At 41.0% G+C, this 109,548-nt stretch overlaps 3 protein-coding genes, 1 long non-coding RNA gene and 1 pseudogene across 16 annotated transcripts; 2 read left to right on the plus strand and 3 right to left on the minus strand.

Moving 5' to 3' along the window:
• The first annotated feature begins 3,587 nt into the window (after positions 1–3,587).
• LOC139458224 (uncharacterized) lies at positions 3,588–82,977 on the plus strand. Of its 13 annotated transcripts, none has more exons than XM_071239582.1 (8): positions 3,588–3,701; positions 67,986–68,101; positions 71,085–71,233; positions 73,825–73,875; positions 75,321–75,371; positions 80,549–80,599; positions 81,516–81,575; positions 82,428–82,977. In XM_071239582.1, exons 3-8 carry the CDS (start codon positions 71,119–71,121, stop codon positions 82,487–82,489), a joined length of 390 nt encoding a protein of 129 aa, XP_071095683.1. In that variant the 5' UTR covers positions 3,588–3,701; positions 67,986–68,101; positions 71,085–71,118; the 3' UTR covers positions 82,490–82,977. The 13 variants fall into 13 exon arrangements, with proteins under 13 accessions (XP_071095683.1, XP_071095689.1, XP_071095680.1 ...); XM_071239579.1 differs by lacking the exon at positions 3,588–3,701 and adding an exon at positions 58,657–58,801; XM_071239577.1 differs by lacking the exon at positions 3,588–3,701 and adding an exon at positions 58,657–58,797.
• LOC139457620 (uncharacterized) lies at positions 12,366–15,444 on the plus strand. The gene is made up of 3 exons (XR_011652615.1): positions 12,366–12,567; positions 13,715–13,786; positions 14,542–15,444. It is a non-coding gene; the product is annotated as an uncharacterized lncRNA (long non-coding RNA).
• Positions 75,604–77,305, minus strand: LOC139458221 (uncharacterized; annotated as a pseudogene).
• Positions 82,978–86,561: 3,584 nt separating the features above from the next.
• Positions 86,562–93,442, minus strand: LOC139457621 (uncharacterized). The gene is made up of 5 exons (XM_071238976.1): positions 93,260–93,442; positions 91,021–91,083; positions 89,849–89,899; positions 89,318–89,365; positions 86,562–88,255 (listed from the first exon to the last, which is right to left on the minus strand). The coding sequence occupies exons 1-5, from the start codon at positions 93,372–93,374 to the stop codon at positions 88,194–88,196; spliced, it is 339 nt and encodes a 112-aa protein (XP_071095077.1). The 5' UTR covers positions 93,375–93,442; the 3' UTR covers positions 86,562–88,193.
• A 4,245-nt stretch (positions 93,443–97,687) lies between these two features.
• On the minus strand, positions 97,688–108,824 carry LOC139457145 (ice-structuring glycoprotein-like). The gene is made up of 5 exons (XM_071238572.1): positions 108,815–108,824; positions 106,211–107,293; positions 104,852–106,084; positions 102,056–104,112; positions 97,688–97,777 (listed from the first exon to the last, which is right to left on the minus strand). The coding sequence occupies exons 1-5, from the start codon at positions 108,822–108,824 to the stop codon at positions 97,688–97,690; spliced, it is 4,473 nt and encodes a 1,490-aa protein (XP_071094673.1).
• Between the last annotated feature and the right edge of the window lie 724 nt (positions 108,825–109,548).

Genomic DNA, 109,548 nt, shown 5'->3' on the forward strand with positions numbered 1-109,548 from the left:
GGAAAATTATTTGAAATTTGCATAATATGTTTACCCCAGCCACTACAAGAATGCTTTGCATAATGCTTTTCCTGTTGTTGCTGACGTTGTTGCCTGGTACACTTATCCTCCTTCAAACTCACGTGATCTTCCTCTTCCTGGGTGGTGCTCATGTCAAGAGTTGCACTTATGTCTGACACTGTGACAGTTTAGTTGCACTACTGACTGACACTGTCACAGTCTCGTTGTTTTTCTGCTTGGCACTGTCACAGTCTCGTTGTATTACTGCTTGACACTGTCACAGTCTCGTGGTATTACTGCTTGACACTGTCACAGACTAGTTGTGTTACTGCTTGACACTGTCACTGTTTAGTTGTATTACTGTCTGGCACTGCCGCAGTTAAGTTGTACTACTGCCTGACAAGGTCACAGTCTAGTAGCACTACTGCCTGATACTGTCACAGACTAGTTGCAGTACTGCTTGACACTGTCACTGACAAGTTGCATTACTGCCTGACACTGTCACAGTCTAGTACGTTGCACTACTGCCTGACACTGTCACAGACAAGTTGTATTACTGCTTGACACTGTCACTGTCTAGTTGTATTACTGCTTGACACTGTCACAGTCTAGTTGTATTACTGCCTGACACTGTCACAGTCTAGTTGTATTACTGCCTGACACTGACACAGTCTAGTTGTATTACTGCCTGACACTGTCACAGTCTAGTTGTATTACTGCTTGACACTCTCACTGTCCAATTTTACTACTGCCTGACGCTGTCAGAGTCTAGTTGTAGTACTGCCTGACACTGTCAGTCCAGTTGTACTAGTGCCTGACACTGTCACAGTCTAGTTGTATTACTGCTTGACACTCTCACTGTCCAATTGTACTACTGCCTGACGCTGTCAGAGTCTAGTTGTAGTACTGCCTGACACTGTCACAGTCCAGTTGTACTACTGCCTGACACTGTCACAGACAAGTTGTATTACTGCTTGACACTGTCACTGTCTAGTTGTATTACTTCTTGACACTGTCACAGTCTAGTTGTATTACAGCCTGACACTGTCACAGTCTAGTTGTATTACTGCCTGACACTGACACAGTCTAGTTGTACCACTGCCTGACACTGTCACAGTCTAGTTGTATTACTGCCTGACACTGACACAGTCTAGTTGTATTACTGCCTGACACTGTCACAGTCTAGTTGTATTACTGCTTGACACTCTCACTGTCCAATTTTACTACTGCCTGACGCTGTCAGAGTCTAGTTGTAGTACTGCCTGACACTGTCAGTCCAGTTGTACTAGTGCCTGACACTGTCACAGTCTAGTTGTATTACTGCTTGACACTCTCAATGTCCAATTGTACTACTGCCTGACGCTGTCAGAGTCTAGTTGTACTACTGCCTGACACTGTCACAGTCCAGTTGTACTACTGCCTGACACTGTCACAGACAAGTTGTATTACTGCTTGACACTGTCACTGTCTAGTTGTATTACTGCTTGACACTGTCACAGTCTAGTTGTATTACTGCCTGACACTGTCACAGTCTAGTTGTATTACTGCCTGACAATGACACAGTCTAGTTGTACCACTGCCTGACAATGTCACAGTCTAGTTGTATTACTGCCTGACACTGTCACAGTCTAGTTGTATTACTGCCTGACACTGTCACAGTCTAGTTGTATTACTGCTTGACACTGTCACAGTCCAGTTGTACTACTGCCTGACACTGTCACTGCCTGACACTCAGTCCAGTTGTTCTACTTCCTGACACTGTCACAGTCTAGTTGTATTACTGCCTGACACTGTCACAGTCTAGTTGTATTACTGCCTGACACTGTCACAGTCTAATTGTATTACTACCAGCCGCTGTCACAGTCTAGTTGTATTACTGCCTGACACTGTCTCAGTCTAGTTGTATTACTGCTTGACACTCTCACTGTCTAATTGTACTACTGCCTGACGCTTTCAGAGTCTAGTTGTAGTACTGCCTGACACTGTCAGTCCAGTTGTACTAGTGCTTAACACTGACACAGTCCATTTGTACTACTTCTTGACACTGACACAGTCTAGTTGTACTACTGCCTGACACTGTCACAGTCTAGTTGTATTACTGCCAGACACTGTCACAGTCTAGTTGTATTACTGCCTGACACTGTCACAGTCTAGTTGTATTACTGCTTGACACTGTCACAGTCCAGTTGTACTACTGCCTGACACTGTCACAGTCTAGTTGTACTACTGCCTGACACTGTCACTGCCTGACACTCAATCCAGTTGTTCTACTTCCTGACACTGTCACAGTCCAGTTGTTCTACTGCTTGACACTGTCACAGTCTAGTTGTATTGCGGCCTGACACTGTCAAAGCCTAGTTGTATTTCTTCCAGACACTGTCAAAGCCTAGTTGTATTTCTTCCTGACGCTGTCACAGTCCAGTTGTAACACTGCCTGACACTGTCATAGTCCAGTTGTAACACTGCCTAACACTGTCACAGCCTAGTTGTATTTCTTCCTGACGCTGTCACAGTCCAGTTGTAACACTGCCTGACACTGTCGTAGTCCAGTTGTAACACTGCCTGACACTGTCGCAGTCCAGTTGTAACACTGCCTGACACTGTCACAGTCCAGTTGTAACACTGCCTGACACTGTCAAAGCCTAGTTGTATTTCTTCCTGACGCTGTCACAGTCCAGTTGTAACACTGCCTGACACTGTCAAAGCCTAGTTGTATTTCTTCCTGACGCTGTCACAGTCCAGTTGTAACACTGCCTGACACTGTCACAGTCCAGTTGTAACACTGCCTGACACTGTCGCAGTCCAGTTGCAACACTGCCTGACACTGTCACAGTCCAGTTGTAACACTGCCTGACGCTGTCACAGTCCAGTTGTAATACTGCCTGACATTGTCACAGTCCAGTTGTAACACTGCCTGACACTGTCAAAGCCTAGTTGTATTTCTTCCTGACGCTGTCACAGTCCAGTTGTAACACTGCCTGACACTGTCAAAGCCTAGTTGTATTTCTTCCTGACGCTGTCACAGTCCAATTGTAACACTGCCTGACACTGTCACAGTCCAGTTGTAACACTGCCTGACACTGTCACAGTCCAGTTGTAACACTGCCTGAAACTGTCACAGTCCAGTTGTAACACTGCCTGACGCTGTCACAGTCCAGTTGTAATACTGCCTGACATTGTCACAGTCCAGTTGTAACACTGCCTGACACTGTCACAGTCCAGTTGTAACACTGCCTGACACTGTCACAGTCCAGTTGTACTACTGCCTGACACTGTCACAGTCCAGTTGTAACGCTGCCTGACACTGTCACAGTCCAGTTGTAACACTGCCTGACACTGTCACAGTCCAGTTGTAACACTACCTGACACTGTCACAGTCCAGTTGTAACACTGCCTGACACTGTCACAGTCCAGTTGTACTACTGCCACACAAAGTCAGGTCTCATTGCTCAGATATCAGACTGTCTACTTGAACTTGCGTCGCTTAGCACCTGTAGAACCAGTTTTTGCCTGGCCGTCAGGTGGCGCTCGTGTTACTTAGCGAGGTGTGCTAGCGGTGTGGAGGAGCTTGCTTCTGTTGTCCTACCCAGAGTGTGAGGAGCTTAGAAACAGTTACTTTTAGTACAGGTTTTACCAGCTTCCTTGTAGAGGGTCTTGACGCTGGTTTCGTCCACACATTTCTCCATCATACAACACAGTAAGTAAGTGTCCACGGTGTTATGTTTGTTTGTATACCTCATTATACCACTCTTCAATGTGTGGTTGAATTTGAGAACGAATGGGACAATGTGTAAGCTGACTCCCAGCTCGGAATTGCTGAATAAGAAAACGAAACTAGTCTAGTTGCAGTATGCTTGTTGTGTCATGTTTATTAAAGAATGACGAACAACAGCAGAAAATATAAAGGACCTCTACTTGGACTGTTCTGAAGCATAGTTTGTAAACAATTGTCGATAACCCATGAACTTACTCGAGTGTCGCCTTATTCCTTGAGAGGAGTTTCTGCTCCAGTGGTCACAACGATCACCCCGCTGGTGTAGGCTTGTATCATCAGACTTGTTCTGAAATAAGAACAACAAAGTGATCGTATCGATATCTATCGACCAGTTATCGCCAACTCCCCGTGATAGCGTGTACGTTCTCACATCTCGTTTTTATTAGAGAGAGATGTTCATATAGGACCAGTACTTTTACTGTTCTGAAGCATTGTTTGTAAACAATTGTCGATAACCCCTGAACTTCCTCAGTTGTGCTCGTCTTATTGCGCGAGAGGAGTTTCTGCCCCAGAGGTCGCACCGATCACCCCGCGGGTGTAGGCTTATGTCATTAGACTTTTGTTTGTAAAAACCAAACGCACTTATTCTGTAGACATCCTATAACTGTGACAGTGAGGTGCATGAAAATATAGCTTTACATATCAAAGCGACCGTATGATATCTAGCAACCAGTTATCGCCAACTCCCCTTTATAACGCGCACGCATGTCGTATTCCGTTTGCTCGTTTTCATTAGAAGAAAACATAAACAAAACAGACTTCTGTGAGTGTTATAAAGCGATGTAGCCGATTGTTAGACAATGATTGTAACTGTATTACATTGTTTCTGTTGAGATTCAGTGGAAGGTCTTGATTTGTATATGAACAATGTTTAGCTGTCAGGAATGTAATATTATGTATTGTAAGTAGTGATGTTGAAGTTATTATATTTAGATGCTCGAATTATCTGTAAAATAAAATAATGGATGTCAAGCGCTATCGAAACATGTGGAATATTCTGTGATGTTCTAGTGACACTGGACTTGTCAAGCACTGTGTGGAATGTGCTGGAAGCTAGTTATATCACACATTTCATCTGACATTACATCAAGACCAGTTTCCATGTAAAAATCAATTTTCACCCTTGTGTTCAGCCTGAGCCTATCTCGAAAGCTTGACTACTGTGGCTGATAGGTGAACATTATCACAGCAAAAAAAGTGTAGGTTTCCGTCTTCCGGAAACCTTCCGGAAACCTTCCGGATACCTTCCCATTTTGGATCCGGCCCGGAAACCTTCCAAAAAAAATGTCAAAATTTGGGGGGTGCATTTTGTTCACTTAAGTGTGAAACACATAAAAAAATTAACTTGAAAATACCAAGCAATTTGAAGGTTGTTGAAGGCATCTGGAAGGTTTCCGGAAGGTTTCCGGAAGGTTTCCGGAAGGTATCCGGATGCAAATTTTCTTCATGACTTGCTTCTGGTAAATAATGTTAGCCTGTGCATTACAGATACCTGTTGTAATATTCTGTGTTATTTTAATTGTAAATATCCTCCTAAAACATTTTTGGAGAAGAAAATTGTTCAATTTCATATTTTGTCCTTTTTGGATGTTAATGGTATTTAATGAACAAACATCAGTTCTTGTATAATGATATCCTTAAATTTCATGTCCAGACTTCCAGTTTGTACTGAGAAAAAGAAAAAGTTACAGGTACCTGTTGTAATATTCTGTGTTATTTTAATGGTAAATATCCTCCTCAAACTGAGATATGTGGGCATGCATTGTTCACAAGTTGTTTTGCGACATGGGTCCAGTGTGTGAAGCTTATTGCTGGTGTCTGCCACCATGATATTGTTGCAATATTGCTAAAAGTGGCAAAACAGCATTCTCACTCAGAAAAAAATGGAAAGTCATTGGCTATGTGCTTTGGCATTTGGCCCTGGTGAGATTAACAGATTAGTTTGGAACGGTATCAGTACTTGTTATATCGGGACAGTGTAGTTTCATGGGAATATAAAACAGAATACAATTGTCCCAAATTGGTGCATAAGACTAATGGCATCCATAGAAAACACCTAAATAAAGTACAGAAAAAATATCAATGTCATTTGTCTACTATGGTGGAACTACAACTTTTGTTAAGTATTTATAGTAGGAAAACATTCAGGGCATTAGTACATTTCATATTTGTTCAGCACCTATGTTATGGCTGATCAGTATTATATATCTTTATGCTAATGAAGCAAAACAAATCATGTTTTTGGAAAAAAATCTTATTTATTGATTATATGGCATTTCATTGGTACATATCACAAATTGAAATTTTATCAAGCAAGAAGAGGAACTAGCATAAAGTAACCAGTGGTGTTTGCAAGGCCTTACAGAACAGACGCTTCAATGCCATTTTCTAAATAAACAAATTAGTCAAATCTCAGAAGAATTTTATTGAAGAAGAATATCTAAAGTCAATTATGTTTCTGCAGTAAACCACAAAAGTCATTCAGATTTGTATGGTCAGCATCGGTGTACACAACCTGGACATAGTCACAGTGCTTTGGGATAAATTCATTCAGACTTCATTAGTGTCATAATAAAACCACCTACAGTCACATTAGTGGCATTATTCATTCAGAATCATCACTTTCTGAGGTGAATCTGTTGGTTGTTATCAGGAGTACTGTTCATCTTCCGGCGAGTCCCTTGTCTGAATTGTGTGAGCAAGATCTTCTTAAATGTAGCTGGTGTCAGATTGTGAAATCCAGGTACCTGAAACATTTCATAACATCTTTAGAAACTTGTTAGTCAAAAGTTATGAAACACACACATATTTACAAATGTTTAAAGTTGTTTTCTCAAACAGTGAGGTATTGACAATTTATCTTGCAACTGATATTTAACCAATCTTTGAACATGTAAATAAGCCATTGCAAACAGAAAAGTGTTCAGAAAATACAAAAATGTATGCGGTCTTCGAAAACAATACCACAAGGTTCACCTGAATTTTGCTTGAGTGTTTGCATTACATCAAAATGTAAGGAAGGGTAAACAAGACTATGCAAAACTAAGTTACATAGGTTCTTATACATAAATACATAAATGCAACTATTCATAATTATCAAAACACATGTCATGTAAGTGATCTCAAAATACAACATAATCAGCGAGTGAGTTGGTATAGTTTCATGCAGCTTGTTAGCAATATTCTAGCTATGGGCTTCACACATTGTACCCATGTGGTGAATTGAACCCGGGTTTCAGAGACTGTTTCATCCACTAGGCTACCCTTGCACACCAAATACAAAAGAAAGTATATTAGGAATTCAGACAATAGATATTCTCACCAAATTCATTAATTCATTAATGGAAGCTATATTGAAATCCAAATTTTGACAAATTAGGATGAGACTGTAGAAGCATTTATCTAAGTTATTATGGATATTAAATATCTACCGTTAATTGGTAGTCCATCATAGACAGTGATAAGAAATTCAACTGAAAAGTACAACCTGAACCATCAACTAAAAACTATGTATATTACATTAAAGGGGCCGGTCACGTATTACCGGTATGTTCTCATTCATTTTTGACACAACCCTCACTGAAAGAAAATGCAAAGCACTTTATATTTTATTGTCCATTTTGTCAAAAGTCTCCCCTAGAGACTCTCACATTTTGGGGTGACCCTCCCTGTTTGTTCTGATCTGAATTCAAATATTCATGACTCATTATCATATTTTATCATTCATCCTATCTTTTTTGAAAATTAACTAAATGAAGATTAACAATAACATGCAAATCTGCCAAAATATTGGCCTGGCAAAGTTTAAATTAATCATAATTACTGTTATAAAGTTTTGGATCCATCGTCTGTTTCTAAATACAGTGAAACCCAACTTTGACTTGTGTGGCATTGTTGAATCATCTACCCAATGTTCTTTATGCATTGATATGCATCTGCACAGAGTGGTCAAAGTCTGTGTCTGACACATAGTGTGCTACAAGGGAGACATCAGTTTCTGTCTAGCCAAACTGTCTGATAATCTCAAGGGCTGCCTTGGTAGCATCAAGGGATGTAGCTAATCCTAAATAAACATAAAACAAGTGACATCATCTCTTCTACAGAACACATGATCAAAGCCTGCCCCACCTTTGATGTTTATTACCTTGCTACTCTAAAAACAGCTAATTAGCAAAATGAACTCAATGTCAACTCATTGTGGACTAGGGATTAACAGGGCAATTAGTGTCGGGTGGGTATTAGTACTTGCAATTGTCTGTTAATTACTTAATTGAGTAGTGACGGCTTAGTCAGTTGTGCCTTTACAACTGCTATTCAACTTATCGAGTCAGTTTACTATGTAACATGCTTCTTGGGACAAAGGAAATGTATCTTGCTGGATAACAGTTTTTTTCTAATTTATCAGAGATCAGAAATAATAATAATGACGTTTTTGATGTGCATTTCTTTGTTGTGTTCACTAGGATGATGGTGATGGTGTTTGAATTATTAGACACTATTTATTCCAAAAGAGGAATAGGGTTGGTGAAGAGGCAAAGCTTATTTGAACAAAATATATATTGAATAAACAGAAACTGTACAAAAAACAGATTAACTGTATCTACAGTTGAAACTATCAAGATGCAAGTTTTCACTGAATCAAAGTCATATCTTTTCAAGACTCAGATCAGGTTGTAGTGATTGAAGGTCACATTAAACTTGCTAATTTCAAATCATTCATCCCACACTTATGATTTGGTTTGCTGTTTTATGTTGCACTCAAGCAATATTCCGGCTATATGTAAATAATCGAGTCTGGACCAGACAATCCAGTGATTGACATCATGAGCATCGACCCACACAATTGGGATCAATGACATGCATCAACCAAGTCACCGAGCCTGATCGCCACCTGATGGCGTTAGTCAACTCTTTAGACGAGCATTGTCGCCCGTTACGGAAAGTATTGGGTTACAAATATCCCTTGTAAAACCTTTCAACATGTTCAAATGACACATCGAAAGGCCATTGTGAAAAATTGCACCATGTTAGGATTCTTAAATACAGTTTCAGCTTGACATTGAGTACTTTAAACTTTAAAGTGAAAAATACATTCACAACAAGTGAGCTGTGTCTGCCAATCAGAGTCGGTGAGTAAATTGGAGAAGGGGACTAATTTCGAAGGTAAACTTGTTTCAACGTTTAACAACTACATGCATTTGTGTTTGTATGAGACGATGTGTGTTTAATTCCATATATTTTACTTCAAAGCATGTTATCACAATAAATTGAGTCGGGTATAGGATAAGTTGGAGTAGAGGCTAATTTCTATTGTAAACTTGTTTTAACATTTCACAATTATTGGTCTTTGCAAGTTATCAATCCTAGTTTAATTTCATTTATTTTACCAAGGTAAAAAAAAAAAAAAAGGTGTCATTTTCGTCAAGTAATAATCGCCGTTTTCGCTTTCGGCGAGTATTTCGCCAGTCAGTGCTGTTTTGCTAAGGTGTCGTTTCAGCTATAACCCGCTTATTGCACATTATTAGTTTCAATTTATATTTATAATCATTTTAACCACTGTAATAAGTAAAAAATGAAATAAAAGTATATAGAAAATAAACAAGCACTTGTTATAAAATGTGCATCCGCAGGCAATATTTATAAGATAATCCTGCATGTAGCTGTGGCCATCACACTGAAGATGCACTTCACTTCTTTCTCATATGTCCAAATTACAATGATTTAAGACAGAATATGTACTATTATGTTAAGGGATATGATCTAAATTCAATTCTATTAGGTAATCCTGAAAGGACGTCAAAAATAAACTTAGAAATTCTTAAATCAGTAGAAGACTACATTCAGCTATCCAATAGGTTTTGTGATTGTACATAGCATCTTAAATTTATAATACTATTCTTTGCCGTATATTGCAATACACTATTACTACTAAAAATGCGACCTGACAGCGCCGACAACGTAGTTTCTATAATAAGAACATGTATATAATTGTATTCCTTGACTGTACTTTTGTCATATCATATTGTATTCTAATTCTGGAGCGGTATTCAAATAAGTTTTTGCTTGTTTACCCATCCAGTTCACATATAAATGTTTAAAACAATATTTAGTAAACAAATAATTTAAACTCATGCAACAACATAGTGTGTGGAGACGATAGACCACTGAAAAGAGCATATATATGCACATCCAATGACCCCTGACATCACAATGCATTGTTTTGCCAGTGTGCCAGGCAACAGAATACTACTAATTACATCACAGGATACTGTGACCTGTTTGAAAAGTTAGGTACTGTATTCTAAGGGTAGGCCCAAAATTCTAGACAATCCAGTGATTAATATTGTGAACATCAATCCACACTGTTAGATGGTCACTGTCAGATGCCATGAACCAGGTCACTGAGTCTGATCACCTGATCTATTAGGTTATCTCTTATGGGTGAGGCTAAAACGGCACCTCAGCACCTTGATTTGGCAAAAAAGGCTACTAATTGTTGTCTGTTATCTGGAGAGACATGTTGATTCCTGGCCGAAATATATGTAAATGAAATTTCTATAAAATTACTTTTTATTTCCTACTTACTAAAATAAACATGACATATATAGTATACCTGTTGTCCAGTTTCTTGACATTTTCGCCAGACTCAGGTTCAGCTTGACATTGAGCTAATCTGAGTAAAGCTACTTAAAACTTCAAAGCATGTGATCTTTCAATGATAAGTTTAGCTGCACCTCCCAATCAGAATCATGAGTAAATTTGAGCAGAGGCTAATTTCTAATGTAAACTATTTTTAGGTGACTAACATTTAACAATTATTTGTGTTTGCAAGTTTAAATGCATTTATTTTACTTCAAAGAAATCAAAGCATATTATATTTTCACAATAAGTTTAGTTGCATCTCCAAATCAGAGTCGGCAAGTTAATGTAAACCTTTTTGAACATTTCTCAGTTATTTGTGTTTACAAGTGACCATGCAAGTTTAATTTCATGTATTCGGGCATATTCAGACCCAAGGTAAAAAAAATAACAAGGTGCTGTTTTCACCAGGCAATAGTAGGCGAGGTACTATTTCCCTGTATAGTATAACCCTCTCTTACAACTAGCATAGGTTGATTGGGACCAATTCCAACCCGGAATCCCCACATGAGTGGGTATGGTTTTACGCTGTTTTTAGCAATACCACAGCAAGGGACACCTGACATAGACTTCACACATTGTACCCATGACAAGAATCGAACCTTGGTCTTCAGCACTTCAACCACTAGGCTACCCCACCGCCAAAATTCCCAACATGATAAAGTTGTCATCACGGTATTCTTCAACAAGTTCAAGTGAAAATATCCATACCTTTCAAATGTCTTATCTTCCACTTCACAATGTTCACTGTTGCAAAACTCCTGTCATTTAATTTGTTCTTGATTATTCACACCTGCAAAAGTAAGTTTAGTCGATATGGCATGAACTAAAAAAATGAGTCACTATAGAGTATCTAGATAAAGGAATATAAATAAGCAAACATATTTCTACATCATATACATTAGCAAGGATTAACATAAGTTAGGTAGATTGCTTATCCTACAAAAATTAAATCACACATTTACTAACATATATAAAACAGAATAACTTTAATACGTGATCAATATTATTAACATATTCCTTACCTGAATCAGAGACCATATAACAGTCTATGTATTATGGTCTCTGTCTGAATATGTCACATCTTCAGCTCCCTGCAATCGAGGTTGTGAAACATTTCTGCTGTAGGAATATTACATCCGATGGGATATCCCTTGTCACACTGCCTGGCATGGTAGGCAAACGCATATTCCATACACCACACAGGTATACTTCCTAATACACACTGTCGAAATCCCCGCGGCTCCCAATATGGCCTGTATGAACTGTAATCGGCCAACCTCGTCTCTTTCCGTAACTGCTGCAGAAATGACCGCTCGTCATTCGTGACCAACTCGTGTTATTCCGGGACAAGCAAGTCTACCCATAATTCCCTGTATGGCCGAGGGCGCCATTTTGGAACACAAATGTAAACAAACGCTCAAACCTCGTGTAATCGATGTACACCGTGATGCTTGATTGCGATATGCTTACCTCGTGTATCGATACATTGTTCTCAATCACCTCTAACTCGGAAATCCCGGTCGAAATCCACCTGAGCCATCCACAACGAGGACGTCAAGTATTTCGAAAACTCGATTGACAGCCGAAGGAAGGAAGAGCAGCTTGCAGATGCCAGGTACGTAGCAGGGCTTCGAGACATAATGTTCCATGATTTCTATACAGAGATCTTATGGAATGGATTGATTTAGATATTTTCCTGATCTCCATGTTACTACTGTAAACGTCAAGGGCCCTTTTAGTTTTGTTGTTTTCGGAAACCCTTTGTTATTATTATGATCAAGTGTTTGTTGTGACATGGTATTTCTATTTGGGATTGCATATAAGAGCTACAGGTGCAGGACTTTTAAGGGTCGTGTCCTTATTCTCAACATAACGCTGGGATTTGATGATGAGGGTTAGTTACCAAGGGTATAACTCTGGCAAAGTGCATGTCAAACAAAACGTGGCATTCAATTCCAATCATGTGTTGCCACCTGAACCACCTGAAAGTGAGATATGGATTACAATGAATAATGACAGCTTATCAATCTTTAACAAATTCACACTGAAACATTGAAAGGATAAAGACAAGTTAGTTGTTTTCTGTTTCAGCATGTTCAGGGTTTGTGGGGAGGTTCACAGACATCCTGAGGGAGGATACCAAGTATTGAGTGAGTATTTTTGTTTGTGATAAATACAAACTACATGTATTCATCATGGTATATTTCAATGTAATGTGAAACATCACACTCACAATAGTCCAGCTCTGTGATGGCTGCCTGTAAATAATTGAACATGGACCAGGCAATCTAGTGATTGTTATTTTCAGCAAAGATCCATGCCCTCAGAGTATGATGACAACCTAGTCTGACCACTCAATTCATTAGCTGATTAGTGTTTGCAGCGGTAGAAACTAACACTTTCAGTCCACTAGTCCTAAAATGATAGCATATAGCAAAACCTTTAAAATGTCAAAATGACTAGTGCCAATTTCTAACCCTGGTGTTTGGATGTTATGTTTGTGTGTGTATGTATGAGTGTATTTAGGTTGGTTTGTTGTTTAACGCCGCACTCAGCTATATGACGGCGGTCTGTAAATAATCGAGTCTGGACCAGACAACCCAGTGATTTATATCATGAGCATCGAGCCACGGAATTTAGATGAATGACATGCATCAACCAAGTCAGAGAGTCTGACCACCCGATCCCGTTAGTCGCCTTTTACGACAAGCATAATGGCCTTTTACGGCAAGCATGGGTTGCTGAAGACCTAGTCTACCCCGGAATCTTCACGGGTCGAGTGTATTTAACTTAAATCATGAATCTTATACTTGTTTCTCTGTGCTTTTACTATGTAACCCAAATTTTCTCTGGAATAATAAAGTATTCTCTTATTTATATCATTTCTGAACAAAGTGTCATATCAAGGTTAGATCTCTGTCAAAACAGTGCCATGGAAAAGCCAAACAAATAGCCTAGAAATAAAAGTAAATACTGCATTGCATTAATCTGCATTTCAAGAAAATGTGGCAATAATTCATGGAATGATATTCACCTAGGTGAGGATCTCTCTGCATTGTCGAACAAGTTATTTCCTATGTAATGTATGTGTTGAATGACCCTGACTTTGTTGTCAAAATATTGTTTTAACATTTGTTAAATATGGGGATAAATGTCATCTCTGAATGTTTGACATGAATTATTATGATTAGGGTAGTTCTAAGTCGGAATCACAACCGGGGTCTTTTCATTTGAATCAAATGTACAACATGTACAGTTTGGACATTTCTGTGATGTGAATGCTACTTATGTTTGTAGAATGTCCGGATGAATAAAAGAGACAGTCATCCGTGCAGCATCAATGCAAAGAAAGACCATAGAAGAGCAACAGTGAGTGGTAAATATTTTGAAATTATTCTGTTTGGTTCATATGGTTATTTTGCAAATATGTTTTCAGTTTGTTCCTTATCGCTGTAGGCACGGATGTCCTATTATCTAAGGCCCTACAATTTTCTGTGCAAAGTTGCATCTCTTGGGCTTAGCAGAAACCTATAGTCATGGGTTCAAATCCTGGTTCTCCCCGATTATGTTGCTAGGTTTGTCAGCATTATACACATACTCGTGGGATTCATCAAAGACCTGCATCACTTAGGACTTTCTTCCCACATCAAACTAACATGCGGTGATATATCTGGAATACTGTTCAAAGCAGTGTTAAAGCCAAATCATTTATGTAACACTGCATCCAGCAATAGTTTGGCTGTATGACAAGGATTGTGAATATATATTTTTCCATGTTGATGAGTTGAAACAATCACTAAATGACATCTCTTAAAAAGATTCCCAGCATTCCAAGCCTAATTAATAGATAAGGTTGTGATTGAGTAGGCTCATTGATCACATGTAATCATACCACAGTGATGTGGGATATTGTCCATAATAGTTATCATCGGTTTGTCTGGACCGAGTTCATAACATTAGTCACTGGTTTGTCTGGTTGAGATTTGAGATGTGATTATCTTAAATGTTTAGCATATAACAAGACTCACATATGACAACTTAAGTGATTTTGCTGCCTTCTATCTGTAAGTACATGTGGCAACAATTCTTTTTGATTGCTAAAATCCTTTTACATAATGCTGCAGAAACTGAAGTCCTGCTTGAGATCCCTGGATGAGTACTCCAGGTTGACAGTCTGGAAGGACCAGACAAGGGAGTCCTAAACAGAGGCTGCACCCCTTCAGATATCAGAGGTGATTTGCAGACAGCGATGATGAGGGTCCTGTTATTTCAATGGAGGCCGACCGAGAAATTGTATGCCAAATGGTACTGGGACACACAAAGGCTGGTCTGGCTAATGTGAGAAGACCAACCAATGCCAAGCTGGAGTGTAATTCTTCCAGGACATTCAGGAAATTCTTGTAAACACTTGCAAGGAATGATAAATGGGACTTATTGTCTTTAAATGTGGACCCAAACACCAAATGGAAAGTTCACAATTCTACTAACACAATGCAGCAGAGATAGAGTCTAACTGTTATCCCCTCATCCTGGTTCCTGTTCATCCATGGCAATATAGAAAGAAAAGAAGGATTGAGGGAAAGTAAGTTATCTGAACTGGTGAAAATAATACGTAGGTACTGTCAAGCGAACAGTTATCACACTCTGTTATGAGTATTGAAGAATAGGATGAAATTGCATACTGCATCAGGAACCATCATGTGAACACTGTTCAATGTGCGATATACTATAGGCATATGAATAAAAGAAATTGATAATTTGATTGTTGCTTATGTTTCATTTACCAGCTGTGTAATTGGGGATGTTTCATGATTTTGCCTCAGTTTAATAGCCACACTTATCTTATGAAACCATGCATTGCTTGGGCATCTCAAGATAAATAACACATGTTTCCTTTGCTCTGAAAACGTCTGATGACACATTGATCTGTTATGTCAAAGGTTAAAGTCACAACCAGACAAAAAGTTTGTTTGTGGTCTAACTCTTCCTTTGGGCAGGGGTCGAAGTTGGAAAAAGGTCGTGTGTGATCTATATATACTACATTTTCCCTTAAATTGCCTTTTCTACAGAAGTCTTAGTAACTCTTATACATATACTGGTTACATTACTTCCATATTTTGGTCAATGATATGTTGAATTCTACCAAAGGACTGCATATTTGGTTTATGTGCTGGATAGCTCTTTGAAATGGTTTTGAAATATTTATCACTGATATTGAAGGTCAAATTCACACTCAAAAGTGATAACTCATGAGGGGTTGAAGTGTAAGATCAAGGCAACAGTGAAGGGGTCATTCATAAAGTATTTCTGCAATTATAACTAAAATGCCTATTTCTGGAGATATTTGTGAAGTATTAAGCACATCGTTGTTATATTATTTGAATACACATATATGTGCAGTGGTTACAACTCCAGTGTCAAATTAACTGTCAATCCCTTTTAATAAAATAATTCACAGTAACTGAGGAAGAGCTTACTGTAGTACCATAAAACTAGGGTGGGTCAAATGTCAATGAAGTTAGTATTTTGGATATAACAAGTACATGTACCGTTACAAATAGTCTTATTATCATCTCACTAGGACCAAAGGCCCAAGTGAGCACATTGTCAATGACTTTTTCTTTTTCTCAGTACAAACTGGAAGTCTGGACATGAAATTTAAGGATATCATTATACAAGAACTGATGTTTGTTCATTAAATACCATTAACATCCAAAAAGGACAAAATATGAAATTGAACAATTTTCTTCTCCAAAAATGTTTTAGGAGGATATTTACAATTAAAATAACACAGAATATTACAACAGGTATCTGTAATGCACAGGCTAACATTATTTACCAGAAGCAAGTCATGAAGAAAATTTGCATCCGGATACCTTCCGGAAACCTTCCGGGAACCTTACGGAAACCTTCCAGATGCCTTCAACAACCTTCAAATTGCGTGGTATTTTCAAGTTATTTTTTTTATGTGTTTCACACTTAAGTGAACAAAATGCACCCCCCAAATTTTGACATTTTTTTTGGAAGGTTTCCGGTAGGTTTCCGGAAGGTATCCGGGCCGGATCCAAAATGGGAAGGTATCCGGAAGGTTTCCGGAAGACGGAAACCTACACTTTTTTTGCTGTGTATTATCACCTCCATCATATTTGTATTTGATACTGCCACTGAATATTGTACTATCACTCTATTTCCTACTTCAATTGTAATTGATGTACAGTAATTTGTATTGATTTGTAAACTGAGCAGACAACTAAGGAGAGATCAGATAAAAATCAATGTAATCTGCCGTTCTTTTATTGAACTGTCGTTGGTCGTTGTCGGAGAGATCACGGCTAAGGGAATTAACCTCGGATAGTATGTAATATTGTTAACGCGGTTACCAGAATGACCAGTTGTGAATGTATGTGCATCCATTGCAGTACCGGGAGGTTAACAGCAGGGTGTCAGGATGTATCAGTTACATGCCAGACTGTAGGGAGGGTCGTGCCTGTTGGGAGGGTCGTGCCTCTATTTTCCGGTCTCTGGATAGATTGATAAATCCATGTGTATTGACAACAGAGAAAATCGAAAAAGAAATTTGTATAACTGATGTGGTGCAGGTGGTCACGTGACACATGTTGTTTAGACGATGGCTATAACTAGTGTAGTTGGTGGACGGGAAATTTCTATTTCCACTGTTTTGATACCCTATCGTCGCGTTATAGCAGAAATGTTATTTACAGCACAAATTAATGTTATTGACACAGTTAATGTTGTACGCGAAATATTTCAAAAACCACATGGGAAAATTGGCGATAACTGGTCGGTGACTAATATGGTTTCGATGACAGCACATAGAGGATTAATACGCAAATGAAAATATTTTTTTCACGTTTGGGGATATATTCTTAATGAAATTGGAGCAATTTACAGCGGTAGAAACTAACATTTTTGGTCCACAAGTCCTTATAATGATAATATATAGCAAAACCCTTAAAAATGGCAAATTTCTACTAGTCCTTATGATACCTTAACTATTGGGCAGTTTGGCAAGAACTATAGGACTAGTGCCAATTTCTAACCCTGAGTTTATGATATATCTTTTTCTAAATATGTAGACTCATCCAAAATGAAACAGATGAATGGAAAACACGCGAATGGACTGTGTAGGATGTGACAGAGCTACTAGGCTGGCCGCAAGGAACTCTGGGTTGAAGAGTGATTGCTTCAATAAAAAAAAATGACTGAAGCAAGTACATTCGGGTTGTTTGATTCGCTGTGCGGAGCTGTATAGAGTTTGGTCGTGAATTGAATCGTTCAGCTGAATGTGAGAGGGCATACTCAAAAGTTATTTCATGCATGATTTCAAAACAAACATAGCCGTCATTGTACATTCCCTTTAAGGATGGGTTTCTTTTCATTCACAAAGATCGCATCATAGAGTTAAGATTGTTCAAGGTTTTATTTTGCCATCGTCTCACACCACAGAGCTCGTATTACGGTAGACACAAGTGAGCTGCCAACGCCCAAACGGTCTAGATTAAGTTGTGACAAAACACCCGACTTCCTGTATAACCTTCACATATTGTCAAACTGAGGTTATGTTATGGTGGGCGTGCGTCATCCCACTGTTAGCACTGAATTATGTTAATGTATTGGAGTTTCGATTTTTGTGCAACGACTAACGTAACTGTTTGTTAATGTATGGGAGCTACGATCTTAGTGCTACTACTATCGTAAGACTATGTTAATGTAGTGGAGCTACGATCTTAGCGCTACGACTACCGTAATCCTATGTAAATACATGGGAGCTACGATTTTAGCGCTATTACTATCATAAGTCTATGTTGATGTATGGGAGATACGATCTTAGTGCTACTACTATCGTAAGTATTTATTAATATAAGGGAGCTACGATCTTAGTGCTTTTACTATCGTGTGTCTATGTTAATGTATCGAAGCTACGATCTTAGTGCTACTACTATCGTAAGTCTATGTTAATGTATTGTATATACTATCTTAGCGCTACGACTATCGTAAGTCTATGCTAATGTATGGGAGCTACTATCTTAGCACTATTACTATCGTAAGTCTATGTTGATGTATGGGAGCTACGATTTTGGCGCTACGACTATCGAAAGTATTTGTTAATATATGGGAGCTACGAACTTAGCACCACGACTGTCGTAAGTCTATATTAATGTATGGGAGCTACGATCTTATCGCTACTACCATCGTAAGTCTATGTTGATGTAGGGGAGCTTCGATCTTAGTGCTACTACTATCATAAGTCTATGTTAATGTATGGGAGCTACGATTTTAGCGCTACGACTATCGTAATTCTATGTTAACGTATGGGAGCTACGATCCTATCGCTACTACTATCGGAAGTCTATATTGATGTATGGGAGCTACGATCTTAGTGCTATTACTTTCGTAAGTCTATGTTAATGTATGGGAGCTACGATTTTCGCGCTACGACTATCGTAAGTATTTGTTAATGTATAGGAGCTACGATCTTAGTGATATTACTATCGTAAGTATTTATTGATGAATCGGAGCTACGATCTTATCGCTACAACACTCGTAAATCTATGTTAATATATGGGAGCTACGATCTTAGTGCTACTATTTTCGTAAGTGTTTTTTTATGTATGGGAGCTAGGATCTTAGAGCTACGACTATCGTAAGTCTTTGTTAATGTACGGGAGCTACGATCGTGAGAATTCTAAAAGTAGGCCCAATTTTCATATTTCAGTAGGAGGACATTGTTGCATTAAAGTTACTCCACCAACATTTGCATATAGGAACTTGCACAACATTAATGAACCTTCAAATCAAGTAATAAATAATGCTTCTTTAATAAATCAACTGGTGAAATTTGAACATGTAGACTTTTGTTCTTTGCGGGGAGTTTGTTTTGACAGTAAACCTTGTTTCTCCTTGATTAATATGACATGTAAACAAGAACTGTATTTCTAAAACAGCACGAAATATAATGGTGACATGTTTTCAAACTGGTTCCTACAGTCGGGTCACAGGGTACAACGCTGTGTTAGCCTTAATATATTGCTGCATATGCTTTTCTGGAATTCAAGTGACATTTAATGTGTTGTGGCTATGGCGTCCAACGGCGCCTCCATCTGCCTCTGTAAGTAACTTTTAGTCACCACGGCAGCTATTTTTGAAAAAAGGCTCTTTATGGTCATTAGTATTCAAATGTAATGAAATCTTGTAAATGTGTAGTGAGTGGGGTTCAACATATGTGTTCTTTTTTACCCTGATTTGACCTTTTTGCTTCGACCATACTGAAAGGTACCATTGTCTTGACTCCTTATCCAGGTGAGCTACAGTGCTGTGGCGGAAAATGTAGGACCGTCCTGCTGACAGGCGCTGTACACATTAGGCGGTTTTGTTGTAGGATGATGATGACGAGTTTGGTGCCAACTTAAATTGAAGACCCTCATGAAAGACAGGAAGTAGTGAAGAATCTTCAAAGATAGAAATTAGAACGATATATTCAGTGGTTGAACATGGCCGAGATGGAGAAAGGTCAAAGTGACACAGAGAGTGGAGGATGTACACAAGAAAATTGCAGGAGGAAAAGCAATAAAGAGGACAACCCGCCTGGATACACTGACGGATCAGGCAGTACTATGGAGGCTGGTGAGTTTTTCCTCGGTCATTTGGCTCGTAATATTTCTGAGCCAACACAATTAAAAAAAACGAGCCAATGCAAAATAAAAGAATGTAGTGCAAGTCAGGCTTAAGATTTATGCTCATATCATCTTCACAAGGCACCTAGGCAAGGGACCTAACTGACTCTAGAAGTCCAGTTTCCGCCCTTGCTGAACTAGACTTGAATTATGGAGTTATATTTTGGCTGGACTGGCACAGTCCAATCCAAATCGCATAACGAAATTGACATTAACTAATTGGCAGTAAACAACATGGATTTCAAAGTGCACATTTTGGACGACTGCAGGATTTGCAAAGGATGTGTACCGTCAACAATTTCCAAATCTTTTGAAGTTTTTAATCAAGGTGTTCATGTGATTTGATGCACTTCGCGAGGCAAGACCCGTTTTATTACAATAATCGTTTCGGCTGGGTGCCGCCATTTTGTTTAAAGCAAATGCAAGTTATATGAGAGATGGAATCAGATTGGTCAATAGGAGGGTCATAGAAGGGACATAACTTGTAATAGCCACTGGTGGCGCTGCGATCGAGCCCAGAAATCCTAGCCCAGTTCTGCAATGATTATTTCTTCATAATACAGGTGAGCCACAGATCATTGTGGCTAGATTTTAATGACCTTTGAGTTTTGTAAAGCCTCACATTAATAGGAAACACAATATGACTTATGAACAGCCATGTCAAGTAATCGTTTTAATCAAAATCCATAGTTGACTCCAAGTCGCTCTTGCCATAATGTTAATGTTAAAAAACTGCCCTCTAAACTTAGGGATTTGTGCAAGACATTTGTTTATTTTCATTGCGGCCCTTCTGTTATCTGCTCCAATTAGGCAACAATCAAAAACAGTGTTTTATTGCAACATGCTAAGATGTCGGTCAGAACAGGCCGTTTGCTTAGTAACCGTAAGGTTTTCCTGAAACTAATCCGAATGGATAATATCAATGTTTGTTCCCATCATAGACACCACAACAGTAGCACAACACATTGTGGGATGTTGTCAGCAACCACAGGGAAAGGGAGTGTCAGCACCACATGTAAATTAAATTTTGTTCGATTTTTGGAAATATTTTAAATGTTTTCTTTTTGACCATGAGTGACAGGGCGACTTATACACCACGATAACACGTACGTGTTTCATCTTCAATTTATTATATAATACTAAACTGTATTCTGACGTGAAAAAGGGATCCAGTAATAGAAAATAGGTTGGCAACGTGAATAAGAATTGTTCGCCAGTAAACGCTAGACCCAGTAAATACTTTGATTACACTGCAGATGTATTGTACTTCGAATGTCAGAGCCGTGAGAATTGAGGGATTCTTTATTTTTGTGATCTGACAGTTTCATGATTTAACGGTATTCAACGCCGGCATGAGAAGAAGTGTGACTTCGAGCTAATGTGTTAGTGGGTTACGACCACCGTTTAAGTGAACAATAAAAGAGTTAGTGAGTGAGTATGGCTTAACGTAGCTGTTAGCAATATTCCAGCAATATCATGGCGGGGGACACCAGAAATGGGCTTCACACATTGAACCCTTTTCGGGAATTAAACACAGGTCTTCGGCGGGACAAGTGAACGCTTTAACCACTTGGCCACCCGACCGCCACTAAAGCAAAATGAAGAGCTGTTAAGTGTGTCAGCAAGCATCGTTTTACACCGCTTTTAGTAATATTCCAGCAATATTCCAACAATATCACGGCGGGGGACACTACACCTGAACTTCACAAATGGGGAATATTTTTAACTCCGGCCATTAATAATTGGCTTGCTGATAGTATTTCCTTCTCTCAGGCAACAACAATCCCTTCCCCTTCAGATTGTTGTATTCGATAAAAAGATAGATGCCCTTGACATATTTATAATGAAACAGGTATGAAAGTAAATCTCGGAAAATATAGTCATATTATTTAGACATGGTGTTCCACTTCGCTCTTATGAGAAATGGTATGTATGTATACTTTGTCCGTATGCATTGTACTGTGTTTGTTTACGTCGAGAAAGTGTACCAATTTGTACGGAATGTATTAAGGGCGGGAGATCCTATATTGAATAAAACGTATGTTTGTCTGTCATAATGACTTAATGTGAGTCAGTTTATTGTGGCTGGACGCCGAGACTCCAAAACTAAACGTCAAAATGTTTCAGATACGGCGTTAAAGAAAAGGGAATTAATTCTCAGTGTCACCTATTGCTCACATTGAAACCGAATGGGAATATAGACCCGCAAAATAATCTAACTAACGTTAAATAACCGAAGTAACCAGAAAATAATTAAAATTACGAACATATGACTATATGACTGAAGTAACAAGAAAAACATTGAAATTACGAAAAAAAAGATTAATTAAAATGGGAAAAAAATTCTATTACGTGACTGCCTTCAGACAGAAATCAGTAAGAGTACTAGTGAGTGAGTGAGTGAGTGAGTGAACGAGCGAGTGAGTTTGATTTTACGCTGCTTTTAGCAATATATCAGCAATATCACGACGGGGGACACCAGGAATCGGCTTCAAACATTGTACCTGTGTCAGAAATCCAACCCGGGTCTTCGGCGTGACGAGCGAACGCTTCAACCACAAGGCTACCCGACTGCCCTTGAGAAATAGTAAGAAAACAACGTGATAGTATTGATTGATATTTTGTGAAGCTCTGCTGATTGTAATGAACCATACATTGTGCGAATGCTCTGTTTTTTTCCAGGGCCAATAGTCTATCATGGACTCGTGAGCCGCAATAACATCGTGGAGAGATCAGGTACGTGGTTATATCACAGTTTAGATGTCATCTGAAGCACTTCACATAGTTTGGATCTCGCCTTAAGATGTTTACACAGCTCATATCTCATATAAAATATCTCCTAAAACAATCAGATCCCAGTTGAGATCACGCCTCAAGTCGTTCACATAGATGAGGTCACAACTGAATCTGCGCACACGGATTTTACATTCAAACAATGTCTAGTACACAGGGAATACGCGAGATCTTAACGTGATCAGACAGGTAGGTCTCTTCTACTGCTGTTAGGTACCCAATTAGAATGTGTGACAACTTTGCATGACTCGATTATTGAAAGACCTGGTGTAATAGGCTCAAACGATTCCCCCGAAATTTGCCTAGGCTCAAATGACTCCCACAGCCAGGCTCCCCTAGCCAGGCTCCCTCTAGGCTCAGCTACCTCCCCGACTGGGCCCAAATGACTCCCTTGTTTTGCATTAAAATGATTACAGAAAAGAACTACCTTCAGCGCCTTCACGTGACTGTGTTCAGATAGAAATCAGTACGAGTGAGTGAGTGAGTGAGTGAGTTTGATTTTTACGCCGCTTTTAGCAATGTTCCATCAATATCACGGCGGGGGACACAACACATGAGATTCACACATTGTACCCATTTGGGAAACGAACCCGGATTATCTTCGTGACGAGCGAACGCTTTGACCATATACTCTCATTGATAGTGAGGGTATGGGGAATATTTATAACTCCTGCCATTAATAATTGGTTTGCTGATGGTATTTTCTTCTCTCAGGCAACAACAATCCCTTCCCTTTCAGATTGTTGTGTTCGATAAAAAGATAGATGCCCTTGACATATTTATAACGAAACAGGTATGAAAGTAAATCTCGAAAAATATAGTCATATTATTTAGACATGGTGTTCCACTTCGCTGTTATGAGAAATGGTATGTAAGGGTGAAATTATTGAATCGTTGTACAGACACTAAGGCTTAGTGTTTAAACCCAAAATGAATGGACAAGAGCTCAATCTTGTTCAGCGTCACAGCACAAAGAGGCAGTTTTATCTTTAAATTGTTTAGAATGGAGATGTGGCGATATCCGCTATTCTGATTTGTGTAACCTATTTCATAACTCCAATTCCATTCTAGGATTTCATAATCGGGAACCTCCAATTGTCCGAATAAGCTTATGTAAATATCCCTGGGCCTTGAATCCTGGGTGAATGTGGAAGATTCCCCTCGCAATTTTTTTAAATGACACGGGTCATGAATTTTGGAGTCGGGTTTCCGCATGACATATTACCATTACTTAAGAAGCGCTCACACTTTGCCGAGGTGGTTGCCGAGCTCTCCCGAGTCTACCTCGGTTAGGACACGGGAAGAGACTACATATATACGAGTATCATACGAGTACACAACTAGTGTGCTACGAGCCTCATAGGAGCCCAATAGGAGTCCAAGAGGAGTCCAAGAGGAGTCCAATAGGTGTCTATTAATAGTTGCATACGAGCACAACGATCTCGATACGAGCTGTAATGGGCGTATAAATTGAACAGCAATTTAAAATATACTTTGTCCGTATGCATTGTACTGTGTGTGGTTATAATTACGTCGAGAAATTGTACCAATTTGTACGGAATGTATTAAGGGCGGGAGATCCTATATTGAATAAAACGTATGTTTGTCTGTCATAATGACTTAATGTGAGTCAGTTTATTGTGGCTGGACGCCGAGACTCCAAAACTAAACGTCAAAATGTTTCAGATACGGCGTTAAAGAAAAGGGAATTAATTCTCAGTGTCTACTATTGCTCACATTGAAACCGAATGGGAATATAGACCCGCAAAATAATCTAACTAACGTTAAATAACCGAAGTAACCAGAAAATAATTAAAATTACGAACATATGACTATATGACTGAAGTAACAAGAAAAACATTGAAATTACGAAAAAAAAGATTAATTAAAATGGGAAAAAAATTCTATTACGTGACTGCCTTCAGACAGAAATCAGTAAGAGTACTAGTGAGTGAGTGAGTGAGTGAGTGAACGAGCGAGTGAGTTTGATTTTACGCTGCTTTTAGCAATATTCCAGCAATATCACGACGGGGGACACCAGGAATCGGCTTCAAACATTGTACCTGTGTCAGAAATCCAACCCGGGTCTTCGGCGTGACGAGCGAACGCTTCAACCACAAGGCTACCCGACTGCCCTTGAGAAATAGTAAGAAAACAACGTGATAGTATTGATTGATATTTTGTGAAGCTCTGCTGATTGTAATGAACCATACATTGTGCGAATGCTCTGTTTTTTTCCAGGGCCAATAGTCTATCATGGACTCGTGAGCCGCAATAACATCGTGGAGAGATCAGGTACGTGGTTATATCACAGTTTAGATGTCATCTGAAGCACTTCACATAGTTTGGATCTCGCCTGAAGATGTTTACACAGCTCATATCTCATATAAAATATCTCCTAAAACAATCAGATCCCAGTTGAGATCACGCCTCAAGTCGTTCACATAGATGAGGTCACAATTGAATCTGCGCACACGGATTTTACATTCAAACAATGTCTAGTACACAGGGAATACGCGAGATCTTAACGTGATCAGACAGGTAGGTCTCTTCTACTGCTGTTAGGTACCCGATTAGAATGTGTGACAACTTTGCATGACTCGATTATTGAAAGACCTGGTGTAATAGGCTCAAACGATTCCCCCGAAATTTGCCTAGGCTCAAATGACTCCCACAGCCAGGCTCCCCTAGCCAGGCTCCCTCTAGGCTCAGCTACCTCCCCGACTGGGCCCAAATGACTCCCTTGTTTTGCATTAAAATGATTACAGAAAAGAACTACCTTCAGCGCCTTCACGTGACTGTGTTCAGATAGAAATCAGTACGAGTGAGTGAGTGAGTGAGTGAGTTTGATTTTTACGCCGCTTTTAGCAATGTTCCATCAATATCACGGCGGGGGACACAACACATGAGATTCACACATTGTACCCATTTGGGAAACGAACCCGGATTATCTTCGTGACGAGCGAACGCTTTGACCATATACTCTCATTGATAGTGAGGGTATGGGGCATATTTATAACTCCTGCCATTAATAATTGGTTTGCTGATGGTATTTTCTTCTCTCAGGCAACAACAATCCCTTCCCTTTCAGATTGTTGTGTTCGATAAAAAGATAGATGCCCTTGACATATTTATAACGAAACAGGTATGAAAGTAAATCTCGAAAAATATAGTCATATTATTTAGACATGGTGTTCCACTTCGCTGTTATGAGAAATGGTATGTAAGGGTGAAATTATTGAATCGTTGTACAGACACTAAGGCTTAGTGTTTAAACCCAAAATGAATGGACAAGAGCTCAATCTTGTTCAGCGTCACAGCACAAAGAGGCAGTTTTATCTTTAAATTGTTTAGAATGGAGATGTGGCGATATCCGCTATTCTGATTTGTGTAACCTATTTCATAACTCCAATTCCATTCTAGGATTTCATAATCGGGAACCTCCAATTGTCCGAATAAGCTTATGTAAATATCCCTGGGTCTTGAATCCTGGGTGAATGTGGAAGATTCCCCTCGCAATTTTTTTAAATGACACGGGTCTTGAATTTTGGAGTCGGGTTTCCGCATGACATATTACCATTACTTAAGAAGCGCTCACACTTTGCCGAGGTGGTTGCCAAGCTCTCCCGAGTCTACCTCGGTAAGGACACGGGAAGAGACTACATATATACGAGTATCATACGAGTACACTACTAGTGTGCTACGAGCCTCATAGGAGCCCAATAGGAGTCCAAGATGAGTCCAAGAGGAGTCCAATAGGTGTCTATTAATAGTTGCATACGAGCACAACGATCTCGATACGAGCTGTAATGGGCGTATAAATTGAACAGCAATTTAAAATATACTTTGTCCGTATGCATTGTACTGTGTGTGGTTATAATTACGTCGAGAAATTGTACCAATTTGTACGGAATGTATTAAGGGCGGGAGATCCTATATTGAATAAAACGTATGTTTGTCTGTCATAATGACTTAATGTGAGTCAGTTTATTGTGGCTGGACGCCGAGACTCCAAAACTAAACGTCAAAATGTTTCAGATACGGCGTTAAAGAAAAGGGAATTAATTCTCAGTGTCACCTATTGCTCACATCGAAACTAAATGGGAATATAGACCCACAAAATAATCTAACTAACGATAAATTAATCGAAGTAACCAGAAAATAATTGAAATTACGAACATATGACTATACAACTGAAGTTAAAAGATCAAAAAATGAAATTATGAAGAAGATTTTCTATTGAAATGGGAAAAAAATTATATTTTAAAAAATATGCTACCAAAGTGGCATCATAAGGCTTCCGTACATATAAACTTGGTCGTAAGATGCCATGGCACTGTATTCATCATCAGTGGAATGAATATATAGTAAATATGATGATTTCTTGGAGATAAACATGTGCTTTCTATATCCCATCAAGTTAAATACTTTCTAGGGAGGTCGGGTAGCCTGGTGGTTAAAGCGTTCGCTCGTAACGCCGAAGACCCAAGTTCGATTCCAGACATTGGTACAATGTGTGAAGCCGTTTTCTGGTGTCCTCCGCCATGATATTGCTGAAATATTGCTGAAAGTGGCGTAAAATCAAACTCACTCACTCACTCACTCACTTAATACTACCTGTATGGAAAACACATGTGATTTCCCTCTATGCCTCCATAATTAAGTGTGAACGGTGATTGTAAAGTTCGTCTAGCGCAACAGAAAACACATTAACTCCTTCACTTTTCAATTCGAAAGTTACATCTCATCATCTATATTTTATAATTACCTGTCTAAAGAAAAGCATATTCCGAATACAGACCAGAGGACATCATTAAAGAAAGATTCCTACTTTATATATGTATCAGACAATGATATTATTAACAATTGAGCGACGTCATATCACAAGCCAATTCTTTCTCCAGGTAGACAACGACCACGACCACAGAGCTCAGTTCCTTATCACCTTAAAGAAAGTAAGTATGAATTAATATGTCTTTTGGTTTTTGTGATTAACGAATATTTTCATTTGCAAACATAAGTGGAAAGACTCATTGAGTCATGCCAGAACTACATGTACCTTCAGTGCCTTCGCGTGACTGTGTTAAGATAGAAATCAGTACGAGTGAGTGAGTGAGTGAGTGAGTGAGTTTGATTTTACGCCGCTTTTAGCAATATTCCAGCAATATCAAGGCGGGGGACACCAGAAATGGGCTTCACACATTGTACCCATTTCGGGAATCGAACCCGGGTCTTCGGCGGGATGAGCGAACGCTTTAACCACTTGGCCACCCGACCGCAACTAAAGCAAAAGGAAGAGCTGTTAAGTGTGTCAACAAGCGTGGTTTTACATCGCTTTTAGCAATATTCCAGCAATGTTCCAACAATATCACGGCAGGGGACACTACACATGAGATTCACACATTGTACCCATTTGGGAAACGAACCTGGATGATCTTCGTGACGAGCGAACGCTTTGACCACTATCCCACAGCCCAGTCACTTATATACTCTCTTGATAGTGAGGGTATGGGGAATATTTATAACTCCTGCCATTAATAATTGGTTTGCTGATGGTATTTTCTTCTCTCAGGCAACACCAATCCCTTCCCCTTCAGACTGTTGTGTTCCATAAAAAGATAGATGCCCTTGACATATTTATAATGAAACAGGTATGAAAGTAAATCTCGAAAAATATAGTCATATTTTTTAGACATGGTGTTCCACTTCGCTCTTATGAAAAATGGTATGTAAGGGTGAAATTATTGAATCATTGTACAGACACTAAGGCTTAGTGTTTAAACCCAAAATGAATGGACAAGAGCTCAATCTTGTTCAGCGTCACAGCACAATTTAAAATATACTTTGTCCGTATGCATTGTACTGTGTGTGGTTACGTCGAGAAATTTTACCAAATTGTACGGAATGTATTAAGGGCGGGAGGTCTTATATTAAATAAAACGTATGTTTGTCTGTCATAATGACTTAATGTGAGTCAGTTTATTGTGGCTGGACGCTGAGACTCCAAAACTAAACGCCACAATGTTTCAGATACGGCGTTAAGGAAAAGGGAATTAATTCTGTGCCACGTATTGCTCACGTCGAAACCGAATGGGAATATATACCCGCAAAATAATCTAACTAACGATAAAATAATGGAAGTAACGAGTAAATAATTGAAATTACGAACATATGACTATATGACTGAAGTAATATGAAATAAATTGAAATTACAAGAGAAAAAATAATAATTGAAATGGAAAAAAATTCTATTTAAGAAAAATATGCTTCCATAGTAGCACCATTAGGCTACCATACATATAAACTTGGTCGTAAGATGCCATGGCACTGTATTCATAATCAGTGGAATGAATATATAGTTAATATGATGATTTCTTGGAGATAAACGTGTGCTTTCTATATCCCATCAAGTTAAATACTTTCTAGGGAGGTCGGGTAGCCTGGTGGTTAAAGTGTTCGCTCGTCATGCCGAAGACCCAAGTTCGATTCCCGACATTGGTACAATGTGTGAGGCCGTTTTCTGGTGTCCTCTGCCATGATATTGCTGGAATATTGCTGAAAGCGGCGTAAAATCAAACTCACTCACTCACTCACCCACTTAATACTACCTGTATGGAAAACACATATGATTTCCCTCTATGCCTCCATAATTAAGTGTGAACGGTGATTGTAAAGTTCGTCTAGCGCAACAGAAAACACATTAACTCCTTCACTTTTCAATTCGAAAGTTACATCTCATCATCTATATTTTATAGTTACCTGTCTAAAGAAAAGCATATTCCGAATACAGACCAGAGGACATCATTAAAGAAAGAATCCTACTTTATATATGTATCAGACAATGATAGAATTAACAATTGAGCGACGTCATATCACAAGCCAATTCTTTCTCCAGGTAGACAACGACCACGACCACAGAGCTCAGTTCCTTATCACCTTAAAGATGGTAAGTATGAATTAATATGTCTTTTGGTTTTTGTGATTAACAAATATTTTCATTTGCAAACATAAGTGGAAAGACTCATTGAGTAAAGCTTTGCCTGTCATGCCAGAACTACATGTACCTTCAGTGCCTTCGCGTGACTGTGTTAAGATAGAAATCAGTACGAGTGAGTGAGTGAGTGAGTTTGATTTTACGCCGCTTTTAGCAATATTCCAGCAATATCAAGGCGGGGGACACCAGAAATGGGCTTCACACATTGTACCCATTTCGGGAATCGAACCCGGGTCTTCGGCGGGATGAGCGAACGCTTTAACCACCGCAACTAAAGCAAAAGGAAGAGCTGTTAAGAGTGTCAGCAAGCGTGGTTTTACATCTCTTTTAGCAATATTCCAGCAATGTTCCAACAATATCACGGCAGGGGACACTACACATGAGATTCACACATTGTACCCATTTGGGAAACGAACCTGGATGAACTTTGTGACGAGCGAACGCTTTGACCACTATCCCACAGCCCAGTCACTTATATACTCTCTTGATAGTGAGGGTATGGGGAATATTTATAACTCCTGCCATTAATAATTGGTTTGCTGATGGTATTTTCTTCTCTCAAGCAACACCAATCCCTTCCCCTTCAGACTGTTGTGTTCCATAAAAAGATAGATGCCCTTGACATATTTATAATGAAACAGGTATGAAAGTAAATCTCGAAAAATATAGTCATATTTTTTAGACATGGTGTTCCACTTCGCTCTTATGAAAAATGGTATGTAAGGGTGAAATTATTGAATCATTGTACAGACACTAAGGCTTAGTGTTTAAACCCAAAATGAATGGACAAGAGCTCAATCTTGATCAGCGTCACAGCACAAAGAGGCAGTTTTATCTTTAAATTGTTTAGAATGGAGATGTGGCGATATCCGCTATTCTGATTTGTGTAACCTATTTCATAACTCCAATTCCATTCTAGGATTTCATAATCGGGAACCTCCAATTGTACGAATAAGCTTGTGTACATACCCCTGGGCCTTGAATCCTGGGTGAATGTTGAAGATTCCCCTCGCAATTTTTTTAAATGACACGGGTCATGAATTTTGGAGTCGGGTTTCCGCATGACATATTCCCATAACTTAAGAAGCGCTCACACTTTGCCGAGGTGGTTGCCGAGCTCTCCCGAGTCTACCTCGGTTAGGACTCGGGAAGAGACTACATATATACAAGTATCATACGAGTACGCTACTAGTGTGCTACGAGCCTCATAGGAGCCCAATAGGAGTCCAAGATGAGTCCAAGAGGAGTCCAATAGGTGTCTATTAATAGTTGCATACGAGCACAACGATCTCGATACGAGATGTACGAGGTGGCTGCGAGCTGCTAAATAATTCGGCGGGAATTACACTCGAAATGCTCGTATTAGAGTCGGTAAACTCGGCAATACATTTTGCAGACTATCCTCATACGAGTTCTGTACGAGCACCACAAGGGCTCCACGAGGGTACAACATGTAGGACGAGTGTGTTACGAGTTTCTTACGAATTTCTTAGGAGTTGCTGGCGGCCCGACTGTTTTGAGCACCTCCAAAACTCTCGTAGATCAGTACGAGGTATCCCGATTTACCCCGGGTTTAGTATGATCTTGCTACGAGCTCCATACGAGTATTCCCGAGTCAGCTTGGGTCCATACTTGAGCCGCAACTCGGCAAAGTGTGAGGGCCCCTTTAATGCTAAATCCCTTTCGTGATAATGGGATCGATTCCTGACATTGGTACTATGTGTGAGGCCGTTTTCTGGTGTCCTCCGCCATGATATTGCTGAAATATTGCTGAAAGTGGCGTAAAATCAAACTCACTCACTCACTCACTCACTTAATACTACCTGTATGGAAAAAACATGTGATTTCCCTCTATGCCTCCATAATTAAGTGTGAACGGTGATTGTAAAGTTCGTCTAGCGCAACAGAAAACACATAAACTCCTTCACTTTTCAATTCGAAAGTTACATCTCATCATCTATATTTTATAATTACCTGTCTAAAGAAAAGCATATTCCGAATACAGACCAGAGGACATCATTAAAGAAAGATTCCTACTTTATATATGTATCAGACAATGATATTATTAACAATTGAGCGACGTCATATCACAAGCCAATTCTTTCTCCAGGTAGACAACGACCACGACCACAGAGCTCAGTTCCTTATCACCTTAAAGAAAGTAAGTATGAATTAATATGTCTTTTGGTTTTTGTGATTAACGAATATTTTCATTTGCAAACATAAGTGGAAAGACTCATTGAGTCATGCCAGAACTACATGTACCTTCAGTGCCTTCGCGTGACTGTGTTAAGATAGAAATCAGTACGAGTGAGTGAGTGAGTGAGTGAGTGAGTTTGATTTTACGCCGCTTTTAGCAATATTCCAGCAATATCAAGGCGGGGGACACCAGAAATGGGCTTCACACATTGTACCCATTTCGGGAATCGAACCCGGGTCTTCGGCGGGATGAGCGAACGCTTTAACCACTTGGCCACCCGACCGCAACTAAAGCAAAAGGAAGAGCTGTTAAGTGTGTCAACAAGCATGGTTTTACATCGCTTTTAGCAATATTCCAGCAATGTTCCAACAATATCACGGCAGGGGACACTACACTTGAGATTCACACATTGTACCCATTTGGGAAACGAACCTGGATGATCTTCGTGACGAGCGAACGCTTTGACCACTATCCCACAGCCCAGTCACTTATATACTCTCTTGATAGTGAGGGTATGGGGAATATTTATAACTCCTGCCATTAATAATTGGTTTTGATGGTGGTATTTTCTTCTCTCAGGCAACACCAATCCCTTCCCCTTCTGATTGTTGTTCGATAAAAAGATAGATGCCCTTGACATATTTATAATGAAACAGGTATGAAAGTAAATCTCGAAAAATATAGTCATATTTTTTAGACATGGTGCTCCACTTCGCTGTTATGAGAAATGGTATGTAAGGGTGAAATTATTGAATCATTGTACAGACACTAAGGCTTAGTGTTTAAACCCAAAATGAATGGACAAGAGCTCAATCTTGTTCAGCGTCACAGCACAATTTAAAATATACTTTGTCCGTATGCATTGTACTGTGTGTGGTTACGTCGAGAAATTTTACCAAATTGTACGGAATGTATTAAGGGCGGGAGGTCTTATATTAAATAAAACGTATGTTTGTCTGTCATAATGACTTAATGTGAGTCAGTTTATTGTGGCTGGACGCCGAGACTCCAAAACTAAACGCCACAATGTTTCAGATACGGCGTTAAGGAAAAGGGAATTAATTCTGTGCCACGTATTGCTCACGTCGAAACCGAATGGGAATATATACCCGCAAAATAATCTAACTAACGATAAAATAATGGAAGTAACGAGTAAATAATTGAAATTACGAACATATGACTATATGACTGAAGTAATATGAAATAAATTGAAATTACAAGAGAAAAAATAATAATTGAAATGGAAAAAAATTCTATTTAAGAAAAATATGCTTCCATAGTAGCACCATTAGGCTTCCATACATATAAACTTGGTCGTAGGATGCCATGGCACTGTATTCATCATCAGTGGAATGAATATATAGTTAATATGATGATTTCTTGGAGATGAACATGTGCTTTCTATATCCCATCAAGTTAAATACTTTCTAGGAAGGTCGGGTAGCCTGGTGGTTAAAGCGTTCGCTCGTAACGCCGAAGACCCGAGTTTGAATCCCGACATTGGTACAATGTGTGAAGCCGTTTTCTGGTGTCCTCCGCCATGATATTGCTGGAATATTGCTAAAAGCGGCGTAAAATCAAACTCACTCACTCACTAAATTCTACCTGTATGGAAAACACATGTGATTTCCCTCTATGCCTCCATATTTAAGACTGAACGGTGGTTGTAAAGTTCGTCTAGCGCAACAGAAAGCACACTAACCCCTTCACTTTTCAATTCGAAAGTTACATCTAAATCATCTATATTTTATAATTACCTGTCTTAAGAAAAGCATATTCCGAATACAGACCAGAGGACATCATTAAAGAAAGATTCCTACTTTATATTTGTATCAGACAATGATAGAATTAACAATTGAGCGACGTCATATCACAAGCCAATTCTTTCTCCAGGTAGACAACGACCACCGAGCCCATTTTCTGTTGATCATACCAGTCATAGTAAGTATGAATTAATATGCCTTTTGCTTTTTGTGATTAACAAATATTTTCATTTGCAAACATAAGTGGAAAGACTCAGACTCAGACTCAGTGAGTGAGTGAGTGAGTGAGTGAGTGAGTGAGCGAGATTTTACGCCGTTTTTAGCAATATTCCAGCAATATCACGGCGGGGGACACCAGAAATCGGCTTCACACATGGTACCTGTGTCGGAAATCGAACCCGGGTCTTCGGCGTGACGAGCGAACGCTTCAACCACATGGCTACACGACTGCCCTTGAGAAATACTGAGAAAACAACGTGATAATATTGATTGATATTATGTGAAGCTCTGCTGATTATAATGAGCGAATGCTCTGGGGATTTTTTCCAGGGAATTTTTCCTTGCATGGACTTAGCCGCGATGCCATCGTGCCGGGATCAGGTACGTGGTTATATCACAGTTTAGATGTCATCGGAAGCACTTCACAAAGTTTGGACGCCTGAAGATGTTTACACAGCTCATATCTCATATAAAATATTCATGCCGCTGAGATCTCATCTAAAGTTGTTGACACAGCTGAATTCTCACCTAAAACATTCATACTGCTGAGATCTCATCTAAAGTTGTTAACACGGCTGATATCTCACCTAGTAATATTCATACCACTGAGATCTCGTCTAAAATTGAGATCACAGTTGAGATCACGCTTCAAGTCGTTCACAAAGTTGAGGTCACAACTGAATCTGCTCACACGGATTTTACATTCAAACAATGTCTAGTACACAGGGAATACGCGTGATCTTAACGTGATCGGACAAGTAGGTCTCTTCTACTGCCGATACGTACCCGATTAGAATGTGTGACAACTTTGCATGACTCGATTATTGAAAGACCCGGTGTAGTAGGTTCAAACCACTCTCCCGAAATTTGCCTAGGCTCAAATCACTCCCCTAGCTAGCCTGAAAACACTCCCTCTAGGCTCAGCTACCTCCCCCAATGGGCCCAAATGACTCCCTTGTTTTGCATTAAAATGATTACAGAAAAGATCAAACATATCTTGTATTATAAAGGTTTTTAACCCCTCTTCCTCATTTTCTATTCTGAAATGTCAGGTTAAGAACAATCCCCAATATTGTTTGTCAGATGTTTCAGTACCAGTTATTTTATTACAATTTTATATCTAACTTTATTTGGAAAAACTCCAGGTTCCTCTCTTAAATCGCTATACTTTTCTTAACCTATAATGAATACTCCAGGCGTTAAAGCTTTGACGATAAAACGCCAACTTTCATTGCGGCCGTAGGTTTCTTGATAGCTTGCATAGTGGAGCATAATTATTAAAACAAGGGTTACGACACTCTTTACAGGCCATTAGTCATTAGGATGAACACCATATAATAACACACCACCCTTCTGTTACAGGAATAGAGGACTTGGAGCTGATTGGCGTGACCAACAGCCCGACAGGGGAGGCAATCAAAGGTAATCTGATTTATCATACCTCCATGTCAGAATGATGAGATCTGATTGGTCAACGTGATCTTGTTAAAATGTGTATCCTGCCTTGGAGGGAAATAAATTTCTCATCGGGAGAATAAATGCCTTATACCCCGCCACGAGCCAAACAGGCTGCACGTGGATTTCTGAAAGGCAGAACAAATCCTTCATACCCTGCTTTGAAGCAAAAAGTCAATATGGCACAAGTTAACATCAGCTGTTTTCTACCAATAATGAATTTGTTTTAATTCGTTTAGAATGTCATATAAAACATGTCGCTAAGATAAATTCGTTGTTGCAGGATCACGAGGAGTCCATGGGGTTGTCAGGTTTTATGACATTGTGACATAATATTGACATTGCCCCCGGCTCGTGGTATAAAATCAAACGCAGATCAGTTTAAATAATATAGAATGTTGGCAAAGTACATTAAAATGTTAAAAACTCTTAATGCAGACGAGTAAGCACCATTAACCCTGTACGGTTGACATGACGGGTCATACCTGTGCCCAGTAACCAATCCAGCATACATCCAGCAGTATAAACAGCAAATGGCGGGGACAAAAATATGTTCATTATATCCGTCAGTTCGTTATAGGCGTGTGCGTTACAAACGTATTTTACTGTACTTTCTTTTGCCCCGGCAGTATTTATTTGCCTCGGGTTTTGCCGCCATAAATTATGGGCTGAACGTGCTAGCTGTGCTGAAAGACAGATTTTGTTCCTGTTTAAAGTAAGTCCGTTCGGTTTGTTTGTTTTGAAACTGTGACTTCCTATCCCGTATTTAACAATATGCCCCGGCCCAGAATATGATGTTGGGTCCATTAATTAAACCTGCTACATTGAAATGACTGAATGTCGCTCTCTGTTGTCAGCCGTGTGTCCCCCGACACCTCCAGTTGGTGGAGCCCCTCCCCCGCGTCTCGATCAAATATAACGCCGGGGCAATCTCACAACCAGCATCTACTACACAGCACCTGCACCATCAACTACATCAGTAGGTCAGAATTTGTCACCAGTATACCAAAAACTGCACCCATGGTACTTGTTTTAATTCACGTCACGGGACAACTGCTTGGAGGTAATAGGTGAAGGCTCCTTAAGATCAGACACCTTGGATATGACACGATTTGACGACAACTGTCACAGTGTATTGTCATGGACAATCAACAAATCGTATATGTGTCGCAGTGTATTGTCATGGACAATCAACAAATTGTATATGTGTCACAGTGTATTGTCATGGACAATCAACAAATCGTATATGTGTCGCAGTGTATTGTCATGGACAATCTACAAATTGTATATGTGCCACAGTGTATTGTCATGGACAATCTACAAATTGTATATGTGTCACAGTGTATTGTCATGAACAATCTACAAATTGTATATGTGTCACAGTGTATTGTCACAAAGGCAAAGTCAGGTGTGAGGAGTCATTTTTTCACCAATGAAAGTAGGTAGGAGATGTACAACACAACAGTGTGGATGCTGTTATATGGCAGTGTATTTTATTGTAATAAACGATGATTATAACTGTATTACATTGTTTCTGATGAGTTTCCCTAGAAGCTCACTGCATTGTATTTGGACAATGATTAGTTGTCAGAAATGTAGGACTGTTTAATGTAAGCAGTTTTGAGGAACTTAATATATTTATATGATTTTGTGATGTTTTAACTTCCGGAAAACCGTGGACTGAGATAGATCGTTTTCGAAGCATCTGGAATATTCTGATGTGATGGCACTGTGTGGAAATGTGCAGTAATTTGTATTGATTTGTAATACATTTGTTGATCGTATACCACTTGTTGGTTGTTTGTTGGTTTCACACTAATTTCTTTTACGTACATATTTCTGGGTTGACATATTGTTTCAATTTGGGAATCGACAGGCTACAATGCCCTAAGATTTGACGACAACAATGTATATCGTGTGTAATACAGGTCTTCCTTTTAGGTTGACGTTATTGATGTACACATACGTAGTGCCCATATAGAATAAACCGACTATGTAAATGATTATAGGATACAAGAGGAAAGGCTACAATACACCAAAGGATGTTGTCGAGTTACAATAAGGGATGTGCCAAGGTGGTTCAGTAGTACCTAATTGGTGTATTCCACACAGGTCTGTACAAAGGCAGTCTTATACAATGTCAGTGTGTACATAATCATCAATTTTCCTTCTGTATCACGATGGACTGTTATTACATCAAGTCAAGACAAACCAGTGATTGATATCATGAGCAACGTCTAACGCCGTCGGGTATCATCACACGCAATCGACCAGTCGAGTCCATCCGGCCCACATTTAGTTGACTCATACAATAAAAAACACAGGGCTGGGGACCTGATAGAAACATACAAACGCACAGATACAGTATTATGAGGATCATATCACAAATATTCAGTAAAAGCTGTGCATTGCACATATGAATACACCATGTGCTGTTTGCATTTGTTTCTCCAGTGAGGAAAAAAAATACAGTTCATATACTCTGCAAAAAAAACCCGCAAAGGTATAAAAAAAATCGTAAGATTCTGTCAAAGTGTTTCCAACATCCATACAAAATTATATCCAAAACGAGTGTGTACATTTCTGCATGGAATGGGATTGATTTGTGTGGAAAGAATGAAGTACTGCAGACATTTGGTGACTAGATGGAAAATCGCAAAAAACGCAACCACGTGAGAGCCTGGCACCGAAACACACCAGCATGACATGCACGTTCAATGCACTTGTTTGGTAATAAAATCGTTGGAATGCGTAAGATATCAGCCCCGACTGAGGAATCGTTTACGTGCTGAAGAAACTGCATACAGGAAGTGGACAAATTTGGTGGTGGAAGTGTGCCGATGTTGGCATCCATCTCCTGCACTGGTAGAATCGACTTGGTGCAAGTTCCTGGGAACTTAACGGCACAGCGTTACACGGATGAGATTCTTCGACCACACGTCATTTTTAAACAAGACAACGTCCGACCTCACAGCAGTCAACAACATCCTTCCATAGGAATACCAACATCCAGATCCTGCCAAGGCCCTCCACGTCTCCAGTCGGACATTTATGAGATGCACTGGATCAACGACTGCGAGCGCGTCAGCAACACCCACAGGCCATCCGACAGTTGGCACAAGCACTGCAGGTAGAATGGGTGAACAGTTCCCCAGGGCACAATTCGGTAACTGATTTCTTCCATGGGACGACGATGCCAGTCAGTTTGGACACTAATGGTGGCCATACACGATATGTAGAACAGATGACCTTGAACATCTACTGTTCCATTTCTTCTATATGGAACATGGGTCAATGACAATGATATGTGCCAATTTTGAACAATCGATTACAATCTGTTGATTTTTATATGATGCATAAAATATACAACTTTTGCGGTTTTTTTGCACAATATATATAGACAATGGAGGCAGTCCTGAAAACAATTGTAATGAAACTATATGTAAAAACCCCCAAACATCTCAGAGCACGGATACTTTCGAGTGAAATCATTCAATCAGTCAGCTTTACTCAGATATATGACGACGATTTGTAAATAATCGTGTCTGGACCAAATAATCAAGTGATTGATATTACGTGGTGCGGTCAACACCGTCGGAGAATGAAACGCCATCAACCCAGACCACACGATCTGTTAAGTCTCCTCTTAAGATCCGCACAGGGTGCTGGAGACCAAGTGTATCCCCACATCTCGGCGGGACGATGTGTGCATGTGAACAGGAATGTTGCAGTATCTGCCTGCCATACGTTTCTGACAGTCCACACTACGCATAGTCCACACGACAACCAATAGTTAACCCGGCCCTTCCTTTTAGAAAAAAAACCAAAACAGTTGTCGTCAACACAAACTGCCATAAAGCAAATATGAAGAATTGAACTATTAGACATCATAATGAACTTTCAGATACATAATATATAAACAAGCACCAGAACTGAAAAGGCGACTTCTCGTCTTTGGTTACTAGAAGTTCTCTGCATAGTGTTCTTTTGCTGTAGGCGGCGCTAAACAACAAACAAACAAACAAACAAGTACATATTTATATATATATATTTATAATATCATATCATATATACACAAACACACACACACACACTCATACACGCACAAACACACTCACACACACGCATTATACATCGATAATAACCTTTCTTGTAACTGGACACACAAACAGTACATCTATAACATCATTTTGCTAAACTCGACACACGTACAGTACTTCGAAAACATCCTTTGTTGTTACTCGACACTCATACAGTACATTGACAACATCCTTTCTCGAAACTTGACACGTGTACAGCACTTCGATAACATTCTTTCTCAAAACTCAACACACATAGTACTTCGAAAACATCCTTTGTTGTAACTCGACACACATACAGTACATCGACAACATCCTTACCTCGAAACTCGACACACAATCAGTTCTTCGAAAACATCCTTTCTCAAAACTCAACACACATACAGTACTTTGATAACATAGTTTGTAGAAACTCAACACACATACAGTACATCGATAACATCCTTTCTCGAAACTGGACACACATACAGTACATCGACAACATCCTTTCTCGAAACTGGACACACGTACAGAACTTCGATAACATCCTTTCTCAAAACTTGACACAGGAACAGTACTTCGATAACATCCTTTCTCAAAACTCGACACACATACAGTACATCGACAATATGCTTTCTCGAAACTGGACACACGTGCAGTACTTCGATCACATTCTTTGTTGCAACTTTGCACACACACGGTTCATCGATAACATTCTTTGTGGTCGCTCGACACGCAAACCGTACATCGATAACAAACTTAGTCGCAACCTGACACATATACAGCACATCAATAACATCCTTTGTGGTAGCTGAACACACACGGTAGTACATCGGCAATACTGTTTGTGGTAACTCCACACAGGTTCAATACATCAGTGTGATCGCCTTTCCTTGTACATTCAATTATCATTTTCAACTCAACATAAACATAGCACATCGATTTAAACTGTATGGCCGCCGCGTATGTGTGCATATATGTACCTTAAAAACCTCGACGAATAATCGTATAATCGAATAATCTGTAAAGTTGCCGTCAAATCATATAACACCCAACTCTGCTGTCTTGGAGGTCCTGGTGGCTGCACATCAGGTAACCAACTCCATTGGAGAAGGTCCTGGAGAGAGTTAATGACTTCTGACTTTGTTGTCGCTATACACAAAACATGTGTCGATTTCCCAAGCCAGTGCTCTGGACCAGTAGTCGTCAAATCATATCACGTCCAAGGTCTCTGAGCTTCGGGTGCCTTCATGCTGTCACATCACACGTTCATTTGTCAAAGGTCATGACGAGTTTGCTGACGCCTGACACTGTTGTCACTTCACGACACTTGTCCATCATCACACGCACCTATTCAAAACATGATCTGTTGTAATATGCACACATACAATGTGAAATGTCACGTCCAAGCAGTTATCACGTGTCACCACACACGTGTCATGGGTGCAGTTCTTGGTATACTGGGGACAATGTCTGACGTCTAACCAGTTCATGATATAGTTGTCGATGCAGGTGCTGTGCAGTAGATGTTGGTGATGAGCTTGGCCCGTAGTTATATGGGATCGAGACGCGGGGGAGCGACTCCACCAGCTGGCGCCGTCGGGGGGCACATAGCTGACAACAGAGAGAAGTGATCAGTCATTTCAATGAAGCAGGTTCAGTTAATAGACCCAACATAGTGAGGAATTATCATTGAGAGACCTACAACATTGGTGAACTACCATTGAGAGCTCTGCAACATTGGTGAACTACCATTGAGAGCCCTACAACATTGATGAACTACCATTGAGAGCCCTACAACATTGATGAACTATCATTGAGAGCCCTACAACATTGATGAACTACCATTGAGAGCCCTATAACATTGATGAACTATCATTGAGAGCCATACAACATTGATGAACTATCATTGAGAGCCCTACAACATTGGTGAATTATCATTGAGAGCCCAACAACATTGGTGAACTACCATTGAGAGCTCTGCAACATTGGTGAACTACCATTGAGAGCCCTACAACATTGATGAACTACCATTGAGAGCCCTACAACATTGATGAACTATCATTGAGAGCCCTACAACATTGATGAACTACCATTGAGAGCCCTATAACATTGATGAACTATCATTGAGAGCCATACAACATTGATGAACTATCATTGAGAGCCCTACAACATTGGTGAATTATCATTGAGAGCCCAACAACATTGGTGAACTATTATTGAGAGCCCTACAACATTGGTGAACTATCATTGAGAGCCCTACAACATTGATGAACTAACATTGAGAGCCCTACAACATTGGTGAACTATCATTGAGAGCCCTACAACATTGATGAACTACCATTGAGAGCCATACAACATTGATGAGCTACCATTGAGGGCCCTACAACATTGATGAACTAACATTGAGAGCCCTACAACATTGGTGAACTATCATTGAGAGCCCTACAACATTGGGGAACTATCATTGAAAGCCCTACAACAGTGAGGAACTATCATGGAGAGCCCATCATCATGTTTACCTGTGACTGAGAACCCGACATCATGTTTACCTTTATCTTTTTCACCTTGAACGCCTATCAGCTCCAAGTCGTCTTTTCCTGCAAGATATTAGTAATGTCTTAGTATTGTTAGCTTGGCCGCAACGGAAGTGACCTTTTGTATGGAGACTGGACCATGCACAATCTGGACACGTTCTAATCCAAGATGTTGCGTATTCGCTGTGTAATCTCCATCGTTTGAATGTAAACTCCATGTGGGGAGCGCAGCTGTTTGCACAATTTTAACTGTGTGAACAACTTGGAGGTCTCAATTTATTGGATAACTTTAGACGAGACCCGAACTGAGTGAATAGACTTAACTCTGAGATTAGGTTCTGGCGAGATCCCAACTGAGTGAATAGATTTAAGTCTGAGATTAGCTTCTGGCGAGATCCGAACTGAGTGAACAGATTCAACTCTGAGATTAGCGTCTGGCGAGATCCGAACCGAGTAAATAGACTGAACTCTGAGATTAGCTTCTGGCCAGATCTAAACTGGGTGAAAGGATCAGATGAGATCTTACCGTGTGATATAACGACTTACCTGATCTCTCCACGATGTCATCGCGGCTGATTCGGTAATTATATGCAGCCCCTGGAGAAACAGAGCATTCGCAAGATGTGTACGCTGTGGTTTTACAAAGCTACATGTGTATTTTTCTCACAATTAATCAGGGTATTTGATTCAATCTATCACGTTATCTTCTACCTGGTTATTGTCTGAAACACAATCACGTCACTTGGAGACAAGGAACGCAGATCTGACAGCATTTATTTTTCACCCAATGACTTATGACTGCAGATGAAAAAAAATCATTAATCAATAGCATCACATTAAAAAAATTTTTATGTATACTGCCTCTTTGTGTCAAAGTTCAATCATCTTCACTACTTTTGATACCACGGCGCAAGGCGCCATATTTTGTCGTACAGATGGGCATCCCTTTGGTGTGGCACAAACCATTTATCAAGTGTTCGAATCCCGTTTCGCCCTGATGATGTTTCTGGGTTTCTCAGGACTATGTCAATACTGCTGGGTTTCACCCAAGCGGTGAACGTCTGATATTTGAATCACTTCCGGCGTTCCACTCATACACTCACTCACTCACTCACTCACAAAATGGCGGCACTGAGTCATAGTCATTTGGCCAGGGTTGAAAAACAAGGTTTAGTTCCCACATTTTCCTGTATACCTTAAACCTTTTTCTATTGCAGAAAGGAGGTATCTGTACACAATTTTCATTGGGTAGTTAGCTTGCAATGGTGTGCGGGAATTTTCAGGGGGTCGAAATTGCATAAATTGAAGGAAAAAATGCATAATTTGACAAAACTGGCTGTAACATTTTTATTAAGTCATTAAACTATCCAAAGTATGTCTTTGATTACAGGTAATGTGTTCGGTTATCTGAATTTGGAAAACATTTTGTTTCATATAACTGTTATTTTAATTCTCAGTGGAAACATTTGTATAAATCATGTTATTTTTACTTCGATACCCTTGCTTTGCATGCGTTGAAATCCACTTGTTAACAAACCGGATGTCTAGTTCGTTTCGCGATTTTGATTGGACTATCCATAGACTCGTTGGTCCAGCCTATTTTGGCGAGGGTGGAAACTGGACTTTATAGTCAGTTAACGCCCTTGCCTCGGGAAGATGGGAAGATTTCAGAAATTCCATTTACTTCGGATCCTGAAGAATAATTAGGTCATACTTACTAACTTGCAGCGTGTCCTCAGCAGAAACTGAGCTCTGCGGTCGTGGTTGTCGCTGTCGTCTACCTAGAGTAAGAATTGGTGATTTGAAATACATAAAATGTTCTGTCAGTGGTTTGTTAATCATATCATTGTCTGATGAATATTGAAAGCAGGATTCTTTTAAGGATGTCGGCTTGTCCAGGACCGTTTTCTAAGATAGCGAACTCTCTAAACGAAAGGGAGAGAGACTAACGTACATTCTTTTGCGCTAGACGAACTTCAAAACCACCGTTCACACTACAAATAGGCTTATAGGGAAATCACTCACGTGTTTACATTTTTACATAAAAGCAGTGGTTAACTTTTTAAAACATACTAACCACATATGGATAAACAGTTCATCTATGAGAAATCATCATTTTGTTTTATAAGTTTTTTTCAAGAAGTTGATAATAGCGTGTGCAGCGACATTACATGATGACGTCATACAGTGCCATGACGTCACGCGACTAAGTGTAAATCCAGTGACGTCATAGCTGAAGAATATTGCTGGTCTGTTCTTGTCTGTTTGGCCATAAGGAATACGTGACTTGGAAATTGATTACTATTTTGTCTGACGCTGAAGATTTAACAATTTGACTTTTAGTCATAGATTCGCGTCGTCCACGCAATATATCGGCGATAGACGTACTTACATTATGTCGTTCTGATAGACACACATACGTTTTATTCAGCATAATGCCCTGGTAGAAAATGTATCAGTGCAAATGGGTTGCAGTTCCTGGTTTCAACAGTTTACTTAATAAGTAAGGATAAGATTTATGGATGAAGAACTTCTTTATTACAATTAAGAGTGACGTTTTAATGTAGGTTCTAACACCGTTATCACTTGTTTGATGTTAAAACCTACACCGAAGCGTCGCTCTTGATTGTAATAAAGAAGTTGTTCATGCATAAATATTATCCTTACTTACTACTTCAACTTCTAAATGCCTATCAAAGAAAATTACTTGATGTAAATATAAGGCAGCGTTAAACATAACATCCATCTTATTGTTTTGTAAGAGATTTATTTGCGTGTGAAAAGTGTAAGGCTTACAGATATATTATTCCTAATGTAGGCATAAAACAAGAGTTCAAAACACGATCTCTGTGTGGCCTATATGTAGAATATTGTGCCATGTTTATCTGTCCTAAATCTCGCTCCCTACCAGGGTGGTTGAATGTTTAGCACAAATACCACATTAACCCTTATCTGTGCGTTCAACTGCTTCCCGGTGTATGTTGGTCAGGTGATATATTGCACTGACAGCGTTACTATGGATTACATTGTATGTATATGTGTAGGTGCATGAGAGAAAATATATTGACGGAAGTTTCATTCGGGAGACATTATTTGTAACGAGCTCAGTGTCTTTGTTAAATGTGCAGTTTGTGAAGTGACATGAATTGCCAGCTGTACCAACCCAACATATTGTAATGTATGGATATAATTTTGAAGACGCTAGTAGATAATCAACCACACTGACGCCATTATGAGTAATATATGTAATAGAATCATCATTCTCATTTCATGTATGGAAACCAAATGTACAACAGGATTATGTAAGTTTATGAGTAATATATGTAAATAGAATCATCATTCTCATTTCATGTATGGAAACCAAACGTACAACAGGATTATGTAAGTTTATGAGTACTATATGTAAATAGAATCATCATTCTCATTTCATGTATGGATACCAAACGTACAACAGGATTATGTAAATTCAGAATAGTTACGAAAAGGAGGATTCCTTGGTGATTAATGTTGAAATATTAGAATATTGTCAACATCCCAAGCAAGAGATGATGTACGAAAAAGCTTTTGTCGAAATGATTGTACATGCATGTAAATATATCCCCCACGAACAGCTCATCTATCATTAGAGACCCGTGAAGATCCGGGGTAGAATTGCGTCCCTTTGGCGCTCCAGAAACCCATGATTGTGGGTTCGGATCCCGATTCACACCGATTATGTTTCTAGGTTTGTCAGCACCATACCCGTGCTCGTGGGTTTCACCGAAGTAGTAAACGTCTGAGACCTGCATCACTTCGGGCTTTGCTCCCATATTTAGCTGACACGCCGTGATATAACTGGAATAATGTTAAAAGCGGCGTTAAGCCCCACTCACTCACTCACACCCAGGATAGAATAGGTCTTCAGCAACCCATACAACAGAAGTTCTACAACCAGAACATATAGTCAGTACTTACGAACAACCCTCCTCCGACGTCTGATTAACAGAGCCACGACGACAACGACGATGGCGATGATGACGACTACCACAGTCACACACACAGCAATTGCAATGACATATTTTCTATCCATGTTTCCGTTTTGTTCCAGTGAGAGAGTCACCGTCTGCAAATGTTACAAAACATTTAACATATGCTTTATGTACCGTTACGCAATGGTCCACATACACAATGACACCCCGCTGGCGTCGTCCACCAGATAAACACAAACTACCTGCCTAACAACCGCCCACGTGTCACCCATAGTGTTGATACGTGGGACGGCAGGTTCCCCAGTGCAGTATTACAAATATACGGTGGCCCATATCCGCCACTGGTGAGATCATTTTTCACTGTATGCCTCTACATTTTATCTAGCGGCCGCCAAATACCTTTCTTGCGGCCGCCAGATACTTCCACTGGTGAGATCATTTTCCCCTGTAAACCTCTATATTTGATCTCACCAGTGGAAGTATTTGGCGGCCGCCAGATAAAACATAGAGGCATACAGTGAAAAATGATCTCACCAGTGGCGGGTATGGGCCACCGTACAAATCGCACCTTGGTGTTTCTACCCGGAAGAAGTTGCCGGTAATTTCCTCGTGGCTTGGCAGCATACCTTCACAATCAGGTCAAGTTGGTTGGTTTCTTGTATAACGCCGCACTCAGCAATATTCCAGCTATATGATGGCGGTCTGTAAATAATCGAGTCTGGACCAGATTAGTATCATGAGCTTCGATCCACGCAATTGGGATCGATGACATGCATCAACCAAGTCAGCAAGCCTGACCACCCGATCCCCTTAGTCGCCTTATAAAACAAGCATAGTCCCCTTTTACGGTAAGCCTGGGTTGCTGAAGACCTATTCTGTCCCGGATCTTCACAGGTCTCAGGTTAAGTGGTCGGCCCATTATTATTTTAAGTCGTCGGCCCATTATTTTCATGAGTGAATGAATGTATTATGGATGTACTGTTGATGTATTAAACGTTATCCCGCATCATTGCAGGGACACAAAGGCACGGTTAGCACACTCAACTGATAAAACTGTGCATGGCATCGCGAAAACTCAAATCGTTGTTTTTTTACTTATATAAATATACATTTTCTCCTTGGCTTCCCATTGATATGGAATTAGTGATATGTGTTAAGATAGAGATGGTCTCTTCTGAAACGAGTTGTAGAAGAGATTGTGACGTCACTTTTGAAACTAGCTGTAGAAGAGATTGTGACGTCACTTCTGAAACTAACTGCAGACGAGATTGTGACGTCACTTTTGAAACTAGCTGTAGAAGAGATTGTGACGTCACTTTTGAAACTAGCTGTAGAAGAGATTGTGACGTGTGTGGCGGCGAATAGGTCCAGGGTGATCATACTAAAATGGAGATATAAACCCTGGACAATCGAGGATGCAAAAGACGGAAACGGTTAGATGAATATCATCGACACATGTCAAATGGTAAAACGCCATTAAGTCGATATTGATCATATTGTTATTCATTACTCTCGGGGCTGTTGGGTGGCCTAGTGGTTGAAGCGTTCGCTCGTCACGCCGAAGACCCGGGTTCGATTCCCCACAAGGGTGTGAAGCGTAAACCAATACTCACTCACTCGTCACACTCACTTTTGCATAGCACATGGTCAGCAGGACCTGTTGTTGTGTGTCGACCAACGTGCATAGAAATACAAGGGTCAAAACCAGGTCCATAGTCACAGGAAACTCTGGTAAAAAGTACTCGTGCAACGGGTTGATTAAGGCGTAGTTCCCGGGCTGTATATCGATTTAATCATGTATAGCAAATATGTTGGGAATAGGTAACAAATAATTAATAATATGCTATCATTCCACAGTAGGAGTGAGTTATTTATGTCGTTTTTTAGTGAGAGATAACTCTTGCTACTAAACAAACACCTGGGCTGCTCATATATATTTTCATGGGAGGAGTGGGTGAGCGATTGTTTTGAACAAAATTCCAGTAATATCACGGCGTAATGTTACTTGTTTGTTTGTTTGTTTGTTTGTTTGTTTAACGCCGTACTCAGCAATTGTATGACGGCGGTTTGTAAATAATCGAGTCTGGACCAGACAATCCTGTGATTGTTATGATGAGCATCGATCCACACAATTGGGATCGATGACATGCATCAACCAAGTCAGTGAGCCTGACCACCCGATCCCGTCAGTCGCCTTTTGCGACAAGTAAGTCACGGGTGTCTGTCATGTGTACACGACAATGTGTATTCCCTCTTCTTTAGTGATGAAGTATTCTCAATCTTACACAAGGTTAATACAAAACAAAACAATCATTATTATTACCTGTCTGTACACTATACCTACAAGGAGTTACCCTTGTCAGTCAACAAGACGGTCGTACACGTCGTGTGGGACATCGGGTATGTGTGTACAGGTCTTTTTTATATTTTATAACGCTCAACAAGGGCCCAGTTCTGTAGTTGCGCGGCCCTTAAGAAGAATGATCAACATCGAAATGCGACAGGAACTCTACCGGCAACAAGGAAGTAAAAGGGGAATATCAGACAGTGGCGTCATTGAATCAGTCGCCAGTTCATTGTGTGTGCGACCAAAACTGGTTGAACTCTATAGGGTGGGATAATCATGTGCACGGCGCCACGTCTCACTTTTCCCGCTATAGCACGTCAACATGTCTCACTTTCCCCGCTATAACACCTCGCCCAGTCTCACTTTCCCAACTGAAGCACGTCGCCACGTCTCACTTTCCCCACTATAGCACGTCGCCATGGCTCACTTTCCCCACTATAACACCTACCCCAATCTCACTTTCCCCAAACTCCTTGTCACTCATTTTCCCCACTATACACCTCGCCCAGTCTCACTTTCCTCACTATAACACCTAGCCCAGTCTCAATTTCCCCACTTTAGCAAGTCGGCACGTCTCACTTTCCCCACTAAAGCACGTCGCAACGTCTCACCTTCCCCACTAAAGCACGTCGGCATGTCTCACTTTCCCCAAATATTGCACGTCGCCACGTCTCACTTTCCCTACGAAAGCACATCCCAAAACCTCACTTTCCCCAGTATAGCACGTTGCCGCGTCTCACCTTCCCCACTATAGCACGTCGCTACGTCTCACATTCCCAAATTTGGGCACCTCGCTCAGTTTCACATTCCTCAGTAATGTATTCCAATAGCAATGTATTCCTTTAGAAAACAGCAGTGTACGTACCTTTAGACAACAGCAGTGTATTCCTTACGGACAACAGCAGTGTATTACTTTAGACAACAGCAGTGTGTTCCTTTAGACAACAGCAGTGTATTCCGTTAAACAACAACAGTACTAGTGTATGTCTTTAGACAACAGTACTAATGTATGACTTTAGACAATAGCAATGTATTCCTTTAGAAAACAGCAGTTTGTTACTTTAGAAAAAAGCAGTGTACGTACCTTTAGACAACAGCAGTGTATTACTTTAGACAACAGCAGTGTGTTCCTTTAGACAACAGCAGTGTGTTTCGTCAGAAAACAGCAGTGTGCTCCTTTGCACATCCAAAGTGTATGCCTTTAGGCAACCAAGCGACGTTTGGTTCTGCTTTAGGGATGATGCGACTGTCTCGCACACAATGACTAGCGTGTGATATATAAGTTTCTGTGGAATAAGTTGAAATTACACACACTTGGAAATCTGTCCGACATATAATTGTCTTTGAAATCCATTTCATTGACTAACTTTATTTATTGGAACTCGTATTAGTGGCCAAGCGGCGTACTTCTAAAACCCTGAATCTGCATATTGACTGCCACGTTGCGCGAAGGATGATTCATTTAAACTTGTTGCTGTGTAAGTCCGGATTTTTTGATGAAAAGAACCGTCATGTATACTTTACAGCTGGCAAGTACACAATGCATGACGTTGTGTACCAAGTTCTTGTTTCCACGAGACCACGCCCCGGTGCTTCATCGCCACTGGGAGAAAACGCACGACTCAGATTCTATTAACAGAAAGCTATTTAATCTAAAATTGTACACAAAAGATAACAAATATCGAAACACTGAAATACACTAGTAGTACGGCCCTCATAAAGGTACACGTGTTAACATCAAAAAGCTTCATTTTAATGTGGCTGGAGTGTGGTGTTACACAAGAATACAAACAAACAAACAAACAAAACAGCATTACTCTTTCCCCCATGTTTGAGGAAAATTATTTGAAATTTGCATAATATGTTTACCCCAGCCACTACAAGAATGCTTTGCATAATGCTTTTCCTGTTGTTGCTGACGTTGTTGCCTGGTACACATATCCTCCTTCAAACTCACGTGATCTTCCTCTTCCTGGGTGGTGCTCATGTCAAGAGTTGCACTTATGTCTGACACTGTGACAGTTTAGTTGCACTACTGACTGACACTGTCACAGTCTCGTTGTTTTTCTGCTTGGCACTGTCACAGTCTCGTTGTATTACTGCTTGACACTGTCACAGTCTCGTGGTATTACTGCTTGACACTGTCACAGACTAGTTGTGTTACTGCTTGACACTGTCACTGTTTAGTTGTAGTACTGTCTGGCACTGCCGCAGTTAAGTTGTACTACTGCCTGACAAGGTCACAGTCTAGTTGTACTACTGCCTGACACTGTCACAGTCTAGTTGTCTTACTGCCTGACACTGTCACAGTCTAGTTGTATTACTGCTTGACACTGTCACAGTCTAGTTGTACTACTGCCTGACGCTGTCAGAGTCTAGTTGTAGTACTGCCTGACACTGTCACAGTCCAGTTGTACTAGTGCTTGACACTGACACAGTCCATTTGTACTACCTCTTGACACTGACACAGTCTAGTTGTACCACTGCCTGACACTGTCACAGTCTAGTTGTAACACTGCCTGACACTGTCACAGTCTAGTTGTATTACTGCCTGACACTGTCACAGTCTAGTTGTATTACTGCCTGACACTGACACAGTCTAGTTGTACCACTGCCTGACACTGTCACAGTCTAGTTGTATTACTGCCTGACACTGTCACAGTCCAGTTGTATTACTGCCTGACACTGTCACTGCCTGACACTTAGTCCAGTTGTTCTACTTCCTGACACTGTCACAGTCTAATCCTGCCGGGGTCCATGCAGGAAGCAAAGGTACTGTAAGTCCCCATGGTCCCTGGTGTGGTGATCTCCCTTTAGTTACTGACGATCTCTAGCCCATTTTTATATTGTGTTGTTCCTTAATACTTAATGCTTTTAAATGTTCCGCAACTAGTTTTAAATCTTTTCTGTAATATTCTAGTTCTCATACTGTCCTTCGATGACAGATTTTTATAAAGTTTAAATATATGTATATTTCATGTCTAATTTCTCGTCACGATATGGCTGAAATATTGCCGATGTGACGTAAAGCATTACCTCACTCACTCACTCACTCACTGTCACAGTCTAGTTGTATTACTGCCTGACACTGTCACAGTCTAATTGTATTACTGCCAGCCGCTGTCACAGTCTAGTTGTATTACTGCCTGACACTGTCACAGTCTAGTTGTATTACTGCTTTACACTCTCACTGTCTAATTGTACTACTGCCTGACGCTTTCAGAGTCTAGTTGTAGTACCGCCTGACAGTGTCAGTCCAGTTGTACTAGTGCTTGACACTGACACAGTCTATTTGTACTACCTCTTGACACTGACACAGTCTAGTTGTACTACTGCCTGACACTGTCACAGTCTAGTTGTATTATTGCCTGACGCTGTCACAGTCTAGTTGTATTACTGCTTGACACTGTCACAGTCCAGTTGTACTACTGCCTGACACTGTCACAGTCCAGTTGTAACACTGCCTGACACTGTCACTGCCTGACACTCAATCCAGTTGTTCTACTTCCTGACACTGTCACAGTCCAGTTGTTCTACTGCTTGGCACTGTCACAGTCTAGTTGTATTGCGGCCTGACACTGTCAAAGCCTAGTTGTATTTCTTCCAGACACTGTCAAAGCCTAGTTGTATTTCTTCCTGACGCTGTCACAGTCCAGTTGTAACACTGCCTGACACTGTCATAGTCCAGTTGTAACACTGCCTGACACTGTCAAAGCCTAGTTGTATTTCTTCCTGACGCTGTCACAGTCCAGTTGTAACACTGCCTGACACTGTCGCAGTCCAGTTGTAACACTGCCTGGCACTGTCGCAGTCCAGTTGTAACACTGCCTGACACTGTCAAAGCCTAGTTGTATTTCTTCCTGATGCTGTCACAGTCCAGTTGTAACGCTGCCTGACACTGTCACAGTCCAGTTGTAACACTGCCTGACACTGTCACAGTCCAGTTGTAACACTGCCTGACACTGTCACAGTCCAGTTGTAACACTGCCTGACACTGTCACAGTCCAGTTGTAACACTGCCTGACACTGTCACAGTCCAGTTGTAACACTGCCTGACACTGTCAAAGCCTAGTTGTATTTCTTCCTGACGCTGTCACAGTCCAGTTGTAACACTGCCTGACACTGTCAAAGCCTAGTTGTATTTCTTCCTGACGCTGTCACAGTCCAGTTGTAACACTGCCTGACACTGTCGCAGTCCAGTTGTAACACTGCCTGACACTGTCACAGTCCAGTTGTAACACTGCCTGACGCTGTCACAGTCCAGTTGTAATACTGCCTGACATTGTCACAGTCCAGTTGTAACACTGCCTGACACTGTCACAGTCCAGTTGTAACACTGCCTGATACTGTCACAGTCCAGTTGTAACACTGCCTGACACTTTCACAGTCCAGTTGTAACACTGCCTGACACTGTCACAGTCCAGTTGTAACGCTGCCTGACACTGTCACAGTCCAGTTGTAACACTGCCTGACACTGTCACAGTCCAGTTGTAACACTACCTGACACTGTCACAGTCCAGTTGTAACACTGCCTGACACAGTCACAGTCCAGTTGTACTACTGCCACACAAAGTCAGGTCTCATTGGTCAGATATCAGACTGTCTACGTGAGCTTGCGTCGCGTAGCACCTGTAGAACCAGTTTTTGCCTGGCCGTCAGGTGGCGCTCTGTGTTACTTAGCGAGGTTTACTAGCGGTGTGGAGGAGCTTGCTTCTGTTGTCCTACCCAGAGTGTGAGGAGCTTATAAACAGTTACTTTTAGTACAGGTTTTACCAGCTTCCTTGTAGAGGGTCTTATCGCTGGTTTCGTCCACACATTTCTCCATCATACAACACAGTAAGTAAGTGTCCACGGTATTATGTTTGTTTGTATACCTCATTATACCACTCTTCAATGTGTGGTTGAATTTGAGAACGAATGGGACAATGTGTAAGCTGACTCCCAGCTCGGCATTGCGGAATAAGAAAACGAAACTAGTCTAGTTGCAGTATGCTTGTTGTGTCATGTTTATTAAAGAATGACGAACAACAGCAGAAAATATAAAGGACCTCTACTTGGACTGTTCTGAAGCATAGTTTGTAAACAATTGTCGATAACCCATGAACTTACTCGAGTGTCGCCTTATTCCTTGAGAGGAGTTTCTGCTCCAGTGGTCACAACGATCACCCCGCTGGTGTAGGCTTGTATCATCAGACTTGTTCTGAAATAAGAACAACAAAGTGATCGTATCGATATCTATCGACCAGTTATCGCCAACTCCCCGTGATAGCGTGTACGTTCTCACATCTCGTTTTAGTTTTTCTCGTTTTTATTAGAGAGAGATGTTCATATAGGACCAGTACTTTTACTGTTCTGAAGCATTGTTTGTAAACAATAGTCGATAACCCCTGAACTTCCTCAGTTGTGCTCGTCTTATTGCGCGAGAGGAGTTTCTGCCCCAGAGGTCGCACCGATCACCCTGCGGGTGTAGGCGGGTGTCATTAGACTTTTGTTCGTAAAAACCAAACGCACTTATTCCTATAACTGTAACAGTGAGGTGCATGACAATATAGCTTTACATATCAAAGTGACCGTATGATATCTAGCAACCAGTTATCGCCAACTCCCCGTTATAACGCGCACGCAATGTGGTATAACGTTTGCTCGTTTTCATTAGAAGAAAACGTAAACAAGACAGACTTCTGTGAGTGTTATAAAGCGATGTAGCTGATTGTTAGACAATGATTGTAACTGTATTACATTGTTTCCGTTGATATGCAGTAGAAGATCTAGATTTGAATTTGGACAATGTTTAGATGTCAGGAATGTAATATTATGTATTGTAAGTAATCCGAGTGAGTAGACGTGTTGGAAATAGCTCCACAATGGGAATATGTTTAGAAAAGTACAGAACCAAAATAGGAGCTTTTATGCAGCCAGATGAAGGTAATAGACATATGCAGGGGATATGCATGGAGAAACGAAGTATTTCCCTGATTTTGAGACTTTCTATGTTGCTTTTCACCTTGCTGGTGGTGAGTGGTGACGTGGAATCTAACCCCGGCCCACAAACTCGGCAGTCTGCTCTACCGGCTGCAAATGCGGATAATGTGACTCCGATCCAGTATAGCACGTTGCCGCGTCTCACCTTCCCCACTATAGCACGTCGCTACGTCTCACATTCCCAAATTTGGGCACCTCGCTCAGTTTCACATTCCTCAGTAATGTATTCCAATAGCAATGTATTCCTTTAGAAAACAGCAGTGTACGTACCTTTAGACAACAGCAGTGTATTCCTTACGGACAACAGCAGTGTATTACTTTAGACAACAGCAGTGTGTTCCTTTAGACAACAGCAGTGTATTCCGTTAAACAACAACAGTACTAGTGTATGTCTTTAGACAACAGTACTAATGTATGACTTTAGACAATAGCAATGTATTCCTTTAGAAAACAGCAGTTTGTTACTTTAGAAAAAAGCAGTGTACGTACCTTTAGACAACAGCAGTGTATTACTTTAGACAACAGCAGTGTGTTCCTTTAGACAACAGCAGTGTGTTTCGTCAGAAAACAGCAGTGTGCTCCTTTGCACATCCAAAGTGTATGCCTTTAGGCAACCAAGCGACGTTTGGTTCTGCTTTAGGGATGATGCGACTGTCTCGCACACAATGACTAGCGTGTGATATATAAGTTTCTGTGGAATAAGTTGAAATTACACACACTTGGAAATCTGTCCGACATATAATTGTCTTTGAAATCCATTTCATTGACTAACTTTATTTATTGGAACTCGTATTAGTGGCCAAGCGGCGTACTTCTAAAACCCTGAATCTGCATATTGACTGCCACGTTGCGCGAAGGATGATTCATTTAAACTTGTTGCTGTGTAAGTCCGGATTTTTTGATGAAAAGAACCGTCATGTATACTTTACAGCTGGCAAGTACACAATGCATGACGTTGTGTACCAAGTTCTTGTTTCCACGAGACCACGCCCCGGTGCTTCATCGCCACTGGGAGAAAACGCACGACTCAGATTCTATTAACAGAAAGCTATTTAATCTAAAATTGTACACAAAAGATAACAAATATCGAAACACTGAAATACACTAGTAGTACGGCCCTCATAAAGGTACACGTGTTAACATCAAAAAGCTTCATTTTAATGTGGCTGGAGTGTGGTGTTACACAAGAATACAAACAAACAAACAAACAAAACAGCATTACTCTTTCCCCCATGTTTGAGGAAAATTATTTGAAATTTGCATAATATGTTTACCCCAGCCACTACAAGAATGCTTTGCATAATGCTTTTCCTGTTGTTGCTGACGTTGTTGCCTGGTACACATATCCTCCTTCAAACTCACGTGATCTTCCTCTTCCTGGGTGGTGCTCATGTCAAGAGTTGCACTTATGTCTGACACTGTGACAGTTTAGTTGCACTACTGACTGACACTGTCACAGTCTCGTTGTTTTTCTGCTTGGCACTGTCACAGTCTCGTTGTATTACTGCTTGACACTGTCACAGTCTCGTGGTATTACTGCTTGACACTGTCACAGACTAGTTGTGTTACTGCTTGACACTGTCACTGTTTAGTTGTAGTACTGTCTGGCACTGCCGCAGTTAAGTTGTACTACTGCCTGACAAGGTCACAGTCTAGTTGTACTACTGCCTGACACTGTCACAGTCTAGTTGTCTTACTGCCTGACACTGTCACAGTCTAGTTGTATTACTGCTTGACACTGTCACAGTCTAGTTGTACTACTGCCTGACGCTGTCAGAGTCTAGTTGTAGTACTGCCTGACACTGTCACAGTCCAGTTGTACTAGTGCTTGACACTGACACAGTCCATTTGTACTACCTCTTGACACTGACACAGTCTAGTTGTACCACTGCCTGACACTGTCACAGTCTAGTTGTAACACTGCCTGACACTGTCACAGTCTAGTTGTATTACTGCCTGACACTGTCACAGTCTAGTTGTATTACTGCCTGACACTGACACAGTCTAGTTGTACCACTGCCTGACACTGTCACAGTCTAGTTGTATTACTGCCTGACACTGTCACAGTCCAGTTGTATTACTGCCTGACACTGTCACTGCCTGACACTTAGTCCAGTTGTTCTACTTCCTGACACTGTCACAGTCTAATCCTGCCGGGGTCCATGCAGGAAGCAAAGGTACTGTAAGTCCCCATGGTCCCTGGTGTGGTGATCTCCCTTTAGTTACTGACGATCTCTAGCCCATTTTTATATTGTGTTGTTCCTTAATACTTAATGCTTTTAAATGTTCCGCAACTAGTTTTAAATCTTTTCTGTGATATTCTAGTTCTCATACTGTCCTTCGATGACAGATTTTTATAAAGTTTAAATATATGTATATTTCATGTCTAATTTCTCGTCACGATATGGCTGAAATATTGCCGATGTGACGTAAAGCATTACCTCACTCACTCACTCACTCACTGTCACAGTCTAGTTGTATTACTGCCTGACACTGTCACAGTCTAATTGTATTACTGCCAGCCGCTGTCACAGTCTAGTTGTATTACTGCCTGACACTGTCACAGTCTAGTTGTATTACTGCTTTACACTCTCACTGTCTAATTGTACTACTGCCTGACGCTTTCAGAGTCTAGTTGTAGTACCGCCTGACAGTGTCAGTCCAGTTGTACTAGTGCTTGACACTGACACAGTCTATTTGTACTACCTCTTGACACTGACACAGTCTAGTTGTACTACTGCCTGACACTGTCACAGTCTAGTTGTATTATTGCCTGACGCTGTCACAGTCTAGTTGTATTACTGCTTGACACTGTCACAGTCCAGTTGTACTACTGCCTGACACTGTCACAGTCCAGTTGTAACACTGCCTGACACTGTCACTGCCTGACACTCAATCCAGTTGTTCTACTTCCTGACACTGTCACAGTCCAGTTGTTCTACTGCTTGGCACTGTCACAGTCTAGTTGTATTGCGGCCTGACACTGTCAAAGCCTAGTTGTATTTCTTCCAGACACTGTCAAAGCCTAGTTGTATTTCTTCCTGACGCTGTCACAGTCCAGTTGTAACACTGCCTGACACTGTCATAGTCCAGTTGTAACACTGCCTGACACTGTCAAAGCCTAGTTGTATTTCTTCCAGACACTGTCAAAGCCTAGTTGTATTTCTTCCTGACGCTGTCACAGTCCAGTTGTAACACTGCCTGACACTGTCATAGTCCAGTTGTAACACTGCCTGACACTGTCAAAGCCTAGTTGTATTTCTTCCTGACGCTGTCACAGTCCAGTTGTAACACTGCCTGACACTGTCGCAGTCCAGTTGTAACACTGCCTGGCACTGTCGCAGTCCAGTTGTAACACTGCCTGACACTGTCAAAGCCTAGTTGTATTTCTTCCTGATGCTGTCACAGTCCAGTTGTAACGCTGCCTGACACTGTCACAGTCCAGTTGTAACACTGCCTGACACTGTCACAGTCCAGTTGTAACACTGCCTGACACTGTCACAGTCCAGTTGTAACACTGCCTGACACTGTCACAGTCCAGTTGTAACACTGCCTGACACTGTCACAGTCCAGTTGTAACACTGCCTGACACTGTCAAAGCCTAGTTGTATTTCTTCCTGACGCTGTCACAGTCCAGTTGTAACACTGCCTGACACTGTCAAAGCCTAGTTGTATTTCTTCCTGACGCTGTCACAGTCCAGTTGTAACACTGCCTGACACTGTCGCAGTCCAGTTGTAACACTGCCTGACACTGTCACAGTCCAGTTGTAACACTGCCTGACGCTGTCACAGTCCAGTTGTAATACTGCCTGACATTGTCACAGTCCAGTTGTAACACTGCCTGACACTGTCACAGTCCAGTTGTAACACTGCCTGATACTGTCACAGTCCAGTTGTAACACTGCCTGACACTTTCACAGTCCAGTTGTAACACTGCCTGACACTGTCACAGTCCAGTTGTAACGCTGCCTGACACTGTCACAGTCCAGTTGTAACACTGCCTGACACTGTCACAGTCCAGTTGTAACACTACCTGACACTGTCACAGTCCAGTTGTAACACTGCCTGACACAGTCACAGTCCAGTTGTACTACTGCCACACAAAGTCAGGTCTCATTGGTCAGATATCAGACTGTCTACGTGAGCTTGCGTCGCGTAGCACCTGTAGAACCAGTTTTTGCCTGGCCGTCAGGTGGCGCTCTGTGTTACTTAGCGAGGTTTACTAGCGGTGTGGAGGAGCTTGCTTCTGTTGTCCTACCCAGAGTGTGAGGAGCTTATAAACAGTTACTTTTAGTACAGGTTTTACCAGCTTCCTTGTAGAGGGTCTTATCGCTGGTTTCGTCCACACATTTCTCCATCATACAACACAGTAAGTAAGTGTCCACGGTATTATGTTTGTTTGTATACCTCATTATACCACTCTTCAATGTGTGGTTGAATTTGAGAACGAATGGGACAATGTGTAAGCTGACTCCCAGCTCGGCATTGCGGAATAAGAAAACGAAACTAGTCTAGTTGCAGTATGCTTGTTGTGTCATGTTTATTAAAGAATGACGAACAACAGCAGAAAATATAAAGGACCTCTACTTGGACTGTTCTGAAGCATAGTTTGTAAACAATTGTCGATAACCCATGAACTTACTCGAGTGTCGCCTTATTCCTTGAGAGGAGTTTCTGCTCCAGTGGTCACAACGATCACCCCGCTGGTGTAGGCTTGTATCATCAGACTTGTTCTGAAATAAGAACAACAAAGTGATCGTATCGATATCTATCGACCAGTTATCGCCAACTCCCCGTGATAGCGTGTACGTTCTCACATCTCGTTTTAGTTTTTCTCGTTTTTATTAGAGAGAGATGTTCATATAGGACCAGTACTTTTACTGTTCTGAAGCATTGTTTGTAAACAATAGTCGATAACCCCTGAACTTCCTCAGTTGTGCTCGTCTTATTGCGCGAGAGGAGTTTCTGCCCCAGAGGTCGCACCGATCACCCCGCGGGTGTAGGCGGGTGTCATTAGACTTTTGTTCGTAAAAACCAAACGCACTTATTCCTATAACTGTAACAGTGAGGTGCATGACAATATAGCTTTACATATCAAAGTGACCGTATGATATCTAGCAACCAGTTATCGCCAACTCCCCGTTATAACGCGCACGCAATGTGGTATAACGTTTGCTCGTTTTCATTAGAAGAAAACGTAAACAAGACAGACTTCTGTGAGTGTTATAAAGCGATGTAGCTGATTGTTAGACAATGATTGTAACTGTATTACATTGTTTCCGTTGATATGCAGTAGAAGATCTAGATTTGAATTTGGACAATGTTTAGATGTCAGGAATGTAATATTATGTATTGTAAGTAATCCGAGTGAGTAGACGTGTTGGAAATAGCTCCACAATGGGAATATGTTTAGAAAAGTACAGAACCAAAATAGGAGCTTTTATGCAGCCAGATGAAGGTAATAGACATATGCAGGGGATATGCATGGAGAAACGAAGTATTTCCCTGATTTTGAGACTTTCTATGTTGCTTTTCACCTTGCTGGTGGTGAGTGGTGACGTGGAATCTAACCCCGGCCCACAAACTCGGCAGTCTGCTCTACCGGCTGCAAATGCGGATAATGTGACTCCGATTCAAACGATGACATTATGAATACTCTCATGGACATAAAATCAGATTTGAAGACGGTAAATGATATATTTGAAAGTCTCAACATGAAGGTGGACAACATGGCTTCGCGGGTAAACGAAAATCTCGAGACAATCACGGAACTCCGTGCACAAACTCGTGTGAACGTATGCTCGCTATGAAAGATAAAATGGACGATTATGAATCTAGTTCAAGAAGAAATAACCTGATTTTCCATGGTATTGTTGAAGTAAAAGGTGAGACTTGGGATCTTTCAGAAATAAAAGTGCGTCAGTTCATGAAGGACACACTGAATATTATTGATGCTGATAGCATATTAATAACAAGAGCACACAGGCTACGAAACCGCAAATCACACGCTCCGAAAATTGCAAACTTCGTATCTACAGAAGACAGAAACAAGATACTTAAGTCGGCGAGAGATAAACAACGAGGGAATAACAACTTTAACCATGGTGGGAGAGTGTTAGAGGACCTTACAAAGCAGGTATCCGTCATGATAAACTCATAATAGACGGAGAAGTTTATGCTTACGACAGAATCAGTGGTATTATAGGCATAAAATGATAGATAAAATAATAGTAATTAGCAAGTCATTAAGACACTCATAGTAATTATATAAATAAACAAGATGAGGGGCTAGCAGAGTAAGAAATAGGTATAACACATGGGAAGATATAGGAAGGACAGGCGATATAGGAATTGAGGAGCACAGGAGACATACTGGGTCACTGTTAACCAGGGGTGACAGTACTAGGTCGAGGGTCGGGGTGCTAGAGCAAAACAATAAAGGTAACATAGCAAGGGAACATACAGGTTGCCAAAGACAAAATAGATTGAGAGAGGAAACGTAGAGGAAATTGCCCTCGGATTCATATATGTTTGTTTTTTGGGGGGTGGGGGGGTGGGGGAGGGGGTTTTGTTGGGGTTTTTTTGGGGGGGAGGGGGGGGGGGGGTAGTACAGACTCTGGAAGTCAAGACGGTCACATTACCACAAGTCCTAAAAAGAACCTAGAGATTAGACAACCGTGGGCTAGGACGACCTAATGTCAGGGGAGATAGGTGGATGGCCAATGCCAATGAAAAAAATGAGTAAGGCCATGACGTAAGTCGGGAGTAAAAAGACAAGGAAACGGGAGGTTCGGGAGGATCCCACTTGAACACTGTGGTCTCGTTCTAATATTCGAAAAGAAACATACAAACCTCCAGTATTTGACTAGGGATTGAAGCCTTGCGGCCGAAGACCCTTAATTATCAAGTGACCATAGAGTGGGTTGACCAACAACACTAGAGTGAATAAAAGCTGTTGAACGAAGATCACTCTTTGTAGTTGTTGGAGTAACTACGGTAATAAATCCAAGGCCCTCGGGTACTGACATTGTACCTCTCGCTCGTCCCCGAGCGTCAGTACCAGGAACGAGGGGATTACCGTAGTTAGTTCGAAGAGGTACTCGAATTGCCACCCTGGTAATTAACAACAATTACCGTATTTTACCATCTTAAAAATACCTTGGATAGTGGTACAAACGTCTGTGTATCTAATCAACGTAAAGGATCACGCGACAACAGACAAGGAAATATGACAGGAGACGCCCACGTGAGTTTATCTACATCTCGTGGGCCCGGAAGTACAGCTCAAGCTCCTCACAGCAATAGTACGTTCCCGGAGCGCTCTATACTATCGTTGCCACCAGTCAAAACTCCCCACTGTGAATAGGTGGTCACAACCATGATCTGAGTTGAGCTCGCAACCGAATGACCGTTATGTTTACAAACAAGTGACGACTGTCGTGACGCCGAATTCACTTATCGCTGCTAAATTACTTTCTTCGTTTGTCAATTTGAATTTCTGTTTCATTCACACTACCCTGTTATTGATATCGTAAGAATGTAAGGGAGAGGTTGATTGATTTTCCGTTAGTCTGCAATCTCGAACCAATCTGATTATCAAAGCAACAAAGTAAATTCATCTGGAAAACTTGGTCAGTCGTAAACCTTTTCAAATTGAAATATGATGGCATTCCCAAAGACATTAACATGAGTATAAACGTTACTACAAATGGGGTTGGAGGGCAAATTTCAAGATTCTTGTAATGGCCGCGCACACACTGGTGGCAGCGATGTAACGAGACTGTAACGAAGGTGTCACGTGCTGGGAAGGAGCTTGAGTACAGCTCTGCCAAGGGAGAGCACTCTATATAGTGATCGTGATTGAGGAGAAGGCGGAAGCAAAACACTCCGTATCCTATCGTGGAACATTGAAGGATTGTATAAATATGTAAGTTTTCCTGATAGATTTTAGTAAAGCGTTTGACTGTATAAATCATGATGTTCTTTTTCAAAGTCTTCATGGTGTAGAGCTCAGAGGAAACTTCTTAAATTTTATTACATCTATGTACAACAAACTTTCTGCTTGTGTGAGGACAGATTCTGGTTTGTCTGGTTATTTCAAATGCAGCACTGGTACCTGTAGCATATCAAGGCACCAATGCATCGGTCATGGGGTTTTGTTCTGTTCTTTTGGCAAATAAGAGGATAGTTAGTAACAACGAATTTTTTCACTACTATCACAAAATCATTCGACACAGACACTGCTTCAAACCCGTTTGTAGACTGGACACAGTTATTTGGGCACCGATTATATAACTCCTACCGACAGGGTGCAGGTGGTGGTTCAAAGCGAAACGAACGACACTGTCTGTTGTCTTAGTTAAGCTGGGCGGCGACTTTGATCTTGCCTCCAACCATGCATGTAGTAGAAGTAAACGATGATTTGGACAACCAAGAAATATTGACCTTTTTCACACTCTCGCCATCTTGGATCGAAAACGAGGCTTGGAGAGCATAGCTCCATGCAGTGTATGTCGCATCAGTTGTTAGGGAACAGACAGCATGTTGTGCATTTCACTGATGGACATTTCAAACAAACAAAAAATGGTATCCTCTGTATCTAATACAGAAGATATTTCACATTTAATTCTGAGGTCCAACTAAAATATGCCTGTAATACACTGGAATTAGCATTTTGCTGTCAGGATCCCGGAAATGAATCGAAAGGTGCATGTCGAGATACTTTTTCAGAAATAGATTGTTTTATCATAACCTCGTCGGCATATAGGTACAATGTGACAGTAGATTCAATGACAGAAGTTTTGTATCGTAAAAGAACTGCAGGACAGGAAACACGTCAGTGTACTTTTGCAAATTTGCTCAGTCAATGCGTGGCTTGGCGAACTCGAGACCGTCGATCATGTTTATTTCACGTTTCATACTGGTGTTTGCTGCACAACGCATTATCGTTTTGCCATGAGTCCAGTTGACAAAAGACACTTTTTCTGCTATGATTTTCATCGAAACAAATGACGATATAAATGAAATTAGTTCACAAAATAACTCGTGTGTCAAAATAAATATTCAGAAGGGGTGATAACTCTATTCAGTGTGTACAATGACAGATGATACTTTACTTGTTCTCAAAAATCACTTACTTAACTGATTATTGCCGACTGAGATTGCACCGTGCACGACAAAAGTCATAATGTGTGAACTGTTTAAAATAAGTTAAAAGGAAACTTAAAATTGATAAATATAAATAATGCATGAAATTAAAGACATATAAGAATTGATACAAACACCAACTTCTTGAACACCCTGACCTAGTCCTGTATGATGTTAGGTAATTGTATATCAAAAGGAAGCTACTAATACATTTATCCTGAATAGTTTGAAAATGTCTTGATCAGATATGAGGACAGATAAAATAACAAAAGATGAAAAGGAATCAACTTCATTTGGTAATCAAGCCAAGACAAAATATATGTAGAGGTACAAATAATGTTTATGGAACAATCTGGATTTCTCATATTTAACAAAGAAAAACAAACCGAAATTTTCATGTGTTTATTTCTCACAATATAAGTTTTCAAAACTTAACAAAAGCACCTTATTAAATTCCAGGAGAAATAATTTTCTTGCTTGTAAACAATGGTACAATGTGCTTATTTAGTGTCTGATAAATATTGGCCATGTTGTTTTGCGAGTGAATAAGGCTTTTCACTTCCTCGTCCTTTGACAGGACGCACATTGTAACCAGTGTGTTACTATCAGCAAAAAGGTCCTCCAGAAATCCATCACCGGATACTAGTACTTCATTGTGTTGATTCGCTGGACTCAAAGCCTGAAATGAATAATTCAATAATATTGTAATAATATTTCTACTTCCATAATTTTTTTATAAACAATGCATATGCACCTTCTCTCAAAATATTGCTTATTTAGAAAACAACATTTTTTGGAAATAGAGAAATTTAAGGAAAATTAATCACATTGTGTAACATTGCATGCTACTTTAGAACAATCTTAAAAGCATCAATGCATCTGATATGTCTAAAACTCAAACAGTATATTCTGTGTAAACAGCAAACACAACAGATGCATCAATTTAATGACAGTGTACTACAGCTCTTTATATCAATGTCACACAGAAATTCGCTCTTGTTTTAATGAAACACGTTTTGATATTTGTATTACCGGTATGTATTTAATCATGAAATACTTTGTTTAGTCTGACCATGCTGAAAACATACTTTCGCTAGAGTGAAATAAATAAGATTTTTATTAAAATCAGGTGAAATATCACGTATTGTCACACCTACAGTCAGTCTGCCTAATTGGCACTATGGTTTTCTGAGTAGGGTCATGAAGATTACAAAGAAAATATAAAACTTGAATTTTTTTTGTCAAATGAAATGTTCATCGCTTCTTGTGGTTCACTTAAGTTGATATCTTGAATTGAAAATATTAATTTTGTCAGATCACAAGATAAGATAATTTCATGCTATCATCGTTATTTGACAAGGAAAACAGATTTCAGCTGTGTATATTTTCTTATATTTCACGTTTTGAGAATGAAACAGTATTGGCTATGTTTTCGAATTATCAAAATTATCAAAATTATCACACAACTTGACTTAAGTGAAATAAACTAAAGCTCTAAAGATTGTTAACAATAGTAAGATATAACATCATAACAATATAATTATTGCAAAATGACACAACTATATTCTTACATATAAATTTATATGATTAATAATCAATAATACATGGCAATTGCTTGCACAAAAGAAATTATTTTGATTTAAAAGTTTCAAAACATGTTTGTGGACATAAAAGCAGATGGGTTTCACAATTAAACAAAGAGAATAAATGAGTTATGTTTGGGAACATCGGAATTAAAAATAATTCTGTTTATGCTTTAAGTTTATAGTAATGTCAATATCAAGTTATGCATTTGAAATATTTGAATACAGACTGTTAAAGAGTTATCTGTTTCTGTAAATTATCTAAAGATCACATGTAGATTGCACATTTACTGGCCATTAATTAGTTGGGTTTATGTTCATTTCATGACATGATTAATTTGGTACAGTAAAGTAAATATCATTTTGGTAAAAATATTGTTTACAAAATTGCAGATCAAACTGTACTTTACTTCAAATTTTTAAACACCCTTTATGTAATAATTCAGTTGAAATATTACAATCATGCTATCTAATCTGAAAACATTGACAATCAAAATAACTGTTCACAATCACAACATCACAAGTAGATCTAGAGCTCTACTGTTTTATTGGAATGCATTTAAGTCCATTACAATTTACATCAAATACACAACTGATGCCAAATTCTGATTTGTTACGATTGTACATTATATCAACATATCAATTTAGTTAGTTTCAGACATATACCTAGATATGGTCAAAAGGTCAATATTTCGCACTGGGAGTTACCAGGTTACCAGGTGGTCATGGATAATTTAAATTGAAATCACAACAGAACGGCCACACTCAAATTTATATCGGTAAGGAGACCAGATAACAGTAGAATAGTTTGTCAATGATAAAATAAGAATAATGTTCAATACTTACGATAAATGTACCGGGATGGTTAAATTGGCACAGTTTGTCCCGATTGCGTGCCTTGTTGACATCACCATGTGTTTCATGTGCTATCCAGCCTTCACCTTCTGCTCTCCAAGCCTCGCTTTCAAACCGGAAGTGGCGAAGTGTGACAAAAGGTCAATGCAAGATTCTTTCTTGTAGCATATCAAGGCACTTTTCCTTCGTGAAATAATAAGACATGAGTGGTGGTGACTGCTTTATCATAATTGTACTATAAAAAGCATAAATTTGGCGAACGTAAGACGTTATATTTGCAGTCACCAGGAATGACTCCATGTGGGCAAAACTTAAAGGGGCACGAATCTCTGCCTTCTTCTCGGCTGTCTGACACTGGCCGCTGGAGCTCACTAGCTGCCGCGAGTCTATTTGCTCACTAACGCAACTGAGCGTGACAAGAGGATGGGCTACCGTCTGTAAAGACAGCGTAAAAAAACTTGGAGGCAATATTTGTTTTACGCATTTTTGAACACTCCCAGCATTTTCAAAAGGTTTCATTGTAGTTTTTCAAAAACATTTTCGTCAAAACATTTTATAAACGTATTAGAGATGTTTTACATCTATTCAAAATGTTATTGAAATGTTATCAGAATGTTATTTAAGAACATCATGTTATAACATAGGCGAAACTATTTCATAACATGTTATTATATGCTCAAATGTTTTGCCAGAACAGATTTCATAAAATGTTATCATCATGTTTTAAATACATTGTGTGCACATATGTAAAATCATCCGCATGATGTTGTACATGTTTTATAATTATTCAAAATGTTATTGAAATGTTTTTAAAATGTTATTCAAGAACATCATGCTGTAACAAAGCCGATACTGTTTCATTACATGTTATTGCAATGTTTTCAACACATTGCAGAAATGTTATGCTGGAACATATTTCAACAAATGTTATCGCCATTTATTAAAGTGATTACCGATTACGTGGCTGTGGATTGGTATTACAATTTGGACTGCTGACACAAGACATATGTATGTATGTCTTGAGAGTTTCTAATACATTTACATGCTTGTCATTACCAGTGACATTACACAGTGATGGGGTATATAAGTACATATTGTGCTCAGAGCTCATTAGTTCTGTCCAAGACAATCACGATGAAAGGCGATCGCAAGAGAATCAAGTCACAGTTCAGCAAGGGCCACACTCCTTGGAACACAGGTCTCACCCTTGAATCTGAAGAGACAGAAAGTGCCTCTCCATCCCAGATACCCAGGACTGTCAGTAGGATGAGTGCTGAAGACTTCTCACTGGTTACCAAGTCTAGGTTGGATGGCACGGGGCTGTCGACTCCTGACTGTGAGGGCATCTCTACCTCTATGAGGCTGTTGCGGCCTACTGCGGCCAGCAAGCAAGACCTGAAACAAGCCCTAGACCAGATTTGACATGTGCCGTTTTGACACGTGCCATGTTGGTCATTTTTGGCTGAATGCCGAGCAAATACATCTCTGTATTTCTTGAAAAAGGCTTCAAAGTTGGCCATAAAGATATTGTCCAAGCTCATACGAGGCACAGCAGGTGTAGGGATACATGGGGAGCAAGGGGAGGTAACTGTGGTCTGAGGCCAGCTTATAAACGGTTATATTAAGCACAGGTTTTTCCAGCTTCGTTGTAGAGGGTCTTGACTCTGGTTTCGTCCACACATTTCTCCTTCATACAACACAGTAAGTAAGTGTCCACGGTGTTATGCTTGTTTGTATACCTCATTGTATTACTCTTCAATGTCTGGTTTAATTTGAGAACGAACGGGACAATGTGTAATCTGACTCCAACTCGGCATAGATCATAGCAATCAATATTACGCATGATCGTGGGTTAAGTCCCGGGTCGCCCTGATTATGTTTCTATGTTTGTCACCTAGTTGACCCGCCTGATATAACTGTAAAACTGTTCGAAGCGGCGCTGACCATATCTCGCTCACTCACTCTTGTTCAGATCGAGGCTCTGACGGAAAGGCTGCCGTCTGGTGTCGACGGATTCTGAGCATGGTAGTGTCAAACCTCCCCATCACGGCCATCAGAGGAAATGTCAGCAAGCTGCTGGATGCTGAGGTAGGCTGAGACCGTTCAACCGGGAAAGAGTATGTTAGAAGTGTGCATTGTTGTAGGTATATTTTCCCACAGAGATTTCGGGCTAGTGAATGTCTGTTGATGGTGTTTCGCTCTATTAATCACTAACGTTATTAAGGAGACTGCTCACGCTTCCATTCACAGGGCCAGTGATGGCGCATAACTTGTTACATTATTTCTGACAGAGGAAAAAGTCCGACGGTCCACATCCTATTGAGGGGTAAGTCAGGCGGTCCACGTCCTATAGAGGGGAATGTCAGATGGTCAACGTTTTATAGAGAAGAAAGTCCGATGGTCCACGTTCTATAGAGAGGAAAGTCAGATGGTCCACGTTGTATAGAGAAGAAAGTCAGATGGTCCACGTTCTATAGAGGGGAAAGTCAGATGGTCCACGTCCTATAGAGGGGAAAGTCAGATGGTCCACGTTCTATAGAGAGGAAAGCCAGATGGTCCACGTCTTATAGAGGGGAAAGTCAGATGGTCCACGTTCTATAGAGAGGAAAGTCAGATGGTCCACGTCCTATAGAGAGGAAAGTCAGATGGTCCACGTCCTATAGAGGGGACAGGCAGATGGTTCACGTCTTATAGAGAGGAAAGTTAGATGGTCCACGTCCTATAGAGGGGAAAGTCAGATGGTCCACGTCTTATAGAGGGGAAAGTCAGATGGTCCACGTCCTATACAGGGGAAACTCAGACGGTCCACGTCCTATACAGGGGAAAGTAAATGGGTGACATGCTATAAAGATGTTGTAATGTCGTGTATCTCACAAATACTTACATTACATATGCTACCTAGTGTGTGCGAGAAGGCAAACGTCGTCTCTGAACCGAACGTAACTGAGAGATAGTGAAGAGACTGTTTGTGTCTAACACACTGATAAGGGATACCCTGCTGTTGTCAGAAGGGATATAGTGCTGTTGTCTAAGTGGATACTGGTTGTGCTGTCGAAAAAGTATACAGTGTTGTTGCCAACAGTGAGCAGTGAAACACTTGTGGCTTCTTTATGGATATTCCGCTATTGTGTATGGAAATGGTCTGATGTTGTTTAAAGGAATATTCTGTTGTCGTTGACAGGATATAGAGGAAAACACACGGCAGGTAAGTGTTTGATGTGCCGCAGGTTGAATAGGATAGGATAACGACTTTATGTTCAGAAAGTAGTGATATGTAAAAGACGACACATTCAAAGATGTGACTTGTTATATTTTAAAGGCGGGACGAGCAACAAGCTATAGTTGGGATGATGGGATTTGCGACATGCTATAGTAAGAAAGGTGCGTTTATGAGGCGGGACAGGATGACTCCCTCATGCAAAACAGAACACGCCGTCATTTAAATCGACATGACCTACCCAGTTTCATCTTTGTGGAGTGAAAACATTGATATGCATAAATTGGGTGGCCTAGTGTAAAATACACCGGTTGAGTACAAATGACTACAACCAGCGTGTAGAGTTCTCCAAGTAACCCGCTCGGCTCTATTGATTAACCCCGCTGTGAGACGATCTAATGTCACCATTTTACTGCCTTGTTGCGGGTAGAGCTCGTATTGCATAGTCCTGTTTATCATCCTTCTTAAGGGCCGCAGAACTACACAACTGGGCCCTTGATGAGTGTTGGTAACATTCCAAAAGAATTACGTGCACATATGTCATGCTTCACATGCCGTAAGTGTCTTGATAAGAGGGAACATCTTATATGTGGGTGTACTTACAAACAGGTGGTCATAATTAATGTTTTGCATGTTTAATTTGCTAAACAAAGGTTGCTGACGTCTGTGATATTGGTCAGTTGGGGATATAGGACTTGTGTTTCGTATCTAAACTGTTCAACTGTTTCAGTAATGAACTTATCAAGAGAAACCAAGACTCCGTTCAAGATTCAGGACCGTCCAATTTATCCCCTTACCGAAAGAACACTCTAATCCGCTAATTGAACTAAATCTGGTGAAAAATAAAATGTGTCGCTAAATGAGAACAGTTCTAGCATAAAGGTGATTAAGTGAGTGAATGTTGTTCAGCGCCGTAGTCAGTGAAACTCTTACCATATCTGACCTGAACAGAAATAACAGTGGTTGAAAACAAGAGGACTGATCCGCACAATCCGTGCACGATGACAAGTAGTCAAAACATGACGGAAACACACCACCCAAACCCCTATTTAATAAGCCATGCATTCTGTTATGACCGCACAAGTGGCACATGTCGTCATAATGTTTGGATGATGCAATTCTGAAATGTCAATATTGAAAGTCGCAATGCCTTCCTCTCATGAAGAGCTGTTAATGTTAATATCCAATCTGCATTGTACTATGGGCTTTGGTGCCTAAATGACAGAAGAAACTGTCTGTCTGTCTGTCTGTCTGTTTCAGAAGGCATATACCCAGATTTTTGTTCAATCGCAAACATTATCTTTGCATAAATTATATTATTTTATGCAAAAGGAGCGCATCCTAGGATTTAACTGAATCATTTTTACATTTGGTCCCCGATGACGCGCGTTCCATTTGTTTGATTAGGGATAACGTCCGAGGCCTCAGTAGACGGTTATCTTTAGCCTCGTACCTTAACAAAACCTGCATCATACGAAGCCGATGAAATGTTCCGTTAGGCAGGAACCATTCACTTTTACAACCCCCTCTGTAATCACCACTGCAGCCATCTGCACCCGTACAGAACAGTTGGTGATGTGTTTGCAGTGACAAAGTATTTTTATCAATGGAAAGCCAAGAAGGAGTGTGTCTAAACCTGGTATGTTATGAGTGAGCAATGATTTCTATTTTAAGGATGCGTTGGAAAGTTGTTTTGTTGAATGTGCAAACATTCAATACACGGGAACGTTCTTCTGTCGGGTAAATGTCATTGCGTAATAGAAGGGCTTGTCAGTGAGAGCGTACAGTGTGGAGAGAATTTGCGTAAATGCTTAACTGATTAATAACATGCAGACAAATTCTTTGTATTATTAGCAGAAGTTGATTCCTGCAGTGGACCAACGGAACCATGGATAGAAAATGTGTCATAGCAATTGCTGTATGTGTGACTGTGATAGTCGTCATCATCGTCATCGTCGTTGTCGTCGTGGCTCTGTTAATCAGACGTCGGAGGAGGGTTGTTTGTAAGTACTGACTATAGGTACTGGTTGTAGAACGTATATTGTATACCCAAAAACTAAACTTTAAGAGAAAACCGTTTGTGCTTGGACTTTGTAGTCACCCTAGAATCAATATTTATAATTTGGCACCGAACACTTTAGCACGAGGTTTCAATTTAAAATACGAAGGTATCGATTCTACAGCGAGACGACCTCAAATTTTAACCACATGAAGTTAATCGCCATTATACAATGACTTAGAATGCTCTATAACGTTTTTTGACACTGTCATTACACATAGATGTGACAGTTTCATGATTTAACGGTATTCAACGCCGGCATGAGAAGAAGTGTGACTTCGAGCTAATGTTTTAGTGGGTTACGACCAACGTTTAAGTGAACAATAAAAGAGTTAGTGAGTGAGTATGGCTTAACGTAGCTGTTAGCAATATTCCAGCAATATCATGGCGGACACCAGAAATGGGCTTCACACATTGAACCCTTTTCGGGAATTAAACACAGGTCTTCGGCGGGACAAGTGAACGCTTTAACCACTTGGCCACCCGACCGCCACTAAAGCAAAATGAAGAGCTGTTAAGTGTGTCAGCAAGCATCGTTTTATGCAGCAATATTCCAGAAATATCACGGCGGGGGACACTACACATGAACTTCACAAATGGGGAATATTTTTAACTCCGGCCATTAATAATTGGTTTGCTGATAGTATTTCCTTCTCTCAGGCAACAACAATCCCTTCCCCTTCAGATTGTTGTATTCGATAAAAAGATAGATGCCCTTGACATATTTATGATGAAACAGGTATGAAAGTAAATCTCGAAAAATATAGTCATATTATTTAGACATGGTGCTCTACTTCGCTCTTATGAGAAATGGTATGTAAGGGTGAAATTATTGAATCATGGTACTGACACTAAAGCCTAGTGTTTAAACCCAAATTAAATGGACAAGAGCTCAATCCTGTTCAGCGTCACAGCACAAAGAGGCAGATTTAACTTTAAATTGTTTAGAAAGGAGATGTGGCGATATCCGCTATTCTGATTTGTGTAACCTATTTCATAACTCCAATTCCATTCTAGGATTTAATAATTGGGAACCTTCAATTGTACGAATAAGCTTGTGTACATACCCCTGGGCCTTGAATCCTGGGTGAATGTGGAAGATTTCCTTCGCAACTTTTTTAAATGACACGGGTCATGAATATTGGAGTCGGGTTTCCGCATGACATATTACCGTTACTTAAGAAGCGCTCACACTTTGCCGAGGTGGTTGCCGAGCTCTCCCGAGTCTACCTCGGTTAAGACTCGAGAAGAGACTACATATATACGAGTATCATACGAGTACGCTACTAGTGTGCAACGAGCCCATGCATAGGATTCCAAGATGAGTCCAAGAGGAGTCCAATAGGAGTCTATTAATAGTTGCATACGAGCACAACGATCTCGATATGAGATGTACGAGGTGGTTGCGAGCTGCTAAATAATTCGGCGGGAATTACACTCGAAAAGCTCGTATAAGACTTGGTAAACTCGGCATTACATTTTGCAGACGATCCTCATACGAGTTCTAAACGAGCACCACGAGGTCGCCACGAGGGTACAACATGTAGGACGAGTGTGTTACGAGTTTCTTACGAGTTTCTTAGGAGTTGCTGGCGGCACGACTGTTTTGAGCACCTCCAAAACTCTCGTAGATCAGTACGAGGTATCCCGAGTTACCCCGCGTTTAGTATGATCTTGTTATGAGATCCATACGAGTATTCCCGAGTCAGCTCGGGTCCATACTTGAGCCGCAACTCGGCAAAGAGTGAGGGCCCCTTTGATGCTAAATCCCTTTAATGATAACGGGCGTATAAATTGGACAGCAATTTAAAATATACTTTGTCCGTATGCATTGTACTGTGTGAGGTTACGTCGAGAAATTGTACCAATTTGTACGGAATGTATTAAGGGAGAGAGATCCTATATTGAATAAAACGTATGTTTGTCTGTCATAATGACTTAATGTGAGTCAGTTTATTGTGGCTGGACGCCGAGACTCCAAAACTAAACGTCAAAATGTTTCAGATAAGGTGTTAAAGAAAAGGGAATTAATTCTCAGTGTCACCTTTTGCTCACATCGAAACCGAATGGGAATATAGACCCGCAAAATAATCTAACTAACGATAAAATAATCGAAGTAACCAGAAAATAATTGAAATTACGTACATATGACTATATGACTGAAGTAACAAGAAAAACATTGAAATTACGAAAAAGAAAATTAATTAAAATGGAAAAAAATTCTATCACGTGACTGCCTTCAAATAGAAATCAGTAAGAGTACTAGTGAGTGAGTGAGTGAGTGAGTGAGTTTGATTTTACGCCGTTTTTAGCAATATTCCAGCAATATCACGAAGGGGGACACCAGGAATCTGCTTCAAACATTGTACCTGTGTCGGAAATCCAACCCAGGTCTTCGGAGTGACGAGCGAACGCTTCAACCAAAAGGCTACCCGACTGCCCTTGACAAATAGTAAGAAAACAACGTGATAATATTGATTGATATTTGTGTGAAGCTCTGCTGATTGTAATGAGCGAATGCTCTGTTTTTTCCAGGGGATTTTTCCTTTAGTGGACTTCGCCGCAATACCATCAAGTCGGTATCAGGTACGTGGTTATATCACAGTTTAGATGTCATCTGAAGCACTTCACATAGTTTGGACGCCTGAAGATGTTTACACAGCTCATAATTCATATAAAATATTCATGCCGCTGAGATCTCATTTAAAGTTGTTGACACAGCTGAATTCTCACATAAAACATTCATACTGCTGAGATCTCATCTAAAGTTGTTAACACGGCTGATATCTCACCTAAAATATTGATACCGCTGAGATCTTATCTAAAGTTGTTAACACGGCTGATATCTCACCTAGTAATATTCATACCCTGAGATCTCGTCAAAAATTCAGATCACAGTTGAGATCACGCCTCAAGTCGTTCACATAGATGAGGTCACAACTGAATCTGCTTACACGAATTTTACATTCAAACAGTGTCTAGTACACAGGGAATACGCGTGATCTTACCGTGATCAGACAGGTAGGTCTTTTATACTGCTGTAAGGTACCCGATTAGAATGTGTGACAACTTTGCATGACTCGATTATTGAAAGACATGGTGTAATAGGCTCAAACGACTCCCCCGAAATTTGCCTAGGCTCAAATGACTCCCCAAGCCAGGCTCCCCTAGCCAGGTTCCCTCTAGGCTCAGCTACCTCCCCCACTGGGTCCAAATGACTCCCTTGTTTTGCATTAAATTGATTACAGAAAAGAACTACCTTCAGTGCCTTCACGTGACTGTGTTCAGATAGAAATCACTACGAATAAGTGAGTGAGTGCGTGAGTTTGATTTTTACGCCGCTTTTAGCAATATTCCAGCAATATCACGGCCGGGGACACTACACATGATATTCACACATCTCTAAGTACCAAAGTAGCACCATTAGGCTTCCATACATATAAACTTGGTCGTGGGATGCCATGGCACTGTATTCATCATCAGTGGAATGAGTATATAGTAAATATGATGATTTCTTAGAGATGAACGTGTGCTTTCCATATCCCATAAAGTTAAATACCATCTAGGGAGGTCGGGTAGCCTGGTGGTTAAAGCGTTCGCTCGTCACGCTGAAGACCCGAGATCGATTCCCGACATGGGTACAATGTGTGAAGCCGTTTTCTGGTGTCCTCCGACATGATATTGCTGGAATATTGCTAAAAGCGGCGTAAAATCAAACTCACTCACTCGCTCACTAAATACTACCTGTATGGAAAACACATGTGATTTCCCTCTGTGCCTCCATAGTTATGTGTGAACGGTGGTTGTAAAGTTCGTCTAGCGCAACAGAAAACACATTAACTCCTTCACTTTTCAATTCGAAAGTTACATCTGATCATCATTGTTTTATAATTACCTGGCTAAAGAAAAGCATATTCCGAATACAGACCAGAGGACATCATTAAAGAAAGATTCCTACTTTATATATGTATCAGACAATGATAGAATTAACAATTGACTGACGTCATATCACAAGCCAATTCTTTCTCCAGGTAGACAACGACCAGGACCACAGAGCTCAGTTCGTTTCCCCCGTGAAAATAGTAAGTATGAATTAATATGTCTTTTGGTTTTTGTGATTAACAAATATTTTCATTTGCAAACATAAGTGGAAAGACTCAGACTCAGTGAGTGAGTGAGTGGATATCTAATCTGTTTATTCAGTACATGAGTGGGCCAGCGGCCCATAGTACAATTCGGTTCACCAGACATGTATAAAAATACAATTGTGTACACCTAAATACACAACAGCAAGGCATTCATAGATAAAGAATATTACTTCTGCAAAAATGAATTCCTTAACTTAAAAGCGTGGTAAATATAACAAGCCAGACTTCTAATTGTTGACTGATGCAGAGACGACATAAGTATGTAAAATTGTTCTATTGATGGATTTACATAATATTTTTGAGGAATATATGTCACTCGGAGAGCATAATATTTTTCACAAACCAATACAAAATGGTATTCAGACTCAACATAGCCTGTTTTACAAACCATACATAACCTTCGCTGTCTTGGGATACCAAAATATCTCCCGGTTTCTATGTGGAGCGAGTGGGAGCTAGCTCTAAAACGTGCCAGTGCAACGCGAAACTTATTGATTGTAATAGCCGATAAATAAAATTCCCTGCTAAACCTAAATTTATAACAAAGATATGATGAATACTTGGGGCTATTGGTCAAAGCAAAATGCCAATCTTGTTCATAAGAGCATTTTAATCTTTGTAAGAACTCATCAATAAATGAAATAGAAATAACAAGATGCTGATTTTCCCATACGTAGCCAAAGCCATAGGTGTACAAAAGTAATTTAACTCTAGAGGCCCAATTAGTCTTACCTGCTATGGCCTGCTGCACAAGCATATTGTAACTTTTTCGTGGATAACGCGAATCGGGCATCTTTAAAATCTTACACCAATAATTCAAGCATCTTTTGAAAGCATAGATATACAAAGGGTATCTCCCACACTCTCCACGCACAACATGATTGGAAGTTGCTGACTTAACTCCTAAAATACGTTTACAAGCAATTGTATGAACAACTTCAATCTCCTCGCAAAACGATAAAGATAAACCCCAAACTTCTGCACCGTAAAGAAGTACTGGCACAACTTTAGCATCAAAAATTTTAAAGAAAATATTCATAGGAGTAGGTTTAATTAGCTGTAGGGACTTCAAAAGCTTAAACAAAACCTTTTTAGCTTGATTAACAACATTAGATATATGTGCACTCCAAGATAGATTTCGAAAAAATAATACACCAAGGTATTTATATGTAGTTACACATTCCAACAATTTTCCATCGTAAACCCATTTTTCATATTTTGAAGAACACTCCCATTTTTAAAAACTACTACTTTAGTTTTATCAATATTGACTGTTAATGAATAATCTTTACAATAACATTCTAACACATTGATTCTTTTCTGGAGACCATAAACAGTATCTGCTATGAGAATGACATCATCTGCGAAAAGTAATAAAAACAATTGAACTACATCTGGATGAAATTGGATACCATGTGCGCAACTGGATTCAATATCTATGGCAAGATCATTTATGAACAAGGCAAACAAAATGGGACTAAGGACACATCCTTGACGAACTCACTTACTGCAGCTAAACATATCAGAAAAAGAGTTATTGTATTTGACCAATGCCAAAACTTATTTATAAATTGACTGTATACAACAGAACATTTTCGGAGAAATACCATTTTTGTATAGTACCATACGCAATTTGGATCTATCTATGGAATCAAAGGCTTTGGCAAAATCAACAAACAAGGCATAAATCACACCTCGTTTCTTAGCCAAATATTTCTCTATTACTGAATATAAAACAAAAATATTATCAGTTGTGGAATATCCACTCCTAAAACCAGCCTGAGACTCTACTAGTCTATCATAGGATTCCGACCAAAACTGGAGTCTTCTGTTTAAAATAGAGATATAAAGTTTACTGAATACACTTAAGATAGTGATACCCCTATAATTAGTGGGAGATTTGCATCGCCTTTCTTATATATAGGAACAATGTGGCCAACAGCCCAAGATGAGGGAAAATATGCAGAATCAAATATAGCATTAAAGAAGAATGTCAAAAAAGGAACAAGAACATCAGGAGAAGACTTAAACATTTCTGCTATCAGTCCATCATCTCCCGCAGCTTTATTATTTTTCAATCCTGTAATCGCATCAAGCACTTCATCCTGTGAAATAGGGGAATCAAGAATACTCTGAGTTGTTTCGTCAAAATTAACATCGTCAAAAACTAAATTCTCCTCAACCTCTGAAGAAGAGTATTCACCAAATAAGTTCTTAAAGTGCTGATACCAATCTCCTAGTTCTATATTAGGAGAGCGTCTCCTTCCCTCACCAGAGAGTAGCTTCAATTGTGACCAAAATATTTTGCTGTTGTGTATGCCTGTCACCATATTACTAAGAATTTTATCTTGGTAGGCTTTTCTTTTGTTATGGAGTATATTTGTATATTTATTTCTTTCATGTAGATAGTTTGAAAGTGCCAAATGATTCCCAAGTAGTCTATAAACTTTAAGCAGTCTTTGCTTTTCAAATCTAAGAAATTCACACTCTTTATCAAAACAAGGTTGCTTACCGACTAACCAAGCAGATGGGCAAAACTTACGCATACATTCTGCTGCATTACCTAATAAATCTGAGAATAAAGTTACAGCATCATCAAATTTTCCAGATAGAATATGTTCATTACACTGATCAAACACTAAAGCTGACTTGTCAGAAAGTAATACATCTCTAAATGTTGACACTTTATCTTCATTCCACACATAACGGGAGTTGTCACGCACATCTCGTGCATTACATAAGCTAGCACCCACAGAAGCCATATCACGTGACACAAATGAACACGCAACAGGCAGATGATCTGAATCTGACCTAGATAGGACATCGAAGCGGTCACATGATGTAAACAAGTCAGGGCCTGTTATGATATAATCAACAACACTCTGTCCAATATGACTTATAAATGTAAAGTCTCCTTTCCCAGCGTCCGAACCACATCGGCCATTACAAATATATAAATTTAAAGCACTACAAACATTCAATAGCACTTTACCAAAATTATTAACTTTTGAATCACACGAATGTCTCTTAATATCAATATTATCATAAATGTCCGAAAAATCATCAATCCCAAGCCTTTCGGCAATGTCACATTCAATTCCGTCGGGATCTGTGCCAGTTCTAGAGTTAAGGTCGCCACCAATCAAAATACTACAGTCTCCAAATCTTTGTAACACGTCAAGTAGTGATTCAAAGAATAAACTTATACCACACTTCGTTGTAGCCGATTTATACCAGGTTGAGCCCTCAGGATGGACATATACACAAGCTACAATGGTGTCCTTTCCCAAACAAAATAAGCGCTTGTCCAGTACGATGAAAATTCCGTTGGGACCGGTCACACAACCTTTCACATATTGGACTAGGTGTTGTTTTATCAAAACAACCAGACCACCTGACAGTCGCCCAAAAAATGATATTTGCTCAGCTGGGATGGAGTGAGTAATATATCCGGGGAAACATAGTTGACTATCACTATGGGATGACCATGTTTCACATAAACTGATGACATCAAATTGGTGTATGAATGAGATAAAGTCAGTATCGTGGAGCTTCGATTGTAGTCCAGCAATGTTCCAGAATACAAAAGAAGTGGTTAGTCTGGTATTAGAGTTACAGTTACGGCCTTGGCCACACCCCTATCTGCGAAAATCATCTTCATTCTGTGGGTTTCGGACACTAGCTGGCACACCCGCCCTGGGCGGAGTCTTTGTGTCTGGGTGGCCTGGTGGAGACTCATGACGTCTATCTGTAGTCTGCATATGTTCAACCACAAGAACCCCTTTCTTGTAATATCCGCGCTTATTGTTACGTCGTAGCTCCTGCAGCGTCTTCCGTTGGGCTATAGTCAAGTCATTTGCGATTCCGTAACCATTCTCTTTAAGCTTTGGCCGGAGCGCAATCGCCCTGATTTTCAAGTCTAACGACGTGAAACGAACAATAACCGGACTGGGGCGATTTACTGTACTTGATCTAAGACGGTGAGTATTCACAATATCGCTTGGTGTGAACTTACAGTCACTGTCACTGTCACGGGCATGGTCATTAAATACCTCACACACCTCTTCTTTCAGTTGGTGTAAAGTTTCTCCGGGTTTTTGGGAGATTCCATAGATTAGCACATTCTGTTTTCGGCTATATTGCTCCAATTTATCCAAGGAATTCTCCAGCTTTTCAATTCTATCACTTACTTCGGCTGATAATGCTTGACCTGATATTGCTCTCGTGTCGTCCCCCTCCACATTGGAAAGTCTCTCAGCTACAGCATCCAAATCCAAACGAAATATATCTTGCCTAGCTTTAACATCCTCTATGTCATGCTTAATTGAAAGAACAGTCTCATTAAGCCTCCTTGTGTCTGACTTCACGTCTCTAATGTCTCTCGCTAACTCGCCTCGCACTAAACGAAGTTCATGTAAAATCTCATCCTTAACCGCAATAATATCTACCTTAGCAGGTCCGGGGTTTTCTTCAATATCTCCTGACAGCAGTAACAATGATTGCACTTGGTTTGCTGAGTTTCCAAGAATAAAGACTGTGTAGGTGACCAATAATGTAGCTAAGAGCCGATAGCCCAACACATTACCGGGCGTCCATCTCGTCCCTGGTGTATACCGCGTCTCAATATGGCCGACTTGTCGGTACCCACGCGGGTGGGTGAAAGTGCCAATACGTGCTCGCCATACCTCCACCGACACGCCCATGATCTCAGAACGTTCTCTAGATAGTTGAAAACGAAATGTAACAACTATAACAGCTAGGCGCCTCTTTTTTGTTACTTGCTGTTGGTTTCTAGCGGAGCTACCCGTGCATGGCTTGCACTGGCCAAGGGACGCAACTCTAGTCACAGAGTGAGTGAGTGAGTGAGTTTGATTTTACGCCGTTTTTAGCAATATTCCAGCAATATCACGAAGGGGGACACCAGGAATCTGCTTCACACATGGTACCTGTGTCGGAAATCCAACCCAGGTCTTCAGAGTGACGAGCGAACGCTTCAACCAAAAGGCTACCCGACTGCCCTTGACAAATAGTAAGAAAACAACGTGATAATATTGATTGATATTGTGTGAAGCTCTGCTGATTGTAATGAGCGAATGCTCTGTTTTTTCCAGGGAATGTTGGCTTTGAAGAACTCAGCCGCGATACCATCGTGCCGGGATCAGGTACGTTGGTTATATCACAGTTTAGATGTCATCTGAAGCACTTCACATAGTTTGGACGCCTGAAGATGTTTACACAGCTCATAATTCATATAAAATATTCATTCTGAATTCTCACCTAAAACATTCATACTGCTGAGATCTCATCTAAAGTTGTTAAGACAGCTGATATCTCACCTAGTAATATTCATACCACTGAGATCTCGTCTAAAATTCAGATCACAGTTGAGATCACGCTTCAAGTCGTTCACATAGATTTTACATTCAAACAATCTCTAGTACACAGGGAATACGCGTGATCTTAACGTGATCAGACAAGTAGGTCTCTTCTACTGCCGATACGTACCCGATTAGAATGTGTGACAACTTTGCATGACTCGATTATTGAAAGACATGGTGTAGTAGGCTCAAACGACTCCCCCGAAATTTGCCTAGGCTCAAATCACTCCCCTAGCTAGCCTCAAAACACTCCCTCTAGGCTCAGCTAACTCCACCACTGGGCCCAAATGACTCCCTTGTTTTGCATTAAAATGATTACAGAAAAGATCAAACATATCTTGTATTATAAAGGTTTTAACCCCTCTTCCTCATTTTCTATTCTGAATGTCGGGTTAAGAACAATCCCCAATATTTTTTGTCAGATGTTTCAGTACCAGTTATTTTATTACAATTTTATATTTACCTTTATTTGGAAAAACTCCAGGTTCCTCTCTGAAATCACTATACTATTTTTAACCTATAATGAATACTCCCGGCGTTAACGCTTTGACGATGAAACGCCAACTTTCATTGCGGCCGTAGGTTTCTTGATAGCTTGCATAGTGGAGCGTAATGATGACACAAGGGCTACGACACTCTTTACAGGCCATTAGTCATTACGATGAACACCGTATAATAACACACCACCCTTCTGTTACAGGAATAGACGACTTGGAGCTGATAGGCGTGACCAACAGCCCGACAGGGGAGGCAATCACAGGTAATATGATTTATCATACCTCCATGTCAGAATGATGAGATCTGATTGGTCAACGTGATCTTGTTAAAATGTGTATCCCGCCGTGGAGGGAAATAAATTTCTCATCGGGAGAATAAATGCTTTATACCCCGCCACGATCCAAACAGGCTGCACGTGGATTTCTGAGAGGCAGAAAAATCCCTCATACCCTGCTTAGAAGCAAGAAGTCGCATGTGTTTTTCGCGTCAATGTCAATATGGCACAAGTTAACATCAGCTGTTTTCTACCAATTATGAAATTGTTTTAATTCATTTAGAATGTCATATAAAATATGTCGCTAAGATAAATTCGTTGTTGCAGGATCACGAGGGGTCCATGTGTTTTTCTGCGTCCCGCGTCAGGTTTTATGACATTGTGACATAATATTGACATTGCCCCCGGCTCGTGGTATAAAATCAGTTTAAATAATATAGAATGTTGGCAAAGTACATCAAAATGTTAAAAACCCTTAATGCAGACGAGTAAGCACCATTGACCCTGTACGGTTGACATGACGGGGTATACCTGATCCCCAGTAACCAATCCAGCATACATCCAGCAGTATTAACAGCAAATGGCCGGGACAAAAATATGTTCATTATATCCGTCAGGTCGTTATAGGCGTGTTCATTACAAACGTATTTTTACTGTACTTTCTTTTGCCCCGGCAGTATTTATTTGCCTCGGGTTTTGCCGCCATAAATTATGGGTATGTTTTGAAGCTGTGACTACCTATCCCGTATTTAACAATATGCCCCGGCCCAGAATATGATGTTGGGTCCAATAATTAAACCTGCTACATTGAAATGATTGATTGTCCCTCTCTGTTGTCAGCTGTGTGTGCCCCGACACCGCCAGTTGGTGGAGCCCCTCCCCCGCGTCTCGATCCAATATAACGCCGGGCCAATCTCACCACCAGCATCTACTGCACAGCACCTGCACCATCAACTACATCAGGAAGTGCACGGACGTCAGAAATTGTCACCAGTATACCAAAAACTGCACCCATGGTACTTGTTTTAATTCACGTCACGAGACAACTGCTTGGAGGTAATAGGTGAAGGCTCCTTAAGATCAGAAACCTTGGACATGACAGGATTTGACGACAACTGTCACAGTGTATTGTCACGGACCATCAACACATTGTATATGTGTCACAGTGTATTGTCACGGACAATCAACACATTGTATACGTGTCACAGTGTATTGTCATGGACAATCAACACATTTTATACGTGTCACAGTGCATTGTCATGGACAATCAACACATTGTATATGTGTCACAGTGTATTGTCATGGACTATCAACACATTGTATGTGTCACAGTGTATTGTCATGGACAATCAACACATTGTATATGTGTCACAGTGTATTGTCATTGAAATTCAACACATTGTATATGTGTTACAGTGTATTGTCATGGACAATCAACACATTGTACACATGTCACAGTGTATTGTCATGTATTTTCATGGACAATGAACACATTGTATATGTGTCACAGTGTATTGTCATGGAAATTCAACACATTGTATATGTGTCACAGTGTATTGTCATGGACAATCAACAAATTATATATGTGTCACAGTGTATTGTCATAGACAATCAACACATTGTATATGTGTCACAGTGTATTGTCATGGACAATCAAAACATTGTATATGTGTCACAGTGCATTGTCATGGAAATTCAACACATTGTATATGTGTTACAGTGTATTGTCATGGACAATGAACACATTGTATACATGTCACAGTGTATTGTCATGTATTTTCATGGACAATCAACACACTGTATATGTTTCACAGTGTATTGTCATGGACAATCAACACATTGTATTTGTGTCACAGTGTATTATCATGGACAATCAACAAATTATATATGTGTCACAGTGTATTGTCACGGACAATCAACACATTGTATATGTGTCACAGTATATTGTCATGTATTGTCATGGACAATCAACACATTGTATATGTGTCACAGTGTATTGTCAAGGACAATCAACACATTGTATATGTGTCACAGTGTATTGTCATGGACAATCAACAAATTGTATATGTGTCACAGTGCATTGTCATGTATTGTCATGGACAATCAACACATTGTATATGTGTCACAGTGTATTGTCATGGACAATCAACACATTGTATATGTGTCACAGTGTATTGTCAAGGACAATCAACAAATTATATATCTGTCACAGTGTATTGTCACGGACAATCAACACATTGTATATGTGTCACAGTGTATTGTCATGGACAATCAACAAATTGTATGTGTCACAGTAGATTGTCATGGACAATCAACAAATTATATATATGTCACAGTGTATTGTCACGAAGGCAAAGTCAGGTGTGAGGAGTCATTTTCACCAATGGAAGTAGGTAGGAGATGTACAACACAACAGTAGGGAGGCTGTTATATGGCAGTGTATTTATTGTAATAAACAATGATTATAACTGTATTACATTGTTTCTGTTGAGTTTCCCTAGAAGCTCACTGCATTGTATTTGGACAATGATTAGTTGTCAGAAATGTAGGACTGTTTAATGTAAGCAGTTTTGAGGAACTTAATATATTTATATGATTTTGTGATGTTTTAACTTCCGGAAAACCGTGGACTGAGATAGATCGTTTTCGAAGCATCTGGAATATTCTGATGTGATGGCACTGTGTGGAAATGTGCAGTAATTTGTATTGATTTGTAATACATTTGTTGATCGTATACCACTTGTTGGTTGTTTGTTGGTTTCACACTAATTTCTTTTACGTACATATTTCTGGGTTGACATATTGTTTCAATTTGGGAATCGACAGGCTACAATGCCCTAAGATTTGACGACAACAATGTATATCGTGTGTAATACAGGTCTTCCTTTTAGGTTGACGTTATTGATGTACACATACGTAGTGCCCATATAGAATAAACCGACTATGTAAATGATTATAGGATACAAGAGGAAAGGCTACAATACACCAAAGGATGTTGTCGAGTTACAATAAGGGATGTGCCAAGGTGGTTCAGTAGTACCTAATTGGTGTATTCCACACAGGTCTGTACAAAGGCAGTCTTATACAATTTCAGTGTGTACATAATCATCAATTTTCCTTCTGTATCACGATGGACTGTTATTACATCAAGTCAAGACAAACCAGTGATTGATATCATGAGCAACGTCTGACGCCGTCGGGTATCATCACACGCAATCGACCAGTCCAGTCCATCCGGCCCACATTTAGTTGACTCATACAATAAAAAACCAACACAGGGCTGGGGTCCTGATAGAAACATACAAACGCACAGATACAGTTTTATGAGGATCATATCACAAATATTCAGTAAAAGCTGTGCATTGCACATATGAATACACCATGTGCTGTTTGCATTTGTTTCTCCAGTGAGGAAAAAAAATACAGTTCATATACTCTGCAAAAAAAAACCGCAAAGGTATAAAAAAAATCGTAAGATTCTGTCAAAGTGTTTCCAACATCCATACAAAATTATATCCAAAACGAATGTGTACATTTCTGCATGGAATGGGATTGATTTGTGTGGAAAGAATGAAGTACTGCAGACATTTGGTGACTAGATGGAAAATCGCAAAAAACGCAACCACGTGAGAGCCTGGCACCGAAACACACCAGCACGACATGCACGTTCAATGCACTTGTTTGGTAATAAAATCGTTGGAATGCGTAAGATATCAGCCCCGACTGAGGAATCGTTTACGTGCTGAAGAAACTGCATACAGGAAGTGGACAAATTTGGTGGTGGAAGTGTGCCGATGTGGGCATCCATCTCCTGCACTGGTAGAATCGACTTGGTGCAAGTTCCTGGGAACTTAACGGCACAGCGTTACACGGATGAGATTCTTCGACCACACGTCATTTTTAAACAAGACAACGTCCGACCTCACAGCAGTCAACAACATCCTTCCATAGGAATACCAACATCCAGATCCTGCCAAGGCCCTCCACGTCTCCAGTCGGACATTTATGAGATGCACTGGATCAACGACTGCGAGCGCGTCAGCAACACCCACAGGCCATCCGACAGTTGGCACAAGCACTGCAGGTAGAATGGGTGAACAGTTCCCCAGGGCACAATTCGGTAACTGATTTCTTCCATGGGACGACGATGCCAGTCAGTTTGGACACTAATGGTGGCCATACACGATATGTAGAACAGATGACCTTGAACATCTACTGTTCCATTTCTTCTATATGGAACATGGGTCAATGACAATGATATGTGCCAATTTTGAACAATCGATTACAATCTGTTGATTTTTATATGATGCATAAAATATACAACTTTTGCGTTTGTTTTGCACAATATATATAGACAATGGAGGCAGTCCTGAAAACAATTGTAATGAAACTATATGTAAATACCCCCAAACATCTCAGAGCACGGATACTTTCGAGTGAAATCATTCAATCAGTCAGCTTTACTCAGATATATGACGACGATTTGTAAATAATCGTGTCTGGACCAAATAATCAAGTGATTGATATTACGTGGTGCGGTCAACACCGTCGGAGAATGAAACGCCATCAACCCAGACCACACGATCTGTTAAGTCTCCTCTTAAGATCCGCACAGGGTGCTGGAGACCAAGTGTATCCCCACATCTCGGCGGGACGATGTGTGCATGTGAACAGGAATGTTGCAGTATCTGCCTGCCATACGTTTCTGACAGTCCACACTACGCATAGTCCACACGACAACCAATAGTTAACCCGGCCCTTCCTTTTAGAAAAAAAACCAAAACAGTTGTCGTCAACACAAACTGCCATAAAGCAAATATGAAGAATTGAACTATTAGACATCATAATGAACTTTCAGATACATAATATATAAACAAGCACCAGAACTGAAAAGGCGACTTCTCGTCTTTGGTTACTAGAAGTTCTCTGCATAGTGTTCTTTTGCTGTAGGCGGCGCTAAACAACAAACAAACAAACAAACAAGTACATATTTATATATATATATTTATAATATCATATCATATATACACAAACACACACACACACACTCATACACGCACAAACACACTCACACACACGCATTATACATCGATAATAACCTTTCTTGTAACTGGACACACAAACAGTACATCTATAACATCATTTTGCTAAACTCGACACACGTACAGTACTTCGAAAACATCCTTTGTTGTTACTCGACACTCATACAGTACATTGACAACATCCTTTCTCGAAACTTGACACGTGTACAGCACTTCGATAACATTCTTTCTCAAAACTCAACACACATAGTACTTCGAAAACATCCTTTGTTGTAACTCGACACACATACAGTACATCGACAACATCCTTACCTCGAAACTCGACACACAATCAGTTCTTCGAAAACATCCTTTCTCAAAACTCAACACACATACAGTACTTTGATAACATAGTTTGTAGAAACTCAACACACATACAGTACATCGATAACATCCTTTCTCGAAACTGGACACACGTACAGAACTTCGATAACATCCTTTCTCGAAACTGGACACACATACAGTACATCGACAACATCCTTTCTCGAAACTGGACACACGTACAGAACTTCGATAACATCCTTTCTCAAAACTTGACACAGGAACAGTACTTCGATAACATCCTCTCTCAAAACTCGACACACATACAGTACATCGACAATATGCTTTCTCGAAACTGGACACACGTGCAGTACTTCGATCACATTCTTTGTTGCAACTTTGCACACACACGGTTCATCGATAACATTCTTTGTGGTCGCTCGACACGCAAACCGTACATCGATAACAAACTTAGTCGCAACCTGACACATATACAGCACATCAATAACATCCTTTGTGGTAGCTGAACACACACGGTAGTACATCGGCAATACTGTTTGTGGTAACTCCACACAGGTTCAATACATCAGTGTGATCGCCTTTCCTTGTACATTCAATTATCATTTTCAACTCAACATAAACATAGCACATCGATTTAAACTGTATGGCCGCCGCGTATGTGTGCATATATGTACCTTAAAAACCTCGACGAATAATCGTATAATCGAATAATCTGTAAAGTTGCCGTCAAATCATATAACACCCAACTCTGCTGTCTTGGAGGTCCTGGTGGCTGCACATCAGGTAACCAACTCCATTGGAGAAGGTCCTGGAGAGAGTTAATGACTTCTGACTTTGTTGTCGCTATACACAAAACATGTGTCGATTTCCCAAGCCAGTGCTCTGGACCAGTAGTCGTCAAATCATATCACGTCCAAGGTCTCTGAGCTTCGGGTGCCTTCATGCTGTCACATCACACGTTCATTTGTCAAAGGTCATGACGAGTTTGCTGACGCCTGACACTGTTGTCACTTCACGACACTTGTCCATCATCACACGCACCTATTCAAAACATGATCTGTTGTAATATGCACACATACAATGTGAAATGTCACGTCCAAGCAGTTGTCACGTGTCACCACACACGTGTCATTTGTGCAGTTCTTGGTATACTGGGGACAATGTCTGACGTCTAACCAGTTCATGATAAAGTTGTCGATGCAGGTGCTGTGCAGTAGATGCTGGTGGTGAGCTTGGCCCGGCGTTATATGGGATCGAGACGCGGGGGAGCGACTCCACCAGCTGGCGCCGTCGGGGGGCACATAGCTGACAACAGAGAGAAGTGATCAGTCATTTCAATGAAGCAGGTTCAGTTAATCGACCCAACATAGTTAGGAATTATCATTGAGAGACCTACCACATTGGTGAACTACCATTGAGAGCTCTGCAACATTGGTGAACTACCATTGAGAGCCCTACAACATTGATGAACTACCATTGAGAGCCCTACAACATTGATGAACTATCATTGAGAGCCCTACAACATTGATGAACTACCATTGAGAGCCCTATAACATTGATGAACTATCATTGAGAGCCATACAACATTGATGAACTATCATTGAGAGCCCTACAACATTGGTGAATTATCATTGAGAGCCCAACAACATTGGTGAACTATTATTGAGAGCCCTACAACATTGGTGAACTATCATTGAGAGCCCTACAACATTGATGAACTAACATTGAGAGCCCTACAACATTGGTGAACTATCATTGAGAGCCCTACAACATTGATGAACTACCATTGAGAGCCATACAACATTGATGAGCTACCATTGAGGGCCCTACAACATTGATGAACTACCATTGAGAGCCCTACAACATTGATGAACTATCATTGAGAGCCCTACAACATTGATGAACTACCATTGAGAGCCCTATAACATTGATGAACTATCATTGAGAGCCATACAACATTGATGAACTATCATTGAGAGCCCTACAACATTGGTGAATTATCATTGAGAGCCCAACAACATTGGTGAACTATTATTGAGAGCCCTACAACATTGGTGAACTATCATTGAGAGCCCTACAACATTGATGAACTAACATTGAGAGCCCTACAACATTGGTGAACTATCATTGAGAGCCCTACAACATTGATGAACTACCATTGAGAGCCATACAACATTGATGAGCTACCATTGAGGGCCCTACAACATTGATGAACTAACATTGAGAGCCCTACAACATTGGTGAACTATCATTGAGAGCCCTACAACATTGGGGAACTATCATTGAAAGCCCTACAACAGTGAGGAACTATCATGGAGAGCCCATCATCATGTTTACCTGTGACTGAGAACCCGACATCATGTTTACCTTTATCTTTTTCACCTTGAACGCCTATCAGCTCCAAGTCGTCTTTTCCTGCAAGATATTAGTAATGTCTTAGTATTGTTAGCTTGGCCGCAACGGAAGTGACCTTTTGTATGGAGACTGGACCATGCACAATCTGGACACGTTCTAATCCAAGATGTTGCGTATTGGCTGTGTAATCTCCATCGTTTGAATGTAAACTCCATGTGGGGAGCGCAGCTGTTTGCACAATTTTAACTGTGTGAACAACTTGGAGGTCTCAATTTATTGGATAACTTTAGACGAGACCCGAACTGAGTGAATAGACTTAACTCTGAGATTAGGTTCTGGCGAGATCCCAACTGAGTGAATAGATTTAAGTCTGAGATTAGCTTCTGGCGAGATCCGAACTGAGTGAACAGATTCAACTCTGAGATTAGCGTCTGGCGAGATCCGAACCGAGTAAATAGACTGAACTCTGAGATTAGCTTCTGGCCAGATCTAAACTGGGTGAAAGGATCAGATGAGATCTTACCGTGTGATATAACGACTTACCTGATCTCTCCACGATGTCATCGCGGCTGATTCGGTAATTATATGCAGCCCCTGGAGAAACAGAGCATTCGCAAGATGTGTACGCTGTGGTTTTACAAAGCTACATGTGTATTTTTCTCACAATTAATCAGGGTATTTGATTCAATCTATCACGTTATCTTCTACCTGGTTATTGTCTGAAACACAATCACGTCACTTGGAGACAAGGAACGCAGATCTGACAGCATTTATTTTTCACCCAATGACTTATGACTGCAGATGAAAAAAAATCATTAATCAATAGCATCACATTAAAAAAAATTTTATGTATACTGCCTCTTTGTGTCAAAGTTCAATCATCTTCACTACTTTTGATACCACGGCGCAAGGCGCCATATTTTGTCGTACAGATGGGCATCCCTTTGGTGTGGCACAAACCATTTATCAAGTGTTCGAATCCCGTTTCGCCCTGATGATGTTTCTGGGTTTCTCAGGACTATGTCAATACTGCTGGGTTTCACCCAAGCGGTGAACGTCTGATATTTGAATCACTTCCGGCGTTCCACTCATACACTCACTCACTCACTCACTCACAAAATGGCGGCACTGAGTCATAGTCATTTGGCCAGGGTTGAAAAACAAGGTTTAGTTCCCACATTTTCCTGTATACCTTAAACCTTTTTCTATTGCAGAAAGGAGGTATCTGTACACAATTTTCATTGGGTAGTTAGCTTGCAATGGTGTGCGGGAATTTTCAGGGGGTCGAAATTGCATAAATTGAAGGAAAAAATGCATAATTTGACAAAACTGGCTGTAACATTTTTATTAAGTCATTAAACTATCCAAAGTATGTCTTTGATTACAGGTAATGTGTTCGGTTATCTGAATTTGGAAAACATTTTGTTTCATATAACTGTTATTTTAATTCTCAGTGGAAACATTTGTATAAATCATGTTATTTTTACTTCGATACCCTTGCTTTGCATGCGTTGAAATCCACTTGTTAACAAACCGGATGTCTAGTTCGTTTCGCGATTTTGATTGGACTATCCATAGACTCGTTGGTCCAGCCTATTTTGGCGAGGGTGGAAACTGGACTTTATAGTCAGTTAACGCCCTTGCCTCGGGAAGATGGGAAGATTTCAGAAATTCCATTTACTTCGGATCCTGAAGAATAATTAGGTCATACTTACTAACTTGCAGCGTGTCCTCAGCAGAAACTGAGCTCTGCGGTCGTGGTTGTCGCTGTCGTCTACCTAGAGTAAGAATTGGTGATTTGAAATACATAAAATGTTCTGTCAGTGGTTTGTTAATCATATCATTGTCTGATGAATATTGAAAGCAGGATTCTTTTAAGGATGTCGGCTTGTCCAGGACCGTTTTCTAAGATAGCGAACTCTCTAAACGAAAGGGAGAGAGACTAACGTACATTCTTTTGCGCTAGACGAACTTCAAAACCACCGTTCACACTACAAATAGGCTTATAGGGAAATCACTCACGTGTTTACATTTTTACATAAAAGCAGTGGTTAACTTTTTAAAACATACTAACCACATATGGATAAACAGTTTATCTATGAGAAATCATCATTTTGTTTTATAAGTTTTTTTCAAGAAGTTGATAATAGCGTGTGCAGCGACATTACATGATGACGTCATACAGTGCCATGACGTCACGCGACTAAGTGTAAATCCAGTGACGTCATAGCTGAAGAATATTGCTGGCCTGTTCTTGTCTGTTTGGCCATAAGGAATACGTGACTTGGAAATTGATTACTATTTTGTCTGACGCTGAAGATTTAACAATTTGACTTTTAGTCATAGATTCGCGTCGTCCACGCAATATATCGGCGATAGACGTACTTACATTATGTCGTTCTGATAGACACACATACGTTTTATTCAGCATAATGCCCTGGTAGAAAATGTATCAGTGCAAATGGGTTGCAGTTCCTGGTTTCAACAGTTTACTTAATAAGTAAGGATAAGATTTATGGATGAAGAACTTCTTTATTACAATTAAGAGTGACGTTTTAATGTAGGTTCTAACACCGTTATCACTTGTTTGATGTTAAAACCTACACCGAAGCGTCGCTCTTGATTGTAATAAAGAAGTTGTTCATGCATAAATATTATCCTTACTTACTACTTCAACTTCTAAATGCCTATCAAAGAAAATTACTTGATGTAAATATAAGGCAGCGTTAAACATAACATCCATCTTATTGTTTTGTAAGAGATTTATTTGCGTGTGAAAAGTGTAAGGCTTACAGATATATTATTCCTAATGTAGGCATAAAACAAGAGTTCAAAACACGATCTCTGTGTGGCCTATATGTAGAATATTGTGCCATGTTTATCTGTCCTAAATCTCGCTCCCTACCAGGGTGGTTGAATGTTTAGCACAAATACCACATTAACCCTTATCTGTGCGTTCAACTGCTTCCCGGTGTATGTTGGTCAGGTGATATATTGCACTGACAGCGTTACTATGGATTACATTGTATGTATATGTGTAGGTGCATGAGAGAAAATATATTGACGGAGGTTTCATTCGGGAGACATTATTTGTAACGAGCTCAGTGTCTTTGTTAAATGTGCAGTTTGTGAAGTGACATGAATTGCCAGCTGCACCAACCCAACATATTGTAATGTATGGATATAATTTTGAAGACGCTAGTAGATAATCAATCACACTGACGCCATTATGAGTAATATATGTAATAGAATCATCATTCTCATTTCATGTATGGAAACCAAATGTACAACAGGATTATGTAAGTTTATGAGTAATATATGTAATAGAATTATCAATCTCATTTCATGTATGGAAACCAAATGTACAACAGGATTATGTAAGTTTATGAGTACTATATGTAAATAGAATCATCATTCTCATTTCATGTATGGATACCAAACGTACAACAGGATTATGTAAATTCAGAATAGTTACGAAAAGGAGGATTCCTTGGTGATTAATGTTGAAATATTAGAATATTGTCAACATCCCAAGCAAGAGATGATGTACGAAAAAGCTTTTGTCGAAATGATTGTACATGCATGTAAATATATCCCCCACGAACAGCTCATCTATTATTAGAGACCCGTGAAGATCCGGGGTAGAATTGCGTCCCTTTGGCGCTCCTGAAACCCATGATTGTGGGTTCGGATCCCGATTCACACCGATTATGTTTCTAGGTTTGTCAGCACCATACCCGTGCTCGTGGGTTTCACCGAAGTAGTAAACGTCTGAAACCTGCATCACTTCGGGCTTTGCTCCCACATTTAGCTGACACGCCGTGATATAACTGGAATAATGTTAAAAGCGGCGTTAAGCCCCACTCACTCACTCACTCACACCCGGGGTAGAATAGGTCTTCAGCAACCCATACAACAGAAGTTCTACAACCAGAACATATAGTCAGTACTTACGAACAACCCTCCTCCGACGTCTGATTAACAGAGCCACGACGACAACGACGATGGCGATGATGACGACTACCACAGTCACACACACAGCAATTGCAATGACATATTTTCTATCCATGTTTCCGTTTTGTTCCAGTGAGAGAGTCACCGTCTGCAAATGTTACAAAACATTTAACATATGCATTATGTACCGTTACGCAATGGTCCACATACACAATGACACCCCGCTGGCGTCGTCCACCAGATATACACAAAGTACCTGCCTAACAACCGCCCACGTGTCACCCATAGTGTTGATACGTGGACGGCAGGTTCCCCAGTGCAGTATTACAAATCTACGGTGGCCCATATCCGCCACTGGTGAGATCATTTTTCACTGTATGCCTCTACATTTTATCTTGCGGCCGCCAAATACCTTTCTTGCGGCCGCCAGATACTTCCACTGGTGAGATCATTTTCCCCTGTAAACCTCTATATTTGATCTCACCAGTGGAAGTATTTGGCGGCCGCCAGATAAAATATAGAGGCATACAGTGAAAAATGATCTCACTAGTGGCGGGTATGGGCCACCGTACAAATCGCACCTTGGTGTTCCTACCCGGAAGAAGTTGCCGGTAATTTCCGCGTGGCTTGGCAGCATACCTTCACACTCAGGTTAAGTTGGTTGGTTTCTTGTATAACGCCGCACTCAGCAATATTCCAGCTATATGACGGCGGTCTGTAAATAATCGAGTCTGGACCAGATTAGTATCATGAGCTTCGATCCACGCAATTGGTATCGATGACATGCATCAACCAAGTCAGCAAGCCTGACCACCCGATCTCGTTAGTCGCCTTTTAAAACAAGCATAGTCCCCTTTTACGGTAAGCCTGGGTTGCTGAAGACCTATTCTGTCCCGGATCTTCACAGGTCTCAGGTTAAGTGGTCGGCCCATTATTATTTTAAGTGGTCGGCCCATTATTTTCATGAGTGAATAAATGTATTATGGATGTACTGTTGATGTATTAAACGTTATCCCGCATCATTGCAGGGACACAAAGGCACGGTTAGCACACTCAACTGATAAAACTGTGCATGGCATCGCGAAAACTCAAATCGTTGTTTTTTTACTTATATAAATATACATTTTCTCCTTGGCTTCCCATTGATATGGAATTAGTGATATGTGTTAAGATAGAGATGGTCTCTTCTGAAACGAGTTGTAGAAGAGATTGTGACGTCACTTTTGAAACTAGCTGTAGAAGAGATTGTGACGTCACTTTTGAAACTAACTGCAGACGAGATTGTGACGTCACTTTTGAAACTAGCTGTAGAAGAGATTGTGACGTCACTTTTGAAACTAGCTGTAGAAGAGATTGTGACGTGTGTGGCGGCGAATAGGTCCAGGGTGATCATACTAAAATGGAGATATAAACCCTGGACAATCGAGGATGCAAAAGACGGAAACGGTTAGATGAATATCATCGACACATGTCAAATGGTAAAACGCCATTAAGTCGATATTGATCATATTGTTATTCATTACTCTCGGGGCTGTTGGCTGGCCTAGTGGTTGAAGCGTTCGCTCGTCACGCCGAAGACCCCGGTTCGATTCCCCACAAGCGTGTGAAGCGTAAACCAATACTCACTCACTCGTCACACTCACTTTTGCATAGCACATGGTCAGCAGGACCTGTTGTTGTGTGTTGACCAACGTGCATAGAAATACAAGGATCAAAACCAGGTCCATAGTCACAGGAAACTCTGGTAAAAAGTACTCATGCAACGGGTTGATTAAGGCGTAGTTCCCGGGCTGTATATCGATTTAATCATGTATAGCAAATATGTTGGGAATAGGTAACAAATAATTAATAATATGCTATCATTCCACAGTAGGAGTGAGTTTTTTATGTCGCTGTTTAGTGAGAGATAACTCTTGCTACTAAACAAACACCTAGGGCTGCTCATATATATTTTCATGGGAGGAGTGGGTGAGCGATTGTTTTGAACAATATTCCAGTAATATCACGGCGTAATGTTACTTGTTTGTTTGTTTGTTTGTTTGTTTGTTTGTTTGTTTAACGCCGTACTCAACAATTGTATGACGGCGGTTTGTAAATAATCGAGTCTGGACCAGACAATCCTGTGATTGTTATGATGAGCATCGATCCACACAATTGGGATCGATGACATGCATCAACCAAGTCAGTGAGCCTGACCACCCGATCCCGTCAGTCGCCTTTTGCGACAAGTAAGTCACGGGTGTCTGTCATGTGTACACGACAATGTGTATTCCCTCTTCTTTAGTGATGAAGTATTCTCAATCTTACACAAGGTTAATACAAAACAAAACAATCATTATTATTACCTGTCTGTACACTATACCTACAAGGAGTTCCCCTTGTCAGTCAACAAGACGGTCGTACACGTCGTGTGGGACATCGGGTATGTGTGTACAGGTCTTTTTTGATATTTTATAACACTCATCAAGGGCCCAGTTCTGTAGTTCCGCGGCCCTTAAGAAGAATGATCAATATCGAAATGCGACAGGAACTCCACCGACAACAAGGAAGTAAAAGGGGAATATCAGACAGTGACGTCATTGAATCAGTCGTCGGTTCATTGTGTGTGCGACCAAAACCGGATGAACTCTATAGGGTGGGGTAATCATGTGCACGGCGCCACGTCTCACTTTTCCCACTGTAACACCTCGCCCAGTCTCACTTTCCCTAATGTAACACCTCGCCCAGTCTCACTTTCCCCACTATACACCTCGCCCAGTCTCACTATCCCCACTATAGCACCACGCCACGTCTCACTTTCCCCACTGTACACCTCGCCCAGTCTCACTTTCCCCACTATACACCTCGCCCAGTCTCACTATCCCCACTATAGCACCACGACACGTCTCACTTTCCCCACTGTACACCTCGCCACGTCTCACTTTCCCCACTGTAACACCTCGCTCAGTCTCACTTTCCCCACGGTAACACCTCGCCCAGTCTCACTTTCCCCACTGTAACACCTCGCCACGTCTCACTTTCCCCACTGTAACACCTCGCCCAGTCTCACATTCCCCACTATACACCTCGCCCCGTCTCACTTACCCCACTGTAACACCTCGCCAAGTCTCACTTTCCCCGCTATAACACCTAGCCCAGTCTGACATTTCCACACCTATAACTCGTTGTCGCTCACATTCCCCACTATAGCACCTAGCCCTGTCTCACTTTTCTCACTATACCACGTCCACACGTCACATTTTCCCCTCTAAAACATCTCGCCCAGTCTCACTTTCCCAACTATACACCTCGCCCAGTCTCACTTTCCCCACTATACACCTCGCACAGTCTCACTTTCCCCACTATACGCCTCGCCCTGTCTCACTGTCCATACTGTAACACCTCGCCCAGTCTCACTTTCCCCACTGTAACACCTCACCCAGTATCACTTTCCCCACTATACACCTCGCCCAGTCTCACTTTCCCCACTATACACCTCGCCCTGTCTCACTTTCCCCACTGTAACACCTCGCCCAGTCTCACTTTCCACACTGTAACACCTAGCCAAGTCTCACTTTCCCCACTATAAACCTCGCCCAGTCTCACTTTCCCCACTATACACCTCGCCCAGTCTCACTTTCCCTACTGTAACACCTCGCCCAGTCTCACTTTCCCCACTATACACCTCGCCCAGTCTCACTTTCCCCACTGTAACACCTCGCCCAGTCTCACTTTCCCCACTGTAACACCTCGCCCAGTCTCACTTTCCCCACTGTAACGCCTCGCCCAGTCTTACTTTCCCCACTGTAACACCTCGCCCAGTCTCACTTTCCCCACTGTAACACCTCGCCCAGTCTCACTTTCCCCACTGTAACACCTCGCCCAGTCTCACTTTCCCCACTGTAACACCTCGCCCAGTCTTACTTTCCCCACTGTAACACCTCGCCCAGTCTTACTTTCCCCACTGTAACACCTCGCCCAGTCTTACTTTCCCCACTATAACACCTCGCCCAGTCTTACTTTCCCCACTGTAACACCTCGCCCAGTCTTACTTTCCCCACTGTAACACCTCGCCCAGTCTCACTTTCCCCACTGTAACACCTCGCCCAGTCTCACTTTCCTCACTATATAACACCTCGCCACGTCTCACTTTCACCACTATAACACCTAGCCCAGTCTCACTTTCCCCACTAAAGCACGTGTTCCTTTAGACAACAGCAGTGTGTTCCTTTAGACAACAGCAGTGTGTTCCTTTAGACAACAATAGTATTAGTGTATGACTTTAGACAACAGCTGTGTGTTCTCTTAGACAACATCAGTGTGTTCCTTTAGACAACAGCAGTGTGTTCCTTTAGACAACAGCAGTGTGTTCCTTTAAACAACAACAGTACTAGTGTATGACTTTAGACAACAGCTGTGTATGACTTTTGACAACATCAGTGTGTTCCTTTAGACAACAGCAGTGTGTTCCTTGAGACTACAGCAGTGTATTCCTTTAGACAACAGCAGTTTCTTCCGTAAGACAACAGCAGGGTGTTCCTTTAGGCAACAGCAGTGTGTTCCTTGAGACAACAGCAGTGTGTTCCTTTAGACAACAGCAGTGTCTCCCGTTAGACAACAACAGTACTAATATATGACAACAGCAGTGTACGTACCTTTAGACAACAGCAGTGTGTTCCTTTAGACAACAGCAGTGTGTTCCTTCAGACAACAGCAGTGTGTTCCTTTGCACATTTAAAGTGTATGCCTTTAGGCAACCAGCGACGTTTGGTTCTGCATTAGAGATGATGCGACTGTCTCGCGCACAGTGACTACCGTGTGATATATAAGTTTTTGGGAAATATGTTGAAATTACACACACTTGGAAATCCGTCCGACACATAATTGTCTTTGAAATCCATTTCATCGACCTATTTTATTTTATTGGAACTCGTATTAGTGGCCAAGCGACGTACTTCTGACGCCCTGAATCTGCATAGTGACTGTCACGTTGTGCGAAAGATGATTCATTTAAACTTGTTGCTGTGTTAGTCAATACCTGTATTGTGAGAACCAGGACATACACCAGGAAGTTATTTCAGTTGTACACCAATATTATCCGTGCCAGTTTGTGAGTTTGAACTTTATACTTTACAACTAGCAAGTACACACGCGAGTCAGTGTGCATATTAAGGAGGCAATGCTACAACGTAATGTCGTCCTTTCATATTTGACTGTCAAGAATTCGGGGTAGCACTCTATTCAGTATTAACGCAGCTACCTCTGCCCATCTACATCCATTGGGCATCGGTTGGTCAGGCTCGCTGACTTGGTCGATGCATGATGTCGTATCCCAATTGTGTGGATCGATGCTCATGCTATCAATCACTAGATTGTCTGGTCCAGGCTGGATTATTGTCAGACCGTCGTCATGTAGCTGGAGTGTGGGGTAAAACAAGAAAACAAACAAACAAACAAAGCAGTATTACTCTTTCCCCCATGTTTGAGGAAAATTATTTGAAATTTGCATAATCTATTTACACCAGCCACTACAAGAATGCTTTGCATAATGCTTTTCCTGGTGTTGCTGACGTTGTTTCCTGGTACACATATCATCCTTCAAACTCATGTGATCTTCCTCTTCCTGGATCGTGCTCAGGTAAAGAGTTGCACTTATGTCTGACACTGTGACAGTTTAGTTGCACTACTGCCTGACACTGTCACAGTCTAGTTGTATTGCTGCCTGACACTGTCACAGTCTCGTTGTATTGCGGCCTGACACTGTCACAGTCTAGGTGTATTGCTGCCTGACACTTTCACAGTCTAGTTGTATTGCTGCCTGTGACTGTCACAGTCTAGTTGTATTACTGCCTGACACTTTCACAGTCTAGTTGTATTGCGGCCTGACACTGTCACAGCCTAGTTGTATTGCGGCATGACACTGTCACAGCCTAGTTGTATTGCTGCCTGTCACTGTCACAGTCTAGTTGTATTACTGCCTGACACTGTCACAGTCTAGTTGTATTGCGGCCTGACACTGTCACAGCCTAGTTGTATTGCGGCCTGACACTGTCACAGCCTAGTTGTATTACTGCCTGTCACTGTCACAGTCTAGTTGTATTACTGCCTGACTCTTTCACAGTCTAGTTGTATTACTGCCTGACACTGTCACAGTCTATTTGTATTACTGCCTGACACTGTCACAGTCTAGTTGTATTACTGCCTGACACTGACACAGTCTAGTTGTATTACTGCCTGACACTGTCACAGTCTAGTTGTATTACTGCCTGACACTGTCACTGTCTAGTTGTATTGCGGCCTGACACTGTCACAGTCTAGTTGTATTACTGCCTGACACTGTCACAGTCTAGTTGTATTACTGCTTGACACTGTCACAGTCTAGTTGTATTACTGCCTGACACTGTCACAGTCTAGTTGTATTACTGCCTGACACTGTCACAGTCTAGTTGTATTGCGGCCTGACACTGTCACAGTCTAGTTGTATTACTGCTTGACACTGTCACAGTCTAGTTGTATTACTGCCTGACACTGTCACAGTCTAGTTGTATTACTGCCTGACACTGTCACTGTCTAGTTGTATTGCGGCCTGACACTGTCACAGTCTAGTTGTATTACTGCCTGACACTGTCACAGTCTCGTTGTATTTCTGCCTGACACTGTCACAGTCTAGTTGTATTACTGCCTGACACTGTCACAGTCTCGTTGTATTTCTGCCTGACACTGTCACAGTCTAGTTGTATTACTGCCTGACACTGTCACAGTCTAGTTGTATTACTGCCTGACACTGTCACAGTCTAGTTGTATTACTGCCTGACACTGTCACTGTCTAGTTGTATTGCGGCCTGACACTGTCACAGTCTAGTTGTATTACTGCCTGACACTGTCACAGTCTCGTTGTATTACTGCCTGACACTGTCACAGTCTAGTTGTATTACTGCCTGACACTGTCACTGTCTAGTTGTATTGCAGCCTGACACTGTCACAGTCTAGTTGTATTACTGCCTGACACTGTCACAGTCTAGTTGTATTACTGCCTGACACTGTCACAGTCTACTTGTATTACTGCCTGACACTGTCACTGTCTAGTTGTATTGCGGCCTGACACTGTCACAGTCTAGTTGTATTACTGCCTGACACTGTCACAGTCTCGTTGTATTACTGCCTGACACGGTCACAGTCTAGTTGTATTACTGCCTGACACTGTCACAGTCTAGTTGTATTACTGCCTGACACTGTCACAGTCTAGTTGTATTACTGCCTGACACTGTCACAGTCTCGTTGTATTACTGCCTGACACTGTCACAGTCTAGTTGTATTACTGCCTGACACTGTCACAGTCTTGTTGTATTACTGCCTGACACTGTCACTGTCTAGTTGTATTGCGGCCTGACACTGTCACAGTCTAGTTGTATTACTGCCTGACACTGTCACAGTCTCGTTGTATTGCGGCCTGACACTGTCACAGCCTAGTTGTATTACTGCCTGGCGCTGTCACAGTCTAGTTGTATTACTGCCTGTCACTGTCACAGTGTAGTTGTATTACTGCCTGACACTGTCACAGTCTAGTTGTATTACTGCCTGACACTGTCACAGTCTAGTTGTATTACTGCCTGGCACTGTCACTGTCTAGTTGTATTACTGCCTGACACTGTCACAGTCTAGTTGTATTACTGCCTGACACGGTCACAGTCTATTTGTATTACTGCCTGACACTGTCACAGTCTAGTTGTATTACTGCCTGACACGGTCACAGTCTAGTTGTATTACTGCCTGACACTGTCACAGTCTATTTGTATTACTGCCTGACACTGTCACAGTCTATTTGTATTACTGCCTGACAATGTGACAGCCTAGTTGTATTACTGCCTGGCGCTGTCACAGTCTAGGTGTATTGCTGCCTGACACTGTCAGAGTCTAGTTGTACCACTGCCGGGTTTGGTTACACACTTGAATATTTCGGTTGATTTCATTTGGACCGTTTGTATTAGTGAAATGTCAATTGATTCTTAATGGTATGATGAATTCAGTGATGTATGTGTCGTAGCTGAGTGTGAAATACATGTGTTGTGACAGGCATCTCACCTGACGCGAGAAGAACCGTACGTGATTTTGCAATGCTATCCAACATGGAGGTTCGGTCAAAAGTTTATATGTTTCGAAAACGAACATAGGGTTATTGGAGTCTTTTCGGAATGATGATTAGTGTTTGTAGTGTCATGTAGCTATACGTTATTTGAATAAATAATCACATTTAAAACAGTGAATTTGTAAAATGCGAAAATGGCAATATTTTCGTTGTACACTATTTTCAGATGTCGTTAGTGATACACATGCTTTGCCTAAAATAGTTGTTAATGGCATCACATAATAGATACTTTCCCACAGAATCTAAACCTGTGACGTGTATTTGTGTGTATGATGTATTATAAGTTTTAGATACGTATTATGGACCTAATCTCATCTTGGTCTACACTACAGTGAACAGTCTCAAAGCCTGCCGTTTCAAATAACACTATGATACAGTTTAACCTAGAGAATTAGACCGATGCAAATGTCAAAATATATAATTTGTTAAAGTTTTATTCTACGTACCTACTTTTCATATGTCCTTTATTGAGTGGTGACACTTAGGATACCGAAAAATAGAAGTTACCGACGTGAACCGGAGTCGCCATTTTTGTTTACAAATTGACGTGTAAATGGAGTAGATGTAGTTGCTGGTCAAGGTGCTGATGGAGTAGATGTAGTTGCTGGTCTAGGTGCTGATGGAGTAGATGTAGTTGCTGGTGTAGGTGCTGATGGAGTAGATGTAGTTGCTGGACTAGGTGCTGATGGAGTAGATGTAGTTGCTGGTGTAGGTGCTGATGGAGTAGATGTAGTTGCTGGACTAGGTGCTGGTGGAGTAGATGTAGTTGATGGACTAGGTGCTGATGGAGTAGATGCAGTTGCTGGACTAGGTGCTGATGGAGTAGATGTAGTTGCTGGTCCAGGTGCTGATTGAGTAGATGAAGTTGCTGGACTAGGTGCTGATTGAGTAGATGTAGTTGCTGGTGTAGGTGCTGATGGAGTAGATGTAGTTGCTGGTGTAGGTGCTGATGGAGTAGATGTAGTTGCTAGTCCGAGTGCTGATTGAGTAGATGAAGTTGATGGACTAGGTGCTGATGGAGCAGATGTAGTTGCTGGTGTAGGTGCTGATGGAGTAGATGTAGTTGCTGGTGTAGGTGCTGATGGAGTAGATGTAGTTGCTAGTCCGAGTGCTGATTGAGTAGATGAAGTTGATGGACTAGGTGCTGATGGAGCAGATGTAGTTGCTGGTGTAGGTGCTGATGGAGTAGATGTAGTTGCTGGTGTAGGTGCTGATGGAGTAGATGTAGTTGCTAGTCCGATTGCTGATTGAGTAGATGAAGTTGCTGGCTTAGGTGCTGATGGAGCAGATGTATTTGCTGGTGTAGGTGCTGATGGAGTAGATGTAGTTGCTAGTCTAGGTGCTGATGGAGTAGATGTAGTTGCTGGACTAGGTGCTGATGGAGTAGATGTAGTTGCTGGACTAGGTGCTGATGGAGTAGATGTAGTTGCTGGTCCAGGTGCTGATTGAGTAGATGAAGTTGCTGGACTAGGTGCTGATGGAGTAGATGTAGTTGCTGGTGTAGGTGCTGATGGAGTAGATGTAGTTGCTGGTGTAGGTGCTGATGGAGTAGATGTAGTTGCTAGTCCGAGTGCTGATTGAGTAGATGAAGTTGATGGACTAGGTGCTGATGGAGCAGATGTAGTTGCTTGTGTAGGTGCTGATAGAGTAGATGTAGTTGCTGGTGTAGGTGCTGATGGAGTAGATGTAGTTGCTAGTCCGAGTGCTGATTGAGTAGATGAAGTTGATGGACTAGGTGCTGATGGAGCAGATGTAGTTGCTGGTGTAGGTGCTGATGGAGTAGATGTAGTTGCTGGTGTGGGTGCTGATGGAGTAGATGTAGTTGCTAGTCCGATTGCTGATTGAGTAGATGAAGTTGCTGGCTTAGGTGCTGATGGAGCAGATGTATTTGCTGGTGTAGGTGCTGATGGAGTAGATGTAGTTGCTAGTCTAGGTGCTGATGGAGTAGATGTAGTTGCTGGACTAGGTGCTGATGGAGCAGATGTAGTTGCTGGTGTAGGTGCTGATGGAGTAGATGTAGTTGCTGGTGTAGGTGCTGATGGAGTAGATGCAGTTGCTAGTCTAGGTGCTGATGGAGTAGATGTAGTTGCTGGACTAGGTGCTGATGGAGTAGATGTAGTTGCTGGACTAGGTGCTGATGGAGTAGATGTAGTTGCTGGTCCAGGTGCTGATTGAGTAGATGAAGTTGCTGGACTAGGTGCTGATGGAGCAGATGTAGTTGCTGGTGTAGGTGCTGATGGAGTAGATGTAGTTGCTGGTGTAGGTGCTGATGGAGTAGATGTAGTTGCTGGTCTAGGTGCTGATGGAGTAGATGTAGTTGCTAGTCCGAGTGCTGATTGAGTAGATGAAGTTGATGGACTAGGTGCTGATTGAGTAGATGTAGTTGCTGGTGTAGGTGCTGATGGAGTAGATGTAGTTGCTGGTGTAGGTGCTGATGGAGTAGATGTAGTTGCTAGTCCGAGTGCTGATTGAGTAGATGAAGTTGATGGACTAGGTGCTGATGGAGCAGATGTAGTTGCTGGTGTAGGTGCTGATGGAGTAGATGTAGTTGCTGGTGTAGGTGCTGATGGAGTAGATGTAGTTGCTAGTCCGAGTGCTGATTGAGTAGATGAAGTTGATGGACTAGGTGCTGATGGAGCAGATGTAGTTGCTGGTGTAGGTGCTGATGGAGTAGATGTAGTTGCTGGTGTAGGTGCTGATGGAGTAGATGTAGTTGCTAGTCCGATTGCTGATTGAGTAGATGAAGTTGCTGGCTTAGGTGCTGATGGAGCAGATGTAATTGGGGCGAACCGGGATTCGAACCCACAATCATAGGTTTCTGGCGTGCCCAAGGGACGCAACTCTGCACAGCGAATCGCGGCGCCTCAGCCGACTGGGCCACCGTGCCCCCGATTATTGATGAACGTCAGTCATCCTGTTATCAATGTTAGCAAACAATGTTTTTCATTGTCATACTCGCATGAAATCGACGCAACTCACACATTACAGTAGCGACAAACTGAACGAGTGAAATAGAATAGTGAATAGAAAATTCCCTCAATTTGGATTCCGGTGTATAAGTCCCGTGCGACCTATTCTTGCCGGTGAACAGGATCGATTACTGAATGCCATCAAGGAGGTTGCTCTTTTATCAATCACCTATTTGTGTCTGGTACAGATTGGATTATATTAACTGGATCTGCAATGTTGGTGAGTGTCGCATATTCAACAAACACACAACTGAAAGAAACCAAAAAAATACATATGTACTTTTGTTGGTGTGTCGTTATCATGGTGTTGTACCTATGGTTATGCACCCGTGACGATCCGGGGTAGAATAGGTCTTCAACAACCCATGCTTGCCGTAAAAGGCGGCTATGCTTGTCGTAAGAGGCGACTAACGTGATCGGGTGGTCAGGCTCGCTTACTTTGTTGATGCATGTCATCGTATCCCAATTGCGTGGATCGATGCTCATGATGTCAATCACTGGCTTGTCTTGCTGATTGAGTAGATGAAGTTGATGGACTAGGTGCTGATGGAGCAGATGTAGTTGCTTGTGTAGGTGCTGATAGAGTAGATGTAGTTGCTGGTGTAGGTGCTGATGGAGTAGATGTAGTTGCTAGTCCGAGTGCTGATTGAGTAGATGAAGTTGATGGACTAGGTGCTGATGGAGCAGATGTAGTTGCTGGTGTAGGTGCTGATGGAGTAGATGTAGTTGCTGGTGTGGGTGCTGATGGAGTAGATGTAGTTGCTAGTCCGATTGCTGATTGAGTAGATGAAGTTGCTGGCTTAGGTGCTGATGGAGCAGATGTATTTGCTGGTGTAGGTGCTGATGGAGTAGATGTAGTTGCTAGTCCGAGTGCTGATTGAGTAGATGAAGTTGATGGACTAGGTGCTGATGGAGCAGATGTAGTTGCTTGTGTAGGTGCTGATAGAGTAGATGTAGTTGCTGGTGTAGGTGCTGATGGAGTAGATGTAGTTGCTAGTCCGAGTGCTGATTGAGTAGATGAAGTTGATGGACTAGGTGCTGATGGAGCAGATGTAGTTGCTGGTGTAGGTGCTGATGGAGTAGATGTAGTTGCTGGTGTGGGTGCTGATGGAGTAGATGTAGTTGCTAGTCCGATTGCTGATTGAGTAGATGAAGTTGCTGGCTTAGGTGCTGATGGAGCAGATGTATTTGCTGGTGTAGGTGCTGATGGAGTAGATGTAGTTGCTAGTCTAGGTGCTGATGGAGTAGATGTAGTTGCTGGACTAGGTGCTGATGGAGCAGATGTAGTTGCTGGTGTAGGTGCTGATGGAGTAGATGTAGTTGCTGGTGTAGGTGCTGATGGAGTAGATGCAGTTGCTAGTCTAGGTGCTGATGGAGTAGATGTAGTTGCTGGACTAGGTGCTGATGGAGTAGATGTAGTTGCTGGACTAGGTGCTGATGGAGTAGATGTAGTTGCTGGTCCAGGTGCTGATTGAGTAGATGAAGTTGCTGGACTAGGTGCTGATGGAGCAGATGTAGTTGCTGGTGTAGGTGCTGATGGAGCAGATGTAGTTGCTGGTGTAGGTGCTGATGGAGTAGATGTAGTTGCTGGTGTAGGTGCTGATGGAGTAGATGTAGTTGCTAGTCCGAGTGCTGATTGAGTAGATGAAGTTGATGGACTAGGTGCTGATGGAGTAGATGCACTTGCTGGTCTGGGTGCTGATGGAGTAGATGTAGTTGCTGGTCTAGGTGCTGATGGAGTAGATGTAGTTGCTGGTGTAGGTGATGATGGAGTAGATGTAGTTGCTGGACTAGGTGCTGATGGAGTAGATGTAGTTGCTGGTGTAGGTGATGATGGAGTAGATGTAGTTGCTGGACTAGGTGCTGATGGAGTAGATGTAGTTGCTAGTCTAGGTGCTGATGGAGTAGATGTAGTTGCTGGTGTAGGTGCTGATGGAGTAGATGTAGTTGCTAGTCCGAGTGCTGATTGAGTAGATGTAGTTGCTGGTCCAGGTGCTGATTGAGTAGATGAAGTTGCTGGACTAGGTGCTGATGGAGTAGATGTAGTTGCTGGTCTAGGTACTGATTGAGTAGATGAAGTTGATGGACTAGGTGCTGATGGAGCAGATGTAGTTGCTTGTGTAGGTGCTGATAGAGTAGATGTAGTTGCTGGTGTAGGTGCTGATGGAGTAGATGTAGTTGCTAGTCCGAGTGCTGATTGAGTAGATGAAGTTGATGGACTAGGTGCTGATGGAGCAGATGTAGTTGCTGGTGTAGGTGCTGATGGAGTAGATGTAGTTGCTGGTGTGGGTGCTGATGGAGTAGATGTAGTTGCTAGTCCGATTGCTGATTGAGTAGATGAAGTTGCTGGCTTAGGTGCTGATGGAGCAGATGTATTTGCTGGTGTAGGTGCTGATGGAGTAGATGTAGTTGCTAGTCTAGGTGCTGATGGAGTAGATGTAGTTGCTGGACTAGGTGCTGATGGAGCAGATGTAGTTGCTGGTGTAGGTGCTGATGGAGTAGATGTAGTTGCTGGTGTAGGTGCTGATGGAGTAGATGCAGTTGCTAGTCTAGGTGCTGATGGAGTAGATGTAGTTGCTGGACTAGGTGCTGATGGAGTAGATGTAGTTGCTGGACTAGGTGCTGATGGAGTAGATGTAGTTGCTGGTCCAGGTGCTGATTGAGTAGATGAAGTTGCTGGACTAGGTGCTGATGGAGCAGATGTAGTTGCTGGTGTAGGTGCTGATGGAGCAGATGTAGTTGCTGGTGTAGGTGCTGATGGAGTAGATGTAGTTGCTGGTGTAGGTGCTGATGGAGTAGATGTAGTTGCTAGTCCGAGTGCTGATTGAGTAGATGAAGTTGATGGACTAGGTGCTGATGGAGTAGATGCACTTGCTGGTCTGGGTGCTGATGGAGTAGATGTAGTTGCTGGTCTAGGTGCTGATGGAGTAGATGTAGTTGCTGGTGTAGGTGATGATGGAGTAGATGTAGTTGCTGGACTAGGTGCTGATGGAGTAGATGTAGTTGCTGGTGTAGGTGATGATGGAGTAGATGTAGTTGCTGGACTAGGTGCTGATGGAGTAGATGTAGTTGCTAGTCTAGGTGCTGATGGAGTAGATGTAGTTGCTGGTGTAGGTGCTGATGGAGTAGATGTAGTTGCTAGTCCGAGTGCTGATTGAGTAGATGTAGTTGCTGGTCCAGGTGCTGATTGAGTAGATGAAGTTGCTGGACTAGGTGCTGATGGAGTAGATGTAGTTGCTGGTCTAGGTACTGATTGAGTAGATGTAGTTGCTGGTCTAGGTGCTGATTCAGTAGATGTTTATCCCAAACCAAAGTCAAACATTCGTCATGGAATGGTCTGGGTTCTCCATGCCTAGTTATAAAGCGCACGTAAAATTACTATATCTCTGCCCGTGCACTCGATCGCCTCCCTGGTTTAGTGGAAAGAACGTCTGCCCTGAGAGTGGAAGGTACTTGTTGTTAACCTGCCTGCTGCTCGCTATTAAGGGGATAAAATTTTACAAGGACTGGTCGGCTCAGCGGCAGGATACAGTGTTTGAGTGGGGTATCCTATCCATGTTAAACTTCAGCATGGTATTTCTTCATGTCACGGCACCTAAACTGAACTATTTATTTTACTTGTTTGTTGTTTGGGGAGGTGGAGTATGTTGGTGCGTGTGCGTGCCTCTGCGTTTGTGTGCGTTTGCGTTTGCGTGTGCGTGTGCGTGTTTGTTTGTGTGAGAGAGAGAGAGAGAGAGAGAGAGAAGGGGAATGGGTTGGTGTGTCCCTCTTGTAGAACACTTTATGAAACAAAGAAAGCGATTCTGACAATAAATCACATTTCAAACGGCCTCGATCTTAAAAAAGTAAATAACGGAGAAGTGCCCAGCACGTTTCTATAAACATTAAAACACTGAGATTCGGGAAAAGGAACACAATTATCAGGTCTATTCGCGTTTTTTAAGCGTCATGGAATATAGGCTACTAAATAGGATGGAGTAGAATTATTGATGAGGGATTGAGTGAGTGAGTGAGTTGGGTTTAACGCCGCTTTTCAACTTAATGTGGGAGGAAAGCCCGAAGGGATACAGGTCTCAGACGTTTACCACTTCGGTGAAACCACGAACACGGGTATAGGGCTGACAAACCTAGAAACGTAATTGGGGCGAACCGGGATTCGAACCCACAATCATAGGTTTCTGGCGTGCCCAAGGGACGCAACTCTGCACAGCGAATCGCGGCGCCTCAGCCGACTGGGCCACCGTGCCCCCGATTATTGATGAACGTCAGTCATCCTGTTATCAATGTTAGCAAACAATGTTTTTCATTGTCATACTCGCATGAAATCGACGCAACTCACACATTACAGTAGCGACAAACTGAACGAGTGAAATAGAATAGTGAATAGAAAATTCCCTCAATTTGGATTCCGGTGTATAAGTCCCGTGCGACCTATTCTTGCCGGTGAACAGGATCGATTACTGAATGCCATCAAGGAGGTTGCTCTTTTATCAATCACCTATTTGTGTCTGGTACAGATTGGATTATATTAACTGGATCTGCAATGTTGGTGAGTGTCGCATATTCAACAAACACACAACTGAAAGAAACCAAAAAAATACATATGTACTTTTGTTGGTGTGTCGTTATCATGGTGTTGTACCTATGGTTATGCACCCGTGACGATCCGGGGTAGAATAGGTCTTCAACAACCCATGCTTGCCGTAAAAGGCGGCTATGCTTGTCGTAAGAGGCGACTAACGTGATCGGGTGGTCAGGCTCGCTTACTTTGTTGATGCATGTCATCGTATCCCAATTGCGTGGATCGATGCTCATGATGTCAATCACTGGCTTGTCTGGTCCGGACTCGATTATTAACAGACCGCCGTCATATAGCTGGAATATTGCTGAGTGTGACGTTAAACAAACAAAGAATCATTCGCTCATGTTATAAGGAAACCATCACTTAAAATGGTTCCTAATAAAAAATGTATAGATATTACAATGAAAAGTGATGTAATGTGTGTACACACTACAGAATGGACTGTATTTCTGCTGCAACCGCGAGTGTATAGCATAAAAGTTATAGAAAGGAAACAATTTAAATTTTCGGTACTTCATGACCAATATATTATGTTCAAAAAACAAAAACCTGAAACGAGGGTGTCATGGTCTCAATTATCACTTTTCCAACAGCTTAACTATATATATATATA

This window comes from Haliotis cracherodii, unplaced genomic scaffold, assembly GCF_022045235.1.
Source record: "Haliotis cracherodii isolate W230 unplaced genomic scaffold, xgHalCrac1.p SCAF_12, whole genome shotgun sequence".
NCBI classification, from domain to species: Eukaryota; Metazoa; Mollusca; class Gastropoda; order Lepetellida; family Haliotidae; genus Haliotis; species Haliotis cracherodii.

What these genes read in the sequence shown, in the direction of transcription:
- LOC139458224 (XM_071239582.1), top strand. Translation starts at nt 71,119, where the DNA reads ATGGATAGAAAATGTGTCATAGCAATTGCTGTATGTGTGACTGTGATA. An exon ending in ACGTCGGAGGAGGGTTGTTT is followed by an intron (nt 71,234 to 73,824) that starts GTAAGTACTGAC and finishes TGTTTTTTCCAG; the next exon opens with GGGATTTTTCCTTTAGTGGA. An exon ending in TCGTTTCCCCCGTGAAAATA is followed by an intron (nt 75,372 to 80,548) that starts GTAAGTATGAAT and finishes TGTTTTTTCCAG; the next exon opens with GGAATGTTGGCTTTGAAGAA.
- LOC139457621 (XM_071238976.1), bottom strand. Translation starts at nt 93,374, where the DNA reads ATGGATAGAAAATATGTCATTGCAATTGCTGTGTGTGTGACTGTGGTA. An exon ending in TGACATCGTGGAGAGATCAG is followed by an intron (nt 89,366 to 89,848) that starts GTAAGTCGTTAT and finishes AATATCTTGCAG; the next exon opens with GAAAAGACGACTTGGAGCTG. An exon ending in TCAAGGTGAAAAAGATAAAG is followed by an intron (nt 88,256 to 89,317) that starts GTAAACATGATG and finishes CTCTGTTGTCAG; the next exon opens with CTATGTGCCCCCCGACGGCG.
- LOC139457145 (XM_071238572.1), bottom strand. An exon ending in ATCTACTCCATCAGCACCTA is followed by an intron (nt 106,085 to 106,210) that starts GTCCAGCAACTA and finishes CTACTCCATCAG; the next exon opens with CACCTAGACCAGCAACTACA. An exon ending in CTCCATCAGCACCTAGTCCA is followed by an intron (nt 97,778 to 102,055) that starts GCAACTACATCT and finishes TGTTGCCTAAAG; the next exon opens with GAACACCCTGCTGTTGTCTT.